This window comes from Acipenser ruthenus, chromosome 3 (assembly GCF_902713425.1).
Source record: "Acipenser ruthenus chromosome 3, fAciRut3.2 maternal haplotype, whole genome shotgun sequence".
Taxonomy (NCBI): Eukaryota; Metazoa; Chordata; class Actinopteri; order Acipenseriformes; family Acipenseridae; genus Acipenser; species Acipenser ruthenus.
In genome coordinates this window covers 71,473,610-71,617,788 of record NC_081191.1, presented here as the reverse complement: position 1 = coordinate 71,617,788, position 144,179 = coordinate 71,473,610, and the positions used below count along the sequence as shown (strand labels likewise).

The 144,179-nt window shown below is 38.4% G+C and overlaps 1 protein-coding gene and 1 long non-coding RNA gene across 5 annotated transcripts in view; both read right to left on the bottom strand.

Moving 5' to 3' along the window:
• Nucleotides 1–28,699: 28,699 nt before the first annotated feature.
• LOC117435799 (nucleolar protein 4-like) lies at nucleotides 28,700–123,441 on the bottom strand. 3 transcript variants are annotated; one of them, XM_034059233.3, is made up of 11 exons: nucleotides 121,626–123,441; nucleotides 114,806–114,955; nucleotides 109,483–109,594; nucleotides 109,056–109,168; nucleotides 108,622–108,754; nucleotides 82,585–82,850; nucleotides 60,386–60,565; nucleotides 57,363–57,554; nucleotides 48,491–48,604; nucleotides 42,020–42,200; nucleotides 28,700–29,582 (listed from the first exon to the last, which is right to left on the bottom strand). In XM_034059233.3, the coding sequence occupies exons 1-11, from the start codon at nucleotides 121,878–121,880 to the stop codon at nucleotides 29,389–29,391; spliced, it is 1,890 nt and encodes a 629-aa protein (XP_033915124.1). In that variant the 5' UTR covers nucleotides 121,881–123,441; the 3' UTR covers nucleotides 28,700–29,388. The 3 variants fall into 3 exon arrangements, with proteins under 3 accessions (XP_033915124.1, XP_033915125.1, XP_033915126.1); XM_034059234.3 differs by having other exon boundaries at nucleotides 42,098–42,200; XM_034059235.3 differs by lacking the exon at nucleotides 57,363–57,554.
• A 19,025-nt stretch (nucleotides 123,442–142,466) lies between these two features.
• Nucleotides 142,467–144,179, bottom strand: part of LOC131722981 (uncharacterized) — a 6,411-nt gene continuing 4,698 nt past the window's right edge. For both annotated transcript variants that reach the window (XR_009320081.1, XR_009320083.1), the window contains exons 3-4: nucleotides 143,360–143,434; nucleotides 142,467–142,881 (exon numbers count right to left, since the gene is read on the bottom strand). This is a non-coding gene — a long non-coding RNA (uncharacterized LOC131722981). The remainder of the gene's footprint in view (nucleotides 142,882–143,359; nucleotides 143,435–144,179) is intronic.

Genomic DNA, 144,179 nt, shown 5'->3' with positions numbered 1-144,179 from the left:
CTTTGACATTATGGACTTTTTTGTGTTGATCAGTGGCAAAAACTTAATTAAATCCATTTTGATTCCATGTTGATACACAATAAAATGTGGAAAAGTCCAAGGGGGGTGAATACTTTTGAGAGCCACTGTAGATAGCAAATGGGCAGTTTCAAAAGAAACATGATATAGCAATGTGATAGAGAGAGAAATGATCAATGTTGTAAATCTCCCTCCCAACGAAAAAGGACGTTGTGTAAGGACGGTGGTATGCTGCCTCCTAGATGGACCACCTTGATGGTAGGTGGAAACTGGAAGGTGACCATATTAGGAGGGGCGAGTAGTTGCAGGTGCCCGGAACGACTCCATTGCAAGAAGCTCTGGGACGGCCCTCTATTGGAGAAACCATGGCGACTGGTTGTTTGCAGGGGGGAGTGTCTGGGTACAAAGGGGAAGCGGCTACATGAGTGCGCGGCCTTGCGCTGAAAAGTAAACTGATGGCCGGAGCTGTGTTGTTTGTTTACGTGTTTGTTTGTTTGTTTGTTTGTTGTTACAGAGGAGGAGTGAGATACCATTGCTGGTAGAGGGGCAGCTCTTTTTGCTTGGTTATTAAAAACACAGACATTTTTGGGAATAGCTCACTGTCTGGACTGTCTTTGTATACGCTACACCACTCGCACCTGTCACAAGCAAACATGCATTTTTACATCTAGTACTACACTAGGGAAAAGAAAGTTCTCGGTTTGCTTGCCTTCCCTTACAGGAACTCAGTAACTTGCACTTGTACTTGCACTTCCTGGAAACTACTGGTTGTTTCTGACAGGAAAGAATGTCCTGGTCAAATGACCACAACAGTTCAAGATAATCAGAAAGTCTTGCAATCAGAGATTTAGTCACCCGAGTGTAGTTACAGATATTGGGCCCTGTGTGTCATTGTGTTTTCCTTTGTATCTAGTTATTTTCATTTCATTTTTCACTTACGCAGCACAATGTTGTTTTCATTGAATTAGCTTCTTTCGTTTGGTTCCCAAAGTTCACATTTCTTGACACATTAAACCTAATTTACAAGTAAAGTCCTTAACAACTGTTGTCCAGAATGTTATGTTAAATAATACATTTTACCAAATTGACAACAATTATATGAATATGTTTAACATAGAATGTATGAATTTTTGTTTACGGCTGTAAGTCACCCTGGAAAAGGGCGTCTGCTAAGAAATAAATAATAATAATAATAATAATAATAATAATAATAATAATAATAATAATAATAATAATAATAATAATAATAATAAATAATAATTTTTCAGTTATTATTTATAATAATAAATAATAAGGAGGCTGTGTGGTCCAGCGTTTAAAGAAACGGGCCTGTAACCAGAAGGTCCCCGGTTCAAATCCCGCCTGATCCACTGACTCATTGTGTGACCCTGAGCAAGTCACTTAACCTCCTTGTGCTCCGTCTTTCGGGTGAGACGTAATTGTAAGTGACTCTGCAGCTGGTGCGTAGTTCACACACCCTAGTCTCTGTAAGTCGCCTTGGATAAAGGCGTCTGCTAAATACGCAAATAATAAAATGAATATCTCTCAAATGGCTTAAAAGAATGCACACTTGAAAGTAGGAGTAGAAGAGAACTTGTTAAATTGGTTTGTTAGGTTATTGGTGAACTACTGATAATGTCAACTCTGCTTATTGTCACAATTTATGCTCGGTCTCTTTGAGGTGATATTAAACAGGTTTGACTGTATTTGACTCATTGCAATGAGCAATATCAGAAAACTGATAAAATGGATAGGTGAAACACGTTTTTTATTTCAAACAGTACTCTTAAAATCGGAAACCGGCAAACCACAAAACACTTGATTCTCGGTTTATTTATTTATATTTTAAAATTTGAAAGTGAAAAAGCGAGTCAATTTAAGTTTTTTTGTTTGTTTTAAAGGGAAAAAACAATTGAACAGAATATACACAAACCTAGTTCCATAGTTTCCTTACAATAATGTATAGAGTAGTACCAGTGTGGTGATATTTTGTGGTACGTGTTACAATGTCGTACACCGTGTACTGCGCTTGCCTGGGATGCGCAAATGATTTTAGCTCAGAAAACAAGGAAACAACCCTTTAAAAGGGGTACGATGTACTGAGTTTAGCCCTTAAAGTTTTTTTTTTTTTTAATGTACATTAAAATCAAATTCTACAGTTTGTTATTATTATTATTATTATTTATTTCTTAGCAGACGCCCTTATCCAGGGCGACTTACAATCGTAAGCAAAAACATTTCAAGCGTTACAATACAAGTAATACAATAAGAGCAAGAAATACAATAACTTTTGTTCAAGTAAAGTACAAGTTTGACAAACCACAATTCAATAATAATAATAATCGTTTGTCTTGTTCATAGTAATTTATGTGCAGTATAGTCAATCACAGCATTGATAGTGTACCATTTTCTGCCATAAAATGGGTACACATGCCACATTCTGACAATGTAACACTTTCTGGCCCTACACCGGTAGTTGTTTGCTGCAGTTGGGCATTTTCCTACATTATGATTGTCTGTGTATTTTCTACATAAAATGAAAAGGCTCAAGTGATCAGTTTAAACCAAAGATTAAAATAAAATCAATTACCTAGGTACGCTGGTATTGATAAGTTATACTAACTTACTTTTTAAGATTAATTAATTAAAATGATGCGCTGACTTCACCGTCTTCAGCTCTGTTATCAGTTTTTGAGTTAACTAACAGGAGCTGTAGGAAGGTTGAATAAGCCGGGCACTGCGCATGAGAACAGCCAGCTCACAAATGAAAACACAACAACAGTGTTTCTGTGCAATTGATATTATTAAACATTATAAATCGTTCATCCTCTCGCAACCAATCAAATCATGAAGATTTCTAAAGCCCACACAAAGTGCTGTGCTGGGGCTTTGAGAACTGCTGTATTATCTTATAATGCAGGGCTGGCAATGGAACGTCAAACAAGCAATGTGACTGGTCGAGCAAGGTTCCAGCTGTCCGTATACTGGATGGATACAGACAGTTGGAGCCTTGTCACATATTCAAAATCACTGTACTGCCTCACATAATTTAAAATACCGGTAGCCTTCTTGTTTACAGTTACAGATGTACAGTAACTATAAAACTGAGTGACCAATTACCAGCAAAAAAATCCCAAAAGTAGTAAGTAGACATGCCGATTTGGATGAAGAACAATTCAAATGAACTGGAAGACAGCAAAACAGAAAAAAAAAAAAGCAAAATAAATTTGCTATCTTTCAGGACTGGCTGAAACAAAAAAACTAATTGTCTCAACTGTGGAGATAAAGAAAATCTGTATAAAATACTCAGGGATTTCTATGGAAATACCCATGGAGAAGAATATATCATTTCAAGCTACATTAGACTCTGAGCTGGAATGAACCGCTGTCAAAATAAAAACAAAGCTGGGGAATCTGTCAATATATACACTCATCAGTTCAAAAACTGTCAAAATCTAGCTAGTAAATCCGCGGAATTTAATACCAGCCAAAATGTACCATTATATGGTACTCACTCACCCCGTGTGGTCCCTTTATTGGCGTAAGGATATTTCATAAAAAAAACTATTTTTTTTGTCCTACAAATTACTTCTGCTTTTTCAAAAAAAAAAAAATCAAATCCACTCTTTGATCTGGGTTATAAATGCAGTAAGGCACTTCAAGGTGTTCGTATACATTTTATATATATAGACTTCTCAGGGTTCAAGGCACTCGACTTCGTCTTGTGTCGCGCAACGCCCCGATGTGTTTGTATATTCGACGTATACGGACACCCTGTCGGGCCTACATACACAGCACCACGACTACCTAAGGAGCCACCAATGGTGTAGGGGCCCAATACTTTTGTCTGCGACTGTATCTGGAGCTGTTTTTTTCAGTTCAGGTACCTCGTACACAGAAGCAAACATGGTTTGTGAACTGTTTGTAAAACATGTAACTTTTTGTTTTTTTTAATTAAGATTTGAGTTCAGGATCATGTATTTGTGTAAGTTTCAGTATTTAAGTTACCACTAGGTCCTAAAATGTATTAGTGTATTTTCCCTCGGATTGATTTGGAACAGAGATTAAACATAGTTTGACTGATAACATTCAGCGTCCTTTAACAGAGATTAAAGCCTTCGTATTGACCAATCATGTTACAGGAAATCTCTGATCCATTTTCAAATTAATGTTAATAATAGTTCCATTTCACTGGTAACATGCTTTTGTTACAAGTATTGCAATGAATATAGACAATATCACGTGGTATGAAAGATAGATTATAATAATGTTTAACCATATGCATAAGAAAAATAAGCTCTGTAACCAACAAAGTTATACAGATAATACATCATATGAAATATAAATGAACAAAATCACAGCAAACCCTATGATCCCTAGGGCCCATCATGTTTTAAAATGAAAATACAACTTTGCTACAACATCGATTTCTTTCAGAACTACACTGTATAGTGAATGGATGTGCATTGCTTGGAAATGCATGGGGTTATTTTGTTGGCTACAATCACTTTAATGATCAGGCTTCATTCGAAAATGTCTATCTGCAACACCCCACCCCCATCACCCCCCCACCCCCGTAATGGCTGCTTGAGAATAGGAATATATAAAGGGATTGCACCAGAAGCAGTCTTCAAGTTTCACAGGTTATCCGTTGTTATGGTTACAATAGACTTCAAGGATTAATGAATTGGCAAAAGAACTCAGCTAGAGCAAACATGTTCACAGTCCAAAAATGTACAACTAAAGATTATAGCAGTGTGGCAAATATCTTCATTAAATAAAATCCTAGCCACAGGGGTAGTAGAGATGCTGGTATAAAATATTCTTTTGACACCAAACCATTGTGACTTGGGGATCAGAATACTATACCAAATATAAAAACCAAATAGTTTAAAAAAATAAAAAATCCAGACTCTCTTTACACTGTTCTTCCCTGAAGTTATGTAGTGATTTACAACCACTTTGAGGGGCCCGGTGTAAAACAATTTAAGATTTGTCTTAACAGCTGTAATCCATGCAAGATTAAAATCAAGTCATAGCCAGAAAGCAACGGGAGGTTGGGGTAATAATTTATAGAGGGCATCTAATCTAAATTCCATGTGCTTGACAGATTCTGTGTTCTTTTTATTAGAATACTGCCAAACCTCTTTTCTTTTCACCAAATGTAATTTGCCTGACCTTTTATATTGGATGTTAACCTACTGTAGTCATGTTGTGAATATTTTAATACAAAGCATTAGCATATGTGCATCTAAAAATACGACTATCGTTCTTTGAATTGAATCTTTTCCTTTAGCTATTTAATAACACATAGGAAAAATGAAGTTAGAGAGCTGCTAAATCCCAGCAGACACTAGCCATGGAGAAACAGCCATGGATTGCAAACAATCAAGGCTTATACAGCTAAAGGCAATCCAAGAGGCCCGAGTCCAAATTTAAAAAATGGATGTTTCAAAAACTGCAGGTAGTTATATTTCATACTCATTATTTCCTGTTTAAGATATGATAAGCATTGTAGCTGACTTGATGCTTAAGTTGCATAACATGTCAATAGAATATTTTACTGTATACCTATATAGTAAATACATTATACATGGTTTTGCTTTGCTTCAGGCCTGTACATGGCTCAGGTCCAGGTGAGCCCATACTCCTGAAACTCTGGGTACTGTAATAACATAAGGGATGGGACACCCTAGCTTACATGGTTTCCTAGTTCTGTCTGCAGGATCACATCAGGTTGTTTGCTCTATGGCAGGTGAAGTCAACAGTCCTCGTCCAAATACATTTTGAATGAAACGCCATGGTTTCACCTCAGAATAAATGATACACAAAAATAAGTTGTACTGTATCTGCCTTCCATTTACTTCTACAGCTATGGCCAAAAGTTTTGCATCATCCTATAGAATTAACACATTTTCCTTCATAAAGTCTAATGAAACCTGCTGAATTACATGACGTAAACATATTGAATTACATACCGCTTCGTAGTTTTCCATGTAATGAAAAACTGACAAATTGAAAAATGTGACATTTCGAAATCTAACATGAAATACTGTACTATTATTATGGCTTCTGGTAGACTTTTGCGATATAATTTTGTAGTTTCTTTGATTACATGATGTTAAATAAAAGATCTAAATTATGTTCATTTTTTTTCTTTCTTTTATTACGTCGCAATCCTAAAATTGTAGGTGATGCAAAACTTTTGGACATAGCTGTACATGTTTCTCCTACAATTCTCAAATTACATGGCAATTCATCTTCCATTAACAGGGAAAATAATTAAATAGCTCTGCTTTAAGTCTACGGTGCTAACATTTGTATCCATACATTATAATGAATCTTTTATTAAGGTATGTCCCTTTTAAGAAAGCAATCTCATACGCAGTATACTAATTTGACCAGCAGAGGGATGTGTAGTAGTAGGTAGTAGTTGGTGCTTGGAGTAGCAACATGGTTTCATGTTTTACGATTATCACAACAGCATTTATGTCATTTCCCAACTGCTGGTTGTTTTCAGGTTTGGATGGAATACTGTACATCTTATTTAATCTTACTCAGGACGAATGAATCTATCATCTCGGAGAAACACCCCAAAAGTGAAGAGTTTACCCTGCACAATTCTTCAGAACATTTACCCCAGTGTCATTTAAAAAAGGCTAATGGGGTTCATGTTCAGCACTAAATCCTTGCTAATAATCTATTATCTTTTCTCTTTAGGTTTACTGCGTTGTGAGCATCACAAAGAATAACCATTTTTGTTGGTGATGAAAAACAAAAAGTATAATTCTGTGGAAAGGCAATTATAACAGTTGTATAAGGAGACAGGGTTGGATGCATAAAACAACATGTTAATAATGTTAGGTTATCATTATAACCCTGGTTCCCTGAACTAGAAATGTAACCATTACCTAATGGGTATTTATCCTAAAGACCCTGATAACCTGAATAAGATATATCAAAGCTTCACGTCAGAGCCTGTGATGCAGTCGTGCCCACCCCCGAGGGTATAAGTGGACTGCAGACACAGGGAACCAGGGTTACAAAAAAATTAAGGGAGAAACTGACCTCTATGTCTATTTGTAAGGGTTAACTCGGAAGCCGCCCTTAATACTCTAGTTCCAAAGCCAGGGTTTTGTGGATCCACGACATTCAGTTTGTAGATCCTAGCAAAGGTGTGGTGGAGTATCCCACACTGCTGCTTTTCAAATGTCATTGACAGATGCACCCTGGAATAAAGCCCACAAAGTTGCCATGCCCCTGAAGGAATGGGCAGTGAGCTTTTCTGGAGGGGGCAAGTTGACCAGCTAATAGGCAGCCCTGCATGTGTCTGCTATCCATTTGGACAGCCTCTGCCTAGACAGGGCTTGACCATGGGGCTTAGTCTGACAGCAGACAACACATCTCAGACTGCCTCCAACTTTTTGTCCTGTCAATGTAGCACACCAGGGCCCACGCTGGCAGAGAGTATGGAGCTGCAGCTCCCTGTCAGGCTGGAAGGAGGTAGAAAGAAGCCTCCAATTCCAATTCCTGGTTGACATGGAGTGTTCAGCAAAAGGCATGATTGGTATGGAGCGTAACCCTTGTCCTGGCCTCTGTAAAAATTAAGCAGGTTCTCACTAAGGATAAACCCTGCACCTCACTCACCAGCTTTGAAAAGGTGACAGCAAGCAAACAGTCACTTGAGCAATAACATTTCAGCTTCAACAGTGCATTGAGCACCACGTTTAACCTCCAGCGAGGAACAATGTTCTTCATAGGCGGCCAAAGTCGCCAAACCACTTTCAAAATGATTATCCCGCCAGTCAATTTTACATGGCAAGCTGAATGGCTGCCAGATAGACCTTTAATGTACAAGGGAATTCATCTTATGAACAGGTCCTGCAAAACTGCAGTTTTACTGCCGTGGGGCAAGACTCGAGTTGCAATTTTCAGAGACTCGACTCAAGTCCCAAATAACTTAAAGTGTTTTTGGTCTTTTTTTATTATTTCTTACCAATCAATACTTGTTTGGCGGCTCAATCAATAGATTTTTATTTAGCTTAAAACTTAAATGCGGTAGAAAAGGGGTTTCGTATTTGTTGTCTGGTTTAATGTATATTGATCTAACGTTATACTATGTTTAAAAAAAATAATTGTTTTAGAAAACAAAAAAGAACTGGCAAAAAAGCCATATTTTGTTGAAATTCGATGCTGTTTTTAAAATCCAAACTACCACTTGTGAATCCATACTCATGTACAAGATTATAAACTTAAAAAAAATGTTTTGTACACAAAATTTAATGTAATAATGCACTATAGAAGAAATGAACACACAAACAACCCTCTGGAGCTTTAATAATTGTATATACAGTACTGTGCAAAAGTTTTAGGCAGGTGTGAAAAAATGCTGTAAAGTAAGAATGCTTTCAAAAATAGACAAGTTAATAGATTATATTTATCAATTAACTAAATGCAAAGTGAGTTAACAGAAGAAAAATCTAAATCAAATCCATATTTGGTGTGACCACCCTTTGCCTTCAAAACAGCATCAATTCTTCTAGGTACACTTGCACAAAGTCAGGGATTTTGTAGGCATATAGTCAGGTGTATGATTAAACAATTATACCAAACAGGTGCTAATGATCATCAATTCAATATGTAGGTTGAAACACAATCATTAACTCAAACAGAAACAGCTGTGTAGGAGGAATAAAACTGGGTGAGGAACAGCCAAACTCAGCTAACAAGGTGAGGTTGCTGAAGACAGTTTACTGTCAAAAGTCATACACCATGGCAAGACTGAGCACAGCAACAAGACACAAGGTAGTTATACTGCATCAGCAAGGTCTCTCCCAGGCAGAAATTTCAAGGCAGACAGGGGTTTCCAGATGTGCTGTCCAAGCTCTTTTGAAGAAGCACAAAGAAACGGGCAACGTTGAGGACCGTAGACGCAGTGGTCGGCCAAGGAAACTTACTGCAGCAGATGAAAGACACATCATGCTTACTTCCCTTCGCAATCGGAAGATGTCCAGCAGTGCCATCAGCTCAGAATTGGCAGAAAACAGTGGGACCCTGGTACACCCATCTACTGTCCGGAGAAGTCTGGTCAGAAGTGGCCTTCATGGAAGACTTGCGGCCAAAAAGCCATACCTCTGACGTGGAAACAAGGCCAAGCGACTCAACTATGCACGAAAACACAGGAACTGGGGTGCAGAAAAATGGCAGCAGGTGCTCTGGACTGATGAGTCAAAATTTGAAATATTTGGCTATAGCAGAAGGCAGTTTGTTCGCCGAAGGGTTGGAGAGCGGTACACGAATGAGTGTCTGCAGGCAACAGTGAAGCATTGTGGAGGTTCCTTGCAAGTTTGGGGCTGCATTTCTGCAAATGGAGTTGGGGATTTGGTCAGAATTAATGGTCTCCTCAATGCTGAGAAGTACAGGCAGATACTTATCCATCATGCAATACCATCAGGGAGGCATCTGATTGGCCCCAAATTTATCCTGCAGCATGACAACGACCCCAAACATACAGCGAAAGTCATTGAGAACTATCTTCAGTGTAAAGAAGAACAAGGAGTCCTGGAAGTGATGGTATGGCCCCCACAGAGCCCTGATCTCAACATCATCGAGTCTGTCTGGGATTACATGAAGAGAGAGAAGTAACTGAGGCTGCCTAAATCCACAGACGAACTGTGGTTAGTTCTCCAAGATGTTTGGGCCAACCTACCTGCCGAGTTCCTTCAAAAACTGTGTGCAAGTGTACCTAGAAGAATTGATGCTGTTTTGAAGGCAAAGGGTGGTCACACCAAATATTGATTTGATGTAGATTTTTCTTCTGTTAACTCACTTTGCATTTAGTTATATATATATATATATATATATATATTTGACACTGAATGTTATCAGATCTTCAACCAAACCCTAATATTAGATAAAAGGGACCCTGAGTGAACAAATAACACAAAAAATTGTTACATATTTCATTTATTTATTAAAGAAAGTTATGCAACATCCAATGCCCCCGTGTGAAAAAGTAATCACCCCCTTAGACTCAATAACTGGTTACGCCACCTTTAGCAGCAATAACTGCAACCAAACGCTTCCTGTAGTTATTGATTAGTCTCTCACAGTGGCGTGGAGGAATTTTGACCCACTCCTCCATGCACAACTGTTTCAACTCAGTGACATTTGTGGATTTTCAAGCATGAACTGCTCGTTTCAGGTCCTGCCACAACATCTCAGTGGGGTTTAGGTCTGGACTTTGACTAGGCCATTCCAAAACTTTAAATTTCTTCTTCTTCAACCATTATGATGTAGACTTGCTGCATGACCCAGCTGCGCTTCAGATTCAGCTCACGGACGGATGGCCTGACATTCTCCTGTAGAATTCTCTGATACAGAGCAGAATTCATGGTTCGTCCTGATGCAGCAAAGCATCCCCAAACCATGACACTACCACCACCATGCTTGACTGTTGGTATGAGGTTCTTACTGTAGAATGCAGTGTTTGGTTTTTGCCAGACATAACAGGGCCCATGTCGGACAAAAAGTTCCACTTTTGACTCATCTGTCCATAGAACATTGTTCCAGAACTCTTGATGATCATCCAGGTGCTTTTTGGCAAACTTGAGATGAGCATTCATGTTCTTAGTGAGCAATGGTTTCCTCCTTGCTACTCTGCCATGAATCCCATTTTTGCCCAGTGTCTTTCTGATGGTGGAGTCATGAACACTGACCTTAGCCGAGACGAGAGAGGCCTGCAGATCCCTGGATGTTGTTCTAGGGTTCTTTGTGACTTCCTGGACGATTTTACGCCTTGCTCTTGGAGAGATTTCGGCAGGACGGTCACTACTGTCCAAACTTTCTCCATTTGAACAATATGGCTCTGACTGTGGTTCGGTGGAGCCCCAGAGCCTTAGAAATGGCTTTGTAACCCTTTCCAGACTGATAAGCATCAACAACTTTTTTCCGGAGGTCTTCAGGAATTTCTTTTGTTCGTAGCATGATGTGCCTCTATTTTGTTTTGTTTACATTCACGCAGCCTACAGCCACTAGCACTATAGTACACGGTACAGATGATCAATGAAGCTAAGCTGTGCACGTCATCTTTGTTTTCCAGAATTTCCTAATTGAGTTAAACAGCGGCGTCCTGTGGGTCCGTGACTGATGCTGCAGTCATGCCCCAAAAGGGAGGGGGGGCCACGCTTGAATTGCAATATAGTAGCCGTGTGTGTGGCTTTCCCTTGGCACACGCTTGGAGAATGCACACAAAACTCACAGAAAATGCAGTTTACCAGTGACTCCTTTACGTGCAGGAAGAGCATATGCTTGTCCACTGGCAGGCTGATCTTGCATGTGTCACAGGGAAAAAAAAAGAACAGGCATTATGCAAATAGCAAGTAATGTACCGTAAGAATGTACAGTTGCTGCCTCAGCTTGCTGAAAGCAGCAACTGGACTGTCAACAAGGCTTGCTTGTTACCAGATTGAGGATTGTAAACCCTGTTCAGTAGTAGTTCTGAGCTCCCCCTCTCCTGCTTTAGCACAGCCGGGCTCAGCGTCACTGGAAGGCAAACGGGTCCGCTTTGTCCTGCTACGGAGACTTTAGCCATCGGCAGAGTACTGTGTAAAATATTCATTAAGTGTTTTTCTCTTGCGCCCCATTTTCAAATCAAACTAGTAACTGCCACCGTATACCTACAGCAAACGCTTACCTACACCATAACCCACTAATTTCAAAGTAGGCGCGTTGAATGACAGGCGTTGTAGCTGGCAAATGAGAGCATTCTAGCACTGCTTCAGTCAATGAGATCTGTCAGAACAGGGTGAAACTACAGTACTAATGGACCACTGAGATGACTGACAGCGATCCCCAGCCATTCAGTGCGGAACGGAGATGGGACAGACAACAAGTATAAAAACTATACAAACTAGAGATGATTTCTAAATGATTATTTTTGGTAAGAAAATAAAAAATAGCAAGTGGTTTTACTGACATTTAGCTTATCATATATAAATCGTATATAAGAACTCATATTTTTGGGGAATTCGACATTTAACAACCTTTACCGATTTAATATTGAAAAGTAGCAAGCCTAGTGTGGCGGAGTGTCCCGCCTCTATGTATTATTATTTGTATTTTTGTTTACGGCGCGGGTAAAAGCGCCGCGTCTTTTATTATTATATTTAAAAACCCCGTGAGGATGCATGGCTGATCAGCTACTGATTATTTAACTAGCTGACAGTCATGCATCCTTACCAAATGCGTGCAGACTCTGGCCGAGGGATAATAAGATAATTAACAACTAGTTAATCCCTCGGCCAGAGTATATAAACCTGCAGCTCTCTGCACTCGAGATTGGGTGTACAGAGGAGAGTATGGGGAGCGGAGAGAGCGAGCAAAACTTAATTAACAATTGCTAAAACGTGCTGGATTATCCAGCATGACACTTACTTGTTTGTTTGATTATTCATTTGGCCCTCGTGCCCTTTTGTTTTGTGTTTTGTTGTTTATTAATAAATACGCTGAGTGCCGTTGCACTCAGCTTCAACCACCCATCCATTGTTTTGGTTTCTACTTCCTGGTCCGTGACGTCACCACAGCGAGCCAGTCTGTCACACCTAGTTATAAGTAACTTGATACCTATCTGTTCGTAGTCCCTCCCCCTCAGGTCGGATGATGTCCTCGGAGGCGGGCACGACTTCGTCACAGGCTCTGACATGCAGATTTGATATATCTTATTCAGGTTATCAGGGTAATTTGCATAAACACCCATTAGGTAATGGTTACATTTTGGACTTGATAGGGAACTTTGAGTTTTGTTTAGGTTTCATGTTACCTTTGTGTATGGTCAGTTAATGAGACCATACTTTCGTCTTTGAAAGCTCTTAATTTCATATTCAAGCTTTAGTCATGCACTAGGGATGTAGCTGTAATTGTGCCACAGACTTAGTTGCAGAGGGACTACAGAAATTGCCCAGCCCAAGTGCTCATTTCTAAAACCGCCTTGCCTCAGAAATACAGCTTTTTCAGTGGTTATTAGTAAGACTGGTAAATAATGCAACAAATGGAAAGGATTGAAACAAATATATTAGGATATTCGCTTGTGAGCAGTCGTCAGAAAGTGACTACTACACAAGGATGGAAAAAAAGACTGCAAAAAAAGGGACATTTCTACAAGGGCAGTATAACAAACTTTGAAGGGAGTCTGGATTTTTGATGTGAAGTAACTCAGGGAGGCCACCAATCATGAAGACTGCACTACTCAGAGATGCCAACATTAAGCATCAAATCCAACTAGACGTTGAAGGGGTATTTTTTTCTATATATGTAATTTTGTATAGTATTTCCTATATTGTGTATAATTTGTGTTGCACACCGTCCAGGGCAGTGCTGCCCAAACCCGGTCCAGAGAGCCCCTATCCAGCAGGTTTTATAGGTAACCTTTAATCATCAATTTCTTAACACCTGGACCAATTTCATTGTGATCAGTTAAGCAGGTGATTTGCTAAATGAAGTAATTGAGAGATAATTTAGAGATCATTTGGTACAAAAAATGAACTACCATTTTCAGCCCTCAATGGCCTGGATTACATGCTGGGAAAATGTCATGACTTATTTGTCTACTGTCATGACTTATTTAAGGTGGTACAGCTGAATTATAATTTTAGATAGTTTTGGTTTGTTTAATTTAACAATTCCTGCTTTGAAACTTCATGTTGTATTTGATTTTTGTATAATGTATTACATTTGTATTCAAACGTAAACTAAACATAAACAAAAACTAACTAAAATTGCAATCCAGACCGTACCACTTTAAATAAGTCATGACAGTAAACAAGTAAGTCATGACATTTTCCCAGCATGTAAACTGGCCCAATGACCAGAGTTCCCTTAATTGAACAAGTTATTTGCTTAATTGATCAATAACTTCCATGTGTTCCCAGTCTTTAGAAATTAGTGATTTAGGGTGACCTAAAAAACTTACTGGATAGGGGCTCTCCAGGACCATGTTTGGGCAGCACTGCTCTAGGGGTGTGCAACTGTACTTTCAACCCCATCTGCAAATGTGATTTTTTTTTTTTAAAAAAGAGATTTTTCATTTATTAACTCCTTGTGGTAATTTCTAAAAACACAGCTTTTAGAAGTATTTTGAGAAGCAGCCCCCATGTTTCAAGAGAAATGTGTTAAATTGGACTGGTAAATAATGATCTGAGCAGAAACAGCAATTGAGAAATATACAAAACACACATAACAGGTTGTTAAAAAAAATGAAATATTCTGACAATGCAGGTAGCATTAGGTTTCCCTTTAATTCTAACTAGATTTAAGGCAAGTTGAGGTCTTCGATACAAATTTCGATACATGGATGACATGACAACCATGACTACAACAGTAGCCTGCACTAATCGATTATTGGGCAAATTAAGCAATAACATTGAATGGGCACGAATGCAATTCAAGCCCACTAAATCAAGGAGCATCTCTATAATTAAAGGCAAAGTAGTAGATAAAACATTCTTCATTAATGGTGAGGCAATACCAACAGTGTCTGAGAAGCCAGTGAAGAGTCTTGGGAGATGGTACGACGGGGATCTAAAGGACACAGTTTGTGTGGGAGAAGTTAGACAACAAGCAGTGGAAGGGTTGAAGAGCATAGACAGCTGCGCTCTACCAGGCAAACTAAAACTCTGGTGCTTTCAGTTTGGTCTACTGCCAAGGTTGCTGTGGCCACTGACTGTGTACGAAGTTTCTTTGACAACAGTAGAGAAGCTGGAAGCTTTAATCAGTTCATACATCAGGAAATGGTTGGGAGTTCCACGCTGCCTCAGCAGAGTGGGACTTTATGGTAAAGGAATACTGCAGCTACCAGTCTCCGCTCTAACCGAGGAGTTTAAGTGCGCCAAGGTCAGACTGGAAATGACATTAGTAGAGTCACGCGACAAATGCGTAAGGGAGGCAGCACCTGTGTTGAAAACTGGAAGAAAGTGGGCGGCAAAGAAAGCTGTGGAAGATGCAAGGCTGCCCTTCGAATTGGTGATATCATGGGGCAAGTTCAGCATGGAAGAGGGGGTCTTGGTTTCAGTTCAGCTCCTCCTACATGGCACAAGGCAGCCCTAGCTCAAAGGAGGAAGCTGGTAGTCAACGAGGTGCGAAAGCAGGAGGAGAGGATGAGGTGTATAAAGGCCATTTCCCAGGCCAAGCAGGGAGAATGGATGAGATGGGAGAGTGTGGAACAACGCAAGATTGGCTGGCAAGACCTATGGTCAATGGAACAAAGCAGGATCAGTTTCCTCATCAAGTCAACATATGATGTTCTCCCATCACCACAGAACCTAAACCTCTGGGTAGGAGAGGATCCCTCATGTCCTTTGTGTTCATCACCTGCAACATTAAGGCACATTTTGACAGGATATAAGGTGGCTCTTAGCCAAGGACGGTTTACTTGGTGCCGTGACCAGGTGCTGCGATGTTTGGCCTTATCATTGGAAGACAAGCGTAACATGACCAATAAGTTGCCACCTGTTCCATCAAAACATTACACACAAAAGACAACATTCCTCCACCCAGGACAGCAACCACCAAGAAAAGGTGTTAAAACTAATCCTCGCCCAGGACAACTGGAAGCTGCTAGAGACTGGAAAATGCTGGCAGATGTTGGTCAACGGCTTATTTTTCCACCTGAGATTGCCACCACTAACCTTCGACCAGATATTGTCTTGTAGTCTAGATCAGCACGCCTTGTTCACCTGATAGAGTTAACAGTGCCATGGGAGGATGCTGTAGATGAGGCGTATGAGAGGAAGAAACTGTGGTATGCTCAACTAGCCACTGAAGTGGAACAGCGAGGATGGAGAGTCCGAGTTTACCCAGTGGAAGTGGGTTGTCGAGGATTTGTGGCACACTCTACAACCCGGTTTCTCAGAGGCGTCGGATTCAGTGGCCAAGAGTTGCGTCGCACAGTGATGAACTTATCTGAAGCAGCAGAGAGGAGCAGCAACTGGCTGTGGTTGAGACGGAAAGATTCTGGCTGGGGATCTCAAGCACAATAGAAAGAAAGAAACGCTGATGTACAAGTAAGTAAGCTGGGCTGAGTTGAGTGGGGGACGGAGGGGGGTGATGCTGGGACGCCAGAATCACCGTCGAGCCCTCTTGAGGTGTCGTGGGCTAGTCGACGAAACACTGAGGATGGAAGGTGCCCACTTGAAGACCCCAGAGATGTACCTTGCTTAGCTCAATCCAGACGGTTGTCATGCTGATGCGCTGGGGAGGCCGCACTATGGTTGATCCCCGGAGCCAGCATCACAGCCGTTGTGTGTGCTGATGTGCCAGGGAGGCAAAATAAGCTGATCCCTGGAGCCAGCATTACACTTCAGCCATTAACACCAGACAGAAGGATATCTACATCATGCCGTGTCTTTATTGTACAGCTCCAGGTATTTTGATACTGCAAGAATTATATTTTCTTCTAGAGATGTGCGAACCGATTCCTTTGAAACTGGGTACCCGGTTCCTGCTTTGGAACTGATGAACCGGATACAAATATCAATGATCTGGCTCCAGTGAATAGTATTTTGCTTTTAATAAAACTGATTATTAAAATATCACATCGCTTCAGTGCCATTTCAGTGTCGCCAGTCGCATCGCAGGCAGTATGAATGGCTTGTATACATGTTTTATTATTTTATTGTCGTGGTGCAGTGTGTGTCGTACAACACATTCGCGTGTCGCACTGCATCCGGTGTGTAGAGGCCTGTGACAGAGTGGTAAGTGAATACAGGTGAGTGCAGTGCAGAGCGGATACAAAACAGACAGACAACAATTTCCAGGTGCAAAGGTGTTTATTGAATGATTAGCAATGTCCGGAGACTTATGGCAAACACCTGTAAATAATAATGTTGGAGTGATACAGCGGCGTGTATCACTCGGTAATTATAATCCCTGGGTTTGACCCATAACCAAAAGTCCAGTTTTATACGCACACCCACACTAAACACAGAACACAAACACAGTTTTTAGTGACAGTAAATAGTGCTAGTGGTGCAATACCGTTCTCCGTGAATGCAGGGGTGAAAGTGATTTCCGGGTTGATGCTGGCTTGCACTACAGCTCCAGACCGTGTTACTGGTAGTCTATTAAAACAGACAACAGTTACAACAAACACTAACAAACACAAGACAAACACTCACAGTTTTGAGCAACAACAGGGTCTCCTTTTAGGTCGTATCCAACCATTTACAAAGGAACAGATTGCTTACACTACGACCCCTATATACCCTCCCCCATGACCCCTAGGTTAACGAGCACATCCGCTCCTCCAATCCGCGGATGCCATGCCGTCTCCCGTCCGGGTCTTTTGAGTTTGGGTACCGTGGCTCCGCCCCTTTTCTAGATGGCCGATTTCCACTTAACCCAAGTGTGGAAGGGTGTGGGAAAACACAAGGCAGACACAACACTGAAATATGAAACACCGGCACAGGCACCCAGATTTATTAGTCCATGCTCAGTTGGCAGGTGCTTCTGTGACAGTTCGGGGGGCACTCTACCAGCAATGGTATTGTGCCCCGTCTTCATACAACACACTCAGATGCGTAAAACCAAAAACGAATACGTGAATGGCGAAAGGAAAAAGGAAAACAAAATACTTTAAGGAAAAACTACAAAATAAAGTGTGCGGGTTTATAACCGTGGCTCATTGCTCCCTCTAGTGGTGGAAGCCCCGAGAAACAGTCACTACTCAATATCCTCTCTAATACACTGTGGGACGGCTCAGTCCCGCTAAGCTAACTATCTAAGATAGTGATAAGAAAATAACCGGTGCGTGGCTTGCTTGCACCACCGGGTCTGTGTGTCTCACGCTGGAGTTGCCACACGGTCTCCCCGACTCGTTGCTCCAGGGTTTCCAGTTTCCTGCCGTGAAGTCACACTCCACTATACTTCCTGTATGAGCCAGACAGGATACAAAACAGTGCCTTTTTATTCACCCCGTATAGTCCCACCCGCCAGCCAATGACAGAGCGTCAGCCGATTTTTTCAGAGCTGACTCCTGTCAATAAGACATTGTCTGACAGCGTGGGAATACACGGGGTGTCCAAACCCCCTACAAGCTCATGCATGCACCTGACGACCAGTCCAGATCCCTCCTCTCTCACACCAAGGAATAAATTGCCATGCCATTTAGTCCAGGGTACTCTGTTCCCTTTACACAGCGCCCTCACAGGTTGGGAGGGAGATCTTACACCAAGAATCATTTGATCTCTGTCACAAGGCCTTAACGCTGGAATCCATTGAGCACCTGTAAAATGTATCGAAAATGCAGCAAAACAACACTGAGCCCACCTGGAATTCTTAAAATGCACATCGCATGAGACTGCTGAACATACAAACTGCATATGCAAACACCAAAAAAATCAACAACATGTGTTTGCAAGGTATTTTTTGTCAGAAGTGGGATCATCATTTGTGATGATGTTTATGTTCTATATGTAGGCTCTTTCTATTTTTTTTTCTAATTGGACCAACTGGGATATGAAGCAAATGTTAATGATTATTATATATTGGTGGTTAAAGGTCATCTAGTTCATTTCTCAAAATAAACATAACAAAAATGAACACAGTATTGTACTGACACTCTGTGGAATAAACCTTAAGACTCAGTGAGTCTCAGTGTCCCTTTCTTGAACAACATACTTCATAATAATGAATGTCATGTCTCATCAGAGTCTCTTCTGTTTAGGCTATGGATTCCAAGTTTGGAATAAGACTAATAATAATAATTTATGAAAAAATTCTTTGAGGAAGAAATTATTTATACTAAATGTGCATTGATATAGTACTTTATGTAGCATAATTGGGGGGGAAAACACACTATATCTGATACCGAAAATACCCACTAACTGCTTGTCTTTGACTCTGCTTCAACAGGAAATAATTAAATGGTGCTTAGTAATTCCATATTGCCTGTGTTCTGGCCTTTTCCTTAATTAGTAGTAGCTGCACAAATGAGTGAAGTATTGGAGCCCATACAATTTTGCAGTGACCTCTTTTTAGGAGGGAAAACAAATTTGTCAGCCTTTTAATCTGCCTCCTCTCATTTGCCGATGGGTTAGAAGGATGCTAATCCCCTGGCTGCTCTGTGCTGGAGGGCAAGGCAGGCAGAATGTACCTGCCTCTCACCTGACTGGCTAGACGCAGGGGGTCAGGTTTCCGCTGAACAGGTGCGGAACCTGTCGTTTACTTAACTAGCTTGTCAGCAGCTGCTCTGAAGCAATTAAAGATTGTGTTGCTCAGCAGGAGGTTGCCAGGTGCAACTGGTCCTGTGAGGAGCCACCGCAGACACAAAACAGTCATATTTGAATGCAAAAAGAGCCCCTGTCAGCCGCCCAGGCAGTCTTTGGGCTATCACTCCCCTCGTTTCAAAATAGGGTTGAGAACAACAAGGGGATTTATCAGTCAAAAAGAAAGGAAAAAACTCCATCTGCATTTTCTCTTTCTTAATAAATAATACAAAATCAAATCTCTTAGGTTTTGATGATTCAGGTTTTGATGATTCATCCTTTATAGAGTTGTTCTCACTCAGCTGGAACAGAATATCCCTAACTCTGGGAGTTGATCTGGTTGGTAATAGGCTCTGGCAATCCATTCTGAATTTAGTTACATGAGCAGTTTTTACAGAAACACGTGCAAAAGCAAACATGTATTTTGTTTAAAAATGAATAAATATATATATATAGTACTCTAATGACTTGTTACAATAAGAGATGACCTGCACACAATGTATGAAGTTATTATAAATCACAAAAACAAAGATCGTACTTATGAACAACTACTAAACATGAAAATAACTGTATTTATTTTTTCATTTTTTTATTTAAGAACTATGCCATATGTTCTATACACAGGATAAGACCATCAAAAGTCATCTTACTTGATTGTCACCACCAAAGAGACAATACATTGTAAAAGATCATTTTCCTTTTTAAAGTAAGAGCTGTCTGGTGCAATGTGCAATACAGAGTGAACTTTACCAGGTATTATGGCAGGGGGAGCTAGTCTCAACATATCATTCACTTTCACAGAGGAAAAATATTCCTGAAAGGCATAGCAGCAGCACATTTCAAGTTACCAGAGTGTTATTTACATTTTAGATGCATATACAAATAACATTACACTAACAAAGGGATTAACTGAAATAATTATTTAATTTAAGAGTGAAATTTTTAAAGCATTATCGCTAACACAAGAAGAAAACAAGCAAAGTGTTTTGATTTTGCTCTGAAATTTATCATTTTGGAGAAATTGTGACCTGTAATTTAAAAGCTTATTTGAAATAGTTGTGCCACACATAGGCTAGATGATGATGATGACAATGATGTAAATTTGTTGCCCTTCAAAAAAGGTGGGACGTTCGACAGGACGACCCTTGTGCCCAGGACCGCGAGCAGCTCGACGAGGATAAGCATCCCTGCGATTGCGGAACACAGCCTTCCTGTACATGTTGGAGGCCGCCACAATGACCGATGGACCCACCACCTTGGCTCATTTGTATTTATTTTAATATTGTTTATTTATTAATTTATTTTGATTTATTGATTGATTTATTTGAAACAAAAAACAAAACAGACAAACCACCTGCACTGCAAAAATCACCAGGGCAGGGGCACACAGAAACACACAAACACAAGACAAAAACAATCCACCTGCACTGCAAAATTCAACAGTGAAGGAGCACACAAACACAAACACACGACATACACAAAGATTTTTCCTTAAATAAAAAAACAATAAAGTTAATGGTAATTAAATAAATTAAAAACTTTCAACTAAAAGAAAGAAAAAACAGGGCAGAACAATATGTCTGCCCTTCCCCCACTCTGCACAAGGCAGAAGCAATGCATTAAAAACAAAAAGATTTTTAAAACAAAAACTAAAACAGTTGTGTGGTTAAAATTAAAACTAAAAGAAATACAAGTAAATGCTTTTTAATTAAAAAGCTAAGAAATTAAAATTGTTTAAATGAAGAAACAAACACGAGGAAAACAAAGGCAAAATGGCCACCCTCCTACACTTGCAAACAAATCCAAGTGCAGGGAGAACAAAAGAAAAAAGAAACAGTGTTTTTTAGAAAACTCAAAAATAAAATCAAGTGATTTTCAACAAAAAGGGTGCAACTTTGGAAAAAATAAATTATAAATAGATTTTGAAAATAAAAAAGTTTAAATAACTGTTTTTTTATGTTTCTAAATACACTATTGAGGAGCTCAGAAAAGTGCAACCTCCCAGTAGTAGTAGTCCTATTTAATGGCCAATAGGCAGACTACACCAGTTACTCAGTAGCAGCTGGTGTAAATTCAGTTTAGCACCCCCTAAGCAAAAGGGGGTGCTAACAAAGACTGGCCATTAACAAAATTTGCAAGATGGGCTGAATGGCCTCCTCTCGTTTGTAAACTTTCTTAAATTTAAAAGAAAAACGGTGAAAAAGACTATAAATTAAATAGTCAGAGAAAAGGGGGGGGGGGTGGTACAGAGCACACCATTAACAGCCCACTGGTCGACAAAGGCCGTCATGTCACCAGCAGACTCTGCATGGGTGTGCTCCAAATTAACCCGGGACCGGACCAGGGCCCTGAACATGGCTTCACAGTCAAAGAGACCCTCCTTTTTATGTTTTTTTTTGTTAAATACACTATTGAGGAGCTCAGAAAAGCGCGACCTCCCAGTAGTCCTATTTAAGGTACGTATGACTGGACTACAGTAGCTGTCCAAAGACAGCTGGAAAAAAATTCAAATTAGCAACCTTGAGGGTGCTAAAAAAGACGTAGCTTAACTAAATTAACAGAAAACACCGGTTCAAAAGGTCTGTAAATTAAATATGCACAACAAAAGGGGAGGTGGTACAGAGCATGCCCCCTAGAGCCCACTGGTCGACAAAGGAGGTCATGTCGCCAGCGGACTCCGCGTGGGCATGCTCCAACTTAACCCTTGATCGGACCAGGGCCCTGAACATGGCTCCACAGTCAAAGAGACCCTCCTTTTTTATGTTTTTTTTTTTAAATACACTATTGAGGAGCTCAGAAAAGTGCGACCTCCCAGTAGTCCTATTTAAGGTACGTATGACTGGACTACAGTAGCTGTCCAAAGACAGCTGGAAAAAAATTCAAATTAGCACCCTTGAGGGTGCTAAAAAAGACGTAGCTTAACTAAATTAACAGAAAACACCGGTTCAAAAGGTCTGTAAATTAAATATGCACAACAAAAGGGGAGGTGGTACAGAGCATGCCCCCTAGAGCCCACTGGTCGACAATGGAGGTCATGTCGCCAGCGGACTCCACGTGGGCATGCTCCAACTTAACCCTTGATCGGACCAGGGCCCTGACCATGGCTCCACAGTCAAAGAGACCCTCCTTTTTTAAATAACTGTTTTTTATGTTTTTTTTTTTTTTAAATACACTATTGAGGAGCTCAGAAAAGTGCGACCTCCCAGTAGTCCTATTTAAGGTCCGTTTGACGGGACTACACCAGCTGTCCATAGACAGCTGGACAAAAATACTAATTAGCACCCTTTATGGGTGCTAAAAAAGACAGACCTTAACTAATTTAACTGAGAAAACCGGTAAAAAGGACTGTAAATTATATATGCAAAATCAAAGGGGGGGTGGTACAGAGCACGCCCCCTAGAGCCCACTGGTCGACAAAGGTGGTCATGTCACCAGCAGACTCCGCGTGGGCGTGCTCCAACTTAACCCTTGATCGGACCAGGGCCCTGAACATGGCCCCACAGTCAAAGAGACCCTCCTTTTTTAAATAACTGTTTTTTATGGTTTTTTTTTTAAAAAATACACTATTGAGGAGCTCAGAAAAGTGCGACCTCCCAGTAGTCCTATTTAAGGTCCGTTTGAAGGGACTACAACAGCTGTCCAAAGACAGCTGGACAAAAATTCAAATTAGCACCCTTGAGGGTGCTAAAAAAGACGAACCTTAACTAATTTAACTGAAAAAACCGGTAAAAAGGACTGTAAATTATATATGCAAAACCAAAGGGGAGGTGGTACAGAGCACGCCCCCTAGAGCCCACTGGTCGACAAAGGTGGCCATGTCGCCAGCGGACTCCGAGTGGGCGTGCTCTAACTTAACCCTTGATCGGACAAAGGCCCTGAACATGGCCCCACAGTCAAAGAGACCCTCCTTTTTTAAATAACTGTTTTTTATGTTTTTTTTTAAAAAAATACACTATTGAGGAGCTCAGAAAAGTGCGACCTCCCAGTAGTAGTAGTAGTAGTAGTAGTAGTATTCAACTTAGAGAAGACACACTATTTTAATTGGTTTCCTTAAGAAGTAAGAGTGAACCTGCCCTTTCAGCTGGACAACATACAGTAAATACAGTACAAATGTAAGTCTCTTTGATAATTTAGCATTATCCACAACTCATCAAAGTCCTGCACTTTCTCAAGTTTTATAGTTTTGTATCTTATTAAAATAGCAAAACGTTAGGTTATTATTATTATTTGTTTATTTAGCAGACGCCTTTATCCAAGGCGACTTACAGAGACTTGGGTGTGTGAACTATGCATCAGCTGCAGAGTCACTTACAATTACGTCTCACCCTGAAAGACGGAGCACAAGGAGGTTAAGTGACTTGCTCAGGGTCACACAATGAGTCAGTGGCTGAGGTAGGATTTGAACCGGGGACCTTCTGGTTACAAGCCCTTTTTTTTAACCACTGGACCACACAGCCTCCAGGTTACTTATCGTAACTCTGATTCCCTGAAAGAGAAGATGACCACCAACCAATACTTTTGGGATATGCCTGCCTTAGGTAGGTATTCGCTGAGTGTTTATGTCAGAGCTGCTGATAGGCCCTTCTGTGGAGTGACGTCCTCGGTCCTGCCTGCCGAGGGAATAAGTGGTCGCTTCACAGAGCTCACTTTCTCTTTTTCATCGAACCTGCGAATGCAAGTGATGCGACCTCGGTTTGGTGGTCGTCTTCTCTTTCAGAGAACCAGGGTTACGGTAAGTAACCTAATGTTCCCTTCCAATTCAAAGACAACCACCAACCAGTACTATTGGGAAAGTATACCGGCGCCGTAGCGACGAGGGACCCCTCGCTACCGCCAGCTAGTGGTGGTGGTGCGCAAGTGTACCCTCAAGGAACTTTGTGCCTAATGAAGGCGTAGAGGGATCTATCACATTGATTCGGCAGAACCTGGTGAATGTATGCGGAGTAGCTAGCCGCAGTACAAATGTCAGTCAATGTCAGTCAATGGTGCGCCTCGAAAGAGTGTCCATGACGTGGCCACCCCTCTAGTAGAATGCGCGGCCACCCTCCCCTGTGGGGGTAGGCCGGCCTCATTATAAGCACAATGTGTCCACAATCCAGTGGGTCAGTCGCTGTTTCGAGGGGACTTGCCCTAGGGTCCATTCACCATTGCAAACGAAGAGCTGGTCAGACTGATGCAGCGCATTCGTCCTATCCATATACTCTTTCAATGCCCTCACCAGGCAGAGAGAATTCAGTTTCCTATCGTCCTCCAAATCAAAGGGAGGGGGATGGAAAACCTCTAATTCCACTGACTGGTTCAAGTGGAAAGCCGTAATCACCTTGGGTAGGAACGCAGGGTTTGTGCGTAACAATAGCCTGTTTCCATTATCCCAGACGCGCATACAGGAACTGCACACAGCATGCAGCTCACTGACCCGCTTAGCGGAGGTGATGGCCAATAAAAAGGCTGTCTTCACAGAGAGATATTTCAGCTCTATGGAATGTATAGGCTCAAACGGGGCCTTAGGGAGAGCCTCCAGTACCACGTCTCGACTCCACCGGTGGTAAGACCTGATCAGCAATCAAATAACACACAAGATGCAACTGCTTGTAAATGTGCTTTAACTTTGAAACTTTCCTTCAGGCTCCCAACTCAAGATCAACTGTAGGAAGACTGAATCTTGTGAGCATGCTTGAATCAGTTGGATTGACAGTTGCAATACAATGGTTTAACACAGGAGGATAGTGTTTACTTTAAGGTAAAGGGTTTAAAAATATGCATTTACAGTATCTTACCCAATTGTCATTAATGTTTTTTTTATTTAAAATTATTGTGCTTTCTCATTTTTTCATCATATCCTTCAAACTTATTTTTAAAAACTTTAAGCTCAGTGAAGGTCATAGCCAAAAGCCTAGCTGCTGAAAACCATTTCAACTAATCTTGGTTCAGTATCCCACCAGACTCAATGCATCTTGTTAAGAGCCTAGTCAAAGTCAACCAGTTTATTTATCTGGTAATAGTCACCTTAATGATCAAAAAGACTATTGCCCATAATGCAGTCATGCTCTACCCACAAATGTTAATAGGTAAAATAAAAATAAAGAAAACCTTGAAAACACAGGAAATAGTGGCATCCAGTGGAGCAAAGAAAATACGCAACTGTAGAAATACGCCAATCTCTACCTCTCTGTCTCGCACTAGAGTTAATGGCTGCAATGTCTAGTATATTCCAAGTGAAGTTATACATTGTTACCAAATCAATCCTTAATTATCTCTTAATAATTGGCAATAGACTTTTAAAAAACATGTATGCCTAATGCCAGTAGGAGTAGATATACTATGCATAAAATGGGTTGGAAATGGCTGCAATATATATATATACATCTGCTGATTTTGTCAACATGTTTTACAAGTGCAGTTCAAACCTTATTATTACTGGTAATCAGTTAGGAAACAAAGCATGCAGTGCACAAGCTTTTTAAATTAGGAATGATTTTTCTTCATCTGGGTTCTAAAGCTATGGATAATTCAAATGTTTAAATGCACTGAGCTAAAGACATAATGTGCTTTACAATTGAAGGAAAAATATGTTATGAAAGGTAGCTCTTACCATTTCTTTTTTTTTTTTTTTTTTTAATTTAGTCGTTGCCAATTATTTTTATTATTTTCTCCCAATTTGGAATGGCCAATTATTTTATTATGCTCAGCTCACCGCTACCACCCCTGCGCTGACTCGGGAGGGCGAAGACGAACACACACTGTCCTCCGAAGCGTGTGCTGTCAGCCGATCGCTTTTTTTCACACTGTGGACTCACCATGCAGCCACCCAAGAGCTACAGCGTCGGAGGACAACGCAGCTCTCAGGCAGCTTACAGGCAAGCCCGCAGGCGCCCGGCCAGACTACAGGGGTCGCTGGTGCGCGGTGAGCCGAGGACACCCTGGCCGACCTAACCCTCCCTCCCCCCGGGCGATGCTCGGCCAATTGAGCGCCGCCCCCTGGGAGCTCCTGTCCTCGGTCGGCAAAGGAATAGCCTGGACTTGAACTTACAACGTCCAGACTATAGGACGCATCCGGCACTCTACGCAAGTGCTTTTACTGGATGCGCCACTTGGGAGCCCAGCTCTTACCATTTCTGAAGAACACTAACAATTCCGTTGTAACCAGAGGAGCGGGCCACCCATTTTTATTAATAAACTCTTGTCTACATGATCATTACAGCATCATCAAATACCTACAGCAAAACCACCCAAAATAAAAACAGAAGAAACTGTACAAATGAGTTTATGGCAGAAAGATTTAGAGAAACAAGAGGTGGAAAAAAGTTCTGTGTGAAATTAACTTTAGGTTACCCTGAATCTAACCATAGTATGTTAATTTATTTTTGTTATCATAACACTCTCCATTTTGAAATTCAGGACCCAGACTGATGATGTGCTTTTATATTTGTGCTATTTTGTAATTCAAGATTATGTTTGATGTTTCTCTGCTTCACAATTTCCGTCACTGTCTTTTGCTATGGTTTGTAAGTGCCACACATGTTTTATTGATAATGGACCAGATATGTTTAAATGCATTTATACTTAAAAATCTGAACAAAGTGTGCTGTGTCTCAGTTTCTCATAGAAGGTCGGGGGTTAGTCCTTTTAAACAGAGGTTAAGACTTATGGGAGCTGCAAGGTTGACAGCTTGCTCCCAACTTAAGTAATTTGTTGCGAGAAACAATTTCTTTAAATTATATTTATTGAAAATTCAACCACATGTATCTCATTATTTTGACTTTTCACAAATTCACCAACAGTATCACAAAAAAATTCATTTTGTTTACTTTAAGCAACAAACGTAAGAAACACTAGAAAATGCATGGATGTGTCCACAATTACAATAGAAAGTGCACATTACTTGGTCACAATCATAGTCAGTTATTAAACAGAAACAGTAATAACATATTTATTTATATTTATATGAACTGCCATCATAACAGTTAAAAAAAAATTAAATAGGATTTAACATGTAATAAGGCAGATTTCATATGCACATAGAACCAATCCGTTAAGCTATATCACTGTTAAAATTTAAGAATCTCAAGGGGGGGGGGGGTACCACAAAAAGCTAAACCGAAAATATTTTCACGACACGTATAATAAACCTTTTTACTGAAATCAAACCAAACATCTATATACTCAACAGTATAAAAATATGTTACAGCCCATAAAGTACAACTACAAAAACTGTGAGAACTGCATCCAGTTGCAACAGGTTTGTGCTGAATCTAGCATGGAAACGATATATAAATTACTTATGAAGCACTAAACAGCCTCAATTCAATCGCAGTTTGTAATTGAAAAATATACAGAAGAGTGCAAAGATTTCAGATTGTCACTTGCAACCTTGCAACATTCAAGATTTTACATCCCACAAGTAAAATAAACTGAAAAAGTAAATAATAATAATAATAATAATAATAATAATAATAATAATAATAATAATAATAATAATAATAATATTAACAAAGCAGCAGGAATCACAGAGCTAGCTCAGATATCGTACTTGTAGAATAGCCATTCCTTTACTTTGTTATTACCTACAGTGTATATAGCCTTTCCTAGCTGCAAATTATCACAGCAGGGATAGTGTATTGTCTGGACTCTTCTATATGGCTTACATACCTGTAGTATGGTCTCAACAGCAGAGTCTAATTACCAATAATCTTTATCCATCAGAAAGTACCATTTAAACAGTTCCTTTCATACCACACTTCTCTGATTCTCAGCAATCTGTCCTTTCTACCCTTAAATTGCCACGGACTGAAACACAGGATCTGAACATGGAATTGTCATCTATAAGCTTTGAACCCTTTAAGGGCCACAATCACGTTGACAATGTCAGAATGTAACAGCATTATAGTACATAGTATGTTAATTTATTTGCATCCTTGTTTTATTGTTAGTTATCATAACACTCTCCATTTTGAAATTCAGGACCCAGATTGATGATGTGCTTTTATATTTGTGCTATTTTGTAATTCAAGATTATGTTTGATGTTTCTCGGCTTCACAATTTCCGTCACTGTCTTTTGCTATGGTTTGTAAGTGCTACTAAGTGTTTATTTGATGATGGACTCCAGACATGTTTAAATGAATTTATGCTTTAAAATTTGAACAAAGTATGTGCTTAAGCCGTGTCTAGTTTATCTTAGAGAATAAAATAAATAAAATAAACACAAGAAAATCCAAAATATCTGAATCCTGAAGTAAACTTAAAACCCTTTGTTGGAATAGGTTTGCTGCTATCTCTACAACAGCAGGGTTTCTTGTACTGCTACTAATAACTCATACTAATATGGTATTCATATATATATATATATATATATATATATATATATATATATATATATATATAAAATATGAGTCATTTTCTTTTTTTTTTTTTTTTTTTTTTTTACAACAAACCAAGTTCTAATTAGAACTTGTATTTAAAAATGTCTTTTATTTCCCACCATACTCCCCTAAATCAAATGTGAATTTTGTTTTTAAAAATTAACTTTAAAGACACATGGAAAAGAGTCCAAAATCACATGGTGCTGGAATGACAAGAAAATGTCTGGCCTTTAAAGGGTTAAGTAAATGATTGATTTTCACATAGCTGGTCCCACGTTATCGCCACTGTAGAATGACTAAAAAAAAAAAAAACCACTAATATAAAAAGAAAAAAAAATCCAGTTCAAAGTCTAAGAAAACAGTCAGTAGCACCCATCAATAATATTGCATGTGCATATCAAACCCTTTTGTACTTCACATTATCTTAATTCTTCCCCCACTCACTTAAGACAGCAATAACAAAAAAAAATCCATTGCAGTATTTTTGTTTGTTTGTTTGTTTTGTTGACACAGGAGGAAAAGCATTTGACTAAGCAATGAGGTACCGTGTGAAATACCCAAGGTCAACGCTTCGAAGCAGCCACTGTTGTGTGACGCTGTTTCAGGGATAAGGAGTAGTACGGTGTTGTTTTGGCAGTCAAAAACAAAGGGGTTTTTACAATCAGAAAAAGTGCAACCAAAAGGCAGCAAGAACAAAATGGGAAAGTCTTCAGGGGAAACCCTCTCTGTAGGCATCTCTGTCGTTCAGAGGTCAGTTCTGTTGTAAGATCAGGTTTTCCAGTTCATCTGCTGAGCGGAGGAGGAACGCTGCCGACTCTCTGTATCCTGCAATAAGTTGCCTGACCGCATTGATTTCAGTGGAGTTTAGCTGTGGCCGTGAAGCAGAACTGCTTGAGGAGCCTGAGCTTGGCACTAATGGTCTCTTCATGCTGAGATCAGTAGGTCCTGTAAAAATAAAGCAGAAAGAAATTGCATTTAGAACAAAGGGTACTTCAAAATACATTTCAAGTTGGAGGAGTGTGTAATAAATAATATAACAATTAAAAATGTGAATGTGACTTAAGCCCAGTGTGGTGTAGAGTCCTGGGCAAGGCTGGTCTATTAGACCCAGACACGGATTTGCAGTTTAAGCGCTTTACACACACTTTTAATAATTAACAAAACAAACAAACAGTTTGAATAAAACACTACAACCCCAAAATCAAAACTCAAAATAAACACACCAAGCTCTGGCTATCCCAGTGCTTTTCTTACTTTTTTCTGTCTTTCTCTAACACTCCACTGCAAACTCAACTCAACTCAACTCAACTCAACTCAACTCAACTCAACTCAACTCCACCCTCTCAAACAAACACTCATCCTTTGTCACCTTTTAGACCATATGTCCAGGGGTTGATTGACAATTAATCATGCAATCAATCACCACCTGGCCACAATCCACACTTCTCTCATTCACACAATTAATCAATTAAACAACAATCAAACAATCAACAACCATGTGGCTGTGCAAACGGTGGCCATCTTGGTTCTAGACTGCCCCTTCACCAAGATGGCCACCAGTCACCAAACTCTCACTCACAGACACGTGCACCCCCATGTGCAGAGCCTATGCTCTGTCACACCCAGCATACGCATGGAAACATGTTTCCAGAAACATAATTAGGAAACCTTTTCAAGCAGCACGTGATGATTCCTGCTGCACACTCCAAAAATGGAGGCAAGGGCTCCCAAGTGGCGCATCCGGTAAAGGCACTGTGTGGAGTGCAGGATGCGCCCTATAGCCTGGAGATCGCCAGTTCGGATCCAGGCTATTCCACACGCCACCCGGGTTGGGGAGGGCTTAGGTCGGCCAGGGTGTCTTCAGCTCACCGTGCACCAGCGACCCCTGTAGACTGTTTGGGTGCCTGCAGGCCTGCCTGTAAGCGACCTAGAGGTGCATGGTCCTCCAACGCTGTAGCTCTGAAGGTAGCTGCATGGCGGGTCTGCAGAGTGAAAAGAAGCTAATGGCACACATTTCGGAGGACGCGTGTGCTCGTCTTCGTCTCTCCCGAGTCAGCGCGGGGGTTGCAGCAGTGAGCCAGGCTTAAAAAAAAAGAATTGGGCATTGCACTTAGAATTGCACTAAAACACAGGAAAAGTCATGTGGACAAACGAGTAGATCCTAAATCTGAGGAGAAAGGAGTGTACCATAATCTTTTAAATGAGCAATGTCATCTTCTGTAGAAGTGGAACTAAATAAAGGGCAAAGGGGATCTTGGTTATTGACCATAGCTCACCCAGTCACTCATTTGTGACCTGTGGAATGCGGCAGTTTATGCTTCAGTTCCATGTACCATACAGTAGGCATATTTCTAGGACCACTCTGGAAATTAAACTAAATATCTTTACATCATAGTAGGATTAAAAAATAAAACAGTTGATGAAAAACCTAAAGTATGAACAGCTGCAATTGGCTTATAGGCAACAAGATTCATAGTTATTTATTTACAGGTAAGGTGCTGTATATTTATTATACTGTTGTATAGGGTGCTGTGTGATACAAGGTGATATCCACTCCACTGACCCTGAGTGGATGAAAATCAACTTGTACCTCACACAACACCCTATACTTTTGTATTTGTATAATATATAGTTAAATAAGAATATATAATTAAACAGTATAGGTCATTTTAAAATAATTTAAATTCCATCTGATACAGTGCAAATATATTCCAGGTGGCTGTATCACATCAATATCAGGGTCTACAATATATTATTTGTTTATTTAGCAGACGTCTTTATCCAAGGCGACTTACAGAGACTAGGGTGTGTGAACTATGCATCAGCTGCAGAGTCACTTACAATTACGTCTCACCCGAAAGACGGAGCACAAGGAGGTTAAGTGACTTGCTCAGGGTCACACAATGAGTCAGTGGCTGAGGTGGGATTTGAACCGGGGACCTCTTGGTTACAAGCCCTTTTCTTTAACCACTGGACCACACAGCCTCCTATACTATGAATGTGTAGCAGCATCCAAACCTTTGTATGTAGCATGCTGCTGCTTGGTTCAATGAAAATGTATTGCTTTCAAAAAGGTAAGACGGTGATCAATTGCATTTTAATTTCATTAGCGGGGACTGCTCTGTATTGGAATGATGCTGAGTAATTGTGGATTTTGTGACAGTAGAGGGGCTCTACTTTCTATTATCCCTGTGCGCCCGAGGCTCTGCTCCTCCTCCTCTCCCACTTCTGACACTACTGCATACCACCCCCAAGCTTTTCAACACCGCCAAATGTGCCGCTTAAAAACAAAGCAAAAATCAGTTAATTGTCAGACCATTATTTATGTCATAAAAAATAACTAAATTAGTTTTTGGGAGATTAATAGGTTTCCAATATTGCTCTCCAGTGGTATGAAAGTATGAAAGTCTGGCCTTTCGAATATATGAGGCTACTGATCTGTCCCCTTGTGCTGTCTCGCAGAAAACACATGCTGTTTAGAGTTCCAGAGGTAATCTGCCATTCCAAAGGATTTCAGGGGCTTGTCTCCTGTTCATGCAGTACGACACCAGAGCCTCTTCAGAACACAAAGCAGGACATGTTTTCCATGTCGGTACATAATGGCAACAAATGTCCCCCCAAAGCTTTGTCATTCCTAAAATGTCAGTGTATTTATATATATATATATATATATATATATATATATATATATATATATATATATATATATATATATATATAATGTAAAATAAATTAATTAATACATGAGGTTTTACTAAGTCTTAGCAGTTGCTGTACTATAATTACAACAAATAACTAAGTTACTGCTAAAATGTTTTAAATGAAAAGCAAAAACACCAAATATGTTTCCACATACTGCTGCTGTTTAGAATTTAAATTGTAATTTGGCATGAAGGAGAAATCTTCCATTATCTTAAACTGTGTAACAGCTGATGATGCGACTCCTGCTTGTTGAGCAAATTGAATGTAGCATATCTCATTCTTCAGCGATGCTGTGTCAGTTTACAGTTGTGTAACATATTTTTAGATGGTTTTAAAAAAATATATAGGTATATTTGTAACCGTCAGGTATAAAAAGCCTGTCAAATTGAAGACATTACCTAATTTTAGCATGTACAGCATAAAAGAAAACTATAGTGTGCTTTACATGTATATAGTTAAAACAATATGTACCCTCTTTACCCATGCTATATTTATTTTAAGTTGATTTGATAAAGTAAATTTGTTCTGTTTTTTTGTTTCATATCTTCTTAGAGAATCTATAAAATAGATTTCCAAACAGATGGTAAAAGAGGCACCGGCTGTCTGGCACAAAATATTTGGTCTGTCTATAAATAATACATGTTGGACAGTTATTTGTAATTTAGAAATGTTGTAGGTTCATGGCCCTAAAACAACAAACCCAAAAATGGCTGTGCAACATGCTTACAATATAGATGCTGTTCCACTGCCCCCCTTTTTGAGATAGTGTAAGGGAAAGAAACAATCTAACTTTTCACAATTCAAGTAAGGTTTAAACACATTTGTCAACATGTGTGGGAATGTGTACAGTAATACATTGAAAGCCTTTTTATGCTCTTTTTTTATGACACAACCCAGTTATTTATATTGCCTTTTGAAGAGATGCTGGCAACATACAACATGGCTGGTCCCAATTCTGAAGAAGGCATGTACTCTATTTGATGTAATGCGTGTTGCCGGGTGGACCTGATTGAGACTGGAGCATCTTCACCTTTGTAATTAGACAAAGGCCTTCTGAGAGACGTGACCTGAGTACACAATCCCATTGTAATGGTTTAAAACCTAGCATCTGGCCAACCAGGGATGAAGCACTTCTATTTCTATTTGGAACTAGGATTAATTCAAATTACTGTATTTATAAATATACACAGATGTGATGGACTTTCAAAATAACCTTTGAATAACCTTTGAAGAACTAATTTAATGTTTTACATTCTGTTGACCCCCACATCTTATAAATGTTAGTCAACTGTCTTCAGAATTGTAAAAAGTGCACATATCCCTTTATTTTCTCCTAGTGGGGGACCCATTAAATCATCTTGGTTGGGTCTACTTGCACATTCAAGTCATGGCTAATCAATAGCTTGCGGAGAACCTACTGTTTTCATACATTTGTTTGCATGTACCAGTAATTTGGGATGTTTGCTTGTTTCTATGAAAGTCTTTGACTCATAACTTCTTAATGGCTTATTGGGGTTATCTGAAAATATGTATATGGATTTACAGACCGTATTGACCGACTTACATGTGGGTTTATAATAGAAATAATTTATTTGAGGAAAAATTACTATAACTGCACAAACCATCCAGTTTAGACAGCTTATACCAGAAGTATTCTGACCCGATGTATCATTTAAAAAAATAGGGGGCCATCTTGCTGGAGCCTTGCAATAATAGCTGTTTAAAGTACAATAGTATAATACCCTCAGTGGGGGGCTATTGTAATCAGGGTGCGATTTGAAAGACTCTGTTTTTTTTTTATCCCAGACTTTCAATTTTCATCCCTGGCAGGGAAAATAGATTTTGCATTTACAATGTCTTTCTGCTGGAAAATTTCATTTATACAGATAATATTCATACCCTTATACATTTATGCTGTTTCTCGTGCAGCACATTGCCTAACTGGTTCTCATTGTCTCTGTGGACTGTTTTCTAGTTACTGCACATGATACTTTCCACCATACAGACACCGGTAACCAGCACATTCACTGACAAGACTGTTTATAAGGGGAGTCAGGCAATAAGACTCAGCAGAACACACGGTTTTAAAAAATCAGTACATTGACATCGTTGTCATTGTTATGCCCAGACCGCTCTTATATCAAGTTCTTGAACACGTTGGAGAAACGCAATCATTCCTGCTGAAACAATGGATCAGCATTGAATCTTTTAAAAATAGTAAAGTTAAAAAAGAGAAGCAACCAGAAATCGATGGTAGATTTTTTAAAATAATTGTAAGACAGAAAATAAGTCATTTGTATTGGTTATACTATGTTTGAAATGTGTGTCTGCACTTTTAAATTTTAAATTACATGTACATGACCTTTATGTAGGGGTTACAGGAAGTGAGAATGAGAGAGAAACGTGAGTGAGACACTGTAAGCAAGACTAAACAGTTGCACTATCCCTTTTGCTCTGTACACATCCTCATACATTGTACTCTCCCAATAAAGCCTTTTGAACCCATTTATTGTGTACTGATTAATGCACAAGCCTTACACAATCTCAAAGCCAAATCTGCTCAGAAGAAGTTTCCTGTTGTTTCTGTTGGGATTGGGTAAGTTTAGCAGTGGGTTGAACTGTCTTGTACGTCAAGTCAGGACATTTTAAAATATGAACATTCCATGCTCAGCAAAAAAAAATACACTTCCTACAGGAGCACAGTAAGCTGTCAAGGAGGTTGTATGTAATAACTTGTCCTGAGTTCTTTTTAAAAAATGTTTTTCTTTGGTTGATTGTACACGTACCTTGCCTTATTGCCTTTTAGTAATTGAGAATAATAAAAAAACAGTTTTAAATGACAATAACTGCATTTGCATGGTTGCAGATGTTGGCACATGAGCAATGCACCGATGTGATGTATCTTTACTATAAGCTTGCCTATTGTTTTGTAGTTTGTGTATATTATCCACCCCCCCCCCCCCCCCCCCCCACCGGAAATTTGACAAATCACACCCTGATTGTACTGATCTAGAAAACAATAGATCTAAATGCCACCCTCTTTAAAAATTGAAATCCACTCCAACAGTGATCTCTCTCCTCAAATGTTTATTGTATTAGGTGGTGTTAAAATTAGGGTAAACAAATCATTCCAGGAAACAAAAATAAATAGCAGGATTAATATAAAATAGGACATGCTGTTTAGATCATAGAAATAGACCCCGGTGTGTAGAGCAGGGTTATAGAGCAAACCAAGCACCTTTGTGAAAAACTACAAAGTAAATATCCTTCATACAAAAACTATAGCACAGCTATTAGAGATTTTACAATTCGATTTCACAAATCAAAATACCAAACTGAGTATGTCCTTTCTGATGTGCTAATCCTATGTTTCAGAACATAATTACTAATTAATACAGATACACACTTGCTGGGCCATCTTACATGTCATTATATTTTTTTTGAAACACCCCATGAACTGCAAAATTAAATTTGACAGGCTTTCAAGCGATTATCTTTCTTTTTTTCCTTTTAATAAAAAAGGCACATCTTAAAATACTAAAACTAAAGGTAATAAGCATTTATTCTTAAATGGGATACAACTCTGGAAGATGGCTCTTCCCAATGCTATTTATGTAGTTTAATTGGGATACAGTATTTTCAAATGATGAATGGCAATCACTTTTCAGAGCAAGACAGTGCAGTGAGTATGTGATTACGCTGTGACTTGCGTAAATTTCGTAAACCACATTGAACTCCTGAAGGAGCTGGAGTCTCCTGTGGTTTCTCAGGCTGCTGTTGCAAAGAAAGTTGCTGTGTCAACATCACAGGTGCCTCGCAGTGTGATAAGATGTGATTTAATTATTTTTCATTTCATTTAAAATAAAAAAACAGCAATTAATTTTGTTTAGGAATAAATAAAACCATTTACTCGTATTTTAGATTATGTATTTAACATTTAATCATGATGTGATGTGATTTCATTCTTTTTCTTTTCATTATGAAAGAAAAAAGTGTGACTAAGGTCATCTCAAATGCCTCTCGTTTAATTTGGACAGCCGCTTATTCTGGATATTTTTATATCTCCCGAGGCGTCCCGATAAAGCAGCGTCGAATGTACTGGTATTTGCTAAATGTTATTTTCATGTTGTGTGTAGCTATACAAGTACTTTGTTTTTATTACAGCATGTGTATTCCAAACCACTTCATGAATTCCTAACAACTAAAAAGAATAAAATGTGAAAAATTTCTAAACATGCAAAAAAGTCTTTTGTGTGCCAGTTGATATTCCAGGTTTCTTTAGAAGAAGATTTCAGATTGTGCTCTAAAGAGCAATCACATGCACACCCAGCCTCATGGGGTTTACAGCTTGCTATGTGAGTTTCAAAACAAAAACCCAGACAAAATACTTTAGGTGGATTCAACATTATTTGACAAAATGTTCTGTATATTGCCCAAAAAACATCATTTCATAAGAGAGCGCTTTGCATTTACCCTGCATTTTTTGCTAAATATTTTTGATTAATGCAATACAGCACCGACACAAATTATCCCTCACTACAGCAACGCAGCTGCTCAAAAGAGACGAGAATTTGCAGCGATTAAGAAACAGATGGTGACAATGGGACTGAAACCCTTTCTCATCTATCCTGCTTTTAACGTTGTTCATAGCAGCCAGCATTATCTCTTTAATTCTACAAATGAAGCAAAGAACTTTTGGGAACCACTGGTGTAGGGTGTTTTGCAGCAGTATAACATTTATATACTTTTTTTCTCCCTAGATTGAAAATTGGAAATGATTTGTAAAACTTATAAGGGCCATCCGTGTATTTTTCAATGTTATTCCACGTCCTCAATGAGTTAGCTATAATAAGAGACAATTGGGGCAGCATCAAAGCATCCTCCACATGCTGCCAGGAACCTGAGAATCATCATCCAGCCAAGTTCTCAATGCTCTAAGCTAGAACAGCAGTAGAATTTCAGATTAGGAAGGGACAGTCCAGTCCACTCGATAATTTAGGTCATTGAAGAGTTGTAAGCTGTATTTGTGGTGGTCTGCCTCCCCATATACATTTGGAAAATATAGAATGGGCTTCATCAAAATATTTGGGAGGGGGTGCCAGGGGAAACATGAAGAACAAAAAATGGATGCAAGGTAATACATTCATTTTAATCATTGCTATCCTACCTTGGAAAGAGAATTGCAAACAAGACCGTCTTAAAAGTAATACAGTTGCCTCCAAAAATCTGTGTGGAGAGGAACACATCTGTATGCCAAAATAAGTAAAAATTTCCCTCTATAGGAACAATACTGGGTGACACAGTGCAGTGTATTCAGCAGCAGTACTCAAGGGCATCAAAATGGGTTCAGTCCAGTTGACTTTGTAACCTGACATCATTCCAAATATATCAAACCGGGTCTAGACATGGAGGATAGATTCTGATATGTTAGAGATATAGAAAAGAATATAAATGGCATAGAGAGATATGACGTGTTTTGAGCCTTTCATTTCAATTGGAGAGATAACTTTACTCTGCCTACTAACCTGTGCCAAGGGCTTCAAAGACAGAGCAGATAATAAGGGTGACAGCGGACATCCTTGCTGTGTCCCACTTTCCAAACTGAAGGGAGGAGATCGACTGAAGCAAGAGGAGGGGTATTATACAGAGTCCGCACCACACTAATAAAACCATGGCAAAACCCAAAGTGATCTAAAACTAACCACAGGTAGTCCCATTCCAGGCGATCGAAAGCCTTTTCGGTATCAAGAGAAAAAACTGCACAAGCTGAGTGTCAGCCAAATGGATTATATGAAGCAGACACTGAACACTGTTCAACATCAATCGTCCTTTTATAAAACCAGTTTGATCAAAATGAATTAGATTTCCTATAGAAGGCCCTAATCTCGCAGCCAGCACCTTATCGTATAATTTTTTATCGCGATTAATGAGAGATACAGACTGTTAGCTTGCACATTCAAGAAGGTCTTTGCCCTGTATTAACAACAGAGATATCAGTGCCGTTTTTTGATCTTTGTAAAGAGGTCCAGTTCAATAGCATAATTTATGAAGCCCAGTATCGAAGGGCCAACTATGTCCCAAATTTCTAGCAATAATTCTGGGGGAAGGCCATCTAGGCCAGGGGCCTTATCTTTTTGCATTGTCTTAATGACATTTTTCAGTCCATCCAATGTTATTAGGACATCAAGCTGTTTACTATGTTTAGCCTCCAGTTTGGGCAAATTAAAACTATCTAAGACAAGTTTGCAGATCATGGTCGATTTGTACTTCATATTTATAAAGATTTTAATAAAATACTTGAAAGGCCCTATTTACAGCCTGGCTTTGTAACCAGAACACCTCTGTATTGATCGCATTAATAGCAGGGAATCATTGTTCTTTCATTTCAAGGTTAATAATCTACTTGGTCTCTCCCCCTGAAAATTAGAGTTTTGTTTAGTGTGGTGCATAATACATTTGTCTCTAGTTAAAGACAAAGCATTGAATTCAACCTCAATTCCTTTGCTCTGTCTTCAGAAAATTCTGCCTTCTGAGCCCTATGCAACTCCAATATTTGCCTTTCTAGATCATTAATATGTTTATTACAAGTGGAGATTAAATATGAAGAAAAGGCAGTGCAGTTACTTTTCAAAAAACATTCAGTAACCTCCCAGAACATCTGTGGATTCTCATAGAAGTCAGAACCAAATTGCAAAATTCCACTCATTTAAAATGAAGTTGGCTAAGAACTTTGCATTTTACAAGGTATTGAAACGCCACCAGTAGCATGCAAAGCTTTGCTAATGGGAGTAAAATTACAGAGCACTGGGGACTGGTCCGATAGAACAATTGGAAGGATGTCGGTTTTCATCACAGAATTAATGAGTCCTGTAGATACAAAAATGTAATCAATTCGAGAATAAGGCTTGTGTCTGGCAGAAGAAAATGTAAAATCACTTACATTGTTGTTTCTCAGGTGACGCACATCTACTATGTTAAAATCCTTTATAAAGTTACACAGGGCCCAGGATGAGTGAAGTGTTGCAGATAGACAAAATAGACATATCCAAATTGGGGATGATTAAGGTGTTGAAATCACATCCTAATATTCCTTAGGGGCATAAACTAACCCAAAAACTATTTTAACAGTATTTAACATGGTCAATAAATATACAAATTGACGAGTCATTACCCCCAGACCCTTCAACAGGACTGCAATTTTCTATCTCTAAGGATAAGTACACCCTTGGTTTTGTTTGTGCCACAGGAATGGAATGCAATTCTAAAAAAAGTATATTTTGAAAATGGTGGACATCACAAGATTTATGATATCATACTTGTTTACGATGCAAAAAGTCAAGGCATTTTGTAGATTTGATGGGAGAATACCATCCTGCACATTCCAGGACACAACAATAATATCTGTCATTGTAATGGTTGAAATGAGATAGCAAGAGACCTCTGCCCCACAAAAAAGGTATCTGGGTCTGACTTATAAAACTGTTTCCATTCTGCATATCATAAACGGAGCGAGCTCCGCAACACAAACCATTGAAACAACAATAAATACAAATACACACATACAAACCGCAGAAGGATTTCAACAATGAAACCCCCCGTGGTTTAGAAAAACAGGACTCTTTAGAACCCTGACTCTCTAACAGCAACACCCAAGCTCAGACCCTACTTATGCATGACACACATACAGATATTAATTGTACCATAAAAGCACAAATAAAATGAACAGTATGAGTTTCAGAACCAAGTTTAACACCTGTAGCCTCGTAATTAAATTAAAACATGTTTTCTCTCAATGTTGATACTATTTTAAAGTACTGTATAACATAATATAATTGCCTATGTATTATTATTTATTTCTTAGCAGACGCCCTTATCCAGGGCGACTTACAATTGTTACAAGATATCACATTATTTTTACATACAATTACCCATTTATACAGTTGGGTTTTTACTGGAGCAATTTAGGTAAAGTACCTTGCTCAAGGGTACAGCAGCAGTGTCCCCCAGCTGGGATTGAACCCACGACCCTCTGGTCAAGAGTCCAGAGCCCTAACCACTACTCCACACTGCTGCCCTAAGTAACCTTAGTAACCTTTGTGGTAAAATTTTTTTGTTTTTTTTACAGTAGCAATAATAATATAAAAAGTAGGAGCATGCAATGGGGAGAAGGGAAGTGGTTCAAAGCTAAAGGGCGGACGGGGAGGAGGTTACCAATATTTAGACTATTCTTCAAGGATTTTTAGGAATCCAATACTCCCAGTCCAGTAGGCTGCTTCCTGATAAGGACCAATCAAAAAGTTACTGCCGCTGTCTCCATGTCCTCCATAGCAGGGTCAACAGAAGCCGCAGGAGGGACAGACTGAAGTTTGTCCATCACCGTTGTAGATGGGTTGGTAGAAAAAAGAGAGCTGCTTGGACAGAGCCTGAGCCTACACGTGCATTCCAGTCAAAAGGTCCGGTCAAAGACATTTTAAAGAAATCGTGCTGCTCTGTACAATGGGTTCAATCATTTACCGGAAGCAAACTAAACTGGCTGCTAGGTTCCTAAATGTGACAGTGTGTTAGCAGTTTGCTGTATTAATGTCTTAAGTGCTAAAATAAAATTTACATTTACACTATTACTTCAGAAATCTTGGGGAACTGCAATGGCTACATTTCACGGAAACCGTGTATTCCATGATAACCATGAAAGAAATGTGAGAACAATCTCTCTGCAAGCTCAAGTGCATCTTTTGGAGTCTGACCAGCACAAACAAGAACACCAAGTTCAAATTCCAAAGAATTTAAATTCATGAAACAAGGGACATATTTATTGGGACAGAATGAAAAACAAAAATCTAATTTCAATACTAAGTACTTCCTAGAAGCAAATCAATCAATCAATAACTGGAGATTGACAGTTTGCTTTTGAAGAAGGCTGCAAGTTTTTTTCTGCAAAATAAGTTACTGTATCTACCAGATGCAGGTGTTTCTGTTTTTTCTATGATTAAAGGATAAAATGGGCTGCAACAGACAGTGACAGGCAGTATATATATATATATATATATATATATATATATATATATATATATATACAGTATATATAGATACACATTTATATTTTAGAAATTGTTGCACATTTTATATTAGAAAATTAAAATAATGTTTTTATTATTAAAACAAATGTCATGCTGTTGATTTAACTAAATTGGATGCTTATTAAAGAAATTGTCAGATCTAGTGTTGCTTTTATTTCAGGTCTTTTACAGTAGGTCCTTGGGTAAGCACAAGGACCAGGAAACAAATATGATTTTAAGCATAATTCTGTCATATTTTTTGATTTGAAGAATATGTAGGTTCCTTTTCTTTCTCAAGGGGCACCACTAATCGTTCACTAATAAAAATGACCCTTTTAATTCTAGACCACTGTCACACTCATCATCTCTCAGTGTGCTCTGACACTTTGCCACCCACCATAGGCTTGACTGCCTACTACCTCAACTACAGAGTGTTCTGTACAAATATCAGTAATTAAGATAATCATTTCATGACAAAATCAGTTTTGCTGTTTATGAAAGCAAATGCGCTGAAATTCTCTGATCCGTTTTCTCAGGTTTAAGGTTAGCGAATGCCTTGAAACTCAAGCGTGTAAAGTTCAAGTGAGGCTGGCAGGTTCTGCATGATGCTGAAATTGAACTCACCACTGCTAGAAGCTTCAGTGAGGTTCAGCAGTCCTCCCCCTAACCCGCTGTAACTATGGCAACTGTAGGTTCCATTACCATTGATGTACAACACCTCCTGTGCAGTAGGAACAGCTGATACTGGGAAAGTGACCTGGACGGGTTCTTGTTTATACTGTTTGTCAGTTGAAACAGCTTCATCCTGTGAAGACAAAGTACAATTGAAACATCTGTTAAAATGTATTGTAGCACTGCAGAGTATAACAAAATCATAACATGCTGACTTTTTGGCAGTGTTTTTTTTTATATATATTCATAAATTTCTAATTTATTGTTCATCGTTAGTCTTGACATGTGAAACACCAGTAAACAAATTATAATACAGGGGTGGCCAAACTTCTTGACCCTACAAGCCACATACCAAAAGGTCAAGATCTGCAAGACCTACTGTAAAACATGAAATGTTTGCGAGCAAGACATTTTAAATACTAGTATTGTTGTGCAGTACAGTAGTTGGGCTCTTGATGGCTGATCTCTTGATGGCAGCAGAATACACAAGAATAAGGGATAGAACATTGCACAGCCTATACAGTTTCTGTATAATTGTTATTGTACTGTAGCTCTACAGTGTATTAAACTTTAAATGCAACACTGGTGTTTTTCCATTATGTATTACGGACTTTAAATACAATATATTTAGTTATTATGAAGCAAATTACAATAACTGACTTGATTTCACCAAAAACACCACTTTTTTTTTTTGTATGACTGCTGCATATATTAAATACGTCTGAGATCTTTGTGGATGACAAATGCACTGTATTTATTTAGAAAGTGATTACAGTACCTGCTCACGACGAGACGATATGTAAATATAATATTAATTTTACACCTGCACTGCAATATAACATTTAAATATGCATTATCAGCAGTGTGGAGTAGTGGTTAGGACTTTGGACTCTTGACCGCAGGGTCGTGGGTTCAATCCCAGGTGGGGGACACTGCTGCTGTACCCTTGAGCAAGGTACCTCACCTAGATTGCTCCAGTAAAAAACCCAACTGTATAAATGGGTAATTCTATGTAAAAAATAATGTGTGAAAAAAAATACTGTAATCGTATGTAAAAATAATGTGATATCTTGTAACAATTGTAAGTCGCCCTGGATAAGGGTGTCTGCTAAGAAATTAATAATAATATCTAGTCTAGCGCCAACACTCCAATTTTATAAAAAGATTCATTCAGCTGAATAACGAACGATATTCTATGCTTGCCATACAAAACTTGCTTGAGTCGTTAAATCCGCTCCTTTTACTGAATGCCGAAATGAGCATCTGATGACTGCAGAGGTGTGCGTTTAAGAGGCCAGCCTGTTTCTCCTATAGTCTGATCCAAGAGGATACAGATGAAAATGTGTTGTGACTTCTTTCATAATGACATTTGAGGTTGCTCGCCTTGTAAGCAATTTGTTGCCGATGAGACACAGGTTTTCCACTGTTTTCAGTGAAAGCAAACTCTTTCTCCCAGTACTTTTGTTTATTACTCATGGAGGGTTTGCTCAATGCCATTGTCTCCACGAAACGAACAAGCACTTAATTCAAAATTAGGAAATTTACTTTCAACTGCATATCCTTTCACTCAGTGATCGAAATATGCATGCGCCAGAGAGCGGTCAAAAAATCAACAAGTGACGAAATATCCTTGCAGTGAACATGTAGGCGCAAAGAATCAGGAGAGAGAGAATGGGAGAAAAGAAAGAATAATTAACACGAATGAATACAGAGAACACAAATAATAAACTTGCTGTGTTTATTTTTACTTTCTCTCCTTTCATTTTTGTTTATTATTCTTTCTTCAGTTCATTCAAGCCGCACAGCGTGCGTCACCCAGCATTTCACCGGGAGCCGCACTTGAACTGCATGCGGCTCACGAGCTGCAGTTTGGCCACCTCTGTTATAATACGTATAGCAATATTTCATACTAGTTCAGATTACTTTTAAATGAAACACAATTTCATATCAGTAATAATGTATTCGTTTTTTCTTTTTTGTTCTTCCATGCATTGTTTCTTGATTTCATAAACTGAAATCACTTTCCCTGGTAGTGTAAAATACTCCAGCTGTGGTTTATACCTTTGTAAATAACCATGCAAAAATACAAAACGTACTAGATATCAATATGTATCCTATTCAACAAGTTTATCGTATACTATGCAATATTTTATTAAAGATGTTCCTGCACTCATAGACTAAACTTTCAACAGGGCTTGCTCATACTAGTTAAATCTGGCCACTGTTTTATTACTGCCTGCAATTTTCATGTAATTAGTACTTCTGACAAATAACAGTACATGTAATTTGATAAATGTAATTGAAAAAATCTAAAATAGCCAATGGCTACATGCTATTATATCATGAAAGGTATGAGGAGTGGTATGTCCCTTCTTGCCAGCTGCCTTACAAACAGCAGCCTGTTTCACTGGTATATTAAATAAAAGAACCTAGGAGATCACAGAGCCCGTTATAAATTTAACACCCACTGAAGCCATGCATAAACCAAAAAGGGTTTCTATTCATGTGCTCAATCTTTTTCCTCGTTTATAGGTTGCATTTTTTGATATTTGACATGGGCTGTGGAGAAGGATTCTCAGCTCTGACTGTTATGCAAATTTATGAAAATGCTGGGACCTCATGCAAACTTCCCTGGCACTGGTTGGGTCACGTAGCCCCCTAAACAACACAGGATATCGGCTAACAAGCACTCCAAAAGCTCTTGAGTCTGCAAGGCTCCAGCCATAGACTGCTAATACACAGTGCTTGAACTGTTGAACACTCATGCACAGTGCTTGAGCCAGTGAACACTTACACTGTGTTTGACCTAATGAACACCAAAAACACAGGGTTTGAGCCTGCGTTCTCCAACAAACTGCGTTACAGCCAGAATGAATGCTAATAAATAAGTGCTTCGTGTCAGTGAGCGTTTATGTATAGTGCTTTCAGTGCCAGAAAACTGTATTAAACAGGACTCTAGTTTCCGATGGATAATATTAAGCCTGAGCCAGGGAAAAATAATACACAATTCTTAAACTATTGGACATGCATTTACAGCTAATAAACACTAATATTGTACATGGTGCTTTTGACTAAACAATCATGTGAGTGTGCAGTGCTCTAGACAGAGAACAAGTACTGACTAGTAACAGCAGTAAGTAAATAGGAACTTAGCATCTGCCATATTATCAGTTTGCAAAATATTACTATGGCCAAAAATATCCATGTATGAATAATTACCATTGTTGTTTTAACATTCATGGAGCATTCTGTTTAACAAGTACAGTGTATGGAAAATAAACTGTGTTTAAACATTTGACATCAGAGAATTATGTTCCTTAGATCAAGCTCAATACATTACTATACCTATTGGTACTTGTTGACTCTAAAAGAGATTTGTGTGAGCGGAAGCAAAGATATTTGAATGTTTTTAGAATAGTATGGGAATGAATAAGATTGCCATCCACAAGGACACAGAGGGTCATCAAAATATAGGAAGCCGGAAAGCAAAAATGTATTCTAAGTCAAATCAAAATAATCGCAGCGTTAGGTCATGTTTAAGGCTTGGTAACATTATAACAGATGTTTACCGGTAATCCCGGTGTAACCAGGGATAGGTTGATAATGCAATCAAGGTGGGTTCCCTTATCCCAATGGGGTATAATTAACCCCTAAGTTACATTAAACTAAGGGGTTGATTTGATCAAACTATAGGACTAACCTATGCATCCTGTTATAGAATATTTTCTTGTCACACCTTCTAAAAAAGAACTGCTAAAGATCTGCTGTGAATTTTCTGATTATTTCATGTTTATTGCATTAAGTAGCAAAGGCCTGGCAACCTGATGCACACTTAACAGGATTCATGATGTTTCAACTTCAACAAAAACCTAATTTGAGTTTACAAATTATTATTCTTTTTATGGTTCACACAGGTTCTTATTTGGCCACTAAAAAGATATATTAAACAATTTTCTTATGGATAAGGAAAAAGCACAAATGCACAAATACATTTTTTTCTGTATAAAATGTCACTGGTATAGGCTTAATTCATTATTTTTTTCAAATGGATTTCAAATATTCTTTTTCTGTTTCCTTCGTGTTCATAAACCTATAAATAAAATAAATTCTGGTACAAGCACAAATTATGACAAATTAGTAAACATTGTTATATCTGATGCAGCAGGCGAAGTGACACAGTCTAATGCTTTGATCACTCACATCTCAAAAAACAACTCTGCTTAACTGTTTATGCATCCTGTTCCAAAAGAAACAGCTAAGTGATACTGACACTGGATGCTTTGCTCATGTGCCTCTGTGGGAGCTGGCCCAGGGACGGCTGTGTTCAGAGTAGAGCGAGAAAGTTAACTAAAGCGACAGAGACTACTCTCAGGTAGGCCACATTTAGGGCAGCTCAGGCTAGGACTGCTGGGTTTACACTATTAAAAAAAAAGTCTTCCTAAGAGCAAAGCTGTCTCAAAGCCATCCTAAAAGTGCCAAGTGTAAACAGGGTATGAATCTCAGCTCTCTCATCAGATATAAGTTTTGTCTATCTATCTGCTGTACAAATGGGACAGAGGTAGATCATTAACACATGTGTAAGCCTTTTCAAAACCAAATGTTTCTAAATTAGCTGCAGACCAAACTAGAGAGCGGTGGAAAACACAACACTGGGCCAAAGCTTTATATTCTGTAGAAGAGACAAACACCAAGCGTACTCTACTGAGGCTGCTGCTATGACAACTATCTGGAGGCAAGTGTCAGGTCTGCTCTCAACATATGTGTCTGGGACATAATTGTTTTGTCAGAGACCTAATAGCCTTTTGCCCCTGTACTTTAACAGCCTAAAGCAGAGGTAGAGAAATTAACAAACAAGGTTCATTTTCTTTAACAACAGGAGTGTGATCATGGATTCTTTCAGAACATGTTATCATTTTCCTGTGCTGGGATACTTAAAAATGCAAGTCAGAGTTTCTTGGGGATAATGTTCAGTGAACAAGGTTGTACTGTGTAGGGAAATGAGTTGAAAGACATCAATGTCCACAGTCTTGGTGAGATTTAAACTGCAAAAGATTTGCACACTTGAAATGTTCATTAATTAAATCTTTCTGTTAGTAATTTTAGCTATGAAAGTGTCTGTTTTAGCAGCACAGCATGGAGCACCATCCGCTGAGGCAAAGCTGTATTTGTCTTGTCACATTGTGATTTTTGGTTATTATACAGGAAACAACAAAGATGAATCTACTCAGTGATTAACGAGAGGCCAAGAAAGACAATCTCTGTATCAGTCTTAGTTAATATCGTCTATAAACAGCCTGGCTAAAATCACAAGGCTTTTAAATGCCAACATTGTTGTCCTGGATGTGCCCCATCAGCAGTCTGATTTCATTCTGCCTACATTCTGTGTCCAATTTACACTATCAAATAGGTTTCAAACCCATTACTCAAAAGTACTTTGTTGTATTTCAAATATAGAAAAAAATAGAAAAAATATATTTTAAACATGTTATATATGATTTTTTGTTACTAAACCTAATTTAAAAAAAAAACAAAAAACATATGGTCAGGAAAAAATATTTTCTTATATTTAAAAAAAAAAAAGTATTTCAATATCTGTATTATAGCTACAGCAACTGTTTAGTACTTTCTCTTGATTTGATGAACCCATTTCTTCTTTTATTAAATGTAGTTTTCCTTTTCAATACTGCCTGTTTTTTTTACTTAGCTGGATTATTCTAGGTTTTGTAACTGATGTGACAGCCATGTCTAGAATGCACTGGTCAGACACCCCCGAAACCCAAAAGGATCTGACAGTTTGTTACACTAAAGGAAGGGAAAGATCTGATGGAATTATAGCAGAAGGCCATGAAAAATACATCTGTTAAAATCACATATTGGATTCTGTCAGAATATTCTTCTAAAGTACAACTGAGGTAAAAAAAATAAACATAGACTTGACTTGCAGACATAAAACTAATAACTTAACAATTATGGCCATCTTATAAAGCATCAATATTAAGAGTGAATAATTAAAAATCATTGAAATTAATAATTTGCTTAAAAAATGACATACTACACTCTGGAAAGTAATTAACAATATGAACTGATCCATAAAACTAAGGCTAGCTAAAAAGAGAAAGGGTCTTCCATATGCCAGCTGTTCTCATCAAAGCTTGCTCTTATTTTAGCCTCAACCGATTTTAACTCAGCAGTATCTATCAAATTTGATCCTATTTAATGGAGTTGACAAGAATTGATCCACTATTTTACTCTCATAACACTATTATATGCCACTATTGCTCTTGGATTTATCAGGCTGTCTTTCTTAATACATAATCCAGGGTGCTTTTATCAGTCTCTGATATAAAAACCTTTGAAAATCAACAATTTTAGCTATACAAATAACTGAAATATTTTCATGTAAAAGCGGAAATGAAAGAATACCTGTGGTCTGTCCAGACGCATCCTCTTTGCAGCGTTTCTGCTTTCACTCTCACAAGCTGATGCCAATATGTTCTCTGCTGCTGCCGAAGTGAGGTGTGAAGGTATAGGTCGGGACTAGAGGAGAAAATAACAGTTAACAACAAGTGCACAGATTTCTTTCAAACATGTCTTCTTGCATACCTCAAACTGAACAAAAATGGAACGTGCAGTGAGTTTCTTTTTTTCTTTTTCTTTTAAAATCATAACAAAGATAAAAATAATGGAAAACTGTTGTGATAAAAGAATGAGGTTCTGACTAGAGGGTAAACCAGGGGCTTACAAAGTCATCTATTAAAGGCATGTTTCTTACAGCTCTACTGAAGGATGCATTTCGCCTTGATCATTAGACAGCTCTGTTTTAGCCTGAGATCAGCTGTCTAAATCTTTCTTACATCAGGTTTCTTTTGAACCCATAGCATGTGACAGATTGTATTTCAAAATAGATGCAATAATACATACAGCAGCACTTTATAACCCACATTGTTTCCCTGTACACCTTCATAACACACAAACACATTAGAAAAACTGTCAAAAACTTGTTTTTATGTTATCATAGAGAAGTAAAGTCATAAGGGTCCAGTTAGCCCTTAGTGGCTAGGTCATTTAAGCTGCCGCTTTTAACATCACAAAACATATTAAAATACTGATTCTTGAAAAACAAGGAATCTGTTTGCAATCGCCAACACATAACAGTGTGGGTAAAGAGGCTCCAAAATGAATTATTTGTATTTTTCAAAATCGAAATATATTCTTATAGATTTAAATGCTACATAGAGGTAGCACAGCATATGGAATGTCATATGAAAATGTAACTGACATTTAAATCTGAACTACCATAAATAATTTTATTTAACAAACAATACAATAGCAATAAATTGTGTTTTGAAGCAAGGCAGCCTTGGAATTTTGTCACACTTTGTTGAGTTTAACAATGTGGGGATATTGTAAATGTTTTTTTGTTTTGTTTTTACAAATTAAGCTTTATAGCTTTTTAAAAAGTTGCTGGGCACATTGTACAGCACATATTTATGGCCTTATGAAAAAGGGTGGTGGATATCCACTGACAGATGGAGAGACAAACAGGAAGTGACATTGTAATGCTGTAAGTTTTATTTATAATATTTATAAGTTAATGCAGTTGGCTGTCGCTAATGTACCAGCAATGGTAACTCCCAGGGTGGGGTTATATTGTGGAAATCACCTGGCTATACCAACAATGGTACAACACACAGGCACAAATACACAAACAAAGTGTAAACACAAAAATGCAAAAACAAAACACACTGTGAAAATGCTGCTAGCAATACAAAAATTAGCCAAACAGCTGCTCCCACTATAAAGGAGGTCCTGCTCCAGGAACCCTCTCCCTGACACACCCTCAATATACTGTCATGGGATTTTAAATCCCCTAAACTATTTCCTATTCTTACCAAGACCCCAATTCCACACAGAATGGTTCTTTTGTTTACAATTCCCTCTCGCAGACCGCCATTTACAGGCTCAGCCCTGAGGGTGTGTCAGCGACCCCCTTTTACAGCGAGACACTTCACAAGGACATGCCCACCAGCCAGTCAGGGATCCGTAACCTGCCAATCCCCAGCTGCCATTCCCTGTAAACAACAACAGCTGGCAGCACGTCTCAGAAGGAGCCGTCTGGCTTTTTTCTGCAGGGTTGCGCGAACAACCTGTTACAGGCCTCAAGTTTGAATGGTTTTGCGATTTCAGAAACTATATGGTTGAGGTTGACATAAATTAGGAAAAATTTAGTGTTTGTGGTGATATATAGCCCAAATGATCTAAAGCTGTTTTTAGTCCATTCAGTTCAAAGTTGTATAAATAACATGTTGCAATATGCACTGGTTCCCATCATGAAGGTACTTTTCGTAAAGTCTTGCAACGTTGCATGATTAAGTATTTTCTCCTCAGCCACCATAAAATGAATGGCATAGGGAAGCCTCATTCTGGCAGCTGTGAAGTCCACATCCTGAATCTCTGGAGAGAGCAGGGTAACCCCTCCTACTCCTACAGAAAATCTCATAAATAGCAATTAATAGACAATGAGGAAGTGAGGCTTTATTACTCCTCTTAGCAACCAGATGGCTATGTGGTTTGTCAGATTTGAAATGCAGCCTTTCAATGAAACTATTCCATGGCTGAGTGGCACAATATTAGGGCACAACTGACCTGAACCAAGCAAGCACTGCACTCAAGAATATAAATTGATATAATAAGCTGGGGCAACATCACCAGTAAGACACCATCTTTACATTAATGTAATGAGCTGCTTATTTTTATGTTATTTTTATTTTTTTGCTGCGATTGTTGCATTCACGAACTTTAATGATACGGTAACAATGGGTTCCCCCCACAATTGCATTCACGGTCTCACTGAACTCGACATATCTTGAGTATCCAGCTGAAGGCAGAGTGGGTGGCTCTTCATAGCGTACACATCCTTATGAGGTTAAATATTAGCATAGGGACTGAAGATAAGCACTTGGTCCCACAGCACCTGCGGGGTGGCTGAGCTGAGTACCTTAAACAGTACAATCCCTAAGAAACTGTAATACAATACTGCTTTGCGCACATGGTGTCAAACAGCCCAGGGGACAGATACAATAGGCACCTGTGTGACAAAAATATGCTGTAGCTATTTCTACAGTAGATTGCTAGATAGCTGTATAAGCATATAAGATATTTTCATATCAATAGCAATAATCTAAAAACCTTGTTCTGACATAGCGTGCACTTTACTGTAGAACAAATGGATTCCTTCATTCATGCCTTTACCTGTGCTTTAGGTCTGAACTTAACTGTCATGCAAATATCTACTGTATATATTGATTCACAGTTGCAGTCATAGTTCACCAGCTCAAGACAGTTTTGCAATGTGTACCAGTCCCATGAAGAACTGAATTTAACACACGATGCCAAATCAACAGAGGCTCCTCAGAGACCGGACCTTCTCTGTTGCTTTGAGGCTGAATCCGCTCTGTTACTCTATTAGAAATGTTACCAGGATTAGAAATAACTGACAGCAGCAAGCCTCAGGCATATTTCATGCTCCTGGCCCAGCGGATTTTATTCTCATTAAACTAAGGGTGTACACATTCTTCCTTCTCTTACACCACAGGGCATGTTAGACCATGTTTTATCAGTGAGGTTTTTTAAGTGACTGAATAAGGGCCTTGATATGGGTTGCATAATGTCATAATATATATCACACTGGGCCTTGATTACTTTCAAATCGGGTTATTTTAAAGCATGCAGATTTTCATTTGAATAAAACGGAAGCCGCCTCACCTACACTTGTTATTTAATTACATCATGCCTGTGCTGCTGATTGAATGAGGTAGACGGTGTTGCACAAAAATCGCAGATAACTAAAGAATGGCCCATGCAGCCTATTATCGAGCAAGTTCAATGAGGCTGAGAATCCGAAGGAGATTTTTTCATGGCTGCATGTGTCTAAGCATCAGCACATTCTTTTGTACACTGCATCTAATGTCAAGGATAAAACCTGACTGTTGAGCCATATGAACCCTATTTAATACAGAAATGACATTATTTAAAATAATGTGTAGTGAATCAGTCCTGATGTATTATAAATAATGAATGTTAAATTGGATTTGCAACAATGCATTTACTGAGAAAAAAATCTGTGAACCACCTTCAAAAAAACCAGGATTTTGAATTATGGGTATCCAAAGAAAGCCCTGTTTTACAGATTCAGGTGATACTACTGTAGCTATTTAATTATATACAGTGCCTTGCGAAAGTATTCGGCCCCCTTGAACTTTGCGACCTTTTGCCACATTTCAGGCTTCAAACATAAAGATATGAAACTGTAATTTTTTGTGAAGAATCAACAATAAGTGGGACACAATCATGAAGTGGAACGAAATTTATTGGATATTTCAAACTTTTTTAACAAATAAAAAACTGAAAAATTGGGCGTGCAAAATTATTCAGCCCCCTTAAGTTAATACTTTGTAGCGCCACCTTTTGCTGCGATTACAGCTGTAAGTCGCTTGGGGTATGTCTCTATCAGTTTTGCACATCGAGAGACTGAAATTTTTGCCCATTCCTCCTTGCAAAACAGCTCGAGCTCAGTGAGGTTGGATGGAGAGCATTTGTGGACAGCAGTTTTCAGTTCTTTCCACAGATTCTCGATTGGATTCAGGTCTGGACTTTGACTTGGCCATTCTAACACCTGGATATGTTTATTTGTGAACCATTCCATTGTAGATTTTGCTTTATGTTTTGGATCATTGTCTTGTTGGAAGACAAATCTCCGTCCCAGTCTCAGGTCTTTTGCAGACTCCATCAGGTTTTCTTCCAGAATGGTCCTGTATTTGGCTCCATCCATCTTCCCATCAATTTTAACCATCTTCCCTGTCCCTGCTGAAGAAAAGCAGGCCCAAACCATGATGCTGCCACCACCATGTTTGACAGTGGGGATGGTGTGTTCAGGGTGATGAGCTGTGTTGCTTTTACGCCAAACATAACGTTTTGCATTGTTGCCAAAAAGTTCGATTTTGGTTTCATCTGACCAGAGCACCTTCTTCCACATGTTTGGTGTGTCTCCCAGGTGGCTTGTGGCAAACTGTAAACAACACTTTTTATGGATATCTTTAAGAAATGGCTTTCTTCTTGCCACTCTTCCATAAAGGCCAGATTTGTGCAGTATACGACTGATTGTTGTCCTATGGACAGAGTCTCCCACCTCAGCTGTAGATCTCTGCAGTTCATCCAGAGTGATCATGGGCCTCTTGGCTGCATCTCTGATCAGTCTTCTCCTTGTATGAGCTGAAAGTTTAGAGGGACGGCCAGGTCTTGGTAGATTTGCAGTGGTCTGATACTCCTTCCATTTCAATATTATCGCTTGCACAGTGCTCCTTGGGATGTTTAAAGCTTGGGAAATCTTTTTGTATCCAAATCCGGCTTTAAGCTTCTCCACAACAGTATCTCAGACCTGCCTGGTGTGTTCCTTGTTCTTCATGATGCTCTCTGCGCTTTAAACGGACCTCTGAGACTATCACAGTGCAGGTGCATTTATACGGAGACTTGATTACACACAGGTGGATTCTATTTATCATCATTAGTCATTTAGGTCAACATTGGATCATTCAGAGATCCTCACTGAACTTCTGGAGAGAGTTTGCTGCACTGAAAGTAAAGGGGCTGAATAATTTTGCACGCCCAATTTTTCAGTTTTTTATTTGTTAAAAAAGTTTGAAATATCCAATAAATTTCGTTCCACTTCATGATTGTGTCCCACTTGTTGTTGATTCTTCACAAAAAATTACAGTTTCATATCTTTATGTTTGAAGCCTGAAATGTGGCAAAAGGTCGCAAAGTTCAAGGGGGCCGAATACTTTCGCAAGGCACTGTACAAGACTGGATAACTGCTAAAAGGTTAAACTAGACAGTGCTATATCAGAATATTTGCTCCAAATCCATTGTGTGCCTGTAAAAGGGTCTCTGGATCCGCTGACGCATTTTGAGAAAGACAGAGGTTGTATTTTTAATACCACTCATGTGCCCATGTTTTATTTTAGGCAATCAAAGGTTACCACCAATGATAGCCGTAGCTCAGTATAGTTTCACAAAAGAAAGCGCTAGTGCTCTGGTACACTAGCCAGACTTTCACATGAACACTCAAAAGAAAATCAGTTTAAAAAATACAAAATAAATAAAGGTTGCCTCACAAAGGCTGTGCACTTTTCCACTTAGCATTGAGCCCGCCACAGGAATACCATTATCTCTATTTCCTACACAATGCTATGGATTGTAAAACCCAGTTTCCTCTCTACCTTTTTTGATTACCTTGAGGAAGATTCAAGCTGTTTGGTTTGACCAAATCTACATCCTGGCATTAAACTACCCCCTCTGTCAGAAGCTTCTTTCTAAAAACCAAGCGTCACTGCCAAGCTGGGCTCACTGGCTGATTGAGAATCCTCAGCATCACTCCACTATTTCTCACATTCTCTTGCAGTTGGTTAGCTCAGAAAGCTGTTACGAAAGCATCTTAAAAGCCAGTGACATGTTCACCCTTTTCTCACAGTGCCGTAATGACATGTGTTCTTCTAAGGTTTCTGCTAACAGTTCTTGAGTATATTAATAATTTGTGAACGACAAGTATCTCGATGGTACTGAGTTTTAAAAAACTTTTCTGTAAGATTTTAAAAAAATGTGCTTTAAATCTTATAAGCTTATCCTAAAGTTTTTATCATAAAATACTTGTGTATTTAGCAGACGCCTTTATCCAAGTTGACTTACAGAGACTAGGGTGTGTGAACTATGCATCAGCTGCAGAGTCACTTACAACTACATCTCACCCAAAAGACGGAGCACAAGGAGGTTAAGTGACTTGTGCAGGGTCACACAATGAGTCAGTGGGTGAGGTGGGATTTGAACCGGAGACCTTCTGGTTACAAGCCCTTTTCTTTAACCACGGGACCACACAGCCTCTATCTTGCTTATTATGGCATAATATAATACAATGATTCTTTGCAAGGATGTTAAAAAGCCTGAATATTACACTGACTAACTCCTCCTAAGTGTAAATATATTTATTTAAAAATGTGTGGTTTGACAGATGGTGCTTCCTCATCACACTGCCAAAAAAATTAAACGTGTGTTTTTGTTACTGGCCTTTAAACAACCAGGACCATAAGTCTAGCTGACTATCTGCAATATACTGTCAATGTGTGTGTGTATATATATATATATATATATATATATATATAGATATATATATATATATATATATATATATATATATATATATATATATATATATATATATATATATTTCATTCAAATTTATTGTCATGTTCAAGAAAAAAGTAAATAACATATTGTGACAGAGAGCGAATAAATCCTAGTTAACAATCTTCCTACTGACCTGTGAGGGTGCGGTATAACAGGAACAGTGTGACTGGATGGTTTGGCAGTTCATTCCAGGGTCAGTTGGAAGTTGGCCATCCAAAAGGGGGTGGAGTCACAATACCAGAAGTCATCGCCTTAATGCGGTAGGTTATGTGTCAATTATGGATTGGAGGACACGTGATTGCACTCGCTACCAAAGGGGGTATGAATGAGGTTATATCAGGGGATGTGGCAAAGCAATCTGTTCCTTTGTTATGGATACGAAAGGACCAGTGAAGGAGTACTGTGTTATAAAGAAACCGTGAGTTTTTGTGTGTGGTGTTTTTGTCACTCTATTAAACTGTTATGTTTGTCGTTTATAGAAGGTTAATATCTGGGAGCTGTAGATAAACAGCCAGCAATTAAACCCGGACTACACTTCACCATTGTGCACGATAAACCTGTAAATTCACTTTCACTAAGAGCACTCACTCAGGACTTGTGACCGTGTTGTGTTTGTGTGTGTCTTGTTTAGTGTCTGTTATTATTTCAGGACTGAACCCCGTGGTTTACCTGCACGAAACACATTGTTGTGTAGAGCCAGTTATTACTAGTTCTGGTTGCAAGACAAGCAACCCAGCCAAATATTGAGCTGTTTAACTGTGAACTGTGTTGTTTCAAATCATTCCCTCAACACCTGCGCACTGCAAACCACTTTGCCACACATATTTAAGCAGATCAATTAAAGTCAGTGTTTTCTCCAATTGAACAATTCCTTACAAAAAAGGGGTTTACACATAGAGATCGTAAAAGTACAGGTCCTTTTCAAGTAATTGTAGCTAACAAAATAGTTGCGTGAATTTTGCCATGCACATGCATTCATTATATAAAGTGTGCAGTTTTGAAAGAAACTAAAGTTTTAGCAAGCAAGTATCTTCATTTTAAAACATGATATCTGTTACAAGACTACCGGTAGGGTAAAGCAATCTGTTTGCAAGCCATGCTTTTAGACTGTCTTGCACTTCCTGGGTCATTTCACCTGGAGGGTGACATTTTCATCACCTCTTCACTGGCTTGCTTCCCTTCTATAACCAATCTGCTGCTTCCCATGTTGACTGCTTTCAGCCAGTAACCCAGAAGACACTGCTGAGGTGAAATGACCAAGGAAGTAAAGCAGTAACAGACCACCACCAAACTAATTTAACTTTTGTATTAGCTGTATGTAAACCCTTGCCTCAAATGAAATGACTGATACTGTAGATTAGGAACAGTTGTCCTTTTTCATATAGCTTTAATGAGTTATTAAAATAATGTTGTTTTTTTTTTGTTTCAAAGTCTCTTCTTATAAATAAAATACAGTTTGATATTCATAACCTCCCTATTTTCACAAACACAGATGTTGATCACAAACACAGACATATGATGCAGCTGTGTTTTTTGAAAAGCAGTTAATCTCTCGATTAACTGTACTTTACGGTCTTCAGCAGTCCAGATAAAGGTTTTAGTGAGAAGTCCACATTAAGGATGCCACATTTTAAAATGTGCATGTACACTTACAAAGTACAAATGGTAAAGTTTAGTTTACTACAGGTAGTGTGTTTTTGTTCTGCAGTAGCAATTGCCACGAAACTACTTCATCACAGACCAAGACAACCTGACTAGTTCATACCTTTAAAGTGGCCAGAAACACACAGGATATATAATATGCTGTGAATGTTATATTTATTTTGCCACAACATTTTTTTTTTTTTTTTTTTTTAAGTAATTGGCCTTTATCTAACTTAGCAAGCACAATAAGGCAATGGTGTCTATTTGGGGTCTCATTCCAATGGTTGGGAAATGGAATGAATGGAAGGATTTGGATGTTACTGAAATGAAATAGATAACAAAATAAAAGTAACTTATTGTACATGTCAGGATTTGGATGCAGGCTAGGGCTGGGTTCATATATAAGACTCACCGCATCAAAATCATTCCTTTTCATCCTCCTGCAGGACTTCAGGTAAGTGCGTATACGTTTCCGGGCACGTTCCTGATACTCAGGGAACTGTCGCCTACATGACTCAATGATAGCCTGGATCTTTTCTTTGGGCTGCTTAGATATTGGGACCATTCGGTCCAAGTTTTCATCTACAAACAGCCTGACAAACATCTGTTGGCAAGAGGAAGACAGAGGAGAAGGGATTGGAGGACTGCTCTCATCTGCTGCCACTTGTACTGATTCAATATGCAAGGCAATGTCAAGCAAAGTTTCTTTAAAATTACAATCAAGACCATCCTTAAGTTCAGTGCAGTAGGTTCACTTTCTTTAGCAGTCTTTTGGCTTTGGTTGGTCCCTATGTCCAGTGAAGTGACATGGGGACCCTCAAACATTCTGAAAGGCTGTACACATGGACCAACGGAAATCTGCTTTTCCAGTAGACTTTCAGAATCAGTTATTTTCTGTAATGACACCCCAAAGGAGGAATATGAGAAATGGCGCATAGACCAACCAACGTCAAGCAGGAAATCGGAGCACTTCCAAAACTGTTTTGAATCCGTATCAGGCTTACAACTTTTTGAGCTGGATCAGTTTATTTATAGCCTCTAGTCTTAATCAAAATCTCATGCAGTGGAAACCTTTTGAGAAACATGTAGTGGAAGAGATGCCATCCAAATGGGTGAGAAGGTTACAGTACCTCAGCCGCCCTTTAGATTAGGTGCCACATTCCCTTTTGGTGGGGCTCAGCCTTGACATTAGTCTAAAAAAGAGTTATCAAAGGGATCTGCCTTGTCCAGAATCAAAGAGTCATTCCAATCAAACTGGAAGAAAACAGTATGCATGGGAACAAGCAGAAGCGTCACAAAAACTGCAGTGAGAGTAAGAGGCAATGGAAGCCAAGTGCCGCTCCAACTATGGGAAACTTGTTAAAGGTGGAGTGCAATGATTTTTCATTTTTTTCAGAATTCACTTGCATAGTGCTGTTGGTAGGTCAATAAAAGTATCTGTGTAGTTTTAATGTATAGGTTTTAATGCTAAGTGTATAAAAAACAACTCTGAAATTGACACCTCTATGAAAAGTCCAGCTCACTCAAAGCTGTGGCTAATTTATGCGTGACATCACACCAGGACAAGCCTGCTGCTTTCCTGCATTACCGCTCACCAAAACACCCAGGGGAGAGATACCATGGTAAAGAGGTGTGTAATATATGGTTGCTCCAACCCAGCAGGGCCATTGGTATCTCTCCACAAGTTTCCTAAAGAGCCGGTACGTTGCCGGCAATGGGTGAAGTTCGTGAGGAGGACCAGGGATTGGGATGCTAAGCCCAACAGTAGCTGCATCTGCAGCACCCACTTTACCAAAGACAGCTTTATTAATTTAATGATCTTCAAGATGAGTGCTGTTAAAAGAGTTAAATTAAATAAGGATGCAGTACCATCTATTTATCTTCTTCTAGTAAAAAAAGTAAAATCACCAGGACTCAAGCGGCTGCCAGGAAAAGAGAGGTGCAGAGGGTAAGGGCATGATCTTATCATTTCATTATAATTTAGATCGCCATTCTTAACATAAACTTAAACTTTATTTATTTATTATTATTTTCCCCATCCAATCTGCGAAAATGTCTTAGGCTACTTTATGATGTTGATGTAGGCTATATCAGATTCAGTTAAGAATAAAGTAAGACACACTATGTGTCTATTGCTCAGCTTTTAAAAAGCCTACAGTGAAGAACTGAGAGACTGGCTATTTTGTATGGAGTTCCTGAGCTGGGAGAATGCACCTTTTTTTGTTCTTTGTGTCTCGGTATAGGCTTTATTCTTTTTTGTTTATTTGTTTATGTTTAAAGGGTGTCAGCCGACCGAGTGACTAAGATCCTTTGCAGCAAGACATAGCCTACATAGCCAGTGAAGGTTATCGGGTTGTGTGTGTGTGTCTGACACTATGTAATTGACTGTAAACTGTAAACTGGTGGCGTAGTCGAAACATACAATTGATAATTGAACCTCTTGTTTGATTAATAACTAAATTCCAGTAACGCACTACAGCAGGGATGCATAGATGTAACAATCAAGCGATAATTCTTCAAAATAAATTCACCGTCTGAATAAGGATGCTTGGAACAAGCTTTTCACTAAAAGCAGGTGTGAATATATTGCCAAGAAACAAATTCAAATTAAAAAATCTGAAACTCTGACACAAAAAAAACCTGTCATGTGCTACTCTACCAATGTAAATGAAGCACAAGACAAACATTTCTGATCTGTTTGATTTAAGATTAAAACATCCAAACCAGTAACATCGCTTTCACTTCTGTCCTCCATCTACTGCATTTGTTTACAACAGTGAATGTCCTGGTGTGACGTCACGCACACGCGCTAATCCGGGTAGAGGACTCGAAGGGTTTTGAAAACCACAAATTTGCCCAAATTTGCCTTTTTTCTACTTTATAAGTAACGAATGTGAATGAAACTTTCAGGACATGTATAGAAAGTTTAGCTGCACTCAACAATGACTTTTATTTATGTCATTGCACCCCACCTTTAACTGACAGAGGGTAAAGGAGAAAGAACCCAAAAAGGTTGCTTTTCATAAATGTATACTTATTTGGCATTTCTACCTCGGAAGGTATTATATTTTAACATCAGGCTGATTGTTATTGTAGTAATGGGAGTAATTTTCTCAGGTAATACCCTAATTTAAACATGACAGTCAACAACAGGGTAACCAGAATGTAACTGTCCTTTTATTAATAGCTCAATGAACATATTTTAAAACACAAATAAAACTTTGAGATTAAGAAGAGAAAGCAAAAAATAAAAGATTTAAAGCTGCCCACAAAAATATAACACAGTATTTTTACTTCAATATCTAGAAGATCAATGAAGTAGTACTGAAAAAGGGACTGCATTATTGGTATATAGTGGGTATAATATATCAAGACTTCTCATTGAAATTTGGCTACAGATATTATAATAGATCTATACATCTTTCCTCAACTCACATTGAAAGCTTTGAGGCGCTCTGTCTCCACACCTTCCGCCTCCATGGCCTTCTCCGAGTCTTCCTGATCATCGTGTTCGTCCTCATCCTCGTCTCCTCGGCTGAGTGACAGGTCCTCCACTCCACCCCCCACACTCTCGTTCTTTCCAGAGTCGTAGCTGGAGAAGCTGTGTGCAGGTGACTAAAAGAGAACGGAACAGACAAGTCTTACTCACCCGGAAAGTTTCTCTTAGCTAAGGCTGACACCTTTAAACATGCTAACTCCATTTAATATACTAAAACTAAAAGTTTAGAACATTTTTTTTTTAACTGACATTGAGTAGCTGGCAAGTGTCAATTGCATATTGACTCAATAGCATTCAGGTCCATTATTAAGAAACTACAGCCTCCAAGCTTCTCTGTATTGAACTCTCAATCAACAAAAATATGGCTAAACAGAAACGTTCCTTGCGGAAGTGAAACCTGCACGCAGGCGTAGCTGTTTGTTATTGCGTCTGCTCACAAACAGCTGTCATGCATTTTGTCTCACTCAACCCGGATCAAAGCGTGTCAACCCACATCCTGAGGTGGGTCGCTGGGACCCAGGTTAACCCGGGTACGACCCAGGTACGTGGTTTCACACTACGCAGGATTGTGACCCGGGTAGCCAGAACCCGGGTAGGAGTGCCAGAGTCTGTAAGTTGCCTGTAGATTTGCAGCAGTAGTTGTTTGCTGAACATTGTGTTCTATGCCATTTAGCCATGTGTTTTTTTTAAGTGAATAAGACTTTTCCTTAAGTAATTAAGAAGAGTGTATTATGTACTGCTTAGCAGTAAATGTGAAGTATTGTACAATACACTTTTTTTTTAAAATATATAAAATATATATTTTCATTTTCAGAAGGCCCTGCTCATCTTTTAAAAGTTGCAGTTCCATTTACTGCAGATGGTTTACACATTTATAAAAAAAAAATTAAACGCGGCAGTCTTAATATTTGCTTGACTTTACTTACCTGGCAGTGAAGACACACATCTTAAAACAATGGACATTTTCAACAGTACCTTAATAATTTCAATTTAGAGAATGAAAACACCTCTTGCTGTCTTATCTTATAAAACATATTATATATATATATATATATATATATATATATATATATATATATATATATATATATTTTTTTTTTTTTTTTTTACAAGAAAACCTAGACCATCAAAGTCGCTTTCATAAACTACTGAATGGGTATTTATTGTATTTAAGATAATGTGGGATAATGTTGGTTTGATTAACAACCAAATCAAGCGGTGGGGATATATGGTTTTAGCTTGAAACTTAAAACCATGGCACCTTTTGCTTGACAAACAATAAATACCCAACATTGTGTTAGTGGAAAAACAATAAGCCCCTGGACAAATTTAATATAAAGAAACTTGGCTTCATGGGTGCAACGTCACTTGGAAAACACTGTGCAAGTTTTTGTGGTGCTACATTACAGATATTGATTATACATGAGCTGTTAAATGGAACAGTTGAATGTGTCAATGTGTTCTTTGTCTAAGACCAATAAATGTGCAACGTGTTTTTTAGTTGTATGCACTTACTTATAATTCAAGAATACTTGTTAAGGGAACTTATTACCATGGGAAGACGATTGCAGACAGCTTCCCATTTGAAACTGAATGGATCCACTTACATGGAAGTATGACATACTAGGGAGTTTCCAAACCCCCAAGAATGTGACTTTTCAGGTATGTGTTGGAAACAAGGCATACAATTACATAAAGCATCATCTATTTTAAGACAAATGCAAAATGAATTACCAAAACAAATAATCACTTATACACTTTAATAGCATAATGAAATTAAAATTCAAATGAGAGTATTTCTTGGATTACCGTAAACTGTAATTACTATGGGTCTAAAAGCTAGCCTATGAAGGATTCGAAACAAGCGGGCTTGCTGTTTGTTTTTGTTTTTTTTTAATTTACCATTTCAGTCAGTTTATTATTCATTTATGTAAATGTTTCTTAGAAAACAGTAATTGCATGTGTTGCTTTTTTCCCTCCACCTTTCTCAGCACATTTGGTTTCTTTGAGTATCATTGTATGCTTGGCTTTTCTCTCTCACTCAATTCATGCTAGACATTTTGTGTCTTTCTGTACTTTCATTGGTTAAATGTACACTTGAAATTGCATTATGTTGATCCCCTTTATAGATAACTTGAAAGCTCACAGTACTTCCAATTAAGCAGCTAACTGTAAGACAGGTACGGCCAGAAATCTGCTCCATCAGCAAAGCCCTGTCAAAAATCATTTTAACCACTGCAATGTAGCAAGTTTCAATTAAAACTTCTTAATTTCCAACATTCAGAAACAGAACTGAAGCTCATTCAGCCTTGCAGTGCATGCACAGAAGCCCAGAATAGTCTATTCTGAATTTAAATGAGCCCTAATTAGTTTAACATTTTTTTTTAAATCAACAACATATGTTCAAGCTGTCAAATTATATGAGTCGATCCATAAAACATAATTGCTTTGCAACATTTTCTAGAATTCTACAATTACTAGATTTTGCTGTTGAAATATTACTGCTTTAAAGCGAAATATTATTCTTCTACTCAGATGTGTTTGTGTCATTTACAACACCCAAATTCCATTCTAGTTATCCAATGCATATTATGGAATGCATTCAGCTAGCTTAGTTAAAATATGAATGGATGGCTCTCATAGTGCCTAAAAAAGACAGCATAAACAATAGAAAGGTTATACTCTATAAGAGGTGGTATATATCAGTATATCAGTGCTTTTATGAGGCAGATCAGAATTGCGACTGCTTTACAGAAATGCCTTTTATGACACATTTCCATTTCCATCTATCCTAAACACACAGTGCCTTTCTCACTTCCCTCCTTGTCCTAATCTCTCTAGATCACATATGCTAAAGGCAAAAAAAATAAATGAAGAAGCACTACCTCATTTTTGGTGAGAAGCCTATTAAGATCAAGTAACTACATTGAGCAGATTTACGCTAGATTTCCCACGGGGTGTGAATCACTAGAGCCTGATTAGCTTTAGCTCGGTGATCTAGGACATACTTTCAAATGACAACAAAATGAAAACCTAAGATAATTTGTGGACCCTTGTAATCTTTAGAAATGGAAACAGTAATGAAAATATCTTATTCTCATCATCATTTACATTGAAAAAATATGGGCAGGACCAAGCAAACCCATCCAAGGGAACTTCCTGGGAAGCAAGACAAATAATAAATAATGATAACAGTCCTAAATTCCTAAAATATGTAGTATAATTTTAAAAATGTGTGTATATTCACCTTGTATAAAAAAAAAACAACACAATTTCACACCATCAAAACATCGTCACAGCATTGTTTGAATGCCACTTTTGTCTCTAAGCTTGATAAGGCAGTTTCAAAATCCCTCTTTGGGATAAGCTGATGACACAGTGGCAATGGCTAGTTCTTACAATGGATTAAATATATAGCTTGTTAAACCTAACTTGAACCGAGAGATGTACAGAGATGCCAAGGGTGGATGATCTCATAGAGTGAGGGTGTGTGTCAGTGCTGAAGATGCATGGTGAGATGACAAAACCAGGAGGACAGTTTGAAACTGAGCTGTTTAGTACCAATAAACCAAATTATTCAATAGTACTGAACCATCTAAAATATAGAACTAAACTGTCCATTGATGGATCTTGCAATGCCCCTTATGTATGACTTTACTCTAATTATACAGTAATAGTAATTACAGTGTATGCTTGCTTAAACTACAGCAGCCTATTAATACTTTAGAAGTTCAGTGGCTGTTTCACTTTTCTCACACACACACACACACACTATAGAATTTTAATGATCATTTCTATAGTATATGAGAGAATAGTTTATGCCAATAAAAAATACAATACTACTACTACAACTACTACTAATAATAATAATAACACTACTACTACGACTACTAATAATACTAAACATAATAATGCTGTAAAGTGCAATATATTGCTACTGTAGCTTTAATATTGTTTAAAATATACCTCCAGGTGCAAATGTGTATTAAACAGAGTTGCTATGTCAAACTAATTCAGCTTGTGGATGGAGACAAGGAAGCGTATATTCATTTGTGGATGCCATTACACACTGTATTATGGCACGTTTCAGACAATTTGTACGTGTTTATTTGGTAAATGTATTAATATACCTGTTCTTATTTCTCCATGTCAAAAACATTATTGTGTGCTTGTTATTGAAACAACAGCAGTGGAAGGGTTTTATTGTTATATGATAGATAGATTTGAAATATAGATTGGGCCTGCATTGCCAATTAAACATGCATCAGTAATAATCATAAATAAAAGCAGAATAAAATCCTCAAATTCAGTTCTCATACCTTATCAGTAACCAGATCCAAAACTGGTAAACTAAAGTTGCTGTTACACACATGTGCTGATCTACAGGTAATGTATCACATCTTTTTTTTCTTGATGGCTACATGTAGACAGCTCCCGGGCACAGTTCAGATTATTAATAAACCAGGTCCACTCTGATTTATTAATAATCTGGTATTAATGGAAGCTACACTAAAAATAAGATCCACAAGTCGTTTCTTGGGAGGAACAACACACAGTATGAAGCGAAACTGGACAGGAGCAGCACTTGCTCCTGCCCAAGGCAGATTTTTTTGACCATGTTGTTATTCAGATACACAAGCTTTGCAATACTCATGTGTGCCAAAATTGGATTTAGTATAAAACACCAATATACAGGTACTTGCCTTTTTTGTTAACCCCTATGATCACTCTGTTATTTTCATATTCCAGTCAGATTAGTGTGATACATTTTCCTTGTAACTCATAAAAATAAAATCACATATATTTTTTTACAGATTTTATTAAACATGTGAGATAAGCAGGGCTGTGCATGAGAGAGTGAGATAACATACAAATGAGTGAGTCACACTGAGCGATTGAGACATGGCCGGTCCGGATGTGCACAAATTTGTAGTGAGGGACTACTTTGAAATATAAACCAAGTGCATTCTAAGTGCTCACCTTGAAGTTATGTTTAGCAACCTACAAACCAGGTCTTCATGTAGGTTTCCATTGGTTTCTATTGTTTTATCATTAAGCAATATTCAATTGCTGCAACATATTACTTGTGATTGACCAGGGGTCACAAATGGAGATTAGATAAAGGGGCATTCAGAACAGAAATAGGAGGCACTTTTTTACACAGAGAATTGTGAGGGTCTGGAACCAACTCCCCAGTAATGTTGTTGAAACTGACACCCTGGGATCCTTCAAGAAGCTGCTTGATGAGATTCTGGGATCCATAAGCTACCAACAAAACAACCAAACGAGCAAGATGGGCCAAATGGCCTCCTCTCGTTTGTAAACTTTCTTATGTTCTTATGTTCTTATGACTGTGGTGGCTGTTGTCTGTTTGTGAGGTCTTGAACAAAACCCCTTGTAAACGGTCAAATTCTTCAGGAAAAAAATTGAATCAAATGCATATACTGTAATTAAAAAGCCGACTTTGCTGGGAAGAGTTGGAAGCAAATTGACAAAATATATGGCATTCACTTTTTAGCACAACGCTGATAAGTTTCAAAGTGTAGAAAATGTCCATACTGATTGAAACTTTCACCAAAAGCTGATATAGTTACAGTGTTAATCAGCATCTACTTCAGGTAATCATGTAGCTAAATTATGACAAATGTACTTTCATTTTTATCTACAAGTGCTTTGGGTTAAAGGTCTTGCAGTATCCTTATTTGCTCAAGTTATTATTTTTCTTCTTCCATTAACATTCTAAATATGCTCAAACCAGCAAGACTTACTCCCATAAAAATGTGTCAATTTTTATACCGTGGTAACCAGAGTTGCCATAGTAACGTGAATTCATGTTTAACTTGTAAAATCTGCTAACAGTCCATTCCTAATAAGATTACTTAGAAACCTTAAAGGAAGACAAACCCCCATCTGAAGATCATATTTTACTAGATTTCAATAATATATACTGTAAAGATATATATATATATATATATATATATATATATATATATATATATATATATATATATATATATAGTTTGAGAAAAAGGAAAACTGCTGTGTGACATAATGATCAATAAGAAAAAAGAAAAAAAAGAGAAAATGATATTTCAGGTACTTAAAAAGGTAGAATAATTGATTACAAATCAATTATCAGTATATATAGTGAGAGGGAAAGAGAGAGGAGATAAAGATTAAAATGGTGGTGGCTTTAACAAGGTCATATTAGGAGGCTTTGTGTTAATTAACTTCAGCAGTTAGAGCTATGAATTAAAAAAAATCTTTAACTCAATGAAGAAATTCACAAAACAGGCCTGGCAGAGAGCAGCAGGGGAGCTACAGCAAAGTGGGCTGAGAAACACACACCACAGAACCCATTTTCCTGTAAGGTTGACAATACCCTCTTCCTCCCACCACAGAACCAGATTTTACTTTTTTGGACAAATAAACACTGTATTTAGTTAACAGTAAAAATAAATAAATATTATATGGGAAATTCAGAATTTGCTCTCCAGTCAATGAAGCCAATATAATGTTTTGCTCACTGAAGGATTTGTACTACAGCGCTTCGATTTGATCACTCTCCAGATACCAATAGTTGTATTGTTGCTGCCGTTTAGAGAGGTGTACTGTGCTTTTGCAAACATGAAACTGAACAGCACTGATAAGTAACTTAAATGTTTTTCTGATATCCGAATCAATAAATATATGGTGTGATACCTGTGCATGACATACTCATAGTGTTAAAACTGAATCCCTTTTAGCTTCTAATACCCTGCTAAATATTTGATGAAGTCCTCAAAATTGCAAGAGCTAGTGTAGCTAAATGTGCCCACTAAGTAAGTAAATTAAAAACATGCAATACTAAATGATAGTAAATTGTGTAAGTCTATTATTTTTTAAAAAAGCTGCAAGGGATCACAAAGATCACAAAGCCTCCCATTTCAAAAAGATATTACAGATATCTTAGAAATAAGGCCAGTCCACCTGCAGGTGTAATTACAGCACGAGGAACCACAAATTACTAACTATGTGAACACACTGGTCTATATTTTTCTCAGCAGGTCCTTTTGGATCAGTTGCTAAAAATGATAGGTTTTTACTATACAAATGTGAAAATGAATCCGGATTGAACATAATGCAACAGCTGGGTTCCTGTAATGTAAAAGCAATTTCATGGAATAACACATTCACGTGCAGGTTTACTCTCTTTAAAAATAACTGTAAGGTAAAACTAGGTAAAAGTTTCGGCTGATGTCTTCATCAATGTGCTAAAATCGTATCTTAATGAACATTATCAACAGTGTACCAACAATTCCTTCAATTACTAATACTGCACACATGCAAAATCTATTATATTACTGCCATAGGTTAAAAAGAAGATAAGATTCCTGTTTTTTGTGTTCACTGGGGACTACAGTATGCTTCTGGACTGTACAAAAAAAGTACACAATGAACAAATTGTGATTCCCATCTGTGCTGCTAAAGATTTAAGCAGAATACTTTTGGACAAAACCAGAAAGATCAATTAGATTTCTGTTCGGTACATAAAAAATTGCTGTGGATTTATTTAATCACCAACAAAAATACAATTATAAAAAATAAATGCAGAACATGGGAATCAGCTACGGGAAATAAAGGACCCAAATATTGGTGGAGAGATAAAAATAATAAAATAATACTTAAATAATTAACAAATGCAAGAAGCATTGTATATATATATATATATATATATATATATATATATATATATATATATATATATATAAAACACAATTTCAAATTGCCAAAACGCCTCCACAGCACTTTTTGAAAGCCACTTTCTCTAATTCTTTTATCTAATTGAGTCAAATTAGTAATTGATTTGTATCTGTGCTGCAGAAAGAAAGGCCAATTCCTAATTAATCCCTAGATGCTGTGAAATAAGGTTAAAGGAAGAAAATTGTATAATAGCTCTCGTATATGTAGGGTAGATGATTATCTGTCAGGTAATTAACCCTCCCCTGTGATAACTTTGATTTTGACAGACATCAACACACCTATTAGGACAGGAACAATTCAACTGTTGGGATGTCCTGCTGTTCAGAACCTCACAAAGATGCACTGAAGACGAATAAAAACAATTAGATCTAGGAATGCTCTTTGTTTTTTAATGCTTTTGGAAGATGTTTTATTTACTGGCCATTTCCATGGAAACTGCATATGTTTTGAAGACCACAACACAGCTAACATTAAATCTGAGACAATAAGCTTTCAAACTATATGATGCCTTTGTGCATAAATGTGAGATTACATTCCTAAAATAAGCCTTTTTTGTTTATTATGCTGCTTACCTCCTGAAAAAGGTTTTGTGCTGTTTTGCTGTTCTCTCATTTTCCCATTTCAGAGAGACCCGCCTCCTGCAGGGTTACCTGAGCATATCTTTTGTGTATTTTCAATTTAAAAATGGAAATAAAATTCCAGCATTAAAGTGCTACTTAAAATAATGCATACTTGTTTTCAAAACACGCTACAAGAGCAGGCATGTGCCTGCAAACTAAAGACTGTAGAAATCAAGATTTACCTGCTCAATAGATGTAACCTGTTATTCAAATACCACCTCCTTGTCAGTGAAAGAAAACAGTACTCAAGTTAGCTTTTTTCCTAAAATGAATAGTGATGATATCATTTCTTTAAATCATGTTTGTTATAAACATTTTCAAATTATTTATTAAGAGGTGCGTTTTCAAGACCTGTGGTCCTGACCAGTCAAGAATAAAAGGATACATTTAGGCAAAGTAAAATATAAAGGATAATGTCTACACATAACCTAGTCAAAGTGACAGCTAGTAAAACGTTGTAGCCCTAATAATAATGATAATAAAAACAATACAGATTTATAAAAAAAAAAAAAGAAAAGTGAAATCCTATTCTGTTTTATTTATGTCTGCCACAAAATACAGAAAGATACTTTTAGGGAAATCTTTCAGAGTTGATGGGTATTTTAATAATTATTTTTTAAATCTATTCGTACAGTAACATTACTGTAACACAATATATATATAATGAATGAATTAATGAATAATTAGACTGTATGCAAAACGCCCATTCTCCCAAAATGTCAGAACTACAGTTTGGAGTGACTAGGCTTCAGGTCTTATTATTTAATTTGTACAATTATCGTTGAAGAAGGAATTTTACGGAAATGTAAAAATGACATTTTAATAGTGTCTAACAATACAAACATAAAACATGTCTAAATCCGAGATGCTGTTGAGTTTGTTCACCCCAGATGACATTGCTGCACACGACCCCAGGCAGACTGTAGTTTAACCACCTGAGCAGCTACTGTCTGTAAAAGTCAGACTGGGCGAACTCGAGTGAGAATAGTGAGAACAGTGAATAGGTGCTTCCACTGACTTTTATCAGTGTGCACCATGCTGCTACCTGGACCAGAAAATAATGAAGATGCTAATTCTGGAACTGCAGCCAAAGATGGAAACAATGCCACCAAGCTTCAGGATACATCTGGGGTGCCTGAAGCAGCTCATCATTTCTAAAAGTGATCCAGGAAGATAGAAATCAGCACAGCATGGTCAAATACATCTTACAGGTATTGTTATAATGTATACAGACTGATACTGGCTCTTTAACTCGCTTTATTGCACCAGTTTCAAATGTATTGGACAACATGTTGAATCACCAAAAACTCAAAGGGTGGCTTTTCTGATATCCTATGACCAATACAGCTTTCATTTCTCTTCCCTTTGTATGTGGGACAGATAGGAATGTGATAGTTCATTCAGTACTTTATATTTAACAGGCCCCCCTCCACAAATAAAACCATTCCCAGAATATACAGTATTTGCTACATGCATGACTGCTGAATTCAATGCACAGATTTTAATCCACTGGTGATGGGAATGTCATCAGTCACTCATGCTGTAAAATCAGTTGACAGTCAATGTTTGTATATCAAAGAAATAACCTGAGGCCTTTGCTGTCCTTTTCTCTCCTTTCAGCATACACTAGCAGACACTAAAACCACTGGCTTTTCCCCTTCTACAAATATTTAATTAAAGATATCTGCCTTTCATGCCCCTTTAAAAGCTCTAAAACCATGAGGATGTGTGTGTGTGTGTGTGTGTGTGTATGTGTGTGCGTGTGTAATTTTCCACTGCTTAACCAGGCTGGCCTGCATCACCACTGAGATTACTAAACCATCCATTCTGTGAAGATGAGGAGAATCAATGGCACACAGAGGAGAAGGCTGGAAGTGACCTGCCCCCTGAAGAGAGCACCCCAGCAGCACACTGACCTTTACATCAGCAGAGGAATCTTCTTGTATAACTTCTTTATTGAATCTTATCCTTAGCTGCACCTGACCCCACACTGTTCTTGTGCAGAGATTTTTATAAACAATCTCCAGTGTGAACATGAAATTATTTTTTTTTACTTTTACCCAGTTTACACTAGCCAAGCTGGCTTAGGTCTTTTTTTGTAGAGTTAATATAGCAGTCCAAGGCCTAGCCATCTCAAAAGTGGTTAACATAGCGCTTGTTTAATTATATGCATCACGGCACTATACAATTTGAAAAATAAAGCTGCAAGCTTGTGGAAGTTTAATCAATTTAATTTATTTTTCAAACTGTATAATATTAAGTGTCATGCCATGTATTTAACGCACTAGCTTCAGGTCCAAAAGCACTTTACTTTTAAACAAAAAACTGTATTTCCCAGTAGAAGGAAATATTCTGATTTATGAAAGACTTTATTAGTATATGGTGAATAAACTTGTTAAAAGTTTTGCTTTTGTTGAGTAACAAAAATAAATCTTTTTCATGGGTAAGAAAATAAAGGGGAGTTATTGTTTACATTTACAGTACATATAAGAAGAGTTGTCAGCAGTGCTCCAGATAAGGTTTTGGGGCATTGTGTAATTTAAACACTATGGCCCTGAATAGCAAAAGTGGCTTCCGACAGTCCAAAACTCACTGGCTTCATTTGTTTTAACCTGACTGTTATCCCGAATGTTGTTTCCATCAAAAAATGAAAAACTTTTCAGATGTTTTCCAGGAGGTGGAATGGGTGCAAATTACATAAAGGTGCTAGAGTAGCTATGCAGTATTTAAATGAGAAACATATGTTAATGACGCAAATGACAGTGTTTATGTCATTTCAAGATTTCAATCATGGACAGATGGGATTGAAAGGTAGTAAAGGCAGAGAAAAACAATAATAAACATAATAATAAAGCAGGTACATCAGGATAGGGTGAAAAAAAGTAAAGTTAATATTTAATAGGATATCATATAAATAGGGCTTCTGACTTCTGGTTTTAACTGATAAACACCAATAAAGCACCCCTGATACAAAAAAAAAATGAAATTGGTGTATATCTTTTCCTAGTAAAAAAAAAAACAGAAAAAAACTTACTACAAAAAAACAAAAACAAACTACCTTTCCCAGTGCAGTTGAGCAATGTCCCTCCTTCCTGACTTGTATCTAGTATTGATTTGTTCTGTATACTTTAAACCCACCCCAACTACTGAGTGGCAGCAAATTCCTACATTTCTATTGGAGGATCCGCTTGTGAGATTTAAAACGAGATTACAGTTAGAAAAGGAGGATTGTTTGCATGATTTAAAGTTATATTACAGTTTGATTGGTAGGATTTAAAACAGCAAATTGTGGCGAAATGTAAAAAAAATGCCTACACACAAAAACCCCAGAAGAATGTGCCTGTGACCATAAGGATTTCGTTGTGGAAGACAGCAAAGGAAAGAAGGTGCAAGTACTGTCGAGTTACTACACATATTGTGACAGAAAAAAAACAACCACATTTTGGAAAGTAAACAAAAAAGAGTAATTTCATACATTATATAAAAAACTAAAGTCCTGAAAAATAAAAATAAAAAGATTTTGGGGTATCTACATAAAACTCAAAATAGCTATAAATAAACACAGAAAATTAAAATTAATAAAAAAACAAAAAACAGAAGCCCTACTTATAAAACAACCAGTGGCAAAGAATGACAAGGCTGTGAGTGATACAGGCAATGCATGACCCCTCAGGGTGCTTTACTCTAAATCTTTAAGTTCATCAGATAAATACAATATCATAGCTTTATCCATTCAATACCTTGTAGCACTTGCTCTTCTATAAGGTCCAAACAGGTATCCCTTTGACGATACACCTGTGAGGTATACAGTGTGGAGTAGTGATTAGGACTCTGGACTCTTGACCGGAGGGTCGTGGGTTCAATCCCAGGTGGGGGACACTGCTGCTGTACCCTTGAGCAAGGTACTTTACCTAGATTGTTCCAGTAAAAACCCAACTGTATAAATGGGTAATTGTATGTAAAAATAATGTGATATCTTGTAACAATTGTAAGTCGCCTCGGATAAGGGCGTCTGCTAAGAAATAAATAATAATAATATACCTTCGGCAACATCTGCGATTCTATACTGGGGGGCATCTACATTATCCCTTCCATCCTCTAAAACCACAGCAATCCCTAGCAGCACACTGGGCTCCATCATCATTCGTATAGTCAAAAAGTCACTCCACCCACACCAGACCCTTTTTATTTTAGCATGGGGCCTGTTTGAATTATGTTCCTATCTCCATTTGAAACACAGCTTATCTGTGTCTAAAGGCGTCTGCTAAATAAACAAATAATAATAACACCTGTTTCTTTAACTGTCCATATACTGTCCACAATATGCAAGTTTTCGATGATTCTCTTCATTTCTGATGGTAAAATGAAATCTTGATTAGCACGAAACGACCACCTTGAAGTAGAAACTCACAAGTGACACAAATGACAGGCTTGTTCTTGATTTAAACACTTCTGCCTTTGCATTTTGGGGATGGGGAAATGTCTTCATGCAAGGCGTGGACAATATGACGTTAACGGGCACACACTACAATTCAGGTGCTATGCACGTTCATATGGGGCCAAAGCCTGCTTAGGTTTGTGCCCAAGTGTAAAAGGGGTGGCTAATAAGAATCTTTTAATAAACCAGCTATGGTCCGAGTTGTAAGTTTAAACACACCTTTTGCATCCCCTGCAGCATATTCTGGACTTCAGTTCTGTATTTGGACAGAAAATTACAAATAAAATCTTTTAAATTATACTTGTGTCATTATAGCGATTGTGTAAGTCTTTCCCCTGGGATTTTATGACTTTTGAGTCATAAGATGCATATGGAGGATTGTGACAAGGATGATGTGTGTGGTGACATCAAACCAGAAAGTAATTGCAGCACAACACAGCAGACTGGGGTTTAAACTGAGATGCTGCGGCGCTCAGCTTTTTATTAACAAAAACAAATAAAAGATTTAAACAAAAACATAAAAGAAAAGGGCACTTTGGCCAAACAGACCGACAACAAACAATAACAAGTATTGTGCTGGTTTAATAACCAGCACGCTTAGCAATTGTTAGATTTCTTCTCTTTTACCTCTCCCTGCTCCCGGTCACTACTCCCTGAACACTCTCTTCCCTGTGAGGCCAAACTGCAGCTCTTTACATTAGTGACCGAGGGGTCAACTAGCTATCAATTATTGTTTGATCCCTCGCAGTGTTTTTTTTAGTTATAGTTATAGTTATGATTTTATTTTTTTTATTTTAGTTATAGTTATTATTACAGTTAACTAAATATAATTTTAGTTATTATTTAGTTATTATTACAGTTAACAGAGTGGTGATGACCTTGAAATCTGTCGAGGTAAAAATAACTTGGGTAATGCCAGGCTCTACACCTCTTCACAGTACACACCTTAGGATAGCCAACCACAAAAACGTATTGATCAGAGATTACCATTTACTAGCCAAGTCTTGCTGTACAGCCCCCCACACACTTCAGTACTAGTCAAATACATGATGTGTGATGGAAACAAGTAGTAAAAAGCAAGCTGTTTATTTCAGCTTGATTTTTAATCAACAATTTACAAAAGCTATATTTAGATTTTTACATTAAACTAACTTTAGGAAAAATAATGAAGCCATTTAATTTGCAGTTGTAAATGTTTAAGTAGACCCTCAAAGCCTGATGAAAATAAGGCATTAGAAGGGTTAAGTATATAAGCAACTTGCCCGAATCAATGGTAAAAAAAAAAACAGTGAATAAAAAATAAAAATAAAACATTTGCCTTTTTCTGTACAATACAAAATGTCCCTGACTCACAGGCTTTCCAAGAGATTTGGAGAACACATACTGTAGGGCCATATTTATAAAGCATTTACCTTTTTTTCCTTATTGGAAAACAACAAAAAGAAGTTGTAGTGTCAGATAAATCTTTCATGTGCTAATTTAACAGTCCCTATAGGCAGTTCAAATGCTTATTTTTGATTTTGGTTGAAAATGCTTTATGAATATGGACCATATTGAAACAAAAACTCATATTACTATGTACATTTTCTATAGGCTTACATTACCATTCTTATTCAGATAACAGCTTTATCGCAAGATACATTTTCATTCCATACATGTAATATCGCACTCGTTTTTTTTTTTTTATTAACTTTTATTAAAGAATTTACCAAGTTTTTTCTATCTTTATTTTTCCATTCAAGCACAGAATGGGTGAAATCGACCTTTATGCTTTAAAAAACAGACTTTTTATGCCATTGAGAAACGCCTCATTTAGCAAAACCCCTTTATCATATTCACCACGCAACAAAAACAATGGTTACCAACATTTTAATTGAAATAACATTTGGTCACAGCAGAGCTATATGTATAGATAAAGATCCTACACACATTTAAAAATGGTCTCAAATAAACCGCAGAAACCGCAGCATATAAAAGTGTATTAGACAGACTTTTATAGCATAAATTTACAGGTAAAAATAATATGCACAGAACAAAACTAGAGATAGCTGAACATAACTAACTTGCACTTATTATTCAGAGTCTGAGGTCCGCCCCTCTCCTGCTTCAGCACAGCTAGATTCAGAGTCACTGGAAGGCAAGGCAGATGGGCCTGCTTCGTCCTGCTGCAGTGACTTCAGCCGTCGATCATGGTATTGTGGACAATATTCATTAAGCAGGGGCGCAGCTAGGAATAGATTTTTGGGAAATCTAATTTTTGTCTTAAAAACCCCCCTGCATATCCTGTTCATGAAGCCTGGAGACTATTAATGCAAACTACAAAGCAATATAAGTCACTAACTGTTTTTACCCAATGACCCACCTTGGATGATGTTTGAAATTTCATGACACATATTTTTTTAAACAAATCTCCCAGCAAAAACAACACCACCCTAAAATTACTCTATTCACACTGTTAGAAATGTGATATTAAAAGGACAAGAACAACAGAACTTATAAATATGGATAAGTAGATGGGTTTATATCTTCATTGAGACATGCATTTGGTTCACTGCTACTGCAGTTAATGCTGAGACTGGTGACACTGATGCTACAACTGGAACTGGTAACACTGGTGCGGCCACTGCTGGGACTGGTGCTGCTACTGCTGGGACTGGTAAGACTGGTGCTGCCACTACTAGAACTGGTAAGACTGGTGCTGCCGCTGCTGGAACAGGTAAGATTGCTGATACTAGTGCTAAGACTGATCGGACTGCTGAGACTATATGATGCCACGATTAAAAACACTGATTTAGAAGGCTTTACTTTAAATAGTTTGCCAATCCTCCTATGGCCTGATCTATCAAAACGCTGTAACACTTCTTCCTGGGACATGTCTTTGTGGACATATAGCAGGGCAAGGCCATTCAGTCTATTTTTACCCATACTGCTGCTACACCAAACATATCGAAAGGATGCACTCAGTTAAACTCTTTCTCGTCATGAACAGGGACCCGAGGAATCCGTTTGCTGCGGAAAACACGGATTGTCCATATGCTGTAGGAGAATTTTTAGTTTTACACTAGGGGCGGGGCAAAAAGGTATTTTTTTGTTTGTTTGATAACCAAACCAATACACTTATAATATAATATAAAATCAAACACAGACAATGTTCCTTTAAATTTACATAAATATACTTTAAACTGCTTCTGGTGTACAGAGGTCAAGGTTGAACGAGGCGCGCTGTCACATTCATGCTGGAACGTAGCTGCAGTTTACTTCAGTATCCAGTGTGTTGTTACTGTACCACCAAACAAGCTGTTTAAAGATGCTGAATACGATTTATATATAAAAAAAAAAATCATCGGTATTAAAACAGTACTTCCTTGGATTTTTTTCTCTAACGAAACCATTAGGAAAATAACTTTTTTTTTTTTTTAAACTGCTGTTATCAAACAGTGAATTTATAAATAGAATTAGAATTTTTTTATACTCATGGCATCAAATACAATACATGAAAAGTACTACAGCTATGAATCGTTATATCGGGGGTGAGGAAAGGCGTTGCCATTGCGCAAGAAGCGAACATATCTGTTTGACGGGAGATTTCAATACCCCGGTCGTCAAAGTTATATACAGCCTAAGATCACTATAATGTTAAGAAGAAATGGCAAATAAAAAATAATAATAATATGAAAACATGTCGATTATATGCCAGTCTTAAAAATGTAAGTGAGTACATAATTAAAAAAATCTTTAGATATATTTTTGTACTTTTTTTTTGTTTGTTTGTTTTAATGTACCTCGCTGATTTTTTACTAAGGCGGCTGCCTCAGTGTACGCTACGCCTCTATTAAGTGTTTTCCTCTTGCGCCCCATTTTCAAAACAAACTAGTAACTGTCACTGTAGCAAAAGCTTACCTACTCCTTAACCTGCTAATTTCTACATAACAGGATGAAATGACTGACAGTGAAACTACAGTAGCATCTTAAGGGACCACTGAGTTGACTGACGACATCTAGCCAGAGCGGAACGGAGATGGGCCAGACAGCAAGTATAAAAACTACACAAACTAGAGATGATTTCTAAATGATTATTTTTGGTAAGAAAATAAAAAATAGCGAGTGGTTTTATACACATTTATCCTATATAAATGTATTTCAGTCAAACTCATATTTTTGGGAATTCGATGTTTAACAAGCTTTACCGATTACAATCGAAAAGTAGCAATGTTACTATTTCATTATCGTTTTACATTATTTTTTAGTTATAGTTACAGTTAATATTAACGGATATGATTTATGTTTGTTAATAGACATTTTCATTATCATTACAGTTAACTAAAAAAAAACACTCATCCCTCGGTCACCTTTTGCACGAGTTTACTATGGATGCGTGATTGTCAGCTAATTATATACTTAGTAGCTGATCAGTCACGCATTCCCACAAGGTATTTAAAATATAAGCACACAATGGCGGCGGCTTCTCACTCGTCTGGCCAAACAATACACAAGACAAAGTATGGCTTTTTGCCGTAATATAATACATATCAAAACAATAAACACATATATACACAAAGGAGCGGGCACCCTGCCACATACCCCCCCCCCCCCCCTTGTGCACAGCAAACATGGTCTCAATGGCCCAGTCCCTCCTTAAAATCTGCAAAGTCTCGCGCAAAGTCTCGGGCCAAGAACAGGGACTTCAAGGTGTCCAAGGCCGGCACCTTGCCACAAGGATGCATATGGTTTCCAAATAAAATCCTGCCATTTAATTCCATTTATGTCACGTAATTGGCTATTAAAGTGTTAAATCTGGTTCAGATTGTATAACCTTAGTAGTTTATCTCCCCTATCACTTTAATATGTATTTAACTGAAAGTAAAAACTACTAAATGTGCTGTACTGTCTGCCTGTCTGTCTGTCACACTGTAGGTGGTGAACAGGATAACAGCCTTCATTTTGCATCCAACGTTTCAGATAACATTTAAGTGATAATTGTTTTTTAAACATAGTATAAGAGGAGGTAAACATTCCCAATTGTAATAAACAACGAGGCCTGTTTACTGCACTTAAAACAAGTCATCGCTTTTATACACCATTACTTTATAGAAAAATACCTTAAAACATGTTCTGTTTCCATTTGGTTGCTTTTTATTCTTGGATACTTTAATGAATCTAGACATTTTAGCTTTTTACTTTGCTCTCTTCTGCACTAGTCTCCATGGTTGCCGTAGTGATGGAATGTCTTTTTTTCCAGCTCAACTGGTTCCATGTCATGCACTACAGATATCAAAAGCTGTAGTGTATCGTGACATATCCTATGGCAACGGAGCAATCTGAGGATGGTGTAATTGGCTGTAATGTGATAATCTCTCGATTTTATAAAAAATATCACTCTTTCACATTCTTACCTACGCTGTGTATAGTCAAACTGTTATTGTGGTGCATCATCTCAACCGATTAATGTTGGCATACTTGTAGGATATTATATATTAGACAACTGTAGATGTTATAAACTTTCAGGTTCTGTGCACTTTCAGGTTCTGTGCGGTTTTGAGGACCCTCTGAATGTGCCTGCACTGGTTTCATTTATTTCTTTATATCTTTTGGTTATTTAACTTGTGTGAAAAGTTACTATGTCTATCAGTGTTGTAGTGTATATCCATCACTGCCAATTCTTGATTTAACCATTTAAACACTGAAAATAGAAGTTAAAGAATCATTCTCTTGCCTGTTGCTGAACTGCATAGCTTTGTTCTTGGGTGAACACCCATCTGAAAGCTGACCACACTGTTATTTTCTTATTACAATAAAATGTGCCCCTGATTATTCACTAGCCATTAATGTGTGCAGCTGGTGAGTGCAGAAGGGATGGGGCTGCTGTTTCTCATTTCATTTACTCACCCAATTTACCCATCGATGCTGGGGTTCGTAAGAAATCAGCAAAAAGCACTGATAGCAGCAATCATTTGCAGCTGCCAATACATTCCCCCTTCGAGGCTTACCCCATGCTGTGGAAATTTTTTGTAACACCATTTATCCATAGACAGCCATGTCTTGTCCATGTAGCCACTATTGTATGCCTCATTGTTCTGGCTTAAAATCCAGAACTGAACACAAGTCACTGCCTTTTTAAAACTTTGTGTCTATAACCCTGTGTGGCAGGGCAGAACAGCCCTGCTGAGAAATGTATTGTGTTGGGTTGTATTGGGTGATTTGAAGGTGGTGGTTTATTGTTGTTATTATTTAGTTTAAATGTGGTCTGGCAGAGGCGATGGTGGCAGCTCGACTCTGCCAGACATCTCGTGCGAATGTGTGGTCGGCAGCAAATTCATTATTAACAGATCGGCAGTCGATAAAAAACCTGTGCAGAATGTGACCTTCTCCTGTTTGATTAATTTATTGCTGATCTGGAGATGGTCACATGTACAAAACCCTGCAGCATTTGTTGTCAAGGCAGGTGTTCAAGGAGGAGGAACGTGAGCGAGCGAGAAGTGAAAGAGAACAAAACGAAAGTAAAGAGTGGAAAACAAACAAGTGCTACGCGTGCTGGAAGGACCAGCGCGATAGGGTCATAGGATCAGTGAAGGCAACTGCCTAGTCTGACCTAAGCATTGTTTTGTTTTATGTGTTCAAGACTTTGTTTTGTTTGAACTGTTATTTTGCTCTGTGAGCTGTGTGTTTTTGTAAAAGTGTTTTATTTATTTTTGGTTGCAATAAATACGCGCACCAGCGCTGTCACCCGTAATACCTGCCTGTGTCTCTGTCAGCTTCCTGGTCTGGGGATGTCATTACTCAGCCGTCCTGCCACACCCTGATGAAGTTATACAGTGCACATGCAGTACGTAGGATGTATAACAATGGAGGTTTGTTTGGGGTTATACATATTTAGTAGGATTAGATGGAATATGTATTTTTAATTAGATTTAAATCCTATGTCCTATGTTTAGATACCATTAATTCAACAGAAACTTTGAGCGTGGTATATATATGTACCGTAAAACCAGTCAAGTTTAATTATAACTGCCATTACTTGTAAGAGTAAAAATGTAAGAGGTGCGTGGAGTAAAAACAATGATATGACTATAAAAAGAACAACAACAAAAAAACTATTTTAAGGCTGTAGTGTCGCATTTCAGCTATTGCTTATTTTGTTACAGTATATCCATTGCTTTAGTGATATTTGTACACCTACAGTGCCTTGCATAAGTATTCACCCCCCTTGGACTTTTCCACATTTTGTAGTGTTACAACCTGGAATTAAAATGGATTTAATTGGGATTTTTACCATTTGATTTACACAAGATACTTAACACCTTGAAGGTGCAAAATATTTTTTATTGTGACACAAAAGTGAATTAAACAAAAAAAAAAAGACATTTGTTGGTTGCAGAAGTATTCACCCCCCTGAGTCAATACTTGGTAGAAGCACCTTTGGCAGCAATTACAGCTGTGAGTCTTTTTGGGTAAGTCTCTACCAGCTTTGCACATCTGGATCCTGCAATTTTTGCCCATTCTTCTTGGCAAAATTGCTCAAGCTCTGTCAAGTTGGATGGGGACCGTTGGTGAACAGCAATTTTCAAGTCTTGCCTAAGATTCTCAATCGGATTGAGGTCTGGGCTTTGACTGGGCCATTCTAAGACATTCAGGTTCTTGTTTTTAAACCACTCCAGTGTAGCTTTGGCTGTGTGTTTAGGGTCATTGTCCTGCTGGAAGGTGAACCTCTGCCCCAGTCCCAGGTCTCTTGCAGACTGAAACAGGTTTTCCTCTAGAATTTCCCTGTATTTGGCTCCATCCATCTTGCCCTCAATCCTGACCAGTTTCCCAGTCCCTGCCAATGAAAAGCATCCCCATAACATGATGCTGCCACCACCATGCTTCACCGTGGGGATGGTGTTCTCAGGGTGATGAGCAGTGTTGGCTTTGCGCCACACATAGCGTTTTACGCTAAGGCCAAAAAGTTCAATTTTGGTCTCATCAGACCAGAGAACCTTTTTCCACATGTTTACTGTGTCTCCCACATGCCTTTTGGCAAAATCCAAATGGGATTTGATATGGGTTTTTTTCAGCAATGGCTTTCTTCTCGCCACTCTTCCATAAAGCCCAGCTTTGTGGAGCGTCCAGGTTATAGTTGTCCCATGGACAGTTTCTCCCATCTCAGCTGTGGATCTCTCCCGCTCCTTCAGAGTTACCATTGGCCTCTTGGTTGCTTCTCTGACTAATGCCCTCCTTACCTGGTCACTGAGTTTTGGTGGACGGCCTTCTCTAGGCAGAGTCACGGTTGTGCCATATTCTTTCCATGTTTTAATAATGGATTTAACGGTGCTCTGGGGAATGTTCAAAGTTTGGGATATTTTTTTATAACCCAACCCTGATTGGTGCTTCTCCAGAACTTCATCCCGGACTTGATTTGATAGCTCCTTGGTCTTCATGATATTGTTTGTTTAGATATGCTGTCTAACAAACTCTGGGGCCTTCCAGAAACAGGTGTATTTAATCTGAGATTGTGTGACACTTTAATTGCACACATGTGGACTCCATTCAACTAATTATGTGACTTCTGAAGGCAATTGGTTGCACCAGAGCTTATTTAGGGGTGTCACAGCAAAGGGGGTGAATACTTATGCAATCAAGACTTTTCAGTTTTTTATTTGTAAAAAATATTTTGAAAAATATGTAGATTTTTTTCCCCACTTCGACATTATGGACTATTTTGTGTAGATCAGTGACAAAAAATCCTAATTAAATCAATTTTAATTCCAGGTTGTAACACTACAAAATGTGGAAAAGTCCAAGGGGGATGAATACTTATGCAAGGCACTGTATAAACTAAACCCACTGCTGAACCTATGAAGAATATGGAGCTGAACTCTATAAAAACTCTAAACTTCAAATTAGAAGCCTTTGTAAAAAGTTTTTTTTTTCTATGCGAGGAATTACTGGTGTGAAAAAAAGAGTAAAAAAAAAATGATGGCATGCAATAGTCAACATGTTACTAACACTATTTGTAATAGAAGGGCACTGTAAGCCAACACCTGTAGTATACTGTACAGCAAGTGTCATTGCAGTACAAACTCAACATAGCAACCATCTCTCACACAGGGCTCCCAGTCTTGTGCACCCCCTCAGCAAGAGAGGAAATATAAGGTAGTATGAAAACATGTGATTGAGCACAATATAAGGCCACTAATACTGTATTCTAGGTAGGCCTGCATTTTAGTGGTGGCACTGGATGATGTCTGGTTAAACTCATTCAGTGGTTAATTAGGCACAATAGGCAGGGGGAGGTTCCGAATTAGTTAGTTGGCTCAACTTATGAAATACTACCTGAAACAGTACAAAGAGTCTTTACCTTACTCCCATTTTCCTTGGGCTCCGTTTTGACATCTGGCAGCAGGAGGCTTTTGTATTTACTCCTCCCATTGGTGCTGTGGTTCTCTGAGCGGTACTCAGTCGCCGGGGGGCTGTCACTAAGGTTCAGGGGCTGCTCGTTCTGCTCTGGTGTTGCTTTGCAGCTGCTGTTGACGTCCACCATCTCTCTGCAGTGGCTCCCTCTAGTCACACTGGAGCTGTATGCCACCGTTTCATTTCCATTTATACTGTCGGCTGCAGAATCATCTGTTTATGAAAAGAAAGGATTTTTTTTTTTATCATTGCTGTGTCCAAACTTTTAATTTTCCAACAAAGCATGACAGTTTCTGGCCTGAGGCATTCTATCTAGTCTTTGCAATCCTCCTCCAACCCCCCCAACCCCCCCAACCAACCCCCCCCCCCCCAAGGCCTGAAATAAAAAAAAGGTTTAACATTCTGTGCTGCTTTCGTTCTAAGTTGTTTTGTGATAACAATAGCCGGGACATTTTAATCTCAAATCTTCGGCGTCAACCTTGACCATAGAAAAACACAATGAAGCAAATTCACATTGGCTATAAAGTCGCTGCTTTGTGTTGCTGTTGTCATGTGTTTCAATGTTTTCATTGATGCACACACTGGTGTTGGATCACAAAAATGAACAGAAAGGTTTATTTGCTACTTATAGGGTGGCTTGCATAAAAGTGGAGTAACTGAAGAGCAGCTACTCTCAGAGTAAACAGTAAACAGCAGAGTCAGGTTAGTCTGCTTTCACCACAGCCGAGAAAGCTTACTAAAGAAGTAAATAAGAGAGTAAGTTAAACCTGGGTAGAGGTTGGTTTAGTAGAGAAGTAGGCTACTGTTCTTTCTTTTAGTATTTGGAATATGGATGAGTATTTATTGGATTTCGAAAACATATTTTATTTTGAAGAGAGAACAAGACCTGGAAGAGTATTTAGAGATCGGACCAATCCTCTTGACATATACAGTGAAGAAGAATTTCGTCAACGATATCGTTTTACAACATATACAGTCCAGGGACTGGTGGAGAACATTTCTGGAAACATACAACATATAACAAATGGAAATAAAGCAGTTTCCCCACTGCATCAGGTACTTATAACATTAAGGTTTTTCGCAACTGGAAATTTTCATAAAGTATCTGCTGACCTACAAGGAGTAAGTGAGGCATCAGTCTGCAGAATTGTACATAGGGTTGCCAAGGTAATTTCCAGCCTTTACTTCCAAGTAATAAAGTTCCCAGGAGAGGAAGATCTGCCTCCTGTGAAAGGCTGTTCCACAGAGCTGCTGGCTTTCCTGGGATAGTGGGCTGCATTAACTGCACACGTGTTAAAATATTCTGCCCCAGTCTTCCTGAAGCAAAAATATACCGCAACATAAAGGGATATGTCTCCATAAATGTGCAAATAGTTGGTGGGCCAGATATGAAAATACTTGCTATTGTTGCCAGATGGCCAGGGTCCACTCATGACTGCAGGATATGGCAAAACAGCTCCCTACACGGGAGATTTGAAGCTGGTGAAATTACTGGAGTTCTACTTGGGGACAGTGTATGCCTGTACCCCATTTCTTCTCACTCCCCGTCTAAACCCACAGAGCAGAGCTGAATATCGCTACAATGTAGCACACCATAAGATAAGATCAGTGATAGAGAGGTTGTTCGGAATATTGAAAAGAAGATTTGCCTGCCTTGGAAAGTGTTTAAGATTTAGACCATCTCAATGTGCCGTAATAATTGTGGCAGTAGCAGTTCAGCACAACATTATTATTATTATTATTTGTTTATTTAGCAGACGCCTTTATCCAAGGCGACTTACAGAGACTAGGGTGTGTGAACTATGCATCAGCTGCAGAGTCACCTACAATTACGTCTCACCTGAAAGACGGAGCACAAGGAGGTTAAGTGACTTGCTCAGGGTCACACAATGAGTCAGTGGCTGAGGTGGGATTTGAACCAGGGACCTTCTGGTTACAAGCCTGTTTTTTTAACCACTGGACCACACAGCCTCTTATGTCAAAACTAGCAGGAGAAGAGGAGTGGGAAGAAGAGGAACTCCAGGAAGTTGATGAAGATGTTCATGTTCTGGCCCAACAGGATAACAATGTATCTCGGAGAGCTTTCATTATTCAGCACGTTTCATAAAGTGAGTTGAAATATATTTAATCAAACTGGCATGTTTTAAACGTATAAACATATCTACACACACTACTATAAATCTACATCTAGTATGCTATTTTGTACCTAAATTATGTGTATATTCATGTAGGTTAAAGGCACGTCAACTAGAAAAGAAATGTTTAACAAGTATTTTACTAATAAATAATTTAATAGTTACAATTGGTTTGAGCAGTAGATGATTAAAGTTATGGGGAAGGAAACTAATTGTAGGCAATAGAGAAGAATTTTGTGATAAATACAATGTAACTAAAATCTAACAAGAACTTTTAAAACTATTGATTACAATTTAACAATAAATAGGAACTACACATGTTGCTTGAAATAATTTAATACAATGTACAATAAGTCATAGGAACTTAAGTACATACAATCAGATTTATAACCGTATGATGAGCATTTGTTTAAAAAAAAAAAAAAATGGCTCAAAATCCTCAGACTCCGGATCGTCTGTAACATTTAAATTAGTTCACCTTTTTTTCTTTTAATAATTCTAATATCTCAATTTTTAAGACATGCTCGTTTATTTTCATTGCTGACTCTTCATTTAGTATCCTAATGCGCAGTTCATGCTCTTTTAGGAACGCCTCCTTTCTCACAAGGTGTATTTCATTGCCGAGGTCTATACTACAACAATGCTGCTGTCTGTTCTCTTTTCTTTGCAGAGTTGTGGGCTGTGTGTGCAGTTTTCAGTAGTGTCAGTGCCTACTGTAGTACCTGGATCCTTGAACAGTTAATTGATCTTGAAATATAAAAACACACACACACACAATGTGTATAATCTTAGCTGTTTTAAAATGTGTTAATAAAGATTACAACTGTAATTTTGTTGAGGTATTTCAATAATAAAAAATAAAAAAATTTAAAAACTTGACGTGACACCGATTCTGGAGATGACCATGCTATTTTTAGTTCCTCCTGCCTCATATCGCTATCTGGTACCTCTTCAATATAGGCAAAGTTTTGAAGTGTAATCTCTTTAATTATGAGTGACAGGGGGGCGGTCTGTCTTTCTCCGCCTCCAGTTCTATTTTTTTCTGTTTCTTTGGCTATTTCTTTTTTTGCCTTTTGCTTCAATTGTTTCCATGCAACCTGTAGCCATTTTAACGACCTTTTTGTAACCCTTTCCTCCGCACTAAACTGCTTCTCTATTTCCACCCATGCTTTTTTCTTTCTCTCCATTCTCACGTCATTGTGTCTGTCCTCTGTAGTCGCTTTAAACTGCCTGATAATTTTTACAAGAAGTTTTTTTTTTTTTCAAAATCGCTGTAATTTTCCCCCTTTGTCTTTTTGTTGCGGTTTCCATATCTAGATGTAGATAAAAAAATAAATAAAGGTAGGTTGCCATGGTTAGTTTAATTCTATGTCTTTATCCAAATTTGTATTTGGCAAGTTGTTATTTTAATTTTATAAGCTTTGTATGTTACAAAAAGCTCGAAAATAAGATGGATTTATATTTTGTTATCGTTACCTGCATTACAAAGTTGTTTTTTAAGATGTTTCCTCTTTATTACGTGTATAATCTCACAATCGCCAACAGTCAATAAACACTACTTCAGATTACCATATAAAAAAACAAAATAAAACCAAAAAAAAACCAAAGGTACTCTTTACGAAGTGTAAATATAAATGCTAGAAATTGCGTAGACTACAATGTGTCGATATTATTAATTATTATTACTGCCTTGCGCATATCTGTCCTTGACTCGGGGACTAAGGGACAGGTGGGAAAGAAAGGATATTCCTGGCAAGTACTTTCAAATATATGATATGAGTTTTACATTTTATTTATTTATTTATTTATTTAGTTCACATTTGCTTATTAAACTTCATAAAATTCCCTTTGGTTTGTTAAAAAAAAAAAAGACCTTGATACTGCGGTGAAAAAATAACTATACTGAGAAAAGAAGTTCAGAACGGGTCTGCTGCAAAGGAAACTTTCGGGGATTGAAAAGGGGCCTTGCGTAGTGAAAGGGGATAAGAGATAGATGGTGTGGAAAGCAATGGATATCGCCGTTGTTATATACTGTTTTCTAATACAGTACAAACATTTTGATTAACCCAGTTTAGTACAGTTTATTTACATCTGACACTTACCTCCTCACTAAAGTTTACCTCCGCACTAAAAAAAAAATGTCTGATTGTAATGTTGAACACTTTATTCAATTTGCATAATTTACTCCTCTGATTAATTTTTACTCTGAGAGTAGTCATTTATCTGTTAATCTTCTCTCGTGCAACCCAGTTTTAATATTGTAATAACTACTTCTGGAGTAGCATTACTTTAGAGGTAACTAATACACTTTTATGAAAGCCACCATAGTTTATTATTATTATTATTATTATTATTATTATTATTATTATTATTATTATTATTATTATTATTTTATCAGATCATTTATGGTTAGCATGTTATTGTAGATCCATGCTGAAAAGTGTATCCAATGCCTATTAATACCTGAAACCTTTAAAATATTGTTTTTTCACAAAAATTGGTAAAAATACAAAGTTGAGGGAATAAATTCAATAATTTTCCATTCAGTGCTCAGATAAACAGTGTTTATAAAAATACATAGAAACACCTGTCATAATGCATTCCTATGGATATGTGTTCTACCCCTCATGTAACTTATTTATTTGTATTCAGTTCTGTAATATATAAATCAACCATTCTTAACCTCTTTGTTGCCAATCAGTTTTAGTCACAATGGGGAAGACAGCAGATCTGTCAGATATTGATAGTGCTGATAATATCAGGTGCTTCTGCCATTCAGATTACTACTGTTTCACAAGGAACTGTCTCAGAATGGAAGACTGGAGTTAGATTGTTGAGGAATGGAAGACCAGTCCATTTCTCCAGGAAACCAGACAGCTGAATGTTTTTATTTTTATAAATTAGGTTCCACGATAGAGGATGCCAGTGTAACAGTGACATGAGGAAAGACAGCAGAACATAAACTGGAGATAAACTGGCAACAAGCAGTAATGCAGCAAAGAGTGCATAAGCATGAACGTTGGTGGGTGTATTTATTTATTCATATGTTTTGTCCTCAGATTTCAGCAGCTTTGAAAACATACTACAAGAAAAATGACATAATTATAATATACACTGAAAAAACACGATGAGACAGGTATTTATTCTATACACAGAAAGAATACCATACTTATTTACCCCAGTTCATGGAGCAGTGGCCTGTATTTTGTTGCAGAAGAGGTACAGCACACACTCTGATTCTGATATTATTTATTTCTTCGCAGACACCCTTATCCAGGGCGACGTACAATTGTTACAAGATATCACATTATTTTTACATACAATTACCCATTTATACAGCTGGGTTTTTACTGGAGCAATCTAGGTAAAATACCTTGCTCAAGGGTACAGCATCAGTGTCCCCCACTTGGGATTGAACCCAAGACCCTCTGGTCAAGAGTCCAGAGCCCTAACCACTACTCCACACTGCTGCCCATATGTGATGTTCCATGATGTGCACAGTTCTCAAGATGCTTTAACAACAAAACACTCAAGAAGAGTACTTTTGTGCAATACCAGAAAGTGATATTATTATTATTATTATTATTATTATTATTATTATTATTATTATTATTTTTATTATACCACTTCTATAAGTAATTGTGGATTTCAGACAGAACAGAAAGTGCCAGCATGTCGTAGTAACACAACATTATTTACTCTACAGAGAATGGGAGTGTACACTAAAACACTGGCATTATAAATCTAATAGACTACAGTACATCTTCCAAACACCTTACTTCACAACAAATAACTGGTGTGCTGAGAAACTGAATGCTTCTGTCATTTCAGCTTTCACTCAAACTTATTTCAACTGTTATTTCGACTTTTACACAAAACTAAAAAAATATATAAAAAAAGTTTTGTGTATCAGAAGCATTCATAGCTATATTTGCAAAAATTTCTTCATCTTTAGTACGTTCACCTGATTCTAATTATTTTCATATTTCACATTCCAACATTATTCCAAGAAAATGTCAATAATACAGGGGATGTATGGAACAAATTGATTTAGGAAGCTTAAGTGCTCTGTTCCCTATTGTTGTGTTAGCAAAGCTAGAATGAGACCATTCAAAGGCTCCTGACTACACAAAATAATAACTAAAACATTGCTTACCACTCATTAGCATAACAGCATTTTCACAAGACACCCATTATCCCACCAAAACAGTTTTTTTTTTTAAGTTTGATGGAGGTACTTTGTTTCATATCTTCAGCTACATCCCATGAAACAGATTACTTGGAACACTGAAAGTGGGTGCAATGCTAAGACTGGAATAATTAGCCTCACCTCAATTACACTGAATTAAACTATCTGGGGAAAAAAAGATCAATGGAAAAGCAAGAGGGAACCTGTAAGAATATCTTTATACAGACACTTTAGATTACAGGTCATACATAACCGTATAATGACATTGTAATAACTAGGTAACAACCACTAGCTACTGTTCCAGTGTGGTAACTGCTGATGGAATAACTATGTATTTATGTATAAATGTCCTGTGTTTTTTTTTTTGTAACCAAGTAAATACCTCAGTTAGCAAACTGTGTTCATAAGGCCATTTCATAAGAGCAGAAACCACTAGTAATTACCCCGTTATTAATGTGTAAATACATGCCGATTCATGCTCTGTAATCTATCAGAATTTCTTCAATTCCGTGCTGTTTTAATCTATATAAATTGGAAATGATAAAATAGAATATTACTGAAGGCAAATATTCTCATCTCATAACAATGTTGGCTCTTGTAGTGCTTTCAGGGCTGCTCTGCTGCTTCTGGGGTTAAAGTGCTGTCACAGAAACATTTTAGGATAATTTCCCACTGTTTGCCACTGACATATGGAACAAAGATCTGACCACAGCAACATACACCAAGCTACATCATCTCAGCAGTGGTATGACTGTGAACAACACTATAGCATGCTTTATACAGTGGCTCTCCAAAGTATTCACCCCCCTTGGACTTTTCCACATTTTAATGTGTTACAACATGGAATCAAAATGGATTTAATTAGGAGTTTTTGCCACTGATCAACACAAAAAAGTCCATAATGTCAAAGTGAAAAATAAAATCTACAAATTGTTCTAAATTAATTACAAATACAAAACAGAAAATAATTGATTGCATAAGTATTCACCCCCTTGAGTCAATATTTGGTAGAGGCACCTTTGGCAGCAATTACAGCCATGAGTCTATTTGGATAAGTCTCTACAAGCTTTGCATATCTGGACACTGCAATTTTTGCCCATTCTTCTTTGCAAAATTGCTCAAGCTCCGTCAAGTTGGATGGGGACCTTTGGTGAACAGCAATTTTCAACTCTTTCCACATATTCTCAATTGGATTGAGGTCCAGACTTTGACTGGGCCACTCCAGGACATTGACCTTTTTGTTTTTAAGCCACTCCAGTGTGGCTTTGGCTGTATGTTTGGGGTCATTGTCCTGCTGGAAGATGAATCTTCTCCCAAGTCCCAGGTCTCTTGCAGATTTCAGCAGGTTTTCCTCCAGGATTTCTCTGTACTTTGCTGCATCCATTTTGCCCTCTATCTTCACGAGCTTTCCAGGCCCTGACGCAGAGAAGCTTCCCCATAGCATGATGCTGCCACCACCATGCTTCACGGTAGGGATAGTGTTCTCAGGATGATGTGCGGTGTTAGGCTTGCGCCAAACATAGCGCTTAGCGTTGAGGCCAAAAAGCTCTATTTTGGTCTCATCAGACCATAGAATCTTCTTCCACTTGGTCTCAGAGTCTGCCACATGCCTTCTGCCAAACTCTAGCTGAGATTTGATGTGAGATTTTTTCAACAATGGCTTTCCTTTTGCCACTCTCCCATAAAGGCCAGTTTTGTGAAGCACCCGGGCTATTGTTGCCGTATGCACAGTGTCTCCCAGCTCAGCCGTGGAAGACTGTAACTCCTTTAGAGTTGCCATAGGCCTCTTGGTGGCCTCCCTGGCTAGTGCCCTTCTCGCCCGGATACTCAGTCTTTGAGGACGGCCTGTTCTAGACAGATTCACAGTTGTGCCATATTCTCTCCATTTCTTAATAATGGACTTTACAGTGCTCCGGGGGATATTCAGTGCCTTGGAAATGTTCTTATATCCTGCCCCTGATTGGTGCTTTTGAAGAACCTTATTACGGATTTGCTTTGAATGTTCCTTCATGATGTAGTTTTTGTTAGGAAATGTACTAACCAACTGTGGGACCTCCCAGAGACAGGTGTATTTAACCTGAAATCATGTGAAACACCTTAATTGCACACAGGTGGACTCCATTCAACTAATTACGTGACTTCTAAAGACAATTGGTTGCACCAGAGCTTATTTAGGTGTGTCATAGCAAAGGGGGTGAATACTTATGCAATCATCTGCAGGTCACAAGTTCAAATTCCAATTCTCCTTGTCAGCCTTAAAAAACCTGGGGAAAGGAATTCTACACAATAGCTGTTGATCAGCAATTAACATTATTATACATTGGTTACAAGGGAAACCAACACGTTTACTTAGGTCCCCTTGAGGAAAAACACAGTGGACAAAAAAGATAGAAATAGAGTGTATTATTTGCATCTATCATTTAACTTTAATGAGAGCAGATAACCTTGGACCTCTGAAAACAGGTCTGGCCAGATTTGCCATCAATGTGCCAGAGGCTTTGAGTGGTTTTAAGGGCACTGGAAGCAATATAGATTATAACTAACTACAGTGTTTATGGTGGCAAACACAGCCCTATACTGGAATGATTCACTGGTGTCATACTTTGTCAGTCCTAGAATAAAGCTGTAATAACACAACTACTTTGGAGAAGCCATTGGGCACTTGCACACACTGAAACAAGGAAAAAAAGAAAAGCAAGCAAAAATGTTGTTCGGTGTTTACGCTGGCATCAAACAAGATCACAGCAGCAGGAATAAGAACAAAGGCTGCCATTTTGTTTCTGAACAAGTTATCAGAGCATGACTCCACAGGCAAGATGGGGAACTTCTGAAGTTTGAAAAAAAGAAGGGGGGGGAGGGAGGGGTTCCAGTGTGCCAAATCTTTATTTTATTTTATGTTCATATTCATTTGTATTTTTAAAATCCTGTATGAAAGATGTTGCTATTCCTCACACACCCTCTACTCCACTGTTGCTCTGCTGCTTCGGCTGCAATGGGACAGGCTTCAGAAGAAAAAAAAAGTCATTCAATAATCCAGTGTAGAGGAGCTGACGCTTATTGTGAATTCCACTCTTCAAGTTAAATACCAATGACTGGCAGGCCAATTCTATCACTGCAGCTACAGCATCCCTCAGGCGAGGAGGTCTAACCTTTCTTTTGCACTGCACCCAGGGATTAGCCTGACTTCCCTTAAATTCTCCCCATTGCACAGTAAGAGCTAATCTTCCCTATATGAAGCAGGGACGGGGTTACTATGGCAACAGAGTACATTCTGGCAGAGGCACTACTGAGATGAGCCGCCGAAAGGACAGTGAAGCATGTACTCGGCCTTCCTCCAGGGTGATGGGTGCTTTCCTCTATGATTAAATTCTCCGACAAGTTTACAGATGGGCAAGAGTGTTGTGTTTTGCCAGAGGGATGTTACTGGTAAAGAATAAGGTTCAAGATCACAGTATCAGCTAATGAGGCTGCTTGTATCCTGATTTTGTGAAACCACATTTTTTTTCTCTTCTCTCTCTCTCTCTCTCTCTCTCTCTCTCTCTCTCTCTCTCTCTCTCTCTCTCTCTCTCACTTTTGCAAAGGCTTTAGTCCCTAAACGTTCTTACAAATTGCTTCAGCACTTCAGTTTTTTTTTTCCAAGGCTGTAATGACAACTTGCCCAAGAACAACCAACCAACACAAACTAAGCCTTTTGCTCTGCACAGGCAAAGCTGTTTTGAAATGAACTAGCAATTGAACCTAAGATTGAGATATTTCACGCCGAGTTTGGATTAACTATGATGATGTTCCATAGAACTGAAAGAAATGAAAATCATTTTAGAAAAATATTTTTCTTTTCTATGATCTGAATACAACTGTGTTAAAACACACACACACACACACACACACACATATTCGGTCCTAGACACAGTACATCCTAATGTTGGATATGTGATATAATTTTCTCAAGAGTTTTACTGGAGCTGCTATCAATCCCATACCGATCAGCAGCCAGCAGGGCTTAGCGGCATTTTGAATACTGATTTTCCATCGGCTTATAATGCTGCCGTTGCCTCTCTGCCCTCAAGCAGGAACTACAGGACCAAATGCCTACTGTAGCTCTAGTCTCCATGGTGATGTTTTTTTTTTTTCACCAAGTGAGATTTATCTACCCTCTTGACAGGCAAGCAGCCAGAGTCACTCTCACCCGGGAATCATATACACCCCCACCCTACCCCCTCCCTCCAACCCAGAAGCTGGTGTGGACTTCTAGGCTAGATTTGGAAGAAAATGAGACACTGCTAACAAGCATGCTGCACTTCCTGCTATGAATGGTTAACTATTACTGTCCCTCTTATTTCAGCTACACAAGAGCACATTTTAAAATGCACTTGAGACAAAGATTTTCTACAGCAAGTGCTTGTTTATGGTTTCAGTGGAGCCATTCATTTTCTGTGTTGGTAAAATAAGATATAAGGCCTCCTTACACACACACTCACACACTCTTATTTGTCTTGCCCTGGAAGGGTGTGTTAATACCATATTTTGAGCAGGGCTCAGAAAAATACTTGAATTAATTTTATTAAAGGATAATTGAATCCTTAGGTCTCTGTAGAGATTTTTTCCAATTTCCACATTGTCCTGAGATAACAATGTGCATGTGGTACTCTGTATTACTATGTATCTCAAAAATATCAAAGTGTAAAATGAAGTATACAAAATAAAACTGAAAACAAATAATCAAGGACAGAGGTTAAAATTATTTTGAGTTTTTTGTCCTAAAAGAAGCAAGAAAATCATAAAGTTGTGGTATGCCAACTGTATAACTAGCTATTTTGTGATTAATTCATAAAATTCATGTTTTTCATGCATTTCTATAAATGCATGGAATTGTCAGTTGACAAGAAAAGCCAAGCCACAACTTCCTCCCTGTGTGTGTGACAGAGAGCGAGTGAATCCAAGTCATAAACCTCCTTCCCGATCTGTGAGGGCGCTGTATAACAGGAACAGTGTGCTGTCTGACAGTTCATTCCAGGGAAAGTCGAAAGTCGGCCACCCAGAAAGGGAGCGGAGTCACAATACCAGAGGTCATCGCCTTAATTGCAGTAGGCGATATGCCAATCGCAGATTGGAGGAAAAGCAATTGCACTTGCTACCGAAGGGGGCATGACTGAGGGTATATCAGGAGATGTGTTGATGCAATCTGTTTCTTTGTTATGGATACGAAAGGACCAGTGAAGGAGTACTGTGTTATAAAGAAACCGTGAGTTTTTATGTGTGATGTTTTGTTTCTCTATTAAACTGTTAAGTTTGTCGTTTATAGAAGGTTAATATCTGGGAGCTGTAGATAAACAGCCAGCAATTAAACCCGGACTACACTTCACCATTGTGCACGATAAACCTGTAAATTCACTTTCACTAAGAGCACTCACTCTTGACTTGTGACCGTGTAGTGTTTGTGTGTGTCTTGTTTGTGTATATTGTTTTCGGGACTGAACCCCGTGGTTTAACTGTGCCATACGCCTTGCTGCGTAGGGCCAGTTTATTATTATTTAAGTGCTGTGAGGACGCAACCCAGCAAAATAAAGAACTGCTTAACCATGAACTGTGCTGTGTCAACTCATTCCTGAGCATTGCAAACCACTTTGCCACAGTGTGATAATGAATAGCCACCATGTTAAAGTTAATACAAATCATGGTACAGCTCAGCCAAACAACCCGATCGAGGAACATTACATCATGGTAGCTGATTCCAAACTAATACAGTACGTTCAAATATTTTTTCCCCTGGTGTAATTTTTTTGTTGTTTTTCTTTTTGCTCTTAAAGCTGTACTAAATCTTTACAAGTTATATTCAAACAACTTTTTTGTTGGCTTGGAAGAGCTTGTTTTTCATCTTCAATGAGGACTGTAGCAAAACCCTGCTTTACCATCCCAGTCTTTGGAATACAGTTTTACAACCATTGCTTTATTTTATTTGGTGCAGCCAGGGGAAAAAACAAGCAAAACTAATTCAGACGTTAAGCGACCAGTATTTTATGATTTTTTGTTTTGTTTATTTAGCAGACGCCTTTATCCAAGGCGATTTACAGAGACTCGGGTGTGTGAACTATGCATCAGCTGCAGAGTCACTTACAATTACGTCTCACCCGAAAGACGGAGCACAAGGAGGTTAAGTGACTTGCTCAGGGTCACACAATGAGTCAGTGGCTGAACTGGGATTTGAACCAGGGACCTTCTGGTTACAAGCCCTTTTCTTTAACCACTGAACCACACATTTGGATAATATTATTATTATTAGGCTTCCAAGCTGGCTGGGGAAGCCTATTGTTATTGTAAATATATATATATATATATATATATATATATATATATATATATATATATATATATATATATATATATATATATATATATATATGTGTGTGTTTTTGTTTTTTTTATTGTCGTTTTTCCTCCCAGAACTTTAAACTGTTCCTGTTCGCACGCGGTGTAACCAATCAACATGAAACTTGGCAGGCATCATCCTGTTTAGATTGTAGTTCAAAAACAAAAAAAATGCACTCCTGTGTCAACCAAGATGGCAGTCTGACACATTTTTTGGAAAAAACCTTTGCATATGTCATCAGCAACCAAACCCACTTCAAGTTTGCTAAGCAGAAGTTGTGATACATTTTACTATCAAAATGTCTGCCACCAAATTCACCAAAACGCGCCCAAACATCAAACTGCTTCTGTTTGCACACCGTTTAACCAACTAACTCCTAACCTGGTAGGCGTCATCCTGGTGACAATGGAATTCAAATAGGGAAAATGGTGTTCTTTCGTAAAACAAGATGGTGACCAGACCTACGTTTCGTTCTTAAATTTAAAACCGCTTCAGTTGAACACAGTTTAGTTTATAAACTCCAAAGTTGATAAGCTTCATCCCTGTGTGAATACAATTAACTTTTTCAAAAATGGTGTTTGTGCATAAACCAAGATGGCCACCTGACGCATTTCTTTAAAAACATTTTCAAAATCTTCTTCTTGAGAACCGGTGAACCGATTGATCTGAATCTGCATATGTCATCAACAATAAAACCCGCTTCAAGTTGCGAAGTATAAGTTTCCGCGATAAATTTTAATATCAAAATGGCTGCCAGCAAATTCATTGAAATGCACCCCAAACATAAAACTGCTTCTGTTTGAAAACCATGTAACCAACTAACTCTGAACTTGGTAGGCATCATCCTAGTGACAATTCAAATAGGGAAAATGGTCTTTTGTAAAAGAAGATGGCTGCCAGACCTACATTTTCTTCTTAAATTTAAAACTGCTTCAGTTGAAAAATTGTTTATTTGATTAACTCCAAAGTTGCCAAGCATCATCCCTGTGTCAATGCAATTGACCTTTTTTAAAATGGTGTTTGTGCATAAACCAATATGGCCACCTGACGCATTTCTTTAAAAATCTTCGGTCAAATGTAAAACTAGCTTATAACTCCTTACAAAGTGCAGATAGGTTAATGGTTACTATGGAACACAGATAGGAAATCATATATGCTCTATCCAAAAATCACCTTGCCTGTGACCTTTGACCTCTCTAAGTTCAAATGTAAAACTAACTTATAACTCCTTACAGTGCACATAAGGTTATGGTTACTATACAACACATTTAGGAACCCATATATGACCTTTGACCTCTCCTTAAGGTTAAATGTAAAATGATCTTATAACTCTTTACAGTGTGTAGATGGGGTCATAGTTACTGTGGTGTTTAAAGTTATAAAGCATCGTGAGATAATGAACTAATGCAGTATTTTGAATTGAAACACTGCTCCATAAAGCTGATCTGTTGCTGACACTTGTGCTGCAATGCTACAGCTTGCCAAAATTTACAACTGGTACTGAGCTTGGAAGCCGTAAAACTGCCTGGCAGTTCTAGTTATTATTATTATTATTATTATTATTATTATTTACAATGATCACACAAGTGGCAGGGGTGCAAATTTGGTGCTATGGCGCTTGATTCTAGCGCCAGGGTACATCATATGCCACCAGCAACACAATTATGACGCAAGTAGACATGTTTAATTTTGTTGTATTCCTTAGCAACCATAGATGATGATAGTTTCTCATATACAGGAGAGAAGGTTTGTGTCGTGTGCAAAGTTTAAATGCAGAAACTGGTCGCAGGGGCAAATTGGTATCATGAATATAAAAAGGGAAAATGGGAAAAAGCTGGTGGAACATTAGCATTCCATATGACAAATTGGGCAAAAGAGATTAAGATTGAGGAAATAAAAAGAATGGAAAATAGAGATACAATATTGATGCCAGAATGAATGCTTAAGAAACTGAAAATATGTAAACTGTTAACCATAATAATTAGCAAGAAATGAAATAAAATGGAAACTAAGATAAAAGGACAGGAATATGTTAAAATAAGGAAGAGATGTTACAGTTATACACAGATGGATCAAAAGCATATCCTGTTTTCCCTCAATCTGGGAAAACAGGATATGCTTACTATATACAAAAATGTGAAATATGTAAAAGGGGAAGACTACCAAATAATTTATCAGTATTTACTGCAGAGTTAGTGGCAATTCTTATGGCCATAGACAAAATAGAGGAATTTAAAGAAAATTATATTGTGATTTTTACAGATTCTCTAAGCTCGATAAAGGCATTAGAATCGGAAAAAGGAGATAGGATAGATATTATATATGAAATCATCCAGAAATTACATTCTAGCAACAATATTCTGATAGCCTGGATTCCAAGTCACTCGGGTGACTTTAATTGTGGATTTTGAAGCAAAAAAAGCAATTCTAAATAAAGAAATAGACATAACAATACCTGTGTCCCGAAGAGGTGAATGCTGTGGCTAAAGCAAACATAATAGGTGTATGGCAACAACAATGGGAAAACAATGGAAAGGGAAGATTTTATTATAAAAATCACTCAAAAGTATGGAAATATAAACATATGGGGAAAGGGAAAAAACAGGGAGGAAGAAACTAATATTAATAGACTAAGGTTAGGACATACAGCATGAAATTATCATTTATACAGGATTGAGAGTCATGAGAATGGGTTATGTAGTAATTGTGGTGGAAAAGAAACATTGGAACATGTATTCATGAAATGCAATAAATATGATCAGCAAAGAAACAGATTAAATAGACTGTCAAGGCATGTAGAACTTGAAGTAGCAACAGTAAATTATATTTTGATGGTAGAAGGGAGAGAAAAACTAATGGAGAAAGAGAAATGTATATTACAATTTATTAAAAGCATAGGGAAATGGGAGAATATATAAGGAACGATCTACAGTAGGTACATCTATAAAGGTAGAGGGCACTCATCATCTCCATTTAGATGGCATGCGCCAACAACCCCTAAAAAGAAGAAGAAACTGGTTGCAAACATGTATTTACAGCGCACTTTTACCAATTATCAATTAAATCAAAGTAAAAAAATTATGTGGGCAATAGTAGACTTAACGGGTAACGATACAAATATTGTAAAAGACTGTTTCGTTTTCGCAAGACCCTTCATTTTTACTGCAAAAGTTAAGCTTTGCTAATTTATAAACACATGTTGATTAAAAAACAATCATGCTTTGATTAGATGCATATAGTCACGGATTTATGTTAAAACCAAATCAGTTGTTGCAACTAATTGTAAATCTAATCCATTCATAAAATTCATCAACAGTGTGCACAGCTTTCCTTTTAACTATCGAGTGTAGCCGAAATCAGGAGCTCTTGTTTTGTTAATATGTTGAATGTTTGGACTATTCAGGTCTGCCATCTTAGGTTTCCTAATATTACAGTTTTGGTCTTAAGAGATTATGGGCCTCATTTACGAAAGGGTGCTAAACATTATGGTGCACGATAATTACAATTACTGTGCACGCTAACGATTTCCGTATTTACTATTGCAATTATATTAATTATCATGCAAAACAGTGTGCATATCATGGTGCACACTATTTTATTGTGCTACACTATGGTAATCAGAATGAATATGTGATTTGTATGGTAATGCATGATAATGTATTCAAATGAGGCACCCCGCGCTGAATAATGAGATGAGCTTCATTCACACCATACAGAGCCTATAGTAAGTATTCACCCCCCTTGGACATTGTGTTACAACATGAAATCTTGATGCATTTAAATGGGTTTTTTTTCCCTTTGATTTACACAACCTACTCAACACTTTCAATGTGTGAAAAAATGGGGGGGGGGGTGAAAAAACAAAACAATTAAAAATAAAAACCCGAAAAGTCTTCATTAGATAAGTATTCACCCCCTTTGCTATGACACTCCTAAATGAGCTCAGGTGCAACCAATTGCCTTCAGAATTCACACAATAAGTTAAATGGAGTCCATCTGTGTGCAATAAAAGTGGTTCACATGATTTCAGATTAAATACACCTGTCTCTGTAAGGTCCCACAGTTGGGTAGTGCATTCAAAGCAAAGATACTACCATGAAGACCAAGGAGCTTTCAAAACAACTCCTGGATAAAGTTGTGGAAAGGCACAGATCAGGGGAGGGGTATAAAAAGATTTCAAAGGCACTGAATATCCCTTGGAGCACAGTCAAGTCGATCATTAAGAAGTGGAAGGTATATGGCTCCACCCAGAATCTGCTTAGAGCAGGCCATCCTCCCAAACTGAGCAGCCGGGTAAGAAGGGCATTGGTCAGAGAAGCCAGCAAGAGGCCAATGACAACTCTGAAAGACCTACAGCATTCCATGGCTGAGATGGAAGAAACTGTCCATGTGTCAGCAATAGCTCAGGTAATCCTCAAATCTGGCCTGTATGGAAGAGTGGCAAGAAGAGAGCCATTTCTGAAAAAAGCCCATGTAAAATCCCGCTTGGAATTTGCAAAAAGGCATGTGGGAGAGACTGAAAAGATGTGGCAAAATATTCTGTGGTCCGATTAAACAAAAATTGAACTATTTGGCCTAAATGCAAAGCGTTATGTCTGGCGCAAACCCAACACAGCACATCACCCAGGTAACACCATCCCTACTGTGAAGCATGGTGGTGGCAGCATCATGCTATGGGGATGCTTTTCATTGCCAGGGACTGGGAAGCTTGTCAGGGTAGAAGGCAAAATGGATGGAGCTAAATACAGGCAAATCCTTGAGGAAAACCTGCTTCAGTATGCAAAAGACCTAAGACTGGGACAGAGATTCACCTTTTAGCAGGACAATGACCCCAAGCACACAGCCAAAGCAATACTGGAGTGGCTTAAAAACAAGAAAGTGAATGTCCTAGAGTGGCCTAGTCAAAGCCTGGACGTTGAATCCGATTGAGAATCTGTGGCAAGACTTGAAGATTGCTGTCCACCAACGATCCCCATCCAACTTGACAGAGCTTGACAGAGCTTTTTGCCAAGAAGAATGGGCGAATATTCCACGAACCAAATGTGCAAACCTGGTAGAGACTTACCCCAAAAGACTCACAGCTGTAACTGCTGCCAAAGGTGGTTCTACCAAGTATTGACTCAGGGGGGTGAATACTTATCTAACCAAGACATTTCAGTTTTTTTATTTTTCATTAACTGTTGTTTCACAATAAAAATTCTCTTGCCTCTTCAAAGTGTTGAGTAGGTTGTGAAAATCAAAGGGAAAAAAATCCCATTTAAATGCATCAAGGTTTCAGGTTGTAACACAACAAACTGTGAAAACGTCCAAGGGGGGTGAATACTTCCTATAGGCACTGTATTTACTAAAGGGCGATTATTGTACTGTGCACATTAAAGTGAGCGATAATTAGTTTGTTTGTACACCAAGCTTTAACCACTGATAGGCTCGCTATTTAAACCTATTTTTCTATTTTAACTATTATAGTGATGTGCAGTTCGACTCTTTTTACTGACTCGATTCGTTTGATTCATTCAGTTTAGTGAATCAATTCAACAGATTTGTTTGTTTCATTCACTGATGCACTAACATAAAATAAATACATCTTGATGAATTACTTGGTTATGAAAATTAGTTTGAATGGAAAAATCTGGCAGCAAGGGCCATTTAAGTTAAGACTGTTCACTTGGTGGGAAGCACCATAAAAATAAATAAATAAATAAATAAATAAATAAATAAATAAATAGTGACAAAGTGTTTCCTGGGTAGGTGGACTTGAACACAAATTGGTACGGGAGACAACACTAGAGTCAGAGTCACACACAGTAAGTTCTTTTCAAACAGGGCAGTACCTGTTTGTTTATTTTGGCACTATTTCCAGTGAGCCACGTCGAATAAACAGAATACAGTTCTTGGTCCACAAATCAGGTTCTCATACACAAACAGGGTTTTACAGCCGGCAGGGTAGTCAAAACGGTCCAAAGTCATACACAAAGCACAATTTCCCACAACACAATTACACAACACCAACCTTTTTCTCCTTCTCTCACCATTTTGTTGTGAACCGGCCCCTTTTATCTAGGCCGGCCACACCCTGTGCAGGTGTGCTGACCATACCCTGTGTGCTTATTATGGGTTCTGGTAACTGTAGTCTTTTTGGGCGGACATTTTGTCTGTTGTAGTCCTTCTCTCTACCATTACGTGTTCTAATTCTGCAACTTTTCCACATAATGCCTGTTGATGCAGAATCCAGTGTAAGAAAACTGGTACTTCTGAATTTCTTTCTTAATTTTTTTCCAGCTAGCCAGTCCAGTCTTTTGTCCAGTCATATGGTGCACCCTCTGTTGTAATCCTAGTTACTTTCTTCCAAGGTAATTCTGCACTTTCCATTGCTTCTTCAAGTTAAAAAAGTCATTTCCTGTGGTTGTGTTGTTCATAGCATCCACAGCACTTTTCATTAAAACCTTCCGTTGACTCCATAGCTGCTTTCATTTCCAGTAAACTCAAAATACATTGCTTTGTGCGCGTGTCATAGTGACATTGTATGTGTGGAAGGGTGGTGGGCAATTCACTGACACACACGGGAGGGAGAAGGTTTATTTGTAACACTGCACTGGTGCCCAGTTTTATTATTTTCTTTTATTTGGCTTTATTTTCTCTTTAGCCCGCAGAGGGCGCTGTTGTCTGTGGTCTGAATACCGCCAACGGTAGTCAGGTCCACAGTAATACCAAGACAGGTACAGTCCAATGTTTCGCACTCACAGGTGCTGAAAAGAATAATGAAAACAAAATGTGAAAGAAAAAGGGAAAACAAAACAGTAATAAAACTACAAAATAAAGGTGCTGCACTCTGCAGCGTTACTCCGACCGTCGCTATCCTATGCTCACCAGTTCCCTCAACCTGCTTGTACTGTTCGGGGTTCTGCCCAAGTTTTTCCCCATTACTAAAAATTCCTTTTCTTTTTTTTCTTTAATTAATTTGTTGTTGTGCTCGTTCTTCTCCGGCCGTGCTCGGTCCGTCAACAGAGCTTCCACCAGCTGGCTCGTTTCGTCTTCGAGGGGCAGGTTAACTTGCTGGTTAATCTTTCAAAGACTAGCCTTTAAAATAATTAATAAATCCATCCTTCAAGGTTTCCTTCTACCAAAAATAGGAAGAGTTTCCATTGCAAATCTAGTAGCCGGTACACAGGTGAGAGAACAGGCTATACTACCACAAACAAAAGAGTTTCCACTGCAAACATATGACAGCCACGAGAGAAATCCCTCCTCATGCATAATCATCCAGTCGCTTCTGTAATCTAAGCTAACATTATTTAGTATTTTTCACTATTATTTGTATTTATTTTGTATTTAAAAAGGATAACTTTTATTCCAGGATACAGTCAATACAGTATAATTTCCTGGTTTGGTGATTGATAAGGTAATCAAATAACCAGCAACCAGAAAACCATGAAGACACAGAATGGACAGGCTGCTCGTGTGAAGCTGTTAATACAGAAGATTTACTGTAAAATGTACTTACTCAGAAATATTCTTGTCCATAATACAGTTTTTTAAAGGATGAAGCTTGCATGCTATGATATTGTATGTTTTTCAAGAAATATGAATCATCACCTAGCACTGGCTCTTACAACTCTACAGAAAGGTGATCTAGCCTTTGTTGAAGTATCACATGACTCTACTTCTGTTTTATGTACATCACAGAGATACAATGTTAAGTGGGAAAGATACATTAGGATATTATTAATGAGCAAATTTCAAATGTGCTTCAATCTCGGATAATCTCGTCTGTACTGTTTCTCCTAACTTTCTCAGTCAATCGGTTAAGAACACTAAAGTACGCTAGGAGAAGCACTTTAAAATGTGCTTCTGGGCATATGGACTACATTTTTAATGACCTTTTTTTCAGGGTACAAAGAAGAATACATCGCGGTATAGATTGCCCCTGAAACTCAGGCTCGCTAATGAAGATAAGTGTTCATTTCCACTGGAGGAGTAGTGTGATCACCTCTCAGGGGTTTTAATGTGCCTCAGGGGAAGTGATCCATAGAGGGTACATGGAACTGTAAAATGTCCTGGGCTGTCAACTATGATACGCTAACATAACTGTTAATCGATTGAGCAGAATTTTGATACCAAAAGACCTCAGGTGGATAATTGGGTATCAATGATTATTTTCATAGGTGGAAATCAAAGGCAATTATTTTTTTTCTTGAATTGTCAGCCAACAAGTATGTTAAATAAGCACATGCACAATTAAGAATGGCTTTCCCTCTCTCTGAGTGGCTGAGAGGCGGGACTTGGGGGATTGCTCAGCCCATAAGTACTGCGCTTGGTTATGCATTCGGGTGGCCATGATTGGGAATACACAGAGATGCTGGCTGAGAAGGCCAGTGTAAACACAGACCAGGCAAGGACACCAGTGGTTGGAACGAGCGACCAAAATAGGCAAGCACGGCTGAGGAAGACAAAAAGAAAATAATACAGAAAATAAATAGTTACGTATCCGAGGGAACGTGTATGAATAGAAGGGGAACCTTGGCCACCCAGTGTATAGTGCATAACAGCGTAGGATGGAGACCCGAGCTGACTGGCTTAGCGGCACTGGGGGCACTGCGTAAGCAGAACCTTTATTTTGTAGTTTTATTACTGTGTTTTATTTTCCTTTTTCTTTCACCTTTTGTTATATATTATTTCAGAGCACCTGTGAGTGCGCCAGTATTAACTGTTTACCAGTATTGGTATTTCTGTGGTCCTGTTTACCATTGCCGGTATTCAGGCCACGGACAACAGCGCCCTCTGTGGGCTAAAAGAATATATATATATATATATATATATATATATATATATATATATATATATATATATATATATATATATATATACATATACAGTGCCTTGTAAAAGTATTCAGACCCCTGACCAATTCTCTCATATTACTGAATTACAAATGGTACATTGAAATTTCATTCTGTTTGATATTTTATTTTAAAACACTGAAACTCAAAATCAATTATTGTAAGGTGACACTGGTTTTATGTTGGGAAATATTTTTAAGAAAAATAAAAAACTGAAATATCTTGCTTGCATAAGTATTCAACCCCCACACATTAATATTTGGTAGAGCCACCTTTCGCTGCAATAACAGCTTTAAGTCTTTTGGGATAAGTATGTACCAGCTTTGCACACAGTGTCGGAGTGATTTTGGCCCATTCTTCTTGGCAGATTTGCTCCAGGTTGTTCAGGTTGGTTGGACGACGCTTGTGGACCACAATTTTCAAATAGTGCCACTGATTCTCAATGGGATTGAGATCAGGACTTTGACTGGGCCACTGTAGGACATTCACCTTTTTGTTCTTGAGCCACTCCAATGTTGCTTTGGCCTTGTGCTTGGGATCATTGTCCTGCTGAATCCTCCCAAGCTTCAGTTTTTTTAGCGGACTGAAGCAGGTTCTTTTGCAGTATTTCCCTGTATTTTGCTCCATCCATTCTTCCTTCAATTTTAACAAGATGCCCAGTCCCTGCTGATGAGAAGCATCCCCACATCATGATGCTGCCACCACCATACTTCACTGTAGGGATGGTGTGTCTTGAGCCATGGGCAGTGTTAGGTTTGCGCCACACGTAGCGCTTTGAGTTTTGGCCAAAAAACTCTGTCTTGGTCTCATCTGACCACAAAACCTTTTCCCACATCGCAGCTGGGTCACTCTCATGCTTTCTGGCAAACTCCAGACGTGCTTTCAGATGGTACTTTTTTTTTAACGGCTTCTTTCTTGCCACCCTCCCATACAGGCCAGTGTTATGCAGAGCTCTTGATATGGTTGACTGGTGCACCATTACTCCACTCCCAGCCACTGAACTCTGTAGCTCCTTCAAAGTGATTGTTGGCCTCTCTGTGGCTTCTCTCACAAGTCTCCTTCTTGTTTGAGTGCTGAGTTTAGAGGGACGGCCTTTTCTTGGCAGTGCCTGGGTGGTGTGATGCAGCTTCCACTTGCTGATTATTGATCCAACTGTGCTCACTGGGATATCCAAACACTTGGATATTATTTTGTACCCTTTCCCTAATCTATGCATTTGTATTACTTTATCTCTAACTTCTGTAGAATGCTCTTTGGTCTTCATTTTCCTTCAGATTCACAGCCTGACCAATGATCCTTCAACAGTGGAGTTTTTATCCAGAAAATGTGACAGCAACTTTAATGGTTCATAGGTGGAGGCCAATGGTAAGGTAATTGTGTCCTCGTTAGGGCAATTTCTTTCATCGGTGTAAACTGGGAGCTTCCACAGCACAGGGGTTGAATACTTATGCAAGCAAGATATTTCAGTTTTTTTATTTTTCTTAAAAATATTTCCCAACATAAAACCAATGTCACCTTACAATAATTGATTTTGAGTTTCAGTGTTTTAAAATAAAATATCAAACAGATAGAAATTTCAATGTACCATTTGTAATTCAGTAATATGAGAGAATTGGTCAGGGGTCTGAATACTTTTGCAAGGCACTGTATATATACAGTGCCTTGCGAAAGTATTCGGCCCCCTTGAACTTTGCAACCTTTTGCCACATTTCAGGCTTCAAACATAAAGATATGAAACTGTAATTTTTTGTGAAGAATCAACAACAAGTGGGACACAATCATGAAGTGGAACGAAATTTATTGGATATTTCAAACTTTTTTAACAAATAAAAAACTGAAAAATTGGGCGTGCAAAATTATTCAGCCCCTTTACTTTCAGTGCAGCAAACTCTCTCCAGAAGTTCAGTGAGGATCTCTGAATGATCTAATGTTGACCTAAATGACTAATGATGATAAATAGAATCCACCTGTGTGTAATCAAGTCTCCGTATAAATGCACCTGCACTGTGATAGTCTCAGAGGTCCGTTTAAAGCGCAGAAAGCATCATGAAGAACAAGGAACACACCAGGCAGGTCCGAGATACTGTTGTGGAGAAGTTTAAAGCCGGATTTGGATACAAAAAGATTTCCCAAGCTTTAAACATCCCAAGGAGCACTGTGCAAGCGATAATATTGAAATGGAAGGAGTATCAGACCACTGCAAATCTACCAAGACCTGGCCGTCCCTCTAAACTTTCAGCTCATACAAGGAGAAGACTGATCAGAGATGCAGCCAAGAGGCCCATGATCACTCTGGATGAACTGCAGAGATCTACAGCTGAGGTGGGAGACTCTGTCCATAGGACAACAATCAGTTGTATACTGCACAAATCTGGCCTTTATGGAAGAGTGGCAAGAAGAAAGCCATTTCTTAAAGATATCCATAAAAAGTGTTGTTTACAGTTTGCCACAAGCCACCTGGGAGACACACCAAACATGTGGAAGAAGGTGCTCTGGTCAGATGAAACCAAAATCGAACTTTTTGGCAACAATGCAAAACGTTATGTTTGGCGTAAAAGCAACACAGCTCATCACCCTGAACACACCATCCCCACTGTCAAACATGGTGGTGGCAGCATCATGGTTTGGGCCTGCTTTTCTTCAGCAGGGACAGGGAAGATGGTTAAAATTGATGGGAAGATGGATGGAGCCAAATACAGGACCATTCTGGAAGAAAACCTGATGGAGTCTGCAAAAGACCTGAGACTGGGACGGAGATTTGTCTTCCAACAAGACAATGATCCAAAACATAAAGCAAAATCTACAATGGAATGGTTCACAAATAAACATATCCAGGTGTTAGAATGGCCAAGTCAAAGTCCAGACCTGAATCCAATCGAGAATCTGTGGAAAGAACTGAAAACTGCTGTTCACAAATGCTCTCCATCCAACCTCACTGAGCTCGAGCTGTTTTGCAAGGAGGAATGGGCAAAAATTTCAGTCTCTCGATGTGCAAAACTGATAGAGACATACCCCAAGCGACTTACAGCTGTAATCGCAGCAAAAGGTGGCGCTACAAAGTATTAACTTAAGGGGGCTGAATAATTTTGCACGCCCAATTTTTCAGTTTTTTATTTGTTAAAAAAGTTTGAAATATCCAATAAATTTCGTTCCACTTCATGATTGTGTCCCACTTGTTGTTGATTCTTCACAAAAAATTACAGTTTCATATCTTTATGTTTGAAGCCTGAAATGTGGCAAAAGGTCGCAAAGTTCAAGGGGGCCGAATACTTTCGCAAGGCACTGTATATATAATAATAATAAAACTGGGCACCAGTGCTGTGTTTTCAAGTAAACCTTCTGTCTCCCGTGTGTGTCAGTGAATTGCCCACCACCTTTCCACAGGTTATAAAACATTGATGTTAACTTTATGTTTCTTAAGATGTTAGTCCGTCATTTTACTTCCTTTTATTGAGTGGATGTTATTGAGAATTTGACTCACACAGATAAAGATGAAAAATAATTATGTAACGATTATTCAGAAGGAGTCATACACTGTATGTGGCAAATTAGGAATCCAACTGCCAAATTGATGCACGATTGCGTATTACAGTCTGTCAGAATCAGTATTTGGTGAAGGTTACTCACATGAGGTTCCTGCTCTTACGGTACAATCTGTAGTACTACCTGGTGTTCCTTTTCAGCCCTGTCCTACCTACCAGACAGTGTTAGATGTGTGCTAGTGTATCATCACATTCTTGTATCACCCTGTCCACCTCCCCTCCACCCCACTCCAGTATTCACATAAAGGCATCTTTGCCAGCTCTGCATAGCAATCTGTTTTACAGCAGTCTTTCCAACTTTTCAAAGCAACTGAAAACCCGAGTCAAAGAACAGCATATGCCACATTTGGCTTGTTAAGAGATAGTCACACAGACTGAAAAGTATAATCTTGTGTAGTGTATGCCACTCTTTTACTGATCTCTACATAATAAAATATTCACATGTTGCCTTCTTTTTTCTTATCGGGGTACTTATTTCTGTAATTTAAGCCTATTTGTTGTTGTTTTTTTAAATACAAAAAAAAGTTAAAATAATAATGTTACAAAATGAGAAACCAACTACTTCACTGTTCTATGACTTGGTAAAATTAGGTTTGGTAAAATTAACTGGTGTATTTTGCCTAAATTATAGATGTTAAACACTTAGGAAACCTGGCCTTCAGTGTCTGGAGCATCCTTCCAAAGGCTGCTGTAATAATGTTGGATAATGGAATCACAAACTACTGCAGGCCAATATAGATTTACAAGCAATAAATGAGACATTTAACCAATTTTAACTTCTCATGCACAGAGCTTCACAAAAATCCCAAATCTTATTTAGTTAAATTACCAATTGCATCAACATCTAATCTAAAAATGTTCAAATGAGCAATACACAGTGCACCAGAGGCTGTTAACTAGAGCAGAAAACTAACCATCTTGCTGATTGTGAAGATTCTGGGGACTGCTCATTCTTTCTTCAAGGTTGGAACTCAGGTCAGAATTCACTGCTGACATCCGTGTGGAGTCACTCGTGTCAAATTCATCGCTATCCAAAGAACTGTCTTCCTGCAAATCACAATCGTCTCAAAATTATACTCCAATTCTGTTTTAGTGTAGAAAGTGCATGGTGTTCACACTAAACGTGTGTTCTTCCATTAATTGCAAAAACATGGCAAAGTACCAACTTCGAAATCTTTGTCTGAGAGAAGTTGACAGAAAGCCTGTATATATTACACATGCTGGTTATTTTTTTTCACACATGATGCACATATTTCTTTATGGTTTGCTGCAATTATTCAAAAAATTATTCATCAAAACTTTATTTTTGGATTGCAGCACAAAAATACTTTTAGTCTGAATAATGTACCTCATCGTTTTGGGAGTTTAGTAGCTGGAGCTTCATGTGTTTCATGTAGGCCATTGTTATTGGCATGTTATAGTCAATCATGCTGGTCACCAAAGTGGGTGGCTTCCCGTTTTCTGAAAAGAAACAATAATTTCAAAAGTAACATTTTTGTAGCCATTTATTCATGAACCTGCATGGTACCTACAGTTTGTTGAAGTTATGTATTTTGTAGGCTTTACTACACATTTCTCTCTCTCTCACTTTTTGATAAATGGTGAATCATTTTGTTTTCATAACATTTGTGCTTGTAACAGTTTTCTGAGAAAGCACTATTCATATATCAGTGTATTTTCAGTTCCTTTTTTGACCAGAAATCACAATACAAGAGCAATCAGGTGTGTGATATACGCTCCTATTACATTTCCATGTTAATTAGCAGCAGACTCACCTTTATGCTCTGCCCCTTCTGGGTTTAAATGCATTCTCTTCTGACATTCAGAGCAGCTCATAAGAAACCGTGTCACTGCTTCACGTGGCAGGAAGGCATAGGTCTCTGAAATCTAAATCAAATCAGAAAAATCTGTTTTGCTGCTATCCTGGAACAATGGACACAATAGAACATGATACTGTACAAAACACTCTATTTCTAATGAGAACCCCTATTTTATATCACCACACTGCGCAAGCCGAGAGATTTTCTCAGTACAAATAGAATACGTGAAACTGTTCACAATTCAGACTGACAATGACATCTAATTACAGGAGGGCCTGACTGCATATCCCTTCTAATCGGAGTGCACTATGCTAACATGGCAAATTTGCTTAATAGAGTATTTATTTTCAAACACAATTTCGTGGAACAATTATGAAAAAACATACAATTAAATATTGCTCTACTAATCTGAATTGAAATGCTTTAAAGGGAAATAGTTTGGTTAGCTAAGACAGTTGGGAAATATCAGGAAACTGATCTTATTGTGTCCTCTCCAGTGATTTACATTAATACTACCACCATTGCTGCATCCCTCTCTCTACAACATAGCAAAGTAATTAGCCGGACAGTTGAGAGCCATTAACTGAAAAATAACCCCACCAGGATTGTTTTCCCTCACTTACTTCACACTAAGGTAAACAGTATATATCATATAAAATAGCAGATTGCAGGAAGTGTTTAATCTATAACTCCATCTGGATTTGATAAATGATTAGATTAGTTTTCTATAATACACAATCAGTCATTTATTCTCCATATAAAACGCTGCATATTCATGTGTGCAACTCAAGGGTCTGATGAACTTAGCGCTATCTGGATCCGACTAAAACAGACAGTGGTATGTAGCTCAGGAAAGGAAAATGCCTAATGTATGGCTCCCGTTCTGTGATTACTCGACTGAACAAGCTTTCCTTACATGCCCTTGCTTACAGCCAGCACATTATTTAAAACAGGGTCAGTTAATTCCACTGTCTGTTTCTTAACACTGACTGCTCGCACTACAATCCAATCAACAGACCTGTCTCTGAAGGGCCTCTGCCAACGCAGAGTCCAGTTCATTATTTATATTATGTCTAACATAGATAAATGAAACTATAAACATTTTAGACATTAATGACAAGAGTTGACAGTTGCTCATTGCATATACAGTGCAATATTATTATTAACCTAATAGAACATTAGACACTGCCTCAGCCAATCAAGATGCAGCATTTCAGTAAATGCCCGCCAGTGTAAACAAAACGTGATTAAATAATAATGCATTAGTCCGCCCCAACTTTAGTAGTTTAAATGTATTTGAAACGCAAAGCAAGTTTGATGTTCATTTTCAAAGTTAAGAATCATGTGATGCAACAGGAGAAGATTTTATTCAACAAAGTTACTTGAAAACATTTAAATAATTTGATTACATGTTTTGCACGTGACCTCTTTACTGTTATTAAACTCGCCTAAAGCATAGTGTTGTGTGAAGCATTGCCATTACGTATTCTGTTCCTTGTCGGTGAGATGAGATGACGCTAAAAGCTCTATAACCAAGAATGCAGACAAGTTAATTTGCATAGTAGTTAAGGCCCAGCCTCCGTCCCTGTTAAAAACAGACGACATGGAGCAAGAGCTACAACAAGCGGCACATAGATGAATCCCATCAACGAAGGTTAAAAAAGTCCATCATGGTTATTTTTTTCTTCTTCTAGTACCGGTACTATAATGCTGCTTCAAGAGAGTGAGATTGACGAGCTTAAATATCAGCGGGTCATGGAACACATTTTTAACAAAAAGTGGCATTGATGTGTGCTTGAGAGTAATCCGTCTAGAGAGTGGACATATTGTACTGAGATTTGTTTCTTAGCAAGGGTTCAACTGCAAGTTATCAGGTGGCATTGATTAATTTCAGCAACAATAGCTGAACTTCGTGACCAATCGCTTAATAACTTGAAGAAACCTATTACTAGAACTGACAGCTCCTCTAATCTTTTTGGTTTCTTGCTGACAAACATGCAAGCATCAAACAGCCCTCAATGTCAAGATGCTTCACTGAGTATCAACAGTACTGGTGGATAGAAAGAAGGAAAAAATACACCGGAATCCTGCAAAATTAACATTACTTGATATACTGTACATACAATTGTTGCAAGAAGGATATTTAAACCAGTTAAACAGAAAGTAGTTATATTAATTATAGTGCACTCTTCATTAATATACAGTAGTCTCCAGCTAAAAGAACACCCATATATATAAACGATAAGACACTCCACATCAGGCATTACCAGCCTGGTAATGCCCGATGTGGGGCATCTTATTGCTTTTATACTTTAATGTTACAGCACAATTAATCATAATTTGTATTTATTTTAACTGTATTTATTGTTTTTTTGTATGCATATTTCCATATACATACTCTAAAACGAACGTTCTACAAAATATAGTCCTCCATTATAATAACGTTGCCTATGAGCGTCTCTATAAAATGTACAAAACACCGTTTTTTGCCATTATGTTACTGATTTTATGTTTTCCTAATGGCCTACCAGATATTTGTATCGCTCACCTTGGTTGGATCTAGTCCGGTTCCTGGATAAAGATAGGAAGCTGGAGGATTCTTTGGACATTTCAGTATATATTTCTCCAGTGACTTGATGGGGCAGTTTGGATCGTTGGGGCACTCATACATTTAACGATCATATTTTGACATGTTGTAAATAAAACATGACCCTTTTAAATGACTCCTGCGTGTTTTATTGCAGTACAGACACTGAGGCAGCTGCTCAATCGGTGTCTTCCACTTTCAACAGGTGGTTTACAGTGAGTGTTTTTAAAGGCACATATTGTACAATCAAGTCAGCGATTTGCTGTTTTTTTTTAAATTTAGTAATCGCCAATTATTTTATTATTCTCTCCCAATTTGGCATATCCAATTATTTTTAGGCTCAGCTCACCGCTACCACACCCGCACTGTGGCGAAGATGAGCACACGCTGTCCTCCACCATCAGCCGACCACTTTCTTTTCACACTGTAGACTCACCATGAAGCCACCTCAGAGCTACAGCGTCGGTGGACAATGTCCAAGGTGCCCTCCAACTAGCACAGGAGTGTGAGAACTAGCACAGGAGTGTAAAGAGGAAGGTGAGCATCGGAGCCGACCTGCTGTTAGAGCAGCCGAGGTGGAAGGGGGGCCGGATCAAAGCGGGCTGGGGCTGGCCGAGGTGATGGAGGAGATAGTGGCCATTCAAAAAACAATGGCAGCATGGCTGTCCCCGTCCCCAACCCCCCCCCCCCGGTCCAGACACCGTCTCTGCTGGGAGTGCGGGCAGACCGGGCACATTCAAGTCGACTGCTAGAGAAGATGGAGTCTTGCCGACTCTCCCTGGGTTTTGGCGTCAAACCCTGCATGGTCGGAAATGACACAGGGTCAGCAAAGGAGGGGAATACTGCCTCACGTTACCAACCCCACTGTGATGACATCTGTCCCCGACGAGGTGATGGCTGTCATCGGGAGGACAAACAACGGGGCGCACCTGCACTTGACTTGCCGAGTGGAAGGCGTGCCCTGCACCTCTCTAATTGACACTCGGTCTAGTGTCAAGTCCACACTGGCATTGTGCAGCAGTCGAGCGCAGCCAGCCGGGCTAAACTCAAGCCAACAGCCGTGGCTGGCTGGAGATCCACCTGGGACACTTGCTCATTCAGCACGAAGTGTGGGTGGCTGACATCCAGGACCCCTGCATCCTTGGGCTGGATTTCCTGCAGCGGTTGAGAGGGTGACTAGACCTGGCCAAGGGGACGGTGCAGTTCAGGAACGATCCAGCACTGCAGCTGGAGATTCCATTAGGGTTGGTGGGTGCATAGTCCTCTCCCGGAGGACTGGACTGCTCTCCCAGTATATCTGGGGCAAGCGGCAGCATTGCTGCAAGCGCCAGCACAAATGCCTCCCCCAGCAGGCCAGGAGGGGGGCGACAAAAGGCCGCAACGGCGAAGACAAAGACCTGGAGCGAATCATCTGCGAAACAGTGGGGTGCAGCGACAGTTGTTCTCCACCAGGTGGCAGTGGCAACTGCAACAGGAGGGACCGGATCACTGCCGACACTGAGCAAAGCCGTGGAAGGGGTGTGGCAAAGGAGCTGCGAAGGTCTCAGCCTGGAACAAAAGGGCAAGTTATAGCAGCTGCTTCATGAATTCCAGGGAACCTTCGCAGTGCTCCCAAAGATGGGGGTCGGACCAGCCTGGTGCAACACCAAATCGACACCAGGGAAGCCCCCCCAAGCCAGGAACCACCTCGCCGTCTACCCGTGGCTGAAAGCATGATACAGGAGATGCTGGATACAGACATTATCGAGCCATCTGACAGTCCGTGGGCAGCACTGGTAGTCTTGTTTACCCGCTGGATTGTCCTGTTTCATCTCCCTTGATCTCCGCAGCGGCTACTGGCAGGTGGAGCTCGCCCTGGATGTATTCTCCACTGGTCAGGGGCTCTGTCATTTCCGGGTGATGCCGTTTGGTCTGAGCGGCTGATGGAGAAGGTGCTCAGTAGAATCCCGAGGCAGGCGTGCATCGTTTACCTGGATGACCTGTTGGTGCACGCCCCCACCTACCCAGCTCTGCACAACCTACGTCAAGTGCTGGACAGGATCAGCGCTGCAGGGCTGAGACTGCACCTGGGAAAGTACCACCTGCTGGGCCGCCAAACGGCCTTCCTGGGACACCGGGTTAGCGAGCAGGAGATCGTTACTGACCCTGAGAAGATAGCTGCTGCTGTGACCTGCCCCCCTCCTCAATGAAGCAGCTGTGCAGTTTCCTGGGGCTGGCCTCCTATTACCGGCGGTTTGTAAAGGGTATCACAGCAATCGCTAACCCCCTGCATTGGGTGCCGTGCAGAGCGCAACTACTGCGTGACCCAGAGGGAACTGACGGTGGTGGATTTATATTATTCACACATTGTCAAATGGTTTCTGTTAACAGAGAAAAAAATAAAAAATAAACATAGAGTGTATGAATGCTGCCTGGTGAACCTTCGAAGGTTTAAAACTACCTTTGAATTCCTAGCTAGCAAACGAATCTTCAAACACAGCCCTAGTTTAAAATAATTAGCCACCTATGACAAATAATTATGTCATAGCTGCATATTTGTGGTGAATACCACTTTAGCTTTGGAATCACTGGAGAATAGAAATGACTAGGTTAAGAATAGTTATACCCACAAATAAGCAAAAGTATTACATTTAAGCAATACAAAGGTATAAACATAAGCCGTACATTATCCCTGATAAAAGGTTAACTTACCGCCTTGTAAGTCCTCTTTTGTCCAGCATGTTTCCGTGTTTTTTCTCCATTAGTTCCATTTTCAACATGCATGGCGTAAATTATATCAAAGAAATCCTCTACCACAGCCACTTGTCTTAATGACACTTTCTCATCTATCCCCACGCCTTCCTGCAAAATCAAAGAAATCAACATTTATTAAGGATTCTTTTTCTAGCAAAGCTTTAGAACATAAAAAAGGACAATATAAGTCAATGGGTCAAGCTGTCTAGGAAACTGAATGACAGGTTACTTAATTAATTACTTAAAGGAACACATTATACAATGTGAAAATGCATAATACCCCATATGTGTTCCTCATTTTCCAATCATTTGTGTTTTTAATTAACATTTATTACTTTACTCTTGGATATTTGGCATGTTTAAAGACACCAGCATATTTTACCTGGGGCTATCTCTGTAAGCCTAATTATATTATGAGACCTTTAAACAGTGCTGGAGAAGTGATTAAAAATTGTGATTATGAACACATATCAGGGGTTAATAATCAGATTTTAAAATATAAAAATCTGCAAATTCAGAAGAGTAAAGAATTCATTTAATTCACAAAAAAGGCTACTGGCTCTGATACTGTGGAGTATTGTAAGGGCAACAGATTGGTGTGAATATTGTATCTGATTAGTCTGATTAGAAGTATCTATGCATACTTCCTATAGAGAATTTCTCTAGCGTATTTGTATCTGTTCATATCTGGCTTCCAGCATAAACATAATTTGGCTGGTAAAGCTATGGGGGGCAGCTGTGACCTTCAAACTCTGTGTCACTGGTTCAATACAATACTATGGAGCAGGGGAAACCAACTTGCTGAAAGGTCATACAGTATGCCCCACATTATTTTGTAAAATACAGGAATAATAGACAATACCTTGGCTGAACCAGTGTATATGCAAATTTAGCTGAAACCTCGTTAGATATACAGCAGATACTTGGAATAAATAGAGCTCATAAGAATTGCAAACATCATAAAAAGGTGCTAAAAGGTAAAAAACTAAAGATACATAAATGAACAGGAATTTAACACTATACCACACATTAAACTTTTCTTATTCTGCAATATAATCTTCAAAAGTTTTGGAGTCATACGGCAGGTGTTTTCTGACAGATCGCCCCCCCCCCCCCCCCCCCCAAGAAAAAAAAGAAATCCCATAAGCTGTCTAGTCTTGTTCTATTTCAAAAGTTTATGACACTATTGTGGTGGTTTCCCAGTCCTCCAATGACAGCTCAACTGATTTGGGATCTCCTATTCCACCCGTAATTACTATAATTAGCTCAAGTTTCAGACCTGCACAATCTAAGTTTAAACGTAGGTTCTATTATTCACTGAACCACTAAATTCAAGTCCATTTATTAAGCTGTTGTTTAGATCAATTGAATACAAAGAGACTCTGTGGTACAGTCCTGCAGCTACAGAAATTGTGTAGTAAGACATGCAGGGCAATGGTAATAGTGAGGTATAAGTATCAACATTTTAATACTTTTTTTTTAATTATGTAAAAAGGCACCCTGCAATCATTTAAGTCGTGTTTATAATGCAATAGGGTGTACAGAAGTATGAACTTTGGTAAAATGGGATAAACATTCAACAGAAACTACTGCAGGTGAAAAATACCTGATAAATATCTAGCAAAACAATTTTTGGACATTGATATTTTAGACATTCTCCTTTTTAAAAAGATTTCCACTTCAAACACCTTGGTGCTATTAGGGTCAAAGCTCTTTTCGTGGTTTAAACAGATAACAGCAAGGTCACCTGGAAATAGTAATGGGGGGGTTGCTGCTCAATAGTAGCTTCTTAAAACAAGATATTATGAACTGCATGATGGACCAAAGTGTCCCAAAGAACATTAAACAACAGTACAGAACTAATAGATGGTAGGAATTATGTCAGTCAAGAAACAATTCAAATCAAGTCAAAAGACCAGATGAGGGGCTCCCGAGTGGCGCATCCAGTAAAGGCACTCTGTGTGGAGTGCAGGATGCGCCCTGTAGTCTGGTTCGAGTCCAGGCTATTCCACTGCAACCATGGGTGGGAGCTCCCAGGGGGCGGAGCGCAATTGGCCAAGTGCCGCCCGGGTGGGGAGGGCTTAGGTCGGCCAGGGTGTCCTCGGCACACTGCGCACCAACCTGTAGACTGTCTGGGCGCCTGCAAGCCTGTCTGTAAGTTGCCCAGAGCTGCGTGGTCCTCCGACGCTGTAGCTGTAGGTGACTGCATGGTGGGCCTGTGCGGGGGTGGCAGCCGTGAGCCGGGTTGAAATAAACAATAATTGGGCTTACTTCTTATTTGTGGAGAAAATAAGAAAAATAATTGGTGATTCCAAATTTAAAAATAAAAAATACAAAAAAAAGACCAGATGAATTAAAAACCAAGATTGACTGTACCATTCACTACTTCACCACAGTAAAACTATGTTTAACATGTTGTTGCAATACATATGCCATGTATTTACAATTCTTTATCACACTTATCTTTCATTCACAACAGTGTTTTATTTTGATTTCACTTCACTTTTACTAAATAGGCTTTTACACTAATCATTTATAAAGGAACCTTTAAATGAGAAGAAAATAAATGCACCTTCCCTAATTCCTAGCAAACGGATAACATTGTGGTGTTCCACTGCACTTCTGAGACATCAATAAACAGACAGGAATCTATAGGGTCAACATAGCCACACGATACTGAATTCATAGTGCGTGAAAAAAGACATGCAAGAGAATTAAAGTTTAGCGTGTGCACAGAAGTACAGAAGGTAATTTTGTAATTTTTCGTGGAACATATAAAATCAGCATTGTATAGCATTTGAAAAATACTGTACAAGTATATCATGTTGCAACACTGGCTGTAATGACTGTGTGAACAGCTAATCCGCTTTGGTGTTTCTCTTCCCTTGTGGAGCTGCTGGTTTGGAACAGCAGACTGCAGGCAGGTATAATAGACTGTCTCCATAGCAACCTGGAAAGAATTCCCTGCCCCTGCTCCAGTGCAAGCACCAGTCCCATCCGGAATGAGTGCACAAGCCTGAGGCACGGCCTGCTCTGTAACATTTAGGTATCTTTAGACTTAATCTAAGAGCTACAGAACTACAGAATCTGCACTTAGAAAACAGTATCTATCTAGAATGCAACGGTATCAAGCAGTATCTATACAGAATGCAACAGAACCCTTCTAAAAGTGTACTTAATGGTACTTTTCTTTTATTGGTGCTTAAAACTTCATGTCTTCATTTTTTCCAGGTTACAGTATAATGCAATTGCGTAGATATACTGTATAGGTTTCTATGTGGAAAAACAGCCTTTTGTGAAAGAAATAAGAACAAACCTTTTGAGCGTAAAGTGGTTTCTCATATAAGCAAGAAAGACAGCACAAGATGTAATAGGCAGTCTGAAAAGTGAATATCATACTATAGTGGTTACAGGTGGTTTGCTGTAACTCCCTGATTTGTGAGTGGGAATCCTATACAAAGAGAAACTGCGGGTGGGGGAGCTAGATATAAACAGGGCCAGTTTAAAACCCTTGTCAGATGGATGTAGGCCTTGCTAGAAGGAGGAAGGCAAGTGCACCCTTTCCCTCAAGGGAGATGGATGCAACAGAGCATGTGACACTGTACCGCCCTAATGTAGTAACACAGTTTGGGCAGCAGCTGAAGACTTAGACCAGTCTACTGCAAAATCCAGATAAACTATAAATAATAATATGCCAAGGAAATGCAAAGTAACTGACTCAAGTACAAATGCCCGAAAAGGTCATTATTTTAAGAACAAGAAAGCAATCAGCCCCCTTAAATAACGTATTAGTTCTCAAATGGAATTCCCAATAACACTGGAATTGTAATTGTTTTCTTTGGTTAGCAAAACACATGAACAGCATTGTGGCGAACCGCGCAGTCCCGGAAGGTAGGGGTTTCTCAGAGACGGAGGTGTGATGCGAACCCAGGCCCTCCCACTCTGAAGCATAGCGCCGATACCGCTGTGCAAAAGACCCGGCTCCCTTGCAGGAGCTGGTACCGGTCTTCATATTTGATTGCGTCACCTACCAGCCTTACCATTTGCAGTAAAACTGGCCATGTTTAACACGTTGCAATGCATATGCCATGTATTTACAATTCTTTACCACACTTATCTTTCATTCACAACAGCGCTTTATTTTGATTTCACTTCGCTTTTACTAAATAGGCTTTTACACTAATCGTTTATAAAGGAACCTTTAAATGGGAAGAAGAAAATAAATGCACCTTCTCTAATTCCTAGCAAACGGATAACATTGTGGTGTTTCACTGCACTTCTGAGACATCAATAAACAGGGTCAACATATACTTGAAGTACCGTTTCGGAACTATACTTATTTTAACTATAATATTGAATACAGTAACTGTAACCAATTCAAGTTTATGAAGCTAAAGGTCTTTCTTTATAATGTGCTACTGCTGCTGTCCTGCACAGGGCCTGAAATGGACTGTTAGCTTATGCGTTGCCTGGCGACCTGAAGCACATACCCCAGACCACAGAAAGATAAGCCTACAAAGATTGATCTGTTTAAATTCACAACCCACCACAGAGCCAGAAGTAAGCAAGACAATGCACATGTGTGTTTAGTGTAAAGCAAGCCCGCCCTCATACTTCATTAAAATCGTTAAAATACTGTGGTATTTTTTAACACGGTGGTCGTGGGGAATTTATGGCAACGTGCATCAGAAGCAGAAGCAATTAATTAGGGATCACCTTCCCTGTGTGTTTTTTGAGAATGAAATGCACAACCCATTTTCATGTAGTCGGCTTTTTATCTAGAATTGGATTGATTTGCTGCAGTGCTCTGTGTTTGTTTTTAAAGAGCAGCTTATTGTTTCCACAAAGGCATACTGAAGCCCTTTTATAATGTTTACAGTCTGATAGGATGTCTGGACTTAGCGCCCGACTCGCTCTTTGTCGCTTTTCCGATGTAGGTAAGTAGCCACAGTCCGATTGTCTTTTTCTTTACTTACACCGAAGCATTCATGCTATTACCTGCAGCAACGGATTACAGCCCCATCTAAAAACATCTTGTCTCAGGCTACTGCAGGGTTGGTCAGAAAAATAAGAACACTGCAGCACTGGCTCTTGAGGTCATTAATTTTGGCAGGACAGCAAATGTGTCTGTCCGATAACGGGATGCCTCGTTATACTTCAGAAGATCCTGCTGCTGCAGTGCATTTAAAGACCCACTGTAGCCTACTCGACTAGTTCATTTTAAAGATGACTAGCAGAGTATTAAAGTCCCTCGGTGGCCACCTATTGCAGGATCCCACCCAGGTGAATTGCTCAAATAAACACGCATGCACATTACATCAGGATACAGGACAACAAAGCTCGAATCAAACGCGACAACGGGCGCGTGTATACACCATCTCCTACACTAAAACAACTTGCTTTGCGTTGTTTAATCTCCCTCTTAAAGTATACATGTTTGTTTTAATGCACTCCTATAAACCATATTACGCACTGCACTGTCCACAAAATAATAGGCTACAATCATTTACATTGAAGTTAATCATAACCCAATAACAAAAAAAAAACTATAGTACCGTCCTAAAACCCATTGCTTTTCTATAATTTACTTTAGTATCTATGTACTACAGTTTACAGTCGTGTCTTCGGAAATGTAGAATGTTTTTTTGTGGTAAAAAGGCTATGTCATGTGGCACATATGCCGACACCATTCTTCACAAACACAAGGACTGTACCGTCTTGACTAAATGATAATAGATCGATTACAATTGATTAAGTATTTAGTCACCAAAACAAATACGAAACATGTTGTTTTTTCAATATAATATTGACATATAGCCTAGGTATTGATATATTGACGGAAAAGATGAATATTGTGGTATTTACTGCGTAAGGTAAGATGGGCTACAGAAAATAACATGCAAAAAAAAAAAACATGTTTTAGCTCTCTTACTATCACTTGTTGTAGAAGGCCTATATGCACCTTTTATTACTTACATATTCTATAATGGACATTTATGAAATATTTCATACGTTTGGTAAATATGCAAATTAATATTTTCAACAAGTGACAGGCTTTGGATGCGCAATACAGTGTGCCCAAACTTAATACAATGTGTTTTTTTCTTGTTATCACAGGAAAAGGGTGCCTTTTCAGCTTCACTCCCATGGTTACTGTGAATCGTAGGGAGCGCTAAAGGATCACTGCATCAAGTGGAATAGTGTGTGGGTTTTAGCTTCTGCGTGCAGGTTTAATGCATAATGCCTGAGTGTTGGCAAGAGCTGCCAGAAGATTATCAATATGCAGATAAAATGATGTGTCGCGGTGTAAAATGATATTCCATAAACGAAATCTTAGAACCAGTACTTGGCTGTTATACCGTCTACCATTGACAGAAGTTGTCCATATGTGAAGATATTGGTTGAACTTAGGAAATCCCCGAACAAGCGCTACATTTGGCAGGGCATCAAGCAGTCTGCCCTATGTAGTGAACGGCACGTCATGTACCATACTCACATCTGTAAACCCAAAATACATATTTTGAATAGGTTTTACTATTTAAAATATCGTATATATCAGTACTTGTTAATGACAAGCTATTTATTTATGACAAAAAGCTGGCATTACCCTGAAGAATGGGCACTGCAGGTTTTTAATTAATCGCTATGACTTAACAATGTGGCCATTGTAGCCTACGTACAGAGTGGTGCTGACTTTGAATCTTATGAGGGTCACACTACCCTGTACTGTTCATTCACACGTTTTGGCAGGCGGTTAATATCAATAAATATCACTAACCGTAGTTTTCACCGGCACGTACAGCACTTGTTTTTCTCCACCGCTGATCTCATCTGGAACCCCAAGCTGGAAACCTTTGGACTTGACCCAAAATTTAAACTTAGCATTGTCTGTGGAGCTGGACTCTGATCCATTTAGGAGCTGCACTATCCGGTCGTATTTTTTACGGGTCACTGTCTTTGTCTTCCCGGAATCCCCATATGTCCGGAGACACCAGTCCTGAAACTGGCGGTACATGTCCCGATCGCCCTCCATTATCCTAAACAGGGGACCAATGTGTTCCTCGTCGTTTTTTTCTTCTCGCCTGTTTGCTGTATGTTACTTTGCACCTGTTCGCCTATTATTGATCATAAAAAAAATCCCTACCGAGCTTGATACCTTAGAAGAGTGACGCTGATTTTAGAATGACCTCACTAGAAAATAATGGTGGGGCATCTAACCTCGTTAATTTTTAATTGATCTGTCTCTCACAATGCGAAACAATTGGATCTCGGTCGCTTTTAATAGCCCCTCTTCTCCTCTACGTGATCAGTTGCAATATTTAAGACCCAAGAATCATGCCAGTATCTTCATTCCACACCACAAGAAAAAAAACAGCTTATTTATGTATCCTTCTCGTTCTTTATTAGATTTCGATCCCAGGACCCTCTTTATCTACCTGATATCGGTTCAATTCAACAGACGATGCAAATTAGCTATTGGCTGCTTTTTTATTATTATTATGTATCCAAGCGCTGTTCTGTTTTGTGCTAGACTGTGCCTCTCCCCTCTCTAGTCCCCGTGCAGGATGAAATGTGAGCCAGGGCAATACCCTGTCTTGTAACAATGCTTTTGGCAGCTTTTCGTTTTTAACTGCAGTTCTGCTGTTTAACCCAACAATATAATTAAATACAATCTCCCAGGGCTTCTATAATGTTCTCTGACCAAGTGTGCATTTCTCAATTACTACTGTAACGTTCGGCTGGTTCATGACAGTATCCACGAAAATGTCCACTTCCTCAATTTCTGAATGCAGGGCTGCGTTTGTCTATTTACTTTGTAGCTACCACAAGGAGTTCTTACAAAAAAATATCTTGCATTTGATTTGTATTGTATGTTCCTGATTGTATTGTATGTTTTTTTATTGTATTGTTGGGCAAATACACCGATGTAGAATCCAAAATAGCGATAGCAAATCGGGCTATTTCTCCCCCATCGGTTGTAGGCTCTGGAAGAAAAGTATTTCTGTCCGGTGTTCTGAATAAAAGAATACACTGGTTACGCCCCTATGTCTAATTTGTAACGATTATATCCAAATTAAAACGAATTTTATAATATTTATTCTTAACGTTCGTCCTTTTCGACGTGTCTCCGACAAACCCAATACCAGAAGAACTCCTCCTTTGTGAGAGAAATGATACCTGGCGGTTTCCCAAAGCGGCCACAACTAATGTTCCTATTTTCCGCGTCTAGAATCTATTCTTTTAATTTAAAGATGTGAAAACACGACTGTCAGCCCTTTTCAGGAAGTATACCCAGTCCCGACACTATACACAGATAGCCTATCTCTTCTCAGACCTCTCTTAGTAAATAAATGTTAATGGTTTGCTCACAGGACGATCAAATGCCTGCCTTCAGAAGTCTTCAGAATCTTCTTCAGTTTCAAACTATAGTTGTGTAATTAAAAAAAATCTAGTCGGCATTCCTCCTCTCTTAATATCGGTCGATGGCTTTATCGCCCTTTGTATAGCAGTTGCAGCGGCAGGATAGAACCTTCCCTAACAGCCTCCGTTCTTTATACTCTATATTATTAGGTCTGGCGGTGGCTCCAGCCGGGACTGACAGTACGGGCTGAGTGAGAGCACTGCACAGAAACCTCTCTCCCCGAGTTCCAACCATCTGATTGGCTGCTGGGACAAAAGTTTCTGTGGAGACGGCTGAGCCGTGACGTCACAGAAAGAATTGTCCCATTTAGGGATCCCAGGAAGTGCGCATGCTTCACTTAGCAGGTTGGTTCATTGGAGCAGACCTGTGAGAGCTTGCCAGCAGCAGTGTGCTGGCATAACAAGGTGGCGAAAGGGGTAGAAACGTTTTCCATGCGGTTTCCATGGAGATCTTCTTGTAGAATGAAAGGGGAAAAGAATACATGTAGGTACAACTGGTTTATGCAATGCGCAGCGTTATATTGACTCAAGCCAGGCTCTATAACAACAGAACAACTTCTCAAATATTTAACGACATATTATTTAAATTCAGGACATTTATTGATAGCGGCCGCATTGATATTACAATGCATCGTTAGATACGGAGGACCGGAACTGTAGAAGAAACAAGTATTCTTGTGCAGGCGGTCTTCTGGAAAGAAGCATGATGAGATGGATACTTTTGGGGTATATATAAGGAACTGGCAAATGCTAGCAAGCGTAGCCCAGAGCATTCGCACATGCAGTGTACCGTGTAATAATTAGTACAGTACATTCGCCGTCGATTTAGAGAAAATAGGCACATTTTAAAGAAACATGATTATTTGTTTTAATGCAAGACAATTTATTATTACGAATCACATTTAAATTCTGGTGGCTCCATCGCTCCAACAGGTTCCATATAGCCTGTAGCAGGTACTCAGTGGTCCGCCTTGTCATTTTTCACTACTCACACGTGTTGATTTGCTGTAGTAGGCTACTATTAGTCATGAAATCAAACTGTCTTACGGTGCTTTCACTGGTACACGAATTGCTGGAGAAGGATTGGTATACGCTTGTATTTATTTTATATAGCATCGGGTTTCTGTTACTGATTTTCTTATGTTATATATTTTGCACGCATATCTTTCGCTGTACATTTTTTAAATGGCGTTACAGTATTATCCAAAAATGTGTGTGTGTGTGTTTCATTTCAGTAAAGAACATACATTTTAAAATACATATATTTTATTTTAGACTTTATTTTTCCAGTACGGAGGACAGTAATTGGGCGCCCTATTCCATTACTGGAGATTTGGTTCAATCCAAAATTCATTACTTGTGACTAGATTTCCTTATTATTAACCTGAAACACGGTGGAGCACAGGTTTGACCAATAGTAAAGGAGGGATAACTGTAGTAAATCAACAGAAGCATACTTCTTTAATCAACATGGAATTAGTTTGGTTAAAGCTCAAATCATTTGTTTCTTATTATATTGTATTCTAAATAATAGATGATACTGTGTATGGGTTCAATATAAAGCCAGAGATTATATTTAAAATAAAACAAAAGGTAGCAAATTATGGAATCCCTAATACAGATTTCCATTACATAAGAGTAGATGTTAAACCTTCATGCTGATTTGAACTCGGCTCTCGCCAAGATAAGCTCCAACTAAGACGTAGCCTTACAGTAAACTAATGTGATCCATATGTGTCTCCATCCGTTTGTGCGTCCTTCCATATGATGATGTAGATATCCTTCTGTCTGGTGTTGTTGGCTGAAGTGTAATGCTGGCTCCAGGGATCAGCTTTTTGCCTCCCTAGCGCATCAGCACACACAACGGCTGCGATGCTGGCTCCGGGGATCAACCACAGTGCGGTCTCCCCAGCGCATCAGCATGACAACCGTCTGGATTGAGCTAAGCAGGGTACATCTATGGGGTCTTCAAGTGGGCACCTTCCATCCTCAGTGTTTCATCGACTGGTGTCCCAGCATCACCGTCCTCCGTCCTCCACTCAGCTCAGCCCAGCTTACTTACCTGTACATCAGCGTTTCTTTCTTTCTATTGTGCTTGAGATCCCCAGCCAGAATCTTTCCGTCTCAACCACAGCCAGTTGCTGCTCCTCTCTGCTGCTTCAGATAAGTTCTTCACTGTGCGACGCAACTCTTGGCCACTGAATCCGACGTAACTCTTGGCCACTGAATCCGACGTCTCTGAGAAACCGGGTGTAGAGTGTGCCACAAATCCTCGACAGCCCACTTCCACTGGGTAAACCCGGACTCTCCATCCTCGCTGTTCCACTTCAGTGGCTAGTTGAGCATACCGCAGTTTCTTCCTCTCATACGCCTCATCTACAGCATCCTCCCATGGCACTGTTAACTCTACCAGGTGAACAAGGCGTGCTGATCCAGACCACAAGACAATATCTGGTCGAAGGTTAGTGGTGGCAATCTCAGGTGGAAAAATAAGCCGTTGACCAACATCTGCCAGCATTTTCCAGTCTCTAGCAGCTTCCAGTTGTCCTGGGCGAGGATTGGTTTTAACACCTTTTCTTGGTGGTTGCTCTCCTGGGCAGAGGAATGTTGTCTTTTGTGTGTAATGTTTTGATGGAACAGGTGGCAACTTATTGGTCATGTTATGCTTGTCTTCCAATGATAAGGCCAAACATCGCAGCACCTGGTCATGGCGCCAAGTAAACCGTCCTTGGCTAAGAGCCACCTTATATCCTGTCAAAATGTGCCTTAATGTTGCAGGTGATGAACACAAAGGACATGAGGGATCCTCTCCTACCCAGAGGTTTAGGTTCTGTGGTGATGGGAGAACATCATATGTTGACCTGATGAGGAAACTGATCCTGCTCTGTTCCATTGACCATAGGTCTTGCCAGCCAATCTTGCGTTGTTCCACACTCTCCCATCTCATCCATTCTCCCTGCTTGGCCTGGGAAATGGCCTTTATACACCTCATCCTCTCATCCTGCTTTTGCACCTCGTTGACTACCAGCTTCCTCCGTTGAGCTGGGGCTGCCTTGTGCCATGTAGGAGGAGCTGAACTGAGACTAAGACCCCCTCTTCCATGCTGAACTTGCCCCAATGATATCACCAATTCGAAGGGCAGCCTTTGCATCCTCCACAGCTTTCTTTGCCGCCCACTTTCTTACAGTTTTCAACACAGGTGCTGCCTCCCTTACGCATTTGTCACGTGACTCTACTAATGTCATTTCCAGTCTGACCTTGGCGCACTTAAACTCCTCGGTTAGAGCGGAGACTGGTAGCTGCAGTATTCCTTTACCATAAAGTCCCACTCTGCTGAGGCAGAGTGGAACTCCCAACCAATTCCTGATGTATGAACTGATTAAAGCTTCCAGCTTCTCTACTGTTGTCAAAGAAACTTCGTACACAGTCAGTGGCCACAGCAACCTTGGCAGTAGACCAAACTGAAAGCACCAGAGTTTTAGTTTGCCTGGTAAAGAGCTGCTGTCTATGCTCTTCAACCCTTCCACTGCTTGTTGTCTAACTTCTCCCACACAAACTGTGTCCTTTAGATCCCCGTCGTACCATCTCCCAAGACTCTTCACTGGCTTCTCAGACACTGTTGGTATTGCCTCACCATTAATGAAGAATGTTTTATCTACTACTTTACCTTTAATTATAGAGATGCTCCTTGATTTAGTGGGCTTGAATTGCATTCGTGCCCATTCAATGTTATTGCTTAATTTGCCCAATAACCGATTAGGGCAGGCTACTGTTGTAGTCATGGTTGTCATGTCATCCATGTATGCTCGAATTGGTGGTAGTCGCATTCCAGAAACCAAGCGCTCTCCTCCCACTACCCATTTTGATGCCCTAATGATTACTTCCATTGCCATGGTAAAAGCCAGTGGAGAAATGGTGCATCCTGCCATTATTCCAACTTCTAGGCATTACCATGTGGTGCTGAATTCTGAAGTTGAAAAACTAAATTGCAAATCTCCAAAGTAGGCTTTCACTAAATTTGTTATTGTCATCGGTACACTGAAAAAATCAAATGCTGCCCAAAGAAGTTCATGTGGCACTGAACCATATGCATTAGCCAAATCCAGGAATGTCACATGGAGCTCCTTCCTCTCCTTTTTAGCTGACTGAATTTGTTGCCACATCACATTGATGTGTTCTAAGCATCCTGGGAAACCTGGAATGCCCGCTTTTTGTATTGAAGTGTCAATGAAGCAGTTCTTTAATAGGTAAGTTGACAATCTCTGAGCAATAATGCTGAAGAAATAGAGTGAAACTGACTGATGCTTGTAGAATCTTTTTCTTTAGGTATAAAGACCACCTGCTCGGCACCATGCTCTTGGTACAACCTGTTTTTCCCATGCCACTTTCATCAATTTCCACAGTATTCGTAGAACTCCTGAAGCACTCTTGTACACTCTGTAGGGAACTGCATTAGGCCCTGGAGATGATGTAGCCCTTGCTTTTTTCACAGCTTGCTCTACTTCTTTCCACTTAGGTGCACCTCCATTTGGTATTCTGGTGTATTGATAGGTGGGATGTCTGAAGGAATTGACATAGGCTCCTGCCTTTTTGAATCTGTATGTGTTTCCTCCAAATATCTCTCCAGCGCAAACTTAGATGCTTTTAGTGTGCCATTCTTCTCACTGGTGAAAAACTTCTTTACAAATTTGAATGGGTCTTTATAAAAGTTCTCGCACGCTCCTTCTTTTTATAGCGTTTCCGTAGGCGCTCAGCTCTGCGCAATGTTGCAAGCTTATCAGTATTTCTTTGAATACGAATCTGGCCAATATATTTTAACATATAAAAAACAGGCAAGTAAAAATGAAAGTATCAGCCAACCATTTAAAGATGCTATATCAACATTAAAGAATCAAGTACCAAAATAAAAAATATAAAGATTTAACATCTTTTCTTTGATACAACATTCAAAAGTTTCAACTTTTTAAAATTGATAATTCATCCTAGAGCTCGCAGTCAGTGATGTTATGAAAGAAATTTAGCAAAATCATATGCTGTCTATGGGAGGCAGCGCTGGAGACAAGACTGAATACGAGAAACTGATCTCCGAATTGAAAGTGTTAAAGTCAGCAATACTAGCCCGATGCGCTACCTGCACTGTACAGAGAAAGCGCGATTGAGTTTTTTTGCGAAAGGTTTGACATTGGTAACCTTCGTGAAACCATTTGGGCATACAGGGTGTATAAGGAGTGGGTTGGGACGGAAGTTCAGAAGCAGTATAAGGACTTGTTGATAGCTGTGAGACCTATTGCTATCTCCAGTGCGAGCAACGGCTGCGATGCTGGCTTTTGTGAGCGAGGCTTTTCACAAATGCATTTCATATGCATGTCAATGCAAGCATCAATGCTTATTGAAACTATGTTCTTAAATATTTAAATGCTTACCTGAAAAATAGTAAATGCTAAATTGTCCATGGCTTGTCATATGATGCAGAGCAGCTGATAACACAAAAAGTAAGGAGGGGAAACCCAAGGATAGCCAGTCAAATATGGACGTTTTGAAGGCCTTTCTGGAAAGGTAGAGCACAAGGCCAGTAACATTGGCCCTCGCCTCTCCCAAGCACTCAGAATTAAAAGTAAGGCATGGAAATCTTAAATGACAGTTAATTAACAACAAAAGTTTGGTTACAATTTTTCAATATTGTGTACTAGATTTGTAGCTGCATTGTGCAATATATATGTCTTAAAGTACTATGACACTTTAATTGTGGGTCCACCCTAAAATATAATTTGTTGGTTCCTTTTAATTCCTTAATAATTTAGCCTTTGATTCACTGTCCTTGTTGAAAGTCCAGTTTGCTTGCATTACCCAAAACAAACTAGATAGAAAATGTTGGGGTGGGTGTGTGGGGGTACAACAAAGTATCCGTACAGCTAACTACTTTTCTTACAATATTGATTCATGTGCCAGTTATTACTGTGCTGTTTACCATAGCTAGTTGTTATTATTTATTAGTACAATATTGCATAAATACTGTAGTTATTGTTATTCAAACTGAACAAAGAATGGTTGTAGAGAATAAGGAGAGGGAAGCGAGGGGGAAGGTGCTAGTATAATATTCTGTTATAATAACACTGAGATGCATCTCGACACAGACGAAGATGAGCGAGCAAACCTGAGCAAAGGTGTACCGGTCTGTAGTTGGAGAATATATCCAGAGGCTAAAAAAGAAATCCTCTGGATATATAAGAAATGACTGGCATATGTTCTTTTTCTGCTCATACTACTACTTTGTATATGAAACTTGATACACTGCAGTACTCTTTGAAATAAACGTGTTTGATTCTGAATGTGCAGTTCCTAAGAACATTATTATTCTCTGTTAATTTGTATCTCTGTACAAATTAAGCACGGAACATGATTGTGTTGGATGTTATGCCCCCTTGCTGCGCTTACTTATAAACCAGATAGAAACTGGAGTATTTGCACCTGGGCTAATCAAGGGGAAGTCTTTAGAGAGATGGGACAAATCCTGTAATTGTTTAAAGCTGGCACCTGTCTGGACAGGGATGAAACATTTCAAGTTCTATTTAGGGACCCAGGGGCAATTCAGTTTTTTTTTTGTTTGTTTGTTTTTTTTATCTTTATTGTGTTGTGCGACTTACAATTTAAAAAACAATCTTGAATAAAATGGTCATGATAGATCAAAGGAGGTTACATTTGATGTATCCCTATGACCCTGTTGAGCCATGAATACCACTTCCTACAAACCTGTTTTTTGTAAGTGCTATCCAAAAAACTGACCAGGTTCAGCTTTCTTTGTTCATATCAGAATCCAACAGGAATATCTGATTATGCTGTGATCTACTATCAAAGTAAGGGGAGTACTGCAATACACATTCCAATAAGTATTAATAAGTAAGAATTGAATGAGGTGTGTAGATGGTTATAACACATTGAAAACAAGAAAATAGTATGTTAAAGCTGTGTGAACATGACCTGTTGTGCTGCAATCCAGACACATTCACCATAACTCTACCTGCTTCTAAAAAAATGTTAAAAAAATAGAAAGCAAACACCTTTCGTACTTAGTGTCTTATTTTTCGTATCATAATTATAATCAAAAACCTCTCAAATGGCATATAATTAGGCAAGAATGTCGTAATGTATTTTAGCCAGTCAATTGTATTTGCACATACATTGTTTACATATACCATACTTTCACAATTCATACTGGAGCAGAAAAGGAAAAGCTGTATTTGCCCTAATATAACCTGGATAGGGTTTACAGAGTCACTTTATTAAAGAACTGTTATTATTAGTCAGTGCCTACTTGTTTTTCCCATTCAAACAACTTACCGAGTTTCACAAGGTTCGTGTCTACTTCCGCTTCAGTGCTATTCCATTCATCCATCGGTGCATTTGTGCCATTTGTGTATTTGAATGAATTTGTGGATGTTGACGTGTACAAGTGCTGATATGCTCAATTGGATCGGAATCTGGTGACTGCAGACTATGGCAGGTGTGTGAGAGTTCATGTTTCCATTCACAGACGTCCATCAGGGTAAATGTGAGTTTGCTGAATACACCTCATCGGCTATGATGTTCAGATATGCACAGACATTGACTACCCTCCAGGCCGTCCCAACAAATGAATGCCCAAAACATAATTCCTCTACCAGAGGTTTTGATAGTTGGCTTAAAAGCTTCTTGTGGTCCTCCTTGCACCTATTTGTACCTTACTACATGACCCGGAGACCTGATGATCAATAACGACTGATTAGCAGTTGTTTTTTGAAGGCTTACCACTCTTTGAAGACACACAGTACAGTATTCCCAGTTGCAGTCACAGACAGTAATGTAGCATCCAGTTTGGCACTGACTATCACAAGCTCTTAAAAACACACTTGAAGCCAGTAAAACAGGATGCAATTTACAGGCACATTTGTCAGAAAACTTTTCAAGCAACTATATGTGGAGGACATTTTCAAGTGAGTTTTATAAAAATGTGCTTTGCAGTTTTTGTTAAACAAGATCTTCATTCAACACTTACTCATTATTATACTTACACAAGTTATTGCATATTTTAAAGTACAGTATTTCAGAATTTTCTTTAAAATACAAATGTGTGTATTGAAAAGCAGTGTATAGCTATGTCCTCCTTATTAATTTATGGTATTCTGAGGTCTAGGTTGAAATAACATACATGCATTAGTGTGATAGGACATAATTAGCGGATCATGAAGCATTTGTTTCAGAATACCATTACTAAATGACCTGTGAGTAATTAGCAATTATGTTACACATTTTATAAATTCTACAAGCATGGTTTTGTTGGGAGTTTGGCCAATACTGTATATGCTTTATCTCTTATAATATATTAGCATTTTGTTGAACATTTTGGTGCAATTTACTGTTATTATTAAAATAAACTATCAGGATGTAATATTAAAATAAACTATCAGGATGTTTAACATTAAATTAATTAAAAATATATTTATTGTCATAGAATTGTATAGGATGAAATAATATAGGTTTAAAAATATTTTATTTTCTATACATTACACTTATAAAAAAAAAAATCCATCACCATGCTTAAAGGGAAATTTACTGTATAACAGCCAAATGCAGTATTTTTTAATTTTTTATTTACCCATACACAGTGGTTAGACCAAAAAATAATTAAACACATGTAATAAGCAGCATGGACCATGTTTACAATTTGTTTTGGCATCCAATGGCATCCCTGAAATATTTTCGGGAATATCAAATGTAAAATATCTACCTGCTGTAGTCAGTTTCAGGTGTTGAAGAGAGAAATGACTACTAACTGGGGAGAAAGATGATGGTAATCTTGATTACGATGATAATTTTAGCCAATAACTGATCAATAATTTTAAAATTATTTAGCGTCCAACCTCTCTGCACTGTGCTCTGTGGTATAATGCTGCTCATGCTTTAATTACCAACATATAACTACTTTTCATCAAAGGCAAGACAAGGGTTGCCCAGTAGTATCCTTACTTGATGAAGATATCATGATTTGTAGCAGGTTTCTGGTTTGTGTTTACAGTTCCTAAGCAGATCCAGCACACAGACAGAGGAGATTCCACTATGGTGCGCTCTTCAGCCACAGATCCTAACCACTCTACAAAAGAGCCAGGCTCGTGTTCACAAGCAATATGAACATTTTTTTTTCCTTTTGAGTGCATTACCTAAGTTACTCTGCAGGGGTCAGCCTTGTACTGAAGCCTACCCTGTGCCACACATACCCCCATAAAGTATATAATTGACACATAACAGGTGTAAATGTGAGACACTGGTACGGTCTCTACTATACCCAGTACTGTATCAGCAACCAGTTATCCTGTCGGGGATAATATTACATGGGATGTAGTGAATTACATTTAATGTAGTGAATTACATTAGGGCAGCAGTGTGGAGTAGTGGGAGTAGTAGTGAGCGGAGGGTTGTGGGTTCAATCCCCAGTGGGGGACACTGCTGTTGTACCCTTGAGCAAGGTACTTTACCTAGATTGCTCCAGTAAAAAAACCCAACTGTATAAATGGGTAATTGTATGTAGAAATAATGTGAAATAATGTATAATGTGATATCTTGTAACAATTGTAAGTCGCCCTGGATAAGGGCGTCTGCTAAGAAATAAATAATAATAACATCCCAGGGTCCTGGTGACAGGGAAGTCTGATGATGTATGACTCTCTTGTCATATAGCTTATGGAATACCAGATTTAGTTGTTACATATGTGGGTAAATCGTTTGTTACAAATATGGGTATATGTGGTTAATTGTTTTATTTGTGGTTGAAACACTCAGCAGTGCAGATTGGCCAGCTGTTTAAACGGCAGGCTGTAAAATGTGCATTTCGTACGCTCCTTAATGATTGTGTTGATCTTTGTGTTTTCCAGACTTCACTTTCAGTCAGATTCAGCCCACAGTATACAGTAAGTTAAGTAGACATACTTGTTTCCCTCTCCCTAATCATTCCATGTGTAACATACAGCATGGCATGCTATACGCAGCATGTATTGCAAGTGTATGTTTCAGGTGGGGACCGTACCTGTAGCACACAGCATGGGAACTAATAGTTTGATATAAGTTTAAATAATCTGAGAAACAAAAAGATCAACAGACCAAAGTATTTTAAGTGTAAATCATAAGGGTTTACAGAAATCTGATTACAACATTCCTTGGCAAAAAAAAAAAAAAGAAAACAATTACAACATTCAGTCACTAGGTGGCATATTTTCTATGAACAAAATGTCATGCTCATGAGTCATGCTCAGTTTATTAAAGTAAGATTCCTTGGTGTTGGTTTACCAGTTTAATCTTAGCAGACATACACATTTTATTTACCCTCTGCCACTCTGTCTGCAGCAGCATGAGGCTACTGTGGCTCAGGGAAGAAAAAAGGGTGCCATTTTAAAACAATATTCTTGTTACACTGTAGACATTTGGCTTGTATTTGTTTGAATTCTATTATAAATCATTGTTCCCTCTTTAAGACAATCTTCCTGAGTTTTGCATTATGTGTACTGCACCTTATCAAACAATAATATACATTGGTATACATTGTTATGCATTGTCTGACCTATAAAATTACAGCCCAACACCAACTCAGACCAACTCACCAGGTGAACAATGACTATGTAGCAACAAATTGCAAGAGAAAAGTCACATTTTCTCAAAACAACATTAATGAGGGATTTGTCATTTTAACGTTGCCAAGCATTTCTTTGTATTTACAGGGCGATTATAAAATCATAAAGTCACTGCAACGATTTATTGGCAGTGTCCTTGCAGGACAGGACTAATCTATAGTGCACTGTAACAAGGATCCTAAATAACAACCCTATGTAATAATAGATCTATGGCCAAAAGTTTTGTATCATCCAATGGAATTAGCAAATGTTGCTTTATAAAGTCGAATGAAATCAGCTGAATAATGTTACGTTAACATATTTTGAATTACATAATGGTTTGTAGTTTTCCATATACATAACAAAATCTGACAAAAATTGAAAAATGTGACATTTCATAATCTATAATTAAATACTATTATGGCTTCCGGTAGACTTTTGCGATATCACTTTGTAGTTTCTTTGATTAATTGATGTTAAATAAAATATATAAATTATGTTCTAATTTTTTTAAATGATGTCTCAATCCTAAAATTCTTTGGTCATAGTTGAACAGTCCCTTTAGAAAGTATGAGTCCCACCTGTCAGCACAGCACTGAACTGCTGGAGAGAACAATGGGGAACTCCTCCAATGTCTCGGCTGTGTTGTCTCCAAGATCGATAATTACCTCTTCAATAGGCAGGCTGATAATGGTGTTAATCCCGGCCAGAAGGCAGCGCAGAAAGTCCAGACGCAGGTTGCAGGAACATGCACAGAACACATTTATTTTGTACTGATAGTCAAATGTTGCATATTTAACTCACTCCACATACACCCAAGGCACATCTTCACAGTTGTCCACATCAAGTGTGAGATACTCAGCACAGTACAGCCCAGTTGGTGGTGCTAAGGAACCATCAGTGCTACTTATAAGTATAGGATACAATTAGTGAGTCATCAGTGAGCATTACCACCTCATGGAATGTTTTTATCACATAGACCTCGTCAACCCTCATTGGTTAGAAACCTCTTGAATCCCCAATAGGTTCTCCTGCCAGTTGTGGTTGTCATGGTTCACTAGAACCCCCATGAGACCTCATAAGATCCTCATTACAGCCCCATATGGCTTTTCCCTCTGTTCCTATTGGTCACCTTAGCAATATGTAGTCTCTGCCCTTCCTTTTTGCAAATTGTAAGCTGTTGTGGTACAGTACATGATTTGGCCTATATTTTCAAGGATTGCATCATTATACCAGCATTCTTGTCACAAATTGTATATGTTGGATATATAGGTTTATGTAATCTTCATATAATGTGCTGTTTTCTAAACTGGTACCTAGAAAAGGACAGATGAAATCAATTCACGGATGAACCAAACCATTTCTCCACAGGGGTGTTTTCAGTGTAATTTTATGTTTTGTTTTTTTTTGTTTTTTTTTTGTAATACATTTATTTCAATAATTTGTTTTCCCCGTTCCCCTTTCTAGTCAAGTTTCTGCTGTTATGGGGACTGTAAGATAACATCTGAAGATAATGTCCTTAACCTTTGCCCTTTATATGATGATGCTGGTGTATATTGGTTTCCATGGCTACCTGTTTTCTGCAGACCTGCTTTGTTTGGTTGCTGAAAATGGGATGGTTTTCCTTTAGTATATCTTTATTGTTTTTATTTATTTATTTGCATTTATCTGGGAAGTATCTGTTGGGTGACTGGGCAGAGTAGTTATACTTTTGTTTGTGTTGCTATTCAAACTCGGTTTATTGCGTTCTGAAGAACTTGATTTTAACAAAAATGTATACCAACAGAATCAATGCACAATTATCATAAGAGTTTAAAATTAACTGGTTTTTTTTTTTATTACAATACCAGTAATGTAGTAATAGGTGGATAAGAAGCGTGCTGTGTGGAATGCGCATTTGCAAAAAACAAGAGAACAAAATCAACAAGCATTAATTATTGTATGAATGCCTGACTGCCTTTTTACCCTGAAAATAGAGTTGATAAATGATAACACTACATAAAATATTGCAATTGGAAATCTCTTTCATTCGCATGCATGTATTGTATAGATTTGGATTTGTTCAGTTTTCCTTGTGTGCTGTGTGGCCCTTACCCTGTAATAATAGCATTGGTTCTGAATAGTATGCCTTCTTCTTTTCTGTTATGTCTTTCTTTCAGCACAATAGCATGAAACAACAGGAGCCAGGCCCAGGGAAAAGAAACAATGGCCCTCTGTCTCTAGCATTGAACCAGACAGGACTCTTCTGACAGATATCCTCACTGAAAACAATATTGCCAGATTATCTGGGCCATGGTACAGTAGTGAAGACTGACCACAAAAACGAATTCAGGGATATGTTCTGCATTCTTTTATAGCACATTTGTCTCTGGCTGTGTGTTGGTGCTTTCACTTTTGAATCTCCTTCAGGTCACGAACAAGATTTAAAAACAGGTCCAGTCATTCCTGCTGGGCAGCTGCAAGTACTGTAGGAGGCATAGACATGTTCCTGTGACAGGGACACAATAATAAAAGCTCATACCGTTCTGCTACACCAATTCTTACTTACTGCTGTCAAGTTTTGAAGTGCAGCAAGTATAAGGATCCATCTTTCCAATCATATATTTCAATGCACAGCACTGAAAATTAATGTCTCAGGTGGGGTCCTGCTGCGAAGGAAGTTAACTACCTACCAGAGACTTCTTTACAATACAAAATGCTCTTAAATGCTATTGACTCCCCAAGCCATCTGAAGATTTTTGATTTCATCACACAGTAGTAGGCTGTGCATCCAATCACAATAAAAGGAGTTTCCAAGTGAATATTTGGTTAGCTTCAGCCACTTTAATAAACGAAGGCCACATCTAAGAAGGTGTCAGTCAATAAGTGAACCTGGAAGCTGTTAGTTGTAGTTTCACTTCTGCCAGGTCCCTCCAAATTAAATCAGCTTGTATTTTTTGTTTTATTCAATTTTTGATGTTCATTATTGTATACAACTCATCTAATTTGTTTTTCTAATTCACTGTTGAATGGCACGCTCCAGCAAATATCAGTATCTTGCTTTGAGGACTGTCACCACCATATACAACAACTGACAATGATGAGTGACATTTTTCGTTAGCATTACAATTTGCAAGTCCCGTGTAATTTTTTATGTTTATTTTTTTATCACTTTGAATTAGGTGAAACATATTTATACTGCCACAACACTGATAACAGTTAAGAACATGTTTTTTGGGTATAACCCCTATAAAAACCACAGTAAATATGGACAGTAATTTTGTAGTTTTCCCATGGGTTATATTATGCATTTAAAATAGTTTGCCATGTTTTTTTTTTTGCCATATTTCTCTGGGCTTACCTATGCTTTACCATGCTGTCACTAACTTTATTACACATTGCTTTGCTTTTAATATGGTCAACTTTTTAAAGCTAGATGTTAGCAGAACATTCTATATTCCAGTACTGAAACATGTGTTCTTTGTATATTCTTTTACATTAAAATGTATTCATTTGCTTTTCGTGCTTTGAAGCTGTACCACAGACAAGGAAGTAGACTGGCATAGACCATTAAAAATGTATTTTGAAAATAGACTGTGACGGGGTACCCCCCGCCCCTGGATGTATTTCGTTGATTTTGTATAGTCTTGGTTATGTAGCACGGGTGAGTTAAAGTGTATATTGGAATGTGGGCACAGGGATGTCACAATTAGTTCACGTGCAAATGCCTGGACTCAATTGAATGATTAATTAGCAATCAAGTCCCAGCACAGATCTAGATAAAAGCAGCATGATATTCGTGGTTGGTGTGTTCGCAGTGGAGAATAGGAGAGAGCGAAGGAGAGGAAAGTTTAAAATAATTATAACAATTGCTGCTGGAAGGACCAGCACGATACTTGTTTGGGGTTTGTCTATTTGGCCAACGTGCCGTTTTGTTTGTAAAAGGGTTTTGTGTTTTGTTTAAATCTTTGTTTTATAATAAACCGTGCAACAGCGATTCATCACTCACAATACTGTGTCCTGCATTTCCTGGTCTGACATCACCCGCAAGCCATCTTGCCACATTGACATTTCAATAACATAAACAAATGTTATCTAAATGTTAGAGATCTGAACCTCTTTTCACAATTCATTTTCTTATATTCTATTACCACTAGCAAAATTTTCACAGGCCCCCTTTTTATGTTGAAGATCATTTTGTTCCTTCCTTGTATTTGGAAGATTAAGATATTTCAAAGACAGCATTATAAAAGCTGATGATGCTTCCTGGTACCTAGTTATTTCATGTGTTGTAGTTCCAATGGTGTTGCTGGAATAAGACCATGTGACCTACATCAAACGTACCAGGATGCAGCAGTTTATCTATTGTGTTATATCTGAAGTGTTTGCACATCCTAAATTAATGTAAAAAAAAGATTCAGTGATAAAAGGGGTTATAAGAGATAAGGAAATTGGTTAACACTCCTTTACTGAAATTTTTTAAGTTCATATATTTCATGCTCAGTCAATGTAACAGAGGTAGACCAAAGAATCACCAGTGAGGTACTGTACATTAGTTGGAAAACATTGCCAAAGCACCTTTCTGGTTAAAATAATAATATAATTATTTTTTATTAATGTAAGTTATAAGGTAGATGTCAGTGTTCTTACAAAGTGGAAGACAAGAGTACAGTAGTGGTCCTGATCCAAATAATAAAAAAAAAGTTAACAGAGATATGGGTTCTTATAAATTCACAACTCAAAATGTTCATTTATATATATATATATATATATATATATATATATATATATATATATATATATATATATATATATATATATATATATATATATGCTTATGGTTAATTGGCATTTTCTGTTAATTCAAATTGGGGAGCAAAGGTAACAAGTGAAATAAAAGTTGGACATGTATCCAAAGCTCAAAACCACCACAGTCTGGCTCAGTAGTCAAGTAATTGCGGCACCTGCAGTGTACGCACTGTGCTGTCAAAATGAGTTTGCATGAATTTTGTATTTATTTTTTCTATAAAGGAAGAATATTATACTCCAGATGTGGTTTTGCATAGGGTATTTCCTAATACCATCCACATATGTTGTGCTTGTAATTGATGCAGAATTACATCGACCACCAGTTACAATTATGCTGGCTGAATGAAATACACTGCGCTCCTCTTCAGTTTCTAAATCAGGTCTTGAATAGCCCTAAACGCTTCGTGCAGACATAAATATAATTTAGAAACAGCGGCATGTTATATCACCTAGCGCTCAGATGCAACACGAGAGAGACTCCACACTACGTCATTAGCGTAGGCACCCTGGTGAATGGAAAGGTGCGGCCGCGCTTATTAGCATTACGTACACACAGCAGCGCCGGGAGACGCAGAGCCAGAAGCAGCCAGGGCAATGCAAAAGGCGAAATAAAACCTCGAAAAACGCATCTTTTATAGCATTGTACGTGGATTTCGACAAGAAAAAATCTGACTGAAGCATGAGCGAGGAGCAAACGTTGACGTTACCTTGCGAGAACCGTTCTGGTGAGTAGTGCAATGCAATGCAATGCAGTGCAGTGCAACGTGTGGGGTTTAAATGACCTTATACACAATGTATTACCTCACAGGTAAATATCAGCTGATTCGACTGACAGCTAGAATATGAAAAAAAGTCTGCGGTGTTCCATTATTAGCATTTTGTTTCGTACTGTCTGTCTCGGGATTTGCTAACGGCTGTGCACACCAATATAGCTTCTTTTTGGTAGTATAAAAATCTGTTTGGCATTACTGTACTATGTGCTGGTGTTGCAGTGCACTGCGGTGTAAATAATTGCAATCGGACTCCCCAGTTCTGCAGCCTGTTGCCTGTTTGATTCGCATCGAGATGATGGTGATTTTTTTATTTATTTTTTTGGTGCTCGGGATACATAGTATGGGGTCAGTTATTTGACGTGAATCTTGGAGGACGGGAAAGGCCAGTTGACAGAAATTCTGAATGTCCTGCTTCAGTTCTTCATGACGTGATGCTGACTGGGATTGTGTATTATTATCACTTTAAATAGAAAAGCAAAATACTTAATGCAATATAGGTCCTGGATACATAATATTAAGAATATAATATAACTACTACTACTACGAATAATAATAATAATAATAATAATAATAATAATAATAATAATAATAATAAAAATAATAATGTTTGCATACAGAATGAACATGTCATTTAAACAGCGATCAAGATTATGGTCTTGGGCTGCTGCTGTATATGTGTATTTCGTCATACAGATAATATTAATTATTTAAATTCCTTAGCTATGCACTGTCGAATACTATAAATTAAAACACAGATTATTTATAAACACCCAATTTGTAGTGTTTAAATTGCATTTAATTAACATTCTGTTCTTCGTGTTTTTTTTATTCGTATAGTAATTAAAATGTATTTTGTGGAGTTTCAGTTCTGGGAAGTCCTTATCACATAGGCGTTTATAAATAACGGTCATCAGTACTGTGTATGAAGTGTACCTACTAATTGTGGCACATAATCAGGAATCCAGCATCGCCAAAAAATGAAAGTGACAGTTAAATATACCATGCTGAAATTGTAAGTGACCAAATAATGTTCCTAGTAATTAAGTTAACGTACATGTATTATTTATTCACGATGGATTTACCATTTTGTTAATTTTAACTCAAAGGGGCATATCACATGTCAGTTGTATAATACTTGAAAGATGTTCCTAGGAATTATTATTATTATTATTATTATTATTATATTATTATTATTCATTGTGAGCTTGGTACTGTAGGCTACTGTGCAGTTTTTCTTTGGAATGGGTTTAAACCACTGTAGTGCTGTACCTATTTATTAGCCCAGGAGCAGACATGGTGTAGAAGGGTACAGTATGTAAAATCCAACAATAAAATAAAATATGTCCATGTCTAAGCAGAGGTATCTAATTAATAACTTTTAGGAAGTCAAAGTTACCCCAGAGACCTGCTTCAAGCTATTAGCCCTTCTCTTTTCTTGTTGGTCACATACGATATCCATACATTTTTTAATAGGAGAGATATATTGCAAACTTAGAACATATTCAGCTTTTTCTGCATGACAGGCTGCAGCAGTACTGTCATTTTACTATATAGTATGTTAAGGTTCTATGTTTTTCTGAAATTGCTACTACATTTGTTTTTTTTGTTTGGGCCTGGTGTCATAGAGTTAGAGAAACAAGAGAAATCTCCTTCATTTTTTTCAGTGTTCTTCGTGTCCTGTTGCATTTGAGTTACTGCTGGGTGGTTTATTGCTCTGCACGTTACAATAAAATTACAGATGAGGGTTTGGAGGAGTGCTTAAGTTAGTCATGGTGCACTTGCAGCTGTTGCCTTTACATTCCTGCTTACTATGTCAAAGGCTATTCTGAAAATACATCTCGAATGACAGAGAATAGATCACCAGGATATTAAATCACACAAACGCAAACCTAAAAGGACAGCTATTTGTCTGGGAAAAATAACACTACCGTATGTATTAGAGGCAGGAAAAGTGCAACCTAGTAGAACCAGACTCAACCTTAAGGATTACAAAAGGTCAACCACAGAAAGACAAAGCTGGTCAATAGCCCTGTCAATGATGATGCTCGATATAATGAATCATGTAATGCATTCTTTAACAGAGGGGTCTACTGGCTCTTTTTAGCTTCTTTTATGTCCAGATAATTAATGGAGTGAATTGAGTGGAAGTGTTTTTTTTTTCTTTTTAAAGAAACAAGTACTTTAATAATTTTCTGTAAGTATTGATGGCAAAAATAATCACTTTTGTGGGCTTACTTCAATATATTCCAATTCCTTTCTCGATTTATTCTTATTTGGAATGAAAACAGATCTGTACATTTCAGTCTATGGCATACAATAAGCCTTCGTGTTTATGCTTTGGATTGTGATCAAAACTGGGCCCATAATTTCCATCACATCGTGCTCAACAAGCAATACTTATCAATACTGACCTGGACTGAAAATGAATGGACCTCAAGGTGAAATCCCCTCATATCCACTGACCAATCAACTGTGCTACCCAGACTGTGTGGCTGATTGAATACAGGCTGCTGAAATTATTTACCATAGTTAGTATTAACATTTCCCTATTAGGTATAATGTTCTTGGAATCAGAATGAGGTACCCATATTACCATAGTAGGGATGAGATGTTTGGAGTTAACTGTTGTTGGTTTCCAGGCCTTTCTCAGCATACTTTCAAGTACCCACAGGGGTGGCCAAGACCACATTCCAGCTCTCTGGCACTTAATATAAAACTTTTTTTTTTTTTTTTTTTTAACGTGGGAAGAGTTTGTTCTTGTGTACCAGTTGACTGATGAGTTGGTACAGCCAAGCGTTTTTTGTCATAGATGTCACCCCATAGCCAAGCATTTTATGACCATTTTTACTACACAGTCTTTACAGTGCTGTACAAAAAACAGTACTATTTATTTGCAGACCCTTGCCAGAACACTCTACTACATTTTCATCCTAACAAACCTTTTTCTGTAAGATACAAAAAACTGAAGAAAAAAATTTAAATGTACATGTAAGTGTTTTTTTTTATTGTGTTCTACCTTTAGGGGGTATTTTTTTCAACAAAAGTCAGTTTTTCACAATTTAACATTAGTTATTGAACCTATTGTTATTATACTCAACATAACCAGCTTCAGCACATGGTATAATAGTAAACCACTGCAATGAAAACATTAACAGGTTGCATAACAATATAAAACGTTGTATAGGCCTAATACTGCCAAAGGTTTGCATGTCAGGCTATAAATAGGGATTCTGTTAATGTCTGCCTGTAATTTACCCAGTTCATGTTTTTGTACACATTCTTTTTTTATGTCTGGTCTAATGTGTAACAGTGGCAGTCCCCTCATCAACTCTATCTCCAGATTCTTCAGGATCACTACTGGTTCTATAGAATATACAGTATCTGGAGTTGGGTGGTCATACACCTGCCCAGGAATCTGAAAGAAGAAATAGATTAAAAAAAAAAAAAAAAAATCATTTAGCAAACACATTTACATAGTTATTATACTACAGATCTAGATGTACAGTATAAAGGAATAAAATAAAGATAGCCGTATACAGCATATAAAAATATAACATAATCTCCAACTTTCTGCATTTGATTACATTATATGTCCACAATACAGATTTAGAAGTACAAAGAATAACTATTAATCATTCATAGCACCTCCTCCTACTTCCATTACGTTATATCTGCTTTTGACATGTATATGTCCATATAATAAACTTAGTCTATTTCACTGTCACACTAATATAATGAAAATAAAGTGGTGTAAAACAAAATACAGTCACTATTATTTTTATAGATTATACCGTACAGTAACATACAAAGATTACATGGGGTGTTTATACATGCATACACTTTCAAATAAACATATTTTTGAAGTTCAGAATATCAGAAAAGTATTTACTTACACATATTAGATGTTTTTGTTGTTCTAGCACCAATCAAAGCCACGCCCCTTCAAAGCAAACATCCTGTCAATTAAGCTATGGAAGTAAACAGAGACAAGTCTGATAAGTTTGCAAAGGGCTTGACTGTCTCCATACAAAATTTGGTGCAGTTTAGTGACGGATTGCTGTAGTTGCACAGCTAAGAAAGGACACATAATGTGGAATTAAACATGGCCAATGGAGGCTGCAAAGGTGTTCAAGCATTTTACAGGACTCCCTGTATTTTAACAACCACCTATTTCTATGTGCCCCCCCCAGGATGACCATAGATGATGATGATAATAATAATAATAATAATAATAATAATAATAATAATAATAATAATCGTTATTTTATATAGCGGCTTTCATAAATAAATATCGCAAAGCATTTAACAAAAGTGAAAAACAGAAAAATAAAGCAAACGTACACAATATATAAAAACAGTTAGAATTAAAAATGCAATGACAATAAGTCATAAGAATGCCAGTTTAAATAAATGAGTTTTGAGGCAGGATTTAAAAACAGACAGAGACTCAGAATCACTGATCTCAGAAGGAAGTGTGTTCCACAACCTAGGAGCATAGGAGGAAAAAGCCCCATCACCCACTGTACGCAGTTTAGTCAGGGGGACAAACATAAGGCCGACATCGGAGGACCGCAAAGCACGACTAGGAGTGTAGGTGGTAACTAACTCAGAAATGTAAGAGGGAGAGATACCCCTATTGGCTTTAAAAGTCAACAGCAGTACTTTGTAGTCAATGCGGTATTTGACCGGTAACCAGTGTAATGATTTCAGTAT

Coding starts and splice junctions, on each gene's coding strand:
- LOC117435799 (XM_034059233.3), bottom strand. CDS start 121,880: ATGGAGGGCGATCGGGACATGTACCGCCAGTTTCAGGACTGGTGTCTC. Junction 108,755..109,055: donor TAAACTCCCAAAACGATGAG/GTACATTATTCA, acceptor TGTGATTTGCAG/GAAGACAGTTCTTTGGATAG. Junction 60,566..82,584: donor CCAAGGAAAATGGGAGTAAG/GTAAAGACTCTT, acceptor GTTCTCTTTTAG/TCACCTGCACACAGCTTCTC.